General features: G+C 43.9%; 3 protein-coding genes across 7 annotated transcripts; all 3 read right to left on the bottom strand.

Annotated features, from left to right (window-relative positions):
- Positions 1-1,566: 1,566 nt before the first annotated feature.
- LOC146343765 (sodium/hydrogen exchanger 9B2-like) lies at positions 1,567-36,720 on the bottom strand. Of its 3 annotated transcripts, none has more exons than XM_084855740.1 (12): positions 35,513-36,720; positions 30,850-30,949; positions 27,432-27,603; positions 22,794-22,964; positions 19,703-19,845; positions 18,424-18,551; positions 17,240-17,415; positions 12,668-12,774; positions 11,758-11,907; positions 8,959-9,067; positions 4,507-4,643; positions 1,567-3,623 (listed from the first exon to the last, which is right to left on the bottom strand). In XM_084855740.1, the coding sequence occupies exons 2-12, from the start codon at positions 30,886-30,888 to the stop codon at positions 3,396-3,398; spliced, it is 1,560 nt and encodes a 519-aa protein (XP_084711866.1). In that variant the 5' UTR covers positions 30,889-30,949; positions 35,513-36,720; the 3' UTR covers positions 1,567-3,395. The 3 variants fall into 3 exon arrangements, with proteins under 3 accessions (XP_084711866.1, XP_084711865.1, XP_084711864.1); XM_084855739.1 differs by having other exon boundaries at positions 35,699-35,873; XM_084855738.1 differs by having other exon boundaries at positions 35,259-35,745.
- A 2,246-nt stretch (positions 36,721-38,966) lies between these two features.
- On the bottom strand, positions 38,967-72,928 carry SLC9B2 (solute carrier family 9 member B2). 2 transcript variants are annotated; one of them, XM_084855741.1, is made up of 12 exons: positions 72,683-72,928; positions 66,290-66,383; positions 60,250-60,427; positions 56,426-56,596; positions 54,902-55,044; positions 53,796-53,923; positions 49,211-49,386; positions 47,204-47,310; positions 46,790-46,939; positions 45,735-45,843; positions 42,480-42,616; positions 38,967-40,984 (listed from the first exon to the last, which is right to left on the bottom strand). In XM_084855741.1, exons 2-12 carry the CDS (start codon positions 66,371-66,373, stop codon positions 40,745-40,747), a joined length of 1,623 nt encoding a protein of 540 aa, XP_084711867.1. In that variant the 5' UTR covers positions 66,374-66,383; positions 72,683-72,928; the 3' UTR covers positions 38,967-40,744. The 2 variants fall into 2 exon arrangements, with proteins under 2 accessions (XP_084711867.1, XP_084711869.1); XM_084855743.1 differs by having other exon boundaries at positions 38,981-40,984; positions 60,250-60,422.
- Positions 72,929-78,349: 5,421 nt separating this feature from the next.
- BDH2 (3-hydroxybutyrate dehydrogenase 2) lies at positions 78,350-98,923 on the bottom strand. Of its 2 annotated transcripts, XM_084855746.1 has the most exons (11): positions 98,897-98,923; positions 98,169-98,232; positions 97,338-97,417; positions 95,416-95,494; positions 90,324-90,420; positions 88,810-88,918; positions 86,249-86,309; positions 83,716-83,829; positions 82,425-82,483; positions 81,865-81,957; positions 78,350-79,795 (listed from the first exon to the last, which is right to left on the bottom strand). In XM_084855746.1, the coding sequence occupies exons 3-11, from the start codon at positions 97,407-97,409 to the stop codon at positions 79,742-79,744; spliced, it is 738 nt and encodes a 245-aa protein (XP_084711872.1). In that variant the 5' UTR covers positions 97,410-97,417; positions 98,169-98,232; positions 98,897-98,923; the 3' UTR covers positions 78,350-79,741. The 2 variants fall into 2 exon arrangements, with proteins under 2 accessions (XP_084711872.1, XP_084711871.1); XM_084855745.1 differs by lacking the exon at positions 98,169-98,232.
- Between the last annotated feature and the right edge of the window lie 2,228 nt (positions 98,924-101,151).

Raw genomic sequence — 101,151 nt, forward strand, 5'->3', positions numbered from 1 at the left:
TGGATATGCAACCTCTGATCAGAGGTTATTCCATGACGTGCAAACCCAGAAACTACAGGTTAATAATGGGTGAAACAATCTACAGTTAACCTAAGAACTAATTGTAGGTTAACTGAGAGTTGTTTGACCCATAGTGTCCAGGTTCACATGTCATCAAATAACCTTAGATTGGAGGTTCCATATTCAAAATGGCAGCAGCACACAACCCTGGCAAGTAGTAGGTTAATTAATTACCCCACAATTTGCTGCTATTATGTGCAAACTGGGTCAAAGCCTTGATCTATTAATGTGAACTCTGTTCTGTTCACAGAAGAAAATGAAGGATCCAAGCCAATGGTTCTGAGGGGAACAGCCTTATCTCTTCATTAACCAGCAGATTTCATAGCCACTAGGGCAAAGGAGCTGCGACAGCAAGGAAAAAACTACTTTGTTTCTACTCCATGCCTAACATGGCTCTTCTCTTAACCATGTAGTAGTGCACAGATTTGGAATCTGAAAAACTATCAGTTGTCATATGATTTCAATATTCATTAAAACTTTGTTCCAAGGCTTTTGGATCTAGTTAACTCTTCAGTCTCAGGACTGTGTGAGGTAGTTGGAGTGGGGACTTTGCATAATACACCTGATCCACAACATCTTCCCTCCAAACAGCCATCCTAAAAAGGGGACTTTTGAAAACTTGCATCTAACATTTTAAACACACATTTGCCCTACTGCTGCTTGTTTGTTTTTTACCCTGTGAAAAAATGTGACCAAAGATTAGATGTGCAGATTTATACCAAGGTAGCTGGTTCCAAAATAACTTTTAAGATGCACTGCAAGTGAATTATTTCCAGTTTTTCTCCTTGGCTGCTTGTGTTACCTTACCACACAACATCTGGCAATTTGTTTTTGTCAGCATAGCTGAACCTAAACTACAGGGGCGGGGGGTGTCTGTGTCTCTGTCGGTGTATAAATACAGTAGTACATGCATGAACCCATTACATGTAGGCTTCTAGATCTTCAAATTTATGTAATTAGGAAACTATTTTAACTCAATGACAAGCACTCTGGTACTTGAGATCAAAAGAAATAAGAACTGCATGTGTCATGACATTGGACACTGTACCACTCTGCATCTTTTCTTTTAAAAAAATCACTGGAACTGATACTTGTGTAAAGCAAAAGGATGCAACCTTTTCAGGCATTCCCACCAGGAAGGCACTTGAAGAAAAAGGATTTAGTGTAGCCTGCTACACTGTCATGGTGCCTTCTGTTTGACTGACAGCTGGACCTCAGCATGATCCAGTAGACTGGTTCCATAGCACATTCATACTTCATAAGGATTGAAGTTGCAGGAAGATTGATTTTTGGCAAATGGTTCCTGAAGATCTACCTCCATTTAAAATCAATAACCCTTTTTAAGCACAGTCAAAGAGATATTGTTAAAAAAATCCGATCTGAATGTGCAGGGAAGGCTAAGATATCTGTCACAACCAAAATGGAGGAATATAAACCATGTCTGATCCTTTTGCTCCCCCTGCTGAAACCTTTCTGAAAAGGAATTTTTTGTTTTTCAGTCATTCATACAAAGTGTATATTTTTAGCATTGATGGGTACCTCTAAGTAGATCTATTCCACGCCTATGACAGCAACAATAGGAGATACTGCTTTGGGGGAAGAGAGGGGGAATCAAGGCTAAGGATTAATTAAACCTTTCAATAACTGTTTAAAACTTTTCCTTAAGCCTTTTAGTTAGCAGTGTGATGCAGGGGCCTCTCTTATGCCATTTGCCCACCCAATGCTCCTCCGTACCACAGTTTTAGAAACACTCATATTTGGAAAAATATGAGAAAACACTCATTTTTGCCACAGGAGATGAAAACATAGATTATACAACTTTCCATATTCAAATGTCCATTAAATAGCTTGTTTTTCACAAAGCAGGCAGCAATGATATTGTAAGCATTACAATCCAGTGCCCATTTTAACAGGCTGGAAACAGAGCACTGGATAAGGTATTAGTAGATCCTATTTGGTAGCATGAATCTATCATTAGTTTTGAAAATAAAAGCCTCATCTCATCCTAAAGCTGCCAGCTTCATAGCCACTAGGACACATGAAAGCGGGGGGGGGGGGGGGGAGATGACACACCAATTTATTTCTACCCCATGCCAAGCATTGCTTTTCCCATAACCATGTAGTGTTCCACACTGGGGTACAGAAAATGTTTTTCCTAAAGGCAGCTCCACAATATAGACCCACAAAATTGTAAAACAACACATTGTACAATAGTAGGTATGGGAGGGAGAATTATACTGTTCATATGCAGCTCTTGCCTCATGCTTTGCAAAGGTTTAATGCTTGAGACCCAGAACTTGTTTATGCTCCAAAATGAAACTTCAGTTACTCTTTTGTTTTGTACAACAGTAATATGCATGGTTGCCAGTAAGATCACAATTATCTATCCACCATCAGAGACATTTCCTGCTGCCCTCATTGATCTCTGCTCTGCTCCTACAATCATAAAAAACCAAAAAGGCACCAACAGCTCCTTGCTGATCCAGTTCAATCCCAGTTAAGTTTTTGGGGTAAGAGAGACCAGTGTGAGAGGGGGAGGTACTGCTGCAGACAGCTTTGAAACTACTTTCTCTGCTTGTGTTCTTTATAACATGTTTAGGGAAACTGCCACAGGTGGCTGAGCACATGAATTTTTGCAATGTCAAAACAGATTAATATCCAATACATGGAACTATGAGATAAAACTTTGAGGAGCTTCATCAGGTCCATGTAAAAATCCACACTTGGCCACTCCACCATTGCAACACTTGCTTTTGAGGGGCTAGTTTCTCTTACATTTTAAAGATGCAAAAAGGGAAAGAAACATCAGTCTCCCAGGACAGTGATGGATTATTTCAAAGACCGTGTACATCCATCATTAGCACATATTGTCTTTGGGTACTGAAAAGCAGTGGTGGCTTTTGCCATGTATTCCACAATCCATGATCTCACTCTTGGTTGTTTACTTGTGGTATCAGTCTTGCATTTATCTGCTCCACAACCACCTTATGAACTCCCAGTTATATTTCAAGGAACTATCTTGAATGCTCCCTCCTCTCCTGCTTGCACTTTAATTTTTGAATCATGCCACTGATATAATCTGGCAGACATTAGTATGGCTAAATTATCCATTTTACTTGTGGCTGCTTTTTTCTAAAACTCTGTGTTAAGAATGAAGAGATATCTGGATTCTGATGTGATATCGTGTGTTTTTTTCTACCTGGGTTGCTGTTTTAGCAGGACTTGAAATGCATTCCACAGGTTTTCAGACTTCTGCATGCCACTGTAAGACACTGTAATTCCTAGAAAGCCTGGAACAGAAACAGGTTGATATTTGGGCATTTGCTGATACATCCCTATATTGGTGAACCTGTTTGCTCTTCTTTTCCTGTCCCATCTTCTTCGCTGCCTATAACAGTCTTGTGGAGAAGTCGGGGCCCTACCAGACCAATTATTAGAGCTCCAGCTGGAGCTGTGATCAGGATTGCCAGGAAAGCTACTGTCAAGATATTCAGGCCATATTGTTCTAGCTTGTCATCTTGATGAACTCGTGCTGTATCTAAGGCAACAGAACCAATTGCAGCCTGCATGGAAGAGGAGAAAAAACACACCAGCTTGGATCCTAGGATAACTCAAGGAAGTTCATGGAAGCAAAGTTCCTTATTCCCTAAACCAACCCTATAGCCTCTCTGTAGGGTCAGGGGTTCTCCTGCACAATGTGGGATGTGGCACAGGGGCTACCTGGGGAGGAAGAAAATTGGCCAAAATTGTGCTTGGATTCTAAGGTAAGTTAAGGAAGATCACAGAAGGAAAGTTTCTCATCCCCTTCCCCCTGCCCCATTCCACATTTTTCAGGCTTTATGGGGGGCATAATTTTGGATGGATAGTACCAAAAATAGTAGTTTGATACTTGGGGCCAACACCATAGGTATTTAGCCATGGTGTGTGTGTGCATGTGTGTTTGTACAAACACTGTATTTCAGACCCAATGTGATTATTGTTAAAAAGTTGTATTTCTGGCCATCTCAGTAGTTCAACACACTGAGTAACTGTTGTTATGAACAAATTAAATGGCTTTATGTTCTAGCTATGCATACCATGTGCACAAATCGCTTTGCTTAAAAAATAAGGGTGACCATTTGACATGTTTGTAATATTGGTATAGTTTTGGGGGTGGAGGAGAAAATACAAGTGCTCTCAAATTTCACTGATTTTCTGCAACTTACAGCACAATTTAAAGTGGGTTTGCAAACACATGAGGGAATCTGGTTCATGCCAATGTAGACAGAACCCGACATCAAGGTTAAAGGAAATGGAAAGGGGTGAGAATTTGCACAGGAGTGAGGAAAAGGGAAGTGTGGGCTTCCTATCCATGGTGAGGAGATTACAAACAGTATTTCTTTATCACAGTGTACAGTTAACCCCTTATTTGCTTAAAATGCAAGTCACTATAGAGGCATATTCTACCTGTACAGTTGCTTTGGGGATCCATGCCAATGCAATAAATATTTTCTCCTTGAAATCAAAGCCACAGGCAGTCACCAACAGAAATGTAGCAGTAACTCGTACTATTAAAGCCAAAGCCAGTGTAGCCAGACAAAGTCCTGAAGCAGAGAGATATACTTAATTATTCTTTTCAGAAAAATCACCCTGATCTTCATCATATTAGTAAGAACAACCAAAGGTAGTGATGGTCCTGGTCAATAGAAACTGACAAATATTTTTCAGATGGCGGAAGTGCGGCATGTGAAACCAAATAGCCTTTGCATCTGTTTTTGCAAACTACGCCCTCACCAGAAAGTCACTGAGTTATGTATTTATATGTATCTTAAAATTCATTCCCCATTTTTCTTCTTTAGAACAAGATGTCAAGGTAGGTATGTTTGTTCAAAGCTAATATGAGCCTAGAGTGCCTAGGTCTAAATTCAAACACCTTTCTCAGAAGTATTGAATAGTATATTCCTAAGGATAACTTCATGGATCACTGCCTTGTTGTGGTGAAGGGGCTTGTGTAACTCAGTGGAGCCATAAGCTATGCCGTGCAGGGCCACCCAAGACGGACAGGTCATGGTGGAGAGTTCTGACAAAATGTGGTCCACTGGAGAAGGAAATGGCAACCCACTCCCGTATTCTGGCCAAGAAAACCCCATGGAACGTATCACAAGGCTAAAAGAGATGACGCCGGAAGATGAGCCCCTCAGGTCGGAAGGTGTCCAATATACTACTGGAGAAGAGCAGAGGGAATTTACAAGTAGCGCCAGAAAGAGTGAAGTGGCTGGGCCAAAGCCAAAAGGACACTCAGCTGTGGATGTGTCTGGTGGTGAAAAGAAAATCCAATGCTGTAAAGAACAATATTGTTTAGGAACCTGGAATGTAAGATCAATGAATCAAGGTAAGCTGGAGGTGGTCAAACATGAGATGGCAAGACTGAACATCGACATCTTGGGAATCAGCAAACTCAAATGGACAAGCATGAGCAAATTTAATTCAGGTGACCATTATATCTGCTACTGTGGGCAAGAATCCCTTAGAAGAAATGGAGTAGCACTCATAGTCAACAAAAGGGTGGGAAAAGCAGTACTGGGGTACAATCTCAAAAACGAAAGAATGATCTCAGTACGAATCCAAGGCAAACCATTCAACATCACAGTAATTCAAGTCTATGCCCCAACCACTGAGGCCGAAGAACCTGAGGTTGATCGGTTCTATGAAGACCTACAACACCTTCTAGAACTAACACCAAAAAAAGATGTCCTCTTCATCATAGGGGATTAGAATGCTAAAGTAGGAAGTCAAGAAATCACCGGGATAACAGGCAAGCATGGCCTTGGTGTACAAAATGAAGCAGGACAAAGGCTAATAGAGTTTTGCCAAGAGAACACACTGATCATAGCAAACACTCTTTTCCAACAGCACAACAGGCAACTCTACATGTGGACATCACCAGTTGGTCAATATTGAAATCAGATTGATTATGTCCTTTGCAGCCAAAGATGGAAAAGCTCTATACGGTCAGTAAAAACAAGACCTGGAGCTGACTGTGGCTCAGATCATGAGCTTCTTGTTGCAAAATTTCGGCTTAAATTGAAGAACGTAGGGAAAACCACTAAACCATTCAGGTATGAGCTAAATCATATCCCTTATGAATATACAGTGGAGGTGAGGAATAGATTTAAGGGATTAGACCTGATAGACAGAGTGCCTGAGGAACTATGGACGGAGGTCCGTAAGATTGTTCAGGAGGCAGCAACACAATCCATCCCAAAGAAAAAGAAATGCAAGAAAGCAAAGTGGCTGTCTGATGAGGCTTTACAAGTAGCTGAGGAAAGAAGGGAAGCGAAAAGCAAGGGAGAAAGGGGAAGATATACCCAACTGAATGCAGAGTTCCAGAGAATAGCAAGGAGAGACAAGAAGGCCTTCTTAAATGAACAATGCAAAGAAATCGAAGAAAACAACAGAATGGGAAAGACTAGAGATCTCTTCAAGAAAACCGGAGATCTCAAGGGAACGTTTTGTGCAAAGACGGGCGTGATAAAGGGCAAAGAAGGCAGGGACCTAACAGAAGCAGATGAGATTAAGAAGAGGTGGAAAGAATACACAGAAGAACTATACAGGAAAGATCTGAATGTCCCTGATAGCCATGATAGTGCGGTCACTGAACTTGAGCTGGACATCCTAGAGAGTGAAGTCAAGTGGGCCTTAGGAAGCATTACTAACAACAAAGCTAGCGGAGAAGACAGTATTCCAGCTGAGCTATTTAAGATCCTAAAAGATGATGCTGTTAAAGTGCTGCACTCAATATGCCAACAAATTTGGAACACTCAACAATGGCCACAAGTCTGGAAAAGTTCAGGTTACATTCCAATTCCAAAGAAGGGCAATGCCAAAGAGTGTTCAAACTACCGTACAATTGCGCTCATTTCACATGCCAGCAAGGATTTTGAGCATAACCTACAAGCTAGGCTTCAGCAGCATGTGAACCTCGGTTCAGCAGCAACCGAGAACTACCGGAAGTACAAGCGGGGTTTCAAAGAGGCAGAGGAACTAGAGATCAAATTGCCAACTTTCACTGGATCATGGAGAAAGCAAGAGAATTCCAGAAAAACGTCTATTTCTGCTTCATTGACTATGCTAAAGCCTTTGATTGTGTAGATCACAACAAACTGTGGCAAATTCTGAAAGAGATGGGAGCACCAGACCACCTTACCTGTCTCCTGAGAAACCTGTATGAGGGTCAAGAAGCAACAGTAAGAACCGGACATGGAACAACCAATTGGTTCAAAATTGAGAAAGGAGTACAACAAGGCTGCATATTGTCGCTCTGCTTATTTAATTTATATGCAGAGTACATCATGAGAAACGCCGGGTTGGATGAATCACAGGTCGGAATTAAGATTGCCGGGAGAATTAACAACCTCAGATACGCAGATGATACCACCCTAATGGCAGAAAGCGAAGAGGATCTCAAGAGCCTCTTGTTGAGGGTGAAAGTGGAGACTGCAAAAGCTGGTTTGAAATTCAACATTAAAAAAACGCAGATCATGGCATCTGGCCCCATCACTTCCTGACATATAGAAGGGGAAGAAATGGAAGCAGTGACAGATTTTATTTTCTTGGGCTCCAAGATCACCGCAGACGGTGACTGTAGCCATGAAATTAAAAGACGCTTGGTCCTTGGGAGGAAAGCTATAGAAAACCTAGACAGCATAGTAAGAAGCAGAGACATCACCTTGCTGACAAAGATTCCTATAATCAAAGCTATGGTTTTCCCAGTAGCAATGTATGGCTGTGAGAGCTGGACTATAAGGAAGGCTGAGCGCCGAAGAATTGATGCTTTCGAGCTGTGGTGCTGGAGAAGACTCTTACAAGTCCCCTGGACTGCAAGGAGGTCAAATCAGTCCATCCTAAAGGAAATCAACCCTGAGTGCTCATTGGAAGGACAGATACTGAAGCTGAAGCTGAAATATTTTGGCCACCAGAGGATGAGATGGCTAGATAGCATCACCGATGCAATGAATATGAACTTGAGCACGCTCCGGGAGAGAGCGGAGGACAGGAAGGCCTGGCGTGCTATGGTCCATAGGGTCACGAAGAGTCGGACACGACTGAACGACTGAACAACAACAACAACAACAAAGGTTAATAGAGGAAGGACCATCCTGAGGGATGGAGATCATCTCCCAGCCCCTTCAAGAGAAATCCAAAAGCCTGCAAGCAGAGCCTTTGTTGCTTTATAAATAATACCAAAAACACAGAAATAAGACTAGGTTGTAGGGATGTACGAATCCCCTTACCTTGCGTCCGTGGGGGGGTCTGCCGGGAGGAGGTGATCTGTTCCTCCCCCCCGGAATCTGAGCTGGCCGGCTCCACTCCGCAGGGAGTCCGCGGAGCCACCCGCCGGCTCAGTTCCGCAAGCGATATGGCCGCCATTGTGGTCCGTATCGCTGTCTGAGTCTAAAAAGGAAGTGATCCCAACGCAAATGGCATCCGCTATGCCATTTGCGTCCCCGTTTCTTCTCCCTATAGGCTACGCATCTTTATTTATAATGTCAAGTAGCATCTTGCACCCCCTATAGCATTTGCTTGTCTCTCTTGTGGAAGATCACCTCGTATATTGAGAACTACCTGTACTTTAACTGATATCCTTAATACATGCACCTTGGGATACTGCAGTATTCAGTCGAATCCCTTAAGACATTCATCATTGTTGATGATTAACTAATTAATCAAGAGCTGTCATCTGATTTGAAGTTTAATCTCCATAAACCCCAAAACTTTTAATCAGATGACAGCCTATGTTCCTTTAAAACTAATTTTGCTTAGGGAAACGCAAACTCGGTTTTGGAGGAGACACTCAGTTCTCCCAATTAAGCTAGCCACAACAGCTCTCAATGCTACAGCTCTCATAAGCAGACTTACCAACCATTCTCGCTCCGAGAGAGACAACACATATTTCAGCTCCAATTAAACCAAACAGAAAGGGTTGAAAAACATGCCAGGCAACTGCAACAATTTCTTCCACTGCTTTCTGCATAACAAAGCGTAAACCGGTGCAGTGTTACAAGAACAAGTATTGGTGCTAATGATGTGGGAAATGGCACATCTTAAAAATGACATCTTAAAAATGAATTGCCCCAATCAGGATACTATCTTGCTTATTCTAACTCTAGAAATTTATTTTATGTATTTATTTCATTTCTATATCGCCCAATAGCTGAAGCTCTCTGGGCAGTTCACAAAAATTAAAACGAAGTACACCATGAGACAACATAAAATATGAAAGTTTAAAACTACAATATAAAAGAAAAACCAGAAGAAAACCTAGCAGCAATTCAGAGATTTAAAATACAGATTTAAAACAGCAGAACTAAAAGACTAGGATGCTAAAACGCTGGGAAAATCAAAAGGTCTTCACTTGGTGCCAGAAGGAGTACAACATAGGTGCCAGGCAAACCAATCTAGGGAGTTAATTTCACAGCCAGGGTGCCACAGCAGAAAAGGCCCTCTTCGTAGTAGCCACCCACTTCACTTTTTTTGGCAGGGACTCCTGGAGAAGGTTCCCAGAACATGATCTTAGGGTCCAGGCAGGTACATACAGGAGGAGGCGATCCTTCAGATAACCTGGCCCCAAGCTCTTTAGAACTCTGAATGTTAATACCAGCACTTTGAATCCGGCCCGGAGATGGACTGGCAGCCAGTGCATCTGGAAAAGTACTTGCATAATGTGATGTCATTGGCCAGTCACCATTAACAGTCTTGCTGCTCTGTTTTGGACCAGCTGAAGTTTCGGGACTGTTTTCAAAGGCGGCCCCACTTATAATACATTGCAATAATCCAAACAAGGGGTTATCAGAGGATGGATAACTGTAGCTAGGCTATGTCTGTCCAGATAAACTATCCAGAGAGCTTGTAAACTGCCCAGAGAGCTTTGGCTATTGGGCAGTATAGAAATGTAATAAATAATAATAATAATAATAAATTAAGGGTATAGTTGGTATATTAGCCAAGCTGATAAAAGGTGTTCCATGCAACCTGTGCTTCAAGTGATAGTTCTGGGTCCAAGAGCACCCCCAAACTATGAACTTGATCCTTTAGGGGGAGTGCAACCCTCTCCAGAACAGGTTGAACATCACCTAGACAGGCCAATGAACCACCCACTAACAGTACCTCCGTCTTGTCTGGACTGAGTCTTAGTTTATTGGCCCTCATCCAGCCCATTACTGTGCCCCGGCACTGATTCAGAACAGCCACTGCCTCACCTGGTTTTGATGAAAATGAGAGGTAGAGGCTTCAATAACTGCATCCTCAGGCCTCAATAACTGAAACTCATCCAATAAAACTGGACGAGATGGTGCCCTGGTCACCTCTAATGGAACTGCATTAACCATGGTGTCCAATTCATGAGAAATCTGAGCAATTTTATTTTCAAAATTCCATGCTCAAGCACCTTGCCCAGGAGGGGATGTTAGCCACGAGCCTGTAGTTGTCAACATCCTCTAGGTCCAGGTTAGGCTTTTTCATGAGTGGCCTGATTACTGCTTCTTTTAAAGAGACTGGCACCACTCCTGTTTCAAGGAGGAATTTACAACCTCTTGGACCCAGCCAAATATCCATTCCTTGTTAAGTGTAATAATCCATGAAGTACAAGCACACAGGTGGTCAACCAGACTTAGCCAAGCACCTTGTCCACATCCTCAGGCCTCAATACCTGAAACTCATCCAATAAAACTGGACGAGATGGTGTGCTGGTCACCTCTAATGGAACTGCATTAACCGTGGTGTCCAATTCATGACAAATCTGAGCAACTTTATCTTCAAAATTCCATGAAAATTCATCACAGCGTGACAAGTTTGATTCCACCTTTATTTATAAAGAGGTATCATGGCCTTTTCAAGTCCTAAAGGAACATCATGATTGTCCAAGGCACACCACTTAGGAAGTTTACATCAATACCACAAAGGCTGGCTGAACTAAAACTATGTTTTATAAGTTCATCTTTCAATAGATTGTCCCTCTATTTGTCCAACTTTTATTTTATTTGGGACATTTTAGCCTACTATTTAACTTGTATAAATGAGGCACAGGAGACAAGGTAGCAGATACTAGAACTACCAGAAGCCTTGTTTCCATCAGCTCTCAAGTTACTGGTGAAAGCTGATATTGCTAAAGCTACTAGAGCCCCACCCAGGGCTCAGCTGCTTCCCATTAGAGGCTTGTCAGATGTGCTCCTCATGAGGAGAGCTCAACTCATGAGTAGTCCTCTTCAGTAGCCAAGCACTCCTTTGCCTAGAAACCATCCTATCATGGACCTTAAGGGGCTGATATTCTCAGGGGCTGGGTGGTGGTTCAGCATCTTCCTCTGCCTCAGAAACTGAACTTTCTGCCTCTCTAGGAGAAAGATTCAAAGGCATCACCTGAGGGTCCCAGACCGTCTTGGCTAGTGCCCAGGTGTCCTGAGTGGTTCTGACAGTTCTGGCTCCTCCTTTGAAAATGACTCTGATGGCGGCGTGACACCTGGGCCCATGACACAACCCCAACCCACCATCTGGCATCACATGCAGCCCTCAGGGCCAAAAAAGTTGCCCACCGTTGGCCTAAACTAAGAATGACCAGTTGCACTGTAAACCTGTCGTGCTGGTATCCAGTCTATTCCACAGAATCTGATCCATTGGAATCAGAGTGAATTCTGAGCTGTATGTTGATAACTGAGCACTCACCTTCTCATTAGACCATGCCATCCCACCCAGAAAGGCCAATACAATTGTGCAGAGCCCTCCAGATCCAGGGAAGCCGAAATACTTGCTGCCCAAAAGAGTAAACATAGATAGGCCGAGCACAAAGAATGCTCTTTTCCATATAACATATGCCTAAGATCAGGAAAGAAAACAGAAAGAGACTACTCAAAGATGTTTAAAAATTTCCTGTAATTACTAGGAAAACCCCAATCTGATGTATTCATAATCTCAAGGTAAAATTTACAGCCAAGTCCTTCATGTACTCCAAAAAGAGCAGCCATTTTAATCATTTGCTGACTGGAAGCCCAATGCTGACCATGTTTTATCTTTGTTCATTCTTGAACAAGAATTGAAACATAGGCAACCCAGTCCTATCCCTTCTGCAGCTATTGTAACCCAGTCATAAAACAGACATTTAAAAGCCTCACCCTCTAACATGGCTACAAAGGCCAAAACCTTTCTCCCTCTGCATTTAAAACAACCTCAGACTCGAATGGGAGCAAAGGGCCCTAATCATAACATAGGAAAATGACAGATCTTCATAAATGACACACCATGGATGACTGAGAAAGATCCATAAAGTACACCGGATTCACATCCTTGAATAGAGTGATGCTATAAATTTGCCACTCTCAAGACTATCCTTCCACAATATGGTGCCCTCCAGATGCTTTGAAGGAGAACTCCCATAATCTCTGACAATTGGCCATGCTGGCTAGGGCTGATGGGAGTTGTAGTCCAAAACATTTGGAAGGCACCATGTTGGGGAAGGCTGCTCTAGATCATATTCTTGACTGTTATAAACTAGGACATGAATTTCTGTTTTGTCAGTTCTCTAAAACTCCTACATCAAGGATGCAAGACTGAAACTTTTCAGCAGCTTTTTTTTTACCTGATCCTTGCTTGGAAAGTACCAAATAAATATTCCTAGAAGACCACCAGCTCCTGCACCAATTGCGACTTCTATTATACCACGGAGGAGATTATTAAGTGTGGAGCCTGTTTGGATGCAGTAGAGGGAAAGGATTCAAACAGATTTTCATATAATCTCTCTATTAGCACTTTATAAGCAGGGTCAGCCTATTTCTAGGGAAAGTATTCAAACTATTGGCTAACGAGGCAAAAGGTAAGATGGCAGAACATGGAGAGGACCAAAAACCGAAAAGTCTTCGGGTACAACCCCTTATGACAAGGCAGAATCAACCTCCCATTACCATCCTTGGAGATCAATCAACAACCAATACCACAGGATTAAAAAAAAGTGAGCCTCTCCCTTTCAAACTCCCAGGCTGTTGTGGCTTGAGGGAAAATTCCCACCCAGTCCTAATTCTAGCAGTCTGTCCATTTTTGAGCATCAAAATGCCTGCAAGTATACATATTTTTCTGTACTGCTACTGTCTCTGGTCAAAGAATTCTTGACTAAACACTACAGCAGCATAGAAAAATGAACATTTGTACTTTTGTCAGTGGTGGCTCTGTTGTATTTATTTATTACATTTTAATTTCACCTTTTCATGGTCCCGTCTATCCTCACAACAATCCTGTGAAATGTTAGGTGGCAAGTAACAGTAACCGGATCAAGAAGTCACCCAGTAAATCTTATGGCTGAATTTGAACCCAAGTCTCCCATCTGAAGTCTAGTATTATATTCACTACACTGCAGTGGCTCATACAGCCTTCAGATCTCTGAAAAACAATTTACTAAAAGAAGCCTAGTTAATCCCTTGAGGCTCAGAGTAAGGGGGAAAATACCAAATATCATATGTGAAGGAATCAATTCTTCTTCTGGGGATCCAGTGGACCCCAACTGTGTGATAAGCCAGCTGTTTAATCCAATTAAAGATTTAGGACAACCTTCCCCAATCTGGTGCCCTCACATAATCCAACATATCTGGAGGGTGCCAGGCTCAGGAAGGCTGATTTTGCACAATCCTCAGGTGGCTTTAGGCCATGGGCAAGTAACTGAGGGCCAACAAACACTTAACTGTTAAATGCATCCTTGCATCTCAGGATCAGGGTTTTTTTTTTAAAAATTGTAATTTTATTAGCTGGTAAAGATGACGGTGGTCCATGGGGTCACAAAGAGTGGGACACGACTGAATGACTGAACAACAACAAAGATGGTAGCTGACAATGGGATCAAAGCAGGCATGGGAACATAATTTAACCCTCTCATCCTCTGCTGTGGTACAGAGGAAAATACCTCCTCTGCAGCTGATATTTTGATATGGGAAGAAATCCCCCACTGGCACCAAGGATGCATTTAACCTCATGTCTAGTTTGGCTCTGAAGGAGCCTTGTTGGCAGGGCACTGTGCTTTGTGCTGTAATCACTTCTATATGAAAAGATGCAAACACCAGCACTGCAGTATGTGTTAAATATATGCAGAGTACATACGGGGACTGTATTAAGTGTAGCACAGAGAAGGAGATCTTTATAACAAAGTTGGCATCACCAGTCCCCGCCTCCACCCTCTCAAGGAAATTTCAACTAGGGATGTACGAAAGTCACTTACCTTTTTGAAGGGGGTGATTCGCGGTGGGGGGGAGGCGCTCCGTCCCTCCCCCCGAAATTCTGGCCGGGGGGGAGGCGCTCCGTCCCTCCCCCCCGAAATTCTGGCCGGGGGGGGAGGCGCTCCGTCCCTCCCCCCAAAATTCTGGCCTCGGAGGAGGCGCTCTGTCCCTCCCCCCCGAATCCTGGCTGGCCGGGTCTGCAAATGGCGGCGGCCGTAGCTGCCGCTGTTTCCGTCCCTGCAGTCAGCCGTGATAGGCTACGTAAATGTTTACATAGCCTATCATGGCTGATTTAAAAGAAAAAAAATGCGCGTACGCAAATGACGGCGCCCATGGGCGCCGCCATTTGCGTACGCGTGTTTTTTTTCCCTTTTAAATCAGCCGTGATAGGTTACGTAAACATTTACGTAGCCTATCATGGTATTTTTTAAAAATCTAGCCATGATAGGCTACGTAAATCTTTACGTAGCCCATCACGTTTTTTTGTTTTGTTTTTTACTGGAAATGGCGGTGGCAGCAGCCGGTCGGAAGACCGGCCGCCGCCGCCGCAACGCCGCCAGAGCCGCCGCCAGGAAGATTCGCCCAAGGTAAGTCCCGACATGGGGGGGGCGGGGGGGCAGACCCTTTCGCCACCGATTTCGGGGGACCGAATGCGCTGGCATTCGGCCTCCCCGAGATTCGAGGCGAAATTCTGTGACATCCCTAGTTTCAACACAGGGAGAAATTGGGCAGAGTTAACAGTGGCCCCAACTACACTCGGAATTTACTCAGGTTCTACTATGCCTCACAGGTGTTTGTGGCACATGACATTCCATCCATTCCGCATTAACTGCAGGTTTCCTTGCCATAAAATCCGCATTTTTGCACAGTCCTTTTGTGACGGATTTTCCGCTTACTGCAACTTGTGTGTCGTAAACTTGCAGTGCTACTCTGGGGTGAGTAGAAGTGGTTTCAGCACCGTGAGGAGCTCAGGTAAGGGTGGACCCAACAGGAATGGAAGGAATTAACCCTTCCTGTCTGCTTCACCCTCTGCTGACTGTGGGGCGGGGCGGGGCAGGGTTTGGTGTGCTTGTTAATGATCCATGATCACCCCTTTGGGATAAGCTTAATGAATGAGACAGGTTCTCTCCTTTGTCTTTTTTCTTTGCCTCAAGGAACAACTAGCTCGCATGGATGACTACTGAGAAGTAAATCACATTCTCTTCAATGAGGCTTACTCCTGAAAAAGTCAGCATGTTGCTTTTGGGATGCTCTTTTTAAAAAAAATCTCCACACACCATTGCATAATCTACAAAGGCTTAATGAATATAAAGGGATGTCCCCAGATGGAGAGAAGTTATTCCTACAATGCTGCTTCTCCTCCTCCCTTCCAGGTTCTCTCTGTTGTTCTCTGTATTTCTCTGCCTCAAGGAAAAGCTAGCTGAAAATGTGCCTATAAAGACTGCAGCTCTCTGTGCTGATCTGGGCTATTTTGTGATTGGTGGGTGGCGGTTGAGGAGGGGGAAAGAGAAGATCTCTTTTGCCCTTTCCTGCATACCTCATTCTCCCCGCTACACACACAGAGACACAGCACCCAGGAGTTTGGGCTGGATGACACTGCAGCTGGTGGCCACTTCCCGGTGTGGGGCTGATCTCTCAGTGAGCCATAGGCTGGGCAGTGGTCAGTAGTGACAGTGTTTTTTAAATCTCTCCAATGTTTGGTATGGCATGTTTTTTAAATCTCCACTCATTCACTGCTTCACACTTCCAGAGCTGTGAGTAACACACATCTCATATGGCTCTGCTCAGAGGAATGAGCTGAAAATGCCAGATAAAATTGTCTATTCAGAAGTAAATCTCATTGACTTCAACTGTACTTGCTCAACATGGGAAGGGACAGAGGTGTGGGGAATTGGGGATTGCTTTGCCTTTTGTTTTCAATCTCTGCTTATCCACTGCAGCGGACTTTTAAGTTTAATGACTTGTTGATGCCATGAGACTCTACCTGTTTCCTAATGCGTTTCTGCCACGCAAAAGCGGTTCTTTTTCTTTTGTATGCACCACTTTAACTGGCTGTATGTGCCACTGAAAGAGCAAATCTGATTTGCTGGAAACATGTTTTTTAACAGAATCACGTTGGAAAGCATCTCCATGTAGATGGGATCTGTGTCCTTCAAGGTTTGTTTTTTTTCCAGATCTATTGGATTGAGTGGGAATATACAGGAGTTGTGATTGGTTCCTTGTCCAGCAGGTGGCAGAGAAAGGACCTGGTTTAGCCCTGCTATGCCACTAAACTGCAGCAAAAGCAAAAGAAGAAAATGGTGCTTTCCTGCTGTGATTGTTTTACTGATTTTAAAGTGCAAAATAAACTGTTCAATGTATATTATGACTGCTGTGCCTGTGAGAAATGGTATGGCTTTATGTGGTTCCAGTCTTAGGGTCATTCTACACATGACAGAGCACTAGGTGACATAATTCAGTTCACTTCAGCAGTAGAATTCTGGGGTGTGTGTGTGTGTGTGTGTGTGATTTTTTAGTGCTCCGCCACATGTAGCAAAGAAAAAAGTTCAGCATAGCTGTCTGTGATGTACTTGTTTACTACATGTGGGGGAGCATTCAAAAACCTCTCTCTCTCTCTCTCTCACACACACACACACACACACACATACACACAGTCTGAAATGGTACAGTGCAGCAGTCTACCTCATCATTCTGTGTAAGGTGCAGAATGGCTCAGGCAAAGAGAGCATCTCATAACCATTAGCTGTTTGACAGCACACATTTCTTTAGGGAGGAAATGGGTCACATCAGCATGAGCTCTTCATATGGGAACACAATCCTCCCGCATCCTTAATGGGAATATTTTTAGCCCCTCCCTTCCAACTCTGCCCCCATCCTTACTTTTAACCTCTACCCAACCTCAGGATGGGTACATGCTGTAGTTCATCAGTTCTATGGAGTAACTATAGTACCTGTGGAAAAGGCTATGCCTAAGAAGGTGTTGAAGCCTGTGATAGCCACAATATCATCTAGGCTGCCAGCAGCTATTAGCAAGGTTGGGATGCCTTTGTCAACACCATATCCTCTGGCTTGTAGCATCAGCATTGAAAGAACAACAATGGCAGGAGACACGGCACCTAGAACAAATCTGAAACCAAATAAATAGGTAGTGTACAGCAGCCTTTGGTGTAAGTTTTAGAGAAGGTGGTGTACAACTTATACCAATAAATACATTTGCAGGGTGAAATACTTTCCCCCTCCTCTCCATATACTATAGTCACTGTCATCCACTCCAAGTTGTAAAAAGAAAAAGAAATGGAGAGAGCCTCCCTGCATTTCCATTCTTAGTGTTGCCATTCACCAAATAAGCTAAGTTTCTATGCAACACTTCTATGCACCTTTGTTGACCAGACTGGCTATGTGATGCAGAAAACTAAGAGCTTCCAGTTGCACCAGTGCAAGTTAGCTGGCTTCCTGAGCTTGATTATTATTAACACTAAAGAACCCAAAAGATGTAGTGATGGCCACCAACCTGGATGCTTTAAAAGGGGATTAGAGAAATTCATGGAGAATAAAGGCTATCAATTTCTACTAGGCCTGATGGCTATATGCTACTCCAGTGTTAGAGGCAGCGTGCCTCTAGCTGGGTTTGCCTGATCAGCAGGGGAAACCACCCACTGCAGCAGGAGAAACCATGCACCCATGGCTCGTAGTAGGGATTCTGGGGTGGGTTCGGAGCCATCCCCATTGTGCACCATGCCAGGTTCAAACAACACAGCAACCCGCAACACAGGGCAGGTAATTAAGCAAATGGCAGGCACGGGGGAAACAAGCTACAGTGCATGGTTTTCCCCGTTGATCATGCAAACCAGGTCTCTGTATACCAGTTAATGGGGAACATGCGTGAGATGGTGCTATTGCACTCATGTCCTCCTTGTGGGTTTCCCACAGACAGCTGGTTGGCTGTGAACAGAATGCTGGACTAGATGGACCCTTGGTCTGATTCAGCATGGCTCTTCTTAAGTTCTTATGTTAAGAGAAATGCCCTGAGTGTGCAGGGCTCTGGGTTTTGCCTATTTGCTTTAAGATTGGGGTGTAAGCATTGCTAGAAGAAATACATAGCCAGTAAGCAAGAGGAAGCAGAGTCACCTCTTACCCTAACATAAACCCCCATTCCCATGGCAGGTGCATGATAAAGTGAGACAGGACAGCTGCTGAGCATGCTTCGATGATGCAGGGCCCCAAGCTTAGTCTGAAACAGATACCTTTTAACTTATTCAGAGCCTGAAAGACCAAAAAAGAAAAGAAAAAAGAAGATAATAAGTGGTTTCAGTGCCAGGCAGAAGAAAACCCTTTGAGACTGGCTATGCTCTACTCAAATTTCCTAATACGTAGAGTATGAGGCAGGACAACAGGAGATCAGAAATGGGTTCCAACTGCGAGGACAGACATACGATTTAAAGTTATTTGCCTGCGGTTTTTCAATTTGCCCAGCTTCTCTATTTGCATTACAGACATACTTTCTACAAAATTGCATAGTGCAACCTTTTATTTAAGCGCTAGCCTGGTAACCATAGTAAGCAAGAATTGCATGCACATGAGTAAGCAGGCTGGCAGAGGAGGGATGGAATGCTATCCCCTCCTCTGCCCCTAGTATAGAATACCTGGTCTGTTTTAGGAGGGAACCCCCCTCCTCGGCACCCAGCATAGAACTCTACATCCCTCCTCTGCCAGCCCCCACTGGGCTTTAAACTTTTTTTTTTTTTTACAGTCTACTAACATTTGTGGGCTTATTTACAAGGCTAGCATATGTGGATCAGCGATACATCTTGCCTCTGCCCTCTTGCATCATGCAGGTTGTCGTCTTTACCCTTCTCATTTTTTTAAAGCAGCACATGTGTGTATGTTACACACTCCCTACTTCCTTTAGTGCTGAGAGATTCCACAGACAGTGCTATAAAGGTTTAGATTCCTTTGGGTGGGAGACCACGAGAGACTTATGGTGTCTTTATTTACAAATATACAAGCAGTGCATAAGCGGAGGTGAACTGGTAGTCCTACAAGGCAGCAGATCCCCAGAGAGCAACATGGGCAACCTCCCAGGCTGTAGCCTCAGTTTTGACCAATTCCAGCTAGAGACTCTCATTCTAGTGCAGCCTTTCCCAACTTCATGATCTCCAGATGTGTTGGACTACAACTTCCATCTTCCCAGCCAGTCTCTGCTTTTACCACCTGCCTTCCCCAACCTGATGCCCTCAAAATGCGCTGGACTGCAACTCCTATAATTCTGGCAAGTAGCAGGTTGGGGAAAGTTGAATTATAGGCATGGAGAGGGGGGAGGCTTCTTTCTTCCCTCTCCAGTACAATCAGAACTAACATCACCTGCCCTGTGCCACTAGATTGGTTCAGAAAAAAAGTTCCTTTTGATACTCCACCTTTGGGTCAAGGCCAAGACCAGCAAGGGCCAAAATAATCGAAAGGGCAATATTTCTCATGGTAGCTCCCCATTTCACATTGATATGGACTATCTCACTGGTGAATGGAATATTTCGGATGAGGAATCCAGCAAGCAACATCCCTACAGGGAACAGAGAAAGCCATCTCAATGACTTGTTTACATCGCAGGTGGCAACAACATTTGTAAAGTTATGGATAAAGTCAGCAAATCAGTGGAAAAAGCAACGCAGTGAATCAATTGAAGAATAATTGTTCAAACTCCTGGGCCTCAGAATCAAACAGAAGCCCTGTTTTCTGATCTCACAGGGACCCCAAGCCAATCTGCCTGCCCCGCCCCACTCCTCACAAGCACTACAATGGAACAGTGAAGAGTCCAGTTTACCCACTCTAAGTTGGTGGTCTATGCTTTCACAGCTGCATGGAAGGGAGAAATTTAATAGATTAAACTTTTCCCATCATGGAGATGAAGTGTCAGGTAACCTGCACCTATGGAATTTCTGCATGTTGTGCAGCTGGTAAAGGTACTGGGGCCTCTGTCAAGAAACAAAGGTGGCAACTCTTCTTCTAACTTGGCCTTGGCCTGGCACAGGCCATCTTTTTGGAAATAAATCTATGTTCATCACTCTCAGGACCAAACAGCATGTAACAGAGAAGATCCATGACTGGCTCTCTCAACTTCTCTCTCTCTCTCTCTCTTTCAGGGGTGAGATGTGGATCATTACTGTGGCACTGGAGTAAGGGTTTGAACCCTTTTCCCTATATCCTTTCCCCAACTTAAATCCTGTTGAAGCTACTATTGCAGGGGTGCAAAAATTGCATCCTGTGGGCTGCATGCAGCCTGCCAAGCCATTTCTGATGGCTCACCAGATCCCCCTGCATCTGCTGCTGCTGAAAAAATTGTGGCAACTCTGCCTGGGGTTTCCGTTTTAGTGCTAGAAAGGGAATCCCTTCCTTTTCTCTGATCTCTGCTAAGAGATAAGAGAGGGGTTTCTCTTCTAGTACTAGCAAGAGAAACCCTTTGCTTATACCCAGTCTCTGCTAGCATCAGCAAAGGAATCCCTTCCCTTATTTCTGATTTCTCAGCAGATATTGGAGATAAGTAAGGAGCTTCCTTGCTAGTGTTAGCAACAGAAACCCTTCCCTTATCTCTGATGTCTGCTGAGAGATCAGAAATAAGGAAGGGGGATCCTTGCTGGCACCAGCTCTAGCAAGAAAAACCTGTGTGTGTGACTGTGTGTGTTGACTTGTCTGTGTGTGCAAGCACACTGCCTGATGTGCCTCTCAGGGCCAAGAAGGTTACGCACTTGTGTGCTATTAGCTCCAAATGCTAATATGATACTGTAAGTGCCTTCCTTTTCCCACTGTGCACCTAATAACAGTTTCAAGGGGGGATTTAAATCAGGGAAATAACTTGATGGAAAGGGTTAACAATTCAGGCCCACTCCTGCAGCTGCTTTTAAGCCTTAAAAATATATCTATTTTGCCCTCAGGATGAGCTGGTTTCTATGAGAAAAGGATTACAGTGGTCCCTGACTCATGCATTTTCTCCCACCTCCCTCTCTCTCTCGGAGGTAGGGAGGAAAGACAGAGTGAACAGCTTTCATCTTTCTGATAGAAAAACTGACTGTCTGGTAGATGCTACACTTCATTTCTCCACTTTTCTATTTGACATACACAGGAATTACTGAGGTATTGTTGTTGCCAATACTGTGCATCAGGTTGAATTTGCCTGATTACTTATGGAAACAGATATCTAACCAACAACGTGAAAAAGAAAAGAAAACACTTACTGGAATTGCTCCTCACCACGGCAGTCAATGCAAGGAGATATATGCCCAAATATATCCCCCCTATACCCAATTACAGGGGACCCAGTCCAGCTAATGTTAGGCACCTCCAAGTTCTATCAATTTCAATGAAAGATACTTAAATATATGTATTCAATGGGATTTACATGTCCATACATTTGACTACATCATTGGCTTAGTCTGCATATGGCCACAATTATCTTCTTGTAGTATATACTATCCTGCGTAATTTTGAGAGTTTTGCATTACTCACCAGCCCAGGAAGTGAATCAGTACCAGGAACTTTAGTGATATACTCTGATGTTGCCCAGAGCAAGTCTATCACATGGTCCTTGGCAGATTGAGACCTAACCTGTCCCATATCAGCTTTGTGAACCATTCCTACCTACAGGAGAAGACACTCAAGGTGCACTAAAAGGTACCTTGTCCATTAGCCAAAAAAAGGAAAAGAAAAAAAAAGCCAAATTACAATCCCAATTATGGGTTGCAGAAGAAAGCAACTGCAGAGTATCAGTTCCTAGTTAAATATAGGTAACAAATGGTTAAAACTCAAATGTTTGAATTATGACACACACATTCATTAAAAAAAAACAACCGAGGGGAGGTGGACAAATAAATTATTAATAACTAAAGATATTTCTTTGGTATATTCCAGTAGCCTGCAGGACATGAGAATTATGTCCAATGGAACCTCCTTTAAGGGTGCAATCCTATTCAGATAGGTGTCTGCCTGCAAACTCAGAGGCGACCACCTATCCAAAGCAGGGCAGGAGAAGCACGGAGGGGATCGTTCCCTCCACGCTTCTCCTGCCCTGCATTTTCGGCTAGACAGCTGATTGAGGCTGTCTAGCTGCAGGACAGCTGAGCTGGGGAGGAGTCTGCTGTACGACAGATTAGATTTCCACCCTCCCTGCCCCAGAACGCCCCCCGGAACGCCCCCTTTTGGCCTCTCCGTGCTCCTCTTGCGAGCGTGGAGGACAGGGCTGTTCCAAGCTGCGTCCGAGGCAGCGTGGAAGTGCAGAGAGGTCTGTTCTCTGGGAACCGACCTCGCAGCACGGGCTCCAAGGTCAGTTCCTGGAAAACCAGATATCCTATGGTTGTCTACCCACTGTCTAGTGGCCATAGGACTGCTCCCTCCATAACACAGAACCATGTTAGTGGGAAGGAAGTATAATCTGATTTTGAACAAGTCTGCTGTCATCTCAACAAATCAAATTTATGTAACAATATGATGCACACTATCTGATAATGTGATACTTACCAAGAAGGCGAGGGAGTGGAGGCAGATGGGGTATTTTAATTAGTGCCATAAGCTGACCACCACTTACAGAACAACAGTAGAGGACTAAAATTCCAAAGGTGTTTCCACCAGGAAGACTCTCATGGCCCGTAATAGACCAGATCAGGGCCCAGACCAGTGCTACCGCAGCCACTGTAAGAAAATGGCAGAAATGCTTGAGCAGCACCCCTCAGCATTCATAGGGGAGTGTGATCTGTCAATAGAGCACTAGTTGAAACAGACCTTGTTCTTATAATGCCAGTCTTCGGCAGCATCGTTTGTAAGATTCTTATACTTTGTCCCTTTACTTTATTTGAAGCTTTCAGTAAATGCTAGGACTTGTTTTCATGAAATCTGCAATATCTGATGGGCTGATGTACAACTAAGGCATGCTGCGGTATCCAGGCCACACAGACTAGTATTACCTCAGCTTTAGAAATTTCCCAAATCGAGGCTCTGCGCAGGCACAGAGCCCATGTGTGTGATGCACAGAGACTACGAAGAAGAACCTGGGGTGCTTCCAGACAGAGAGTTCCTAGCAGTACCAATGAGAAGGCAGTATGCAGCTATTCTGTCTTTTTCTCCTTAATGGATTTTCCACAGTAAAAGAAAAGATGGAAGAAGGGGTGGGAAAACAAGGGAGGGTTATGAATTGAAGATGTCATCATCTGGACTCCCCATACATTCCGTGAATGAGGGAGGGCAATGGCACCATAAAAGCCTTATCTGGTAGCACCCCAGGTCTCCTCCCACATAATTTTGTTCCTTGTTTTAGAGCTGAATGGCTTCTGCAGCTCCATCATGTTGTTTCCTACTGCACCAGGGTGGTGGCACTTTAGACAGTGTAGCTCCCTACCTCTGATGGGAGAATATTGTAGCTATAGAGCTTTATGGGCACAAGGGTACTTTCACACTCACTCTTCTTTACTCTGTAATAAGTATCCTTTATTCCTATGTAATAAATACCATATTTCACAACAATTTAAAGCAATACATATTATTGTCAACAATAAACAAGAATAATAAACAGAGGAGTGCTTGAGCAAACATGAAGGCTGGGAATCTCTACAGGGAAATTTCTCCATCTCTTGGGAGGAGAGCTACCAACTTTACCCATGCAATATTTTTTCTTTAACAGCTAACCTCTCCCCTGCAAGGGCTTCTCAGCCAGGATCTTTAGACATTCCACCCAGTGCCAAGGTATGAATCCTACTGATGTCTGCAGATCAAGCTCTTGGGTTTATAGTTTGCAGGTGTTAGAGAGGAAGGCATCTCTGATATATTATTGGTCATGATCCAGTTTCAAAACAATTCTGCAGAAATGCAGTGAGATTACAGCTTTTTTTGGAGCTCACTTATGGGTGGGAACACTAAGTCCTGGTTTAAGAGCATACAATGATAATTAAAACAATAACGGGTTGGATAAAAAGCTCAGTGAACCAGAGCTAATGGATCCAAGTGGAAGGGATATTGGTAATCTTGACTTTTTGCCTTCGAAAGAATTTCAATTTTTTGAAAGCTTTGATTTCAGACTCCTGAAGATTAACTTGATTTATCACTGTTTTTCTCCCACGATCTCAGAGTAGTTTATATATGGCTCCCATGTGGTCTCTCATCCATGTAGGTTACTGTGCCAAACCAGCTTTCCATATGAGCCTTTAGATAATTCTCTGAGCCATGAAAAGTAGCAGATGCTGTATCTTTCCTGGTGATCCACCTTAAGACTGTTCGCACTTAGTTACTATTGTCACTCTGGGAGAATGATATTCCTTGTTTGTTTAGGCAATGGTTGCTTTTTTATGTTAACTAATGTTAATTATATAAACAAGCCCACATTGGCCATTCCAAGGTAAGTCCACCTCAACTATTCCAACTTTGTCATGCCCTTCCTCCACGAGAGCCAAGTCTTAGGCCCTGACTGCACATGACGTTAAATGCAATGCTACCAGTCACATCAGGGGGGGCAAATTTTATTGGGACTGCGGGTCCCTCTTTTTTACTATCACTAACTGCAGGGTGGGGAGGGGGCGGTTTTCACAGACACCATGGCTGGCAGAGAAAAGGGTAAACCCCCTCCTCCTTGTGCATCGCAGTCCCAATAAAAGTTGTATCCCTTGCACAAAAAATGGACTGATGTGATTGGCAGCAACACATTTAGTGTTACATGTAGTTAGGCCTTGAGGGGCAAACTAGAAGTAATGCTAAATACTTCACTTGCAGTTGTTTTTAAACTGTTAATAGCAGCTGTGATGGGGGGAGGGGTTCATCAGAACCATGGCCTGCAGGGAGGGGGATTTAACCTTTTCCTCTCCTGCCACAGTCCTGACAAAAATTGCTCCCTGCATCTGCTATTTGCCCCAGAAGGGTATGTGGTACTTCTGCAAGCAAAAATATATGATCTGCTATGGAGTGCCCACCTCTCTACATGTAACCTTTTCACATGGGACACAATTTGACATGAGGGTTTTTTCAAACAACACCCCACCCTCCACTTCACAAACACACACAAAATCTCAGGTGTTACAGCTGCTACAAGAGCATATGCAATGTCAAAGACAAAAAAATTGAACTATTTCCCCCCACGTATCTTCAAAAATTGATTCACCCCCCCTTTTTTTTTAATGAAAATGGGCAAGTATTTCACATCTGAAGTTAAGCTGGTCATTCTTTAAATATCAGATTTGCTTGATAGGATAATTTTTATATTTAAATATTTAAATCCTGAAACATTAGAACAGGTTAAAAAAATCATAAAAAGCATATTCATAGTCTGTAGGAAACTAAAATGTGGCTATCTTCACTTTTGCCTTAGCTTTCCTGCCTTTGACCTTTGTTTTACATACCATTTGTTACTATTTTGGCAACAATGCCTTGTGGAGGACAAGCGCATATTTGCCTGAATTTTTCTTTAACAGCTAACCTCTCCCCTGCAAGGGCTTCTCAGCCAGGATCTTTAGACATTCCACCCAGTGCCAAGGTATGAATCCTACTGATGTCTGCAGATCAAGCTCTTGGGTTTATAGTTTGCAGGTGTTAGAGAGGAAGGCATCTCTGATATATTATTGGTCATGATCCAGTTTCAAAACAATTCTGCAGAAATGCAGTGAGATTACAGCTTTTTTTGGAGCTCACTTATGGGTGGGAACACTAAGTCCTGGTTTAAGAGCATACAATGATAATTAAAACAATAACGGGTTGGATAAAAAGCTCAGTGAACCAGAGCTAATGGATCCAAGTGGAAGGGATATTGGTAATCTTGACTTTTTGCCTTCGAAAGAATTTCAATTTTTTGAAAGCTTTGATTTCAGACTCCTGAAGATTAACTTGATTTATCACTGTTTTTCTCCCACGATCTCAGAGTAGTTTATATATGGCTCCCATGTGGTCTCTCATCCATGTAGGTTACTGTGCCAAACCAGCTTTCCATATGAGCCTTTAGATAATTCTCTGAGCCATGAAAAGTAGCAGATGCTGTATCTTTCCTGGTGATCCACCTTAAGACTGTTCGCACTTAGTTACTATTGTCACTCTGGGAGAATGATATTCCTTGTTTGTTTAGGCAATGGTTGCTTTTTTATGTTAACTAATGTTAATTATATAAACAAGCCCACATTGGCCATTCCAAGGTAAGTCCACCTCAACTATTCCAACTTTGTCATGCCCTTCCTCCACGAGAGCCAAGTCTTAGGCCCTGACTGCACATGACGTTAAATGCAATGCTACCAGTCACATCAGGGGGGGCAAATTTTATTGGGACTGCGGGTCCCTCTTTTTTACTATCACTAACTGCAGGGTGGGGAGGGGGCGGTTTTCACAGACACCATGGCTGGCAGAGAAAAGGGTAAACCCCCTCCTCCTTGTGCATCGCAGTCCCAATAAAAGTTGTATCCCTTGCACAAAAAATGGACTGATGTGATTGGCAGCAACACATTTAGTGTTACATGTAGTTAGGCCTTGAGGGGCAAACTAGAAGTAATGCTAAATACTTCACTTGCAGTTGTTTTTAAACTGTTAATAGCAGCTGTGATGGGGGGAGGGGTTCATCAGAACCATGGCCTGCAGGGAGGGGGATTTAACCTTTTCCTCTCCTGCCACAGTCCTGACAAAAATTGCTCCCTGCATCTGCTATTTGCCCCAGAAGGGTATGTGGTACTTCTGCAAGCAAAAATATATGATCTGCTATGGAGTGCCCACCTCTCTACATGTAACCTTTTCACATGGGACACAATTTGACATGAGGGTTTTTTCAAACAACACCCCACCCTCCACTTCACAAACACACACAAAATCTCAGGTGTTACAGCTGCTACAAGAGCATATGCAATGTCAAAGACAAAAAAATTGAACTATTTCCCCCCACGTATCTTCAAAAATTGATTCACCCCCCCTTTTTTTTTAATGAAAATGGGCAAGTATTTCACATCTGAAGTTAAGCTGGTCATTCTTTAAATATCAGATTTGCTTGATAGGATAATTTTTATATTTAAATATTTAAATCCTGAAACATTAGAACAGGTTAAAAAAATCATAAAAAGCATATTCATAGTCTGTAGGAAACTAAAATGTGGCTATCTTCACTTTTGCCTTAGCTTTCCTGCCTTTGACCTTTGTTTTACATACCATTTGTTACTATTTTGGCAACAATGCCTTGTGGAGGACAAGCGCATATTTGCCTGAATTTTCCTGGTGCCTTTGTCTCAGCTTCCTGCACTTGCTGTCCACCATCGTTCAGCAGAGTTACTTCTTTTTGTATATTATCATGAACATCTTCAGAATCCACAATATTGGCCTCCTGAATTAAAACAAAGAAACAGTCTAACAACAGTAACTTGTTGAGAAGGACTGTTAAAACTTCCTTAATAGTTGGTGGCAAAGTTGCCAGGTAATCTTTTGTTAGGGAGATTGCTGGCTGATTGCTCTTGAAAGATGGATCTTCCTTAAATCTTCTAAATGGGGCAAAGGCAAATCGTTCCACACACAGTTGAGGATGATGCAATCTAGGTCTGTCTGTGTGTTGTAAAAGAAGAAAGGAGACAGACTGCAGTTTTTAGAGAGATGAGTTTTGGGTGCTCTGAAGCTAACAGCACCACAGGATACAGGGGTGCCTCTGTTTGGAGATCTGATGTGGGGCAGTGGATTTCATTGTTTAAGCGGGGGTGCACAACCGCAGGCTGCAGAGCCATGGGGATCCTGCCCAGAGTTTCCATTGTTAGTACTAGTACTAGCAACAGAAAGCCTGCGATTTCCCCTGCCAGCACTAGGGCTAGCAAGGGAAACGCTCCCCTTACTGCAGAGCAGTGGGGTCCTGCCCAGAGTTTATCTTGTTAGTGCTCGTGTTAACTAAGGAAAGCCTGGGTTTTTCCTTGCTGATGCTGGTGCTAACAAAGGAATCCCTTCCCTTATTGCCAATCTCTCCTAAGAGACTGGACATTAGGGAACTGTTTGCCTTGCTAGTGCTAGCAAAGCAAATCCATCTGGTGTGTGTGTTTGTATATGTGGGAATGTGAATGAGTGTGTGTTCTTATGTATGTGTGAGTGCCTGAGTACGAGTGTATGCATGTCTGAGTGTGTGAATGAGTGTTTGTGTGTGTGTGTGTGCACTTCTGTGCATATGTGCAGCCTCTGGCACCCCGGGAGATCCCCAATGTGGTCTTTGGGCCAAAATGGTTGGGCACCTCTGGTTTAAGCTGTGCCTCCACCTATGCTCAATGTGCAAATTTGTAAATAAACTCAAATATTACAAAATTTCAAAAGCCTTTAGTGACTCCTTCCAAAGGAAACCAAAACTGGGTAAGTGCTGTGTCCCTGAAACTTTTCAATGCTCAGGGAAGGCGCGACTAGAGTAACTATTTGTTCTGGAATGGCTATTCCTTACATTAAAAGCTTGTAAATATTCATACATAAATGGCAATAGGTTTGATCCAGCTTTAATCATATCTAGAGTTCACTTACTGAAGTCAATAGGACTTAGGTTAGTCATAACTTACTTGTCCCATTGATTTCAATGAGTTTACTCCAAGCACGACTAAGTCTGGATCTAAGCCAATGATCTCTAAAAGCAATGAAGTTTTATGGTGAGCGCTCTCTTGCATTTGAATCCCTGGGATCCTTAGGCTGTAGTTATGAACCACAACTAACTGAAGAAATTTCTAGTCCTCATAGCAGTATCTATTGATTTAATTAACTTCTATATTGCCCAATAGCCAAAGCTCTCTGGGAGGTTCACAAAAATTAAAACCACAAAGCACAGCATAAAAGACAATATAAATATGAAAGCCTAAAAACCACAATAACAATACAACCAGAATAAAACATAGCAGCAATGCAGAGATTTAAAATACAGGTTTAAGACACCAAAGCTAAAAGACGAAGAAGCTAAAATGCTAGAATACTGGGAGAATAAAAAGGTCTTCACCTGGTGCCAGAAAGAATACAAGGTAGGCACCAGGTGAACCACTCTAGGGAGCTCATTTCACAGGGTGCCACAGCAGAAAAGGCCCTCTTCCTGGTAGCCACCCGCCTCACTTCCTTTGGCAGGGGCTCATGGAGAAGGACTGCTGAGGATGATCTTAGGGTCTAGGCAGGTACATATGGGAGGAGACACTCCTTCAGATAACCTGGCCCCAAGCCGTTAAAGGCTTTAAATGTTAATACCAGCACTCTGAATTAGGCCCAGAAATGGACTGGCAGCCAGTGCAGCTGGAAAAGTACTAGCATAATGTGATGTTATTGGCCAGTCCGTTAACAATCTTGCTGCCCTGTTTTGGACTTGCTGAAGTTTCTGGATCGTTTTCAAAGGCAGCCCCACGTATAACTCATTGCAGTAATTCAGACGAGAGGTTATCACAGCATGGATAACTGTAGCTTGGCTATCTCTGTCCAGATAAAGGTGTAGTTGGTACACCAGCCTAAGCTGATAAAAAGTGCTCTGTGCCACTGAGTTCACCTGTGCCTCAAGTGACAGTTCTGGGTCCAAGAGCACCCCCAAACTACGAACCTGATCCTTTAGGGGGAGTACAACCCCCTCCAGAACTGGTTGAACATCACCTAGCTGGGCAGACGAACCACCCGCTAACAGTACCTCCACCTTGTCTGGATTGAGCTTCAGTTTATTGGCCCTCATCCAGTCCATTACCATGCCCAGGCCCTGATTCAGAACAGTCACTGCCTGACTTGGGCTTGATGAAAAAGAGAGGCAGAGCTGGGTGTCATCCACATATTGATGGCACCTCAACCCACACCTCTGGATAACCTCCCCTAGCGACTTCATGTAGATGTTGAACAGCATGGGGGATAAAATAGAGCCCTGTGGAACCCCATGATATAGTTGCCAAGGCACAGAGCAATAATCCCCCAGCACCACCTTCTGGAATCGGCCATCCAAGTAGGAGCGGAACCACTGCAGTGCAATGCCTCCAATTCCCAACCCAGACAATCTATCCAGAAGGATGCCATGGTCGATAGTATCGAAAGCTGCTGAGAGGTCCAGGAGAATCAACAGGGTCATACTCCCCCTGTCCCTCTCCCAGCAGAGGTTATCCCACAGGGTGACCGAGGCAGTATCCATTCCAAAACCAGGCCTTAAGCCTGACTGAAAAGGATCAGGATAATCCATTTCATTCAAGATTGCCTGGAGTTGTCCTGCAACCACCCGCTCCAGCACCTTGCCCAGGAAGGAGATGTTGGCCACTGGCTTATAGTTGTTAACGTCCCCCGGGTCCAGGTTAGACTTTTTCAGGAGTGGCCTGAAAAAGCCTAACCAGTGAAGAAAGCAGGAAATAGTTCAACTTATTTCTGAACCAATACAATTTTAAAAAAAATCTAAATAAAAGCTCATTACAGTTTTATCATTTTTTCTGTTGTGGTTGTAACGTGGAAAGCGAGAAGGGATAATGATGTTTATTATACTTTTACAGCACAGTCCTATGCAGTTCAATGGGACTTAATCCCAAGTAGATGTGTCAAGACAACCTATGCCTGTATCCCATTAAATACGTGAACTGTCAGTATAGTTATAAAAGATCTTAATAACAAATACCTGAGTTGTTTGATGCATGGGATTAACCTTATTTCCCATATTTGCAGATAAAGTTGTATCCTTGTTGTCTGCCACTACACCCTCTGACACGCTGACCAATCTAAGATTTACAAAAAATGTATTTTCTAATTAACAAATTTTCAGGTGTATATATTCTGCCTGCTTTAAAAGTTTTCCACCAGCATTAGGACAGGATTTCTTGGAATTAATAATTTTTAAACAGCCACCTCTCCTAAACAGACTTGTGCTTCCTAAATTACAGCGGGCTGGACCCAAGGTACCATGAGTGGAAGAAATTGCCAGTGTGTTCTGCAAAGGCTTTCACCAGACTTTGTGCAAGAATTCATACAGTGTTATAACAGGTCAGTTGCATTGCAATGCTTATGCTCCTGGTTGTACGTGAAGTTGCATAAACTCAGCTTCCATCAGCCCTAGCCAGCATAGCAAATGGTGACGGATAATAGGAGTTGTAGTCCAACGTCTAGAGGGCCACAAGTTGCTCACTCCTGCTGTAGCACAGCCTTCCCCAACCTAATGCCATCCAGATGTTTTGGACAACTTCCATCAGGTCCAGCCAGCATTGCCAATGGTCAGCAATGTTGGAAGTTGCAGTCCAAATCTGGAAGGCATCAGGTTGGGGAAGGCTGCTCTACTGTGAAGTAGAAACAAAAACAAAAACATCCCTTCAAATAGCAATAGAAACCTACCACATGTGGTAGTACACTTTTAGATCCAACAGCATGATCCTTGCTTCTGGCTTAGCAAGAGCTGTCTGCTTTGGATACTTTTTCAGGGAACGCAAAACCACATATTACTAGTCCATCAGCATATTGCAACCATTATTTAGGGAACACATTCTGAATCAGGGGGCCTATATTCCTGTAAGTGGCTGGATGCAAAAATGTGAAATAACCAATCACAGGCATTAGTGTGCAGTGAATATCATTGTGTGACATCTCACTGCAGACTGCTTTGAAGTGGGTTGATAGAAATCCCACCCCCCACCCCTGCCTGCCAATTTAAAATAAACTAAAAAAAAGTTCAATAGACTACAAGTGCATTTCATAGAAAAAGTGGTATCTCGCAACACTATAAACCAGGAGGATACACTGTGAACCTTACAGGGCATACAGATATACATAACTGAAGTGGTCAGGCCTCTGTGTAAAATCACACTCATGCCATTTTGTTCCACATGCAATCCTCCCCGCAGGATCAAGCTAAGGAGAAACAAGTTCTGGTGGTTTCCAGCGGAAGCCACTTGTGACCAGTGCTGATTGGGTAGTCTGTCTGATGCCACTTCCCCTCTCCCCAGAGTAGTTCTTCCAGTTTTAAAATTGGGTTTTCATTTTAAAAAGCAACATTGCACAAAATATTTAATTGGATAAACCGACAAGGTGCTTAAAAAAATTAAAAGGAAGACAGACCACCTTAAGCATGATGGGAGGGGCAAAGAGGCAATCAGCACTGGATTCAGTGTATCCTTCGAGATGCAAAGTGGCGTGAAGTGGGTGGAAAAGGGGGTGTTCCGGTTGCCCGGGAGGGGACAGGAGAGGTCAGGATAGGGGCTATCTTGAGCCTCTGCCAGCCACCTTCCCTCCCCCTCTGAAGTGTCCTAGCTAGATGGGCAAAAAGCCCATCTTGCAAAATATGCAGGGGGAGGTTGGGGAGGCGAAGATCGTATCTGCCACTCCTCTCACTCTGCATTGGACTATCGGAAGTCTCCGAGTTCAGGAGCTTCCAGTCATCTAGGGCACAAATTACCTGGGGAAGATCCCAGTAGACAGAGGGAGGCTGGTGAAAACCAACTTGGAGCCAGCTCCAGTTGGACCGCCCCTCCTTCCTCTCACAAGGCCTTCATCAACTGTTTCCTGGAAGGTTCCTTATGAATTAGATTCCTGCAATGAGCAGGGGGTTGGACTCAATGATCTTACAGGCCCCTTCCAACCCCACTTTTCTATGCTTCTATGAATTATTATATTTCAATATTGTTTGTTGTGATTTTATCAAAGTATTTATATACCTTAATAAAATTCTTACTTGAAGAATTTGTATCCTGAAAGGTGGAATATTAATAATTGTAATGAATGAATGACTGTAAACCACCTCTGAATATAGAGGTTCCAGGGACTTCCATTGGTTTAGCTGGGATGGAGCAGGTAGAAAGAGCTCTGGGGGTGTGAGTCAAGCGAAAGTGGCTTGGCAAAGTGATAGGACTTGTAACATCCCCATTTGTCTCATAACATTGCACTGGCATTTAAATGTTATGCTTCATTCAGAAATGAGATCATCCTGGCAGCTCTATTTGCACTACGTAATAATGTCCCATGTATACAATAAACTTGTAGAAAGTGGTGAAAGGATCATCAATATGTACACTTTGGTTGCCACTAGAGATGTAACATATCCTGATATTTGGAGGCCATGGGAAAAAAAAATTTTTTTTCCCGGGGCGGATGCGGGGTGGTGGTGGTAAAAAATTGACATTTTGGGAAAAATTGAAAAATAAACAATACTTATTTTTAGTACTCCTTCCAGATCTAAAGTCACTTTGTCGTTTTAAGACAGCCTTCCCCAACCTGGTGCGCTCCAGATATTTTGGACTTGAGCTCCCATCAGCCTCAGGCAGCATGGCCAATGGTCAGGAATGCTGGGCACTATAGTCCAAAACATCAGGACAGCACCAGATTGGGGAGGGCTGCTTTAGGAACATAAAGCAGCCTTTCTGTTCCTAAAGTTATTGTATGTATAACTTAGTTTGTGTCACGTTCCCTTGGTCCCCACCTTCCTCATGCACACACACAAGAAGGGAGGCTTCAGTCTCACATGCCTTTAATTCACTATCAACAGGTTCATTACAGATGCAAATCCCTGAGGACCCTCAGGCTACAAAGGAATAACAGCAGGGAATCCAAATGGGAGCTGCAATGTTGCTAGCAGCTTGAACAGGGACTCGCTGGCTAGAATAACTTAGGGAGGGAAACCCCTCCTATCCAGTGATGCTCCCCTATGTCGACCCTCACGCATCGCCAACCGGGTCAACCGTCTGGGCTCTGCCTCTAACTTTTACCGCCTTGCTCTGTGCCGCAGTCTAGCAACCCTCAGGTCACGCCCTAGTCTCTCCTCCTCCTCCTGGATTCTCACGGAGTAGGGAAGGGGGGGCTTCAGGCCCAGTCATCTGGGTGCTAGCATCCTGAAAAGCATGCCTATCCATATCTGAACTCGCTGGGGAAGGTGCCTCCCCTGGTTCTCGCTGTTCGCCTTCTCAATCTGAACTGTTAACTATCTGTGTACGCTCAGAATCAATCCTGACAGTTTGCTCATAAAATTATCATTATATTTTAAAACTTAAAAAAATAAACTCAGTAAATTTGTAATTATTGTCTGAATAGATTAGAACTACATTAAATGACTGCTATAGAAACACAGGACTCTATAGAACAAAGCCTATACTGTCAAGACTGCATATTTACTGTCAAGAATGAACAATGGTGACTCTCCTCACATGTTGGGCATCTGAGCATGAATGTCTATCAGTAAAATATACTTGAGATCAATAATTAATAAGGAATGAAATAACTATGCTGGGAATCTTACAGAGAGGATGAAAAAACATTTCCCCCATGGCTTCATTAATTCCAGACATTGTACATCTCTAGTCTTTCTGTAAAAGTATTATTAGTTTTTAGAAATCATTTTGGGGGAGTAAAGGCTGAGTAAAAATATATACTTTGTCTTAAATTCTAAAAGAAAATATTTCATAACCCAAAGCTGTTCAATTTTCCCAATTTTTCAAAAAACATACACACCTCACGAACAGTCCTCTGGAAAAGTCCCCCCCCACCATATTTTTCCAGGCCCTCACATCTCTAGTTGCCACTAGGATCTATGAATGAACAGCCCCAGGGAATATACCAGAAAATTTAATGGATGCTAAAAAAAACTCCAGCCCTTGCCACCAATATTACTTCCAACATTTCTGCGGCTGTTATGTTCTTGCTGAGTTATGTTATTATATTATTAGTTTTACATTGTGTATTTGTTATTGTAAACAGCTTTGAACTTCCTGGATCAGTGAACATTTCAAAGCATCCCTGGGCGGGAGACACTGAAGTGTTCCAAGCTGGAACATTTCAGAAATCCCCACCTTCCTTCACATGGCCCATGCTGGCTGGAAACGATGCAAGCTGCTGTCCAACCCATCTGGAGGGCAATATGCATCTGCCACTTCCCCTGTACAGAGAGAACATGGGCAGATCTGTTTGTAAACGAACACCTCAAGAGCTTCGCATTTCTTTTCAAAAGGGTCATGCCAAGATTACCCTTTACAGGGCTCTCCCAAGTAGGAAAAGGTGCATTCCCAAACGGACTGACTAGGAAGTAAATCCATTGCACTTAAGGAGACTTACCTCTGGGTAAACATGTTTAGGATTACACACTGTTTGACTGTAGCCCTATGCACCTGGGAATTACTCAGTGGGGTATCTACCTGGGAATTACTCACTGGGGTATCTACCTGGGAATTACTCACTGGGGTATCTACCTGGGAATTACTCAGTGGGGCTTACTCCCGAGTAGACATGCTTAGGATTGGGCTGCAGAGCTCAATCCTAGCCACCCTTATTTGGGAGTAAGGCCCACTGAACTCAACGGGAGTGTTTACCTTAAGAAAACGTTAGCGGGGCCGCGCTGTAAAACGATTTCAAGCCCAGACGGCTTGCGCTAAAGCTGTCCGTGCCGCCCTCACGCCACGACGGGCCAGGAAAGAAGCCCTACCTAACGTGGGGAAGCCTGCAGGTGCGGCGAATAGCCGACCCCGGGCAGGAGGAGAAGAAAGGGCTGGACTGACCGAGCGCCGTTGGCTCTACATCCCCGGCTGGCGGCCTTCCCGCCTCCTGCCGGTGAGCGGCGGAAAGGCCTTCCCGCCGGCCGGTTTCACTCCAACTGGCCGTTGCAGCAGGCCACAGAGCCGCCTCGGAGGCGCCTGCCTTGCTCCGGTCCCTTCCCCAGTCCCCCCCTCTTCTGCCCCGAGGCCGCGCCCGGGAATCACGGCCCCTCCCTGCAGCGGCCCTGGCGTGAGGCTGTGGCGAGCGCTGGCGCTGGGTGGATGGCGGTTGACGAAGTTAGTGAAATTCACCGAGCTGCGCCTTCCACGCCCCCAGGCGACAAAAATGCCGCCTGTGTAACGCCGCCATGTGCTGACAAGGGCAGAAGCCAAAACATTTAGTTCAAAATATATTTTGAAAAATGCTCGGCTAGTCCGCCTGTCAGATAGATTCTACTATTCTCCTTCCAGCCCCACTATTCCACTCTTCTAAGACCACCAGGATCTTCAGGCGCGACGAACCGCCAGAGCTACACCGCAGTCGGGGCGTAGATGACGGGCCCCTTTGGGGTTCAGTTTTGACTCGGTTTTCTGTGAAGGGAATCTGTCGGGAAACGACGAGCAGGTAGCGCGGCCTGGCTGTCCCTTTCCGCGTTTCAGGACGGACGATTTCGGTTCTACGCATTTAAAACGTGGGCAGGCCGCCGCGAAGGGCAAAAGCCCTTCCAGCCCGTGTCTGGGCGGAGGGGCGCCAAAACGAGGGACTGCTCGTCCGTTACGGTACACACGACCCCCGGCTTTCCTTCCTGCTCTCTAAAATCCAGCCATACGCAGGGGCGGCCCAATGCCTTCTGCTGCCTGAGGTAGAGCAGCAAATGGCGTCTCTGCTGCCCCCACTCAAGGGACATCTGCTGCTCCAGGGCAGTCAAATTAGCTTGGTACTCGAGGCAGAAAATTCTGCTAGCGGCTCTCCCCCTTCCAGGCAGTAAAAAACAAGACAATATTCAAAACACTTCTTGCCATTCGTGACACCCCAAGTTAAACTCGGCGCCGCATAGAGCTGCTCCTGAACCTCGGCTCAAGAACTGAGAATTCCTTCTCGTATCAGGATGACGAGGTATAGTGGGGTAGTTGTTGATTTGTGGGCTGTGGGTTTCGCTAGGCATTTTCTGATTTTTTTCTTATTTTATTTACAATATATACCGCTCCGCATCAGAACATTTCGGAGCGGTGAACAACACAGTAAAAGAAAGGGCAGCAGGTTAAAAGAGTTAAAAACATTTTTTTTAAAAAGAGAAACCCCAGTAAAGTGGAATTTAACAAACCACGGCTGGTTGTGCAAGGAAGGCCTCTTGAAATAAAGTCTTCAGGAGGCGCTGGAAGGAACACAAATGTTGGCGCCTGCCTGACCTCTAAAGGCAGGGAATTCCACAGGAAGGGGGCCACCACACTGAAGGCTTTTTTCCTGGTGGACTCCAACCGGGCCATGGGTCCATGTGGAACCATGATGTTCCACATTTAGGGTCCAATCCTGTGCATGTTTAGACAGAAAAAAGTCCGACAACTCCCAGGGTTCCCCAGCCAACCCCATTCCCCCCATTTATTCAGGAATGTCCTGTTTATCATTTCTACCAAGCAATCTGCAACAAGTGTCCAAGAGGGAACATACTGGCACGATGTGTTAGACTACTTAGCCTCCTTCTGGAAATAAATGTGAAGGAGAGGATTGAGTGTAGCAGCCGTCTTCCCACCATCTTTATTTTCAGATGTGCTATTAGAGGCCTATCTGTCTCCAGCTTGGCAAAGATTATGTGCCAGTTCAAGTTCAAAAGAACGAAGGCAGAGTTTAGTGAGGTGCCTGAATGCTTCCAGGACTTTCCTCCCCTAGTCATCAGATTCTGCACATTGTGTGTGAAGCTATAATTCCATATAACCCAAGAGTAAGCCCCATTTAACTTGGTATACATGCACAGAATTGCATTGTGGGGGTGGGACAATGATTTTTCCTTAAATATTGACCAATGCCAGGGTATTTATCACTGCTTTGTGCCTGATCACTATAATTATTTCACTTACATTTAAGTGTAATTATCATTGTGTTTCTTGCATTTTATTCCAACTTCACTGCTAACATTCTTTTTCCTTATACCCATGGATGTATATATCTACAAGCTCAGGATGACATTCCATGCATCTAATAAAGTAGACTCTGGTCCATGAAAACTTATACATTTGTTAGTTTTTAAAGTGCCACAAGACTGTTTTTTCTGCAGCAGGCTAGCATGGCTGCCCCTCTGGAAATCATTACGTATCATCAGAGTTTGCATGTGAAGGCATATGCCCATTCCTTAACCAGAATATGTTGAGGATCATGGCAGGTGTGGAACATGCAAAAAGAGGCACATGGAAATATGACCTGGGAACATCTGGGTAACGTTTGACCCACTGATACTACTTAACCCGCTGCTTACCTACTGATCAGAGTCAAGATTAGAGAATCAGCTGCACGATTTATAAATGATTTTTGATATATGGTATACATCTACATATGTAGGTCATACAGGGTGAACTGATGTGGTAGAGAATGGATTCCCTTATGCAGTTAACAACTTAAACCAATTCACAACTCTGTGTCAACATGCAGAGGGAAATTAATTCTAACAAGATGGTTTGGTATCTCTAATATTAGAGAATTCAGCAGAGATAAAAAAAACCACAGTAGTAGAAAAACCCTAATGAGAGTTTTTCTTAATTTGCAGGTATTGATGAACCATGGTCCTTCTAGGAAACATGTGGGTTCCCACAGATCTAATTTCTGTATTGCCATCCAAGGCCATCTTAGATGGGATCCTCGCTCTAGTGCAGGATCTTGAAAAGCAGGGGGACAAGATACATAAGCTAGCCAGCGTGATGATGGTTGTATACTGTGCATAGCCTAGTAATGGCCTCAAATGAAGAAAAAAAATCTTTGCAGTGTTAACTGTTTGTTAGAGATTGAACAACCTGGATAAAGTGGTGCATTAACCTTGAGAGGGTGAGAAGGGACATTAATTTTGGATTTTTAAACTCTTACACTTCTGAATTAAGGGTTTTTGTTGTTCTTACAAACGTGCATTGCTCATTTGCAAATTTTGAAACTTTGTTTCTGATTTAAAAAAAACTTCTAATGAAGCAATGCTCATTGTTAATCAGTGTAGGCTACCGTTGCTACGAGTTAGTGGGAACTGAGTTGCCACACTGAGCCACACAGGCCTCTCATGGCCCTTTTTCTTGGAAGTGACGGGATTGATATGGTTTAACCTCTGTCAGAGTAGCAAAATTAGTTTTTATTTACATTTTGTCGTATCAAATAATACATATACAAATAATACGTAAGACATATCATAGAAAAATGTACATGGTTCCAAAGTATATTTCCATTTTAACAATTTAGGGTCTGGAAAATACAAAGTACTTTTTCTAAAAATAAACACAACAGTTTATTTTGGAATCTAATCATCTGACTGTCATTATACTGATTGCCATTAAATTGTTTGAGGAGCTGTAGCTCAGTGGTAGAACACATGGTTTGCATGCAGAAGGTCCCAAACTCAGTCCCCGGCATCTCCAGGTAGGGCTGGAAAAACTCCTGCTTGAAACGCTGGAGAGCCACTGCCACTCAGTGTTGACAATACTGAGCTACATAAATGGACCAGTGGTCTGGCTCAGTATAAGGCAGTTCCCTACGTTCCCATGCTCTTATATAAGCTTTAATTTTCGTCATTATTGCTATGTTCCATAATCTAGTAAATAAATTTGTGAAGGTTGTAACATTAGCCTCTTTCCATACTTTGGCAAGATGTGTTCTTACTGCTACCGACGTAAGTTCGATCATCTCAGAATACTCACATTTCACAATGACAAACAAAAACAATACCCATGATTCATCAGGCAGTAGGTGGTTGGTTGGTTGGTTTTTTTAAAAAGAACATTTATTCTTGATACAAGTACCTATAAAAGCTTCAGATAGCAAGAACAGCATTCTGGCTCGTGTGTGGGATAATGGAGAATGCCTCTTCTAAGATGATACCTGCTGCCCTGCATCATCTAAAAACAAATAATTGTTTTTTAAATAAAATATATGCAATTTATCAAGGATTTTTGACTGAAACTTGGGATCTTGTACATACCTATCTGGTAGTAAGTCCCATTGACCTCAGTGAGGCTTACTTCTGAGGAGAGATGGATAGGATTTCACTGAAATATTACTTTTAATTGGGTTTAAGTCCTAATTGCAACATTTGCTTTTGGGGCCATATTCTGTTTTAAATATGGAAGAAGAAAAATCTGTACCCTAGGATGGTGCAGAATTGTTACAAAGACTGTATACCAGAATATATGGAGTTTGTCTACCAAAAACTGGTGATAGAGTTGCGCTCTTACCAGCTGTTCCAAAATCCATGATCTCACTCCTGGTTACATGCTTCCAGTATTGGTCCTGTATATCTTTCTGCTCCAAGACTTTATTGCCTTTTGGGAGCCATCTCAAATACTTCCTGCTGGCTGGTACTCATATATCCAAATCAGGCCATTCATATTCTAATAGCCAAGAGTTATGTCCAAATTATGCATTTTGCTTGTGACAGCTGTTCTTCAGAATTCTCATGTCAAGGAAGAAGAAAAATGTGGATGCTGATTTAATTCAATCATTTATTTATTTTATGTATTTATTACATTTATATTCTGCCTTTTTCTTCCTTAAGGAACATACGTAATCCTCCTCCTCTCCATTTTAGCCTCACAACAACAACCCTGTGAAGCTGAGAGTCTGTGACTGGCCCAAAGTCACCCAGTGAGCTTCCATGGCTGAGTGGGGACTAGAACCTGGATCTCCCGACTCCCAGTCCAACACTCTACCCACTACATCACACTGGCTCATATTTGTCTACCATTATTTGAACAGCTGTTTTACAGGATCTGCAATGTATTCCATACATCTTCAGACTTCTGCAGGCCACTACTGAGCACTATGGTTCCTAAACGGCCTAGAATACCAATTTCTGAGATTCTGAGGTACTTCCTGCTACTTTTCTATACTGGTCCATGTATTTCCATTTCTTCGCTTGTTCTAGGTCCATGATCTTCTTCAGTGTTTGTCTCAGTAGCTTTGTGAAGAAGTTGGGGCCCTGCCAGACCAATGATCAGAGCTCCAATTGGAGCTGTAATGAGGATTGCCAGGAAAGCAACTGTCAAGACATCCATGCCATATTTTTCCAAGATCTTATCTTCTTGACCTCGTGCTGTATCTAAAGCAACAGAGCCGATTGCAGCCTGACAGGAGACAAAAACAATTATAATTATTAAGAAAACAAGTATCTTAACTTCCCAGTTCAGAGTAGGGTTGGAAGAAAGGGGACAGGAAGTGCAAGGAAGGTCTCATGGGAGGAAGACTTAACAGGTCTGTCTTCTTAGAGCAGCAGTGCAGAACGTAAGGCCCAGGGGCCAAATCTGGCCCTCTGGAGTTCCAGTCCAGCCCTTCCTCCATCCATCAATCATTTTGTGGTTTCCATGCTGTTGTACAGTTTTCCTCCATTCTAGAAGGATGAAATGTCTCTCCTGAGGCTTAGTTACTGGCAGTATGAGCTAGAAGCTAAAATACGTTGGTATTTTGACTCTATCCCTTTTGCCCTGCCCACCATTGGAATGCAGCCCCCGAAAGCTTCTCTGAAACAAAATTTGGCCCTTGGGCTGAGATTCTGCACCCCGTCTTAGAGCATGGAAGAGCATTAAAGTATCTTGAAACCTTGATTATTGTAACAGACTTCAGTTTTCAAGGGCAGCCCCTATGTTCAAAGGCTGCAGTTTGTAGTATGTACCAGCTGATCTCTCAACAAATCACAGGATACATTAACTATAGCAATAGTTCAGGATCTTAACTGGCTTTCAAGAGCCTTATGAGCACAATTCAAAGAGACCACCTATAAAGCTCCAGATGGATTGGACTTGCCTACCTTAGTAGAAGAAGAGATAGTTACCGGGTGGCTCAGGGAAACAACCAATCCCCCAGAATGCTGGACTAGATAGGTGTTTGATCTGATCCAACATTGCTCTTCTTCTATCCTCCTAGGGTTACATGTGGTACATGAGCTGCAGGTTGTCCACTTGTGACTTATACTGATAAACTGAGCTGGTGTGATCTAGAGAACAGAGAGTAAGCCTTGGACCTGGCCACAGATTTTTAGATTTGTATTCCTTGCTGCTTCTGGGTAGCCTTGTATCTGATGAGGAAAGCTGAGCCGTCTGATCCATCTTTGTGGCTGCTTTGGCTTCACTCACTAGCCTAGTGCAGATGAATATCCTAACCACTGTTAGGAGAGTGGTAGTGTTATATAGTGGTATATCTACTGCTACCCATGGTTAATACTAACCAGAACTGCCCTTGTAACAGGAAATTTGAAACCAGGTTTGCAAATCCAGGCTAGAAGGCAATTTGACCATGGTAAGAGGGAGCAAGAGGAAGCATGAGAGCTCACAGCACCCTCCTGATCTCCCAACCACAGCAAGGGGACTGGGCATGTTACATCTTTTCTAGGCAACTGTATTTCTGTTTCTTGTTACAAAGTGATGACAACAGATAGGGGGGAAAAGAGGGAAGAAAAAAAGAGGAAATACAGAGGGCGATGAGCACTTGGTTAAATAAGGTAATTATTTTCAAGTTGCTTGCAAGGATCAAGTACTGTCCTCCTCACCTACAGCAGTACATCATGTTGTATAGTTAACCCCTTCTTTGCAGAATATACATGTCTGCTGTAAAGGCATGCTCTACCTGTACAGTTGCTTTGGGGATCCATGCCAGTGAAATAAATATTTTCTCCTTGATCTCAAAGCCAGCAAAACACACCAACAGGAATGTGGCCGTAATTCGGGCTGTCAGTCCAACAGCCAATGTAGCCACACAAAGTCCTACAGTGGAGAAATATACTTCCATTACTGCTCTCAGAAAAATCCACAAATATTTTCCTCATATTATTAATAAACAAAAGGCATGTCAATTTCCTGGTTAATGGAGACAGTAAAATATTGTTCAGATGGAGAAATTGCAAGTAGAAACTTTGCATTTCTTTTTTGCAGACAAAGCCCTCCATAGTATATCTATTCATGGAAGCACTACTTTGTTTGTTTGTTTATATCCAGCCTTTCCTTCTTTAACACAAGAACTGAAGGCAGGCGTGTGTTTTTGTTCATTACAGTTGACAAACGGAGCAATCCTATGGCCCCCTCGAAAGCATTTGAGGGGACGTAGGATTTTTCAGATTCCCAGCTCCATGGTTGGAAACTGTGCTCCAACCTTGGGGCCACGAATCCAGGTTCCCTGCCCCCTTCCCCTTGCAGATGGCGCAGAGAGAACCATGCTGGCTGCCTTTCCAAGGTTGCAAAAGTAACCTCAGAGAGGGGGTAAAGGTGGCATTTCTGTGGGAGGGGAGGGGACTGGAGAGGCTGGGTTACGTAGTAGCCCCAGGCCTCTTCAGCCACCTTCCTTCCTCCTCCACGGTGCCCCAGCTTGATGGATGAAAAAGCCCATCTAGCTAAAAGGCAGAGCAGGAGCCACAGTGGAGGTGATGATTCCTCTGCTGTGCCTCCCGCTCTGCACTGGATGCTTGTAAGCCTCTGAGTTCAGAGTATTGTTCAAGTATTGAGGGTGAAATCGATAGGATACCTAGTGTCAAACTGATACACCTTCCTGACAAGTAACCTCTGCTGAATTTTATCTTCGTACAAAATTTTTAACAAAATTTGTATGGGCCCTTCCAGCCCATATGAGACAAACACAAAAATGAGAGTGATCATGAGGCCAAGCAGTTGAGTTTTGCAAGCAATTGCTTGCATATACTAAGAATCCCAGGACCAGGCAAAGCCATATCTTGACTGATATCCTTACATCAATAATCAGTCTTGAAATACTGGAGTATTTAATTGAATCGGTAAAGAAATTCTTAGTTGTTAGCATTTGATAGAGTCAATTGGGAACAAAAGAGTTCAATTCTGAAGCTTTTAGTTGGATGACAGTTTATAAGAGCCAATGTCGTTAAGTGACGTAATTCTAAGGTATAAATGATTAAGTGCCCAGTTTGAATCTTGCACCTGCTATGAACTCAGTAAGATGACAAGCTGGAGAGGGTTCAAAGGAGGGCAACAAAGATGATCAGGGGACTGGAAACAAAGCCCTATGAAGAGAGACTGAAAGAACTGGGCATGTTTAGCCTTGAGAAGAGAAGACTGAGGGGAGATATGATAGCACTCTTCAAGTACTTGAAAGGTTGTCACAGAGAAGAAGGCCAGGATCTCTTCTTGATCATCCCAGAGTGCAGGACACGGAATAATGGGCTCAAGTTACAGGAAGCCAGATTCCGGCTGAACATCAGGAAAAACTTCCTGAGTGTCAGAGCAATACGGCAATGGAACCAATTACCTGGGGAGGTGGTGGGCTCTCCCACACTGGAGGCCTTTAAGACGAGGCTGGACAGCCATTTGTCGGGGATGCTCTGACTTGGATTCCTGCATTGAGCAGGGGGTTGGACTCGATGGCCTTGTAGGCCCCTTCCAACCCTACTATTCTATGATTCTATGATTCTATGACCTGTAGGAAGTTAGTCTCTTCCATCCTCAGTTCCCCAACTGCAATATGGAAAAAACTGTCATTGAGAGACTGCACCTGCTGCGTCTGAAAAAGTACATCATGGCAAAGAGAAGACAAGTCTGGCCCTACTCATCAGCCAGAGAAGGAACAGCTAAAGGGAATTTGCTTTCCATTTCCCTGAAACTGGGGACTGCAGGGATGAAAAGAAGCACAATCTGGTCCCATCCATTGAGGGAGTAAGGCAGGGGTGGGGAACCTTAGGCCTGGGGGCCAAATCTGGCCCTCTGGGGTTCCCCAGCTGTTCATGCCCCCTTCCCCTGTCCCCACCCCCTGTCCTGCAAGCACCAATTGTTTGGTGGTTTCCCAGGTTTTGTGGAGTTTTTCCCCCATTTTCAAAGGTTGGAATGACTCTTCTAATTAGTTACTGGTAGTAGGAGCTTTAAGCTACAATAACCCAGGTTTCTGGCCCCACCCATTTTGCTTTGGGTCCTGCCCACCATTGGACTGTGCCTCCCCCTCCCCAAGTGCTTCTTCAAAATTGAATTTGACCCTTGGGCTGACATTCCCACTCCTGGAATAAGGGCTGGGGGTTGTATGGGACTGGGGATGGTGTGTCTGTGGGTACGTGCATACATATGCATATTTATTTATTTACAACATTTATACATTGTTCCCCATCTAAACAGATTCCAGAGCAATGAATAGTAAGATAAACGGAACAAAACACAATATTTTTTTTTTTTTTTAAACACCCAGTACAAATAAAAACTGTGGCTAGTCAATCGGGGAAGGCTTGTTAAAATAAAAATGTCTTTAGCAGGCACCAGAAACAAAACAATGTTGGTGCCTGCCTGACACTTAGAGGCAGGGAATTCCACAGAGCTACCACACTGAAGGCTCTGCTCTGCAGAACCACAGGAGCACCTCATCTGACGACCTCAGTAACTGTAATGTATAGTATTACAACCTATTGTAAGCTGTCTTGAGGATCATTAAATCAAAAGATAGGATCTAAATGTAATAAATAAATAAAAACCCCTACCTTATAGGGTATTTATTTATTTATTTATTACATTTATATCCCACCTTTTTCCCTCTTTCAGGAGCCCAAGGCAGCATACATAATCCATTTTAGCCTCACAACAACAACCCTGTGAAGTAGGTTGGGCTGAGAGTCTGTGACTGCCCCAATGTCACCCAGTGAGCTTCCATGGCCGAGTGCGGACTAGAACCCAGATCTTCCAGCTCCCAGTCCAACACTCTGGCCACTACACCACACTGGCTCTCTTGTTATAAGGGTTACAACAATATAAGCAACTTCCTTTAACTTTGCTTAGGGAAATGCAACTTTTCCCACCTTGGGAAAAGGCACTCTATTAGTATGCCTCAAAAGATGTTAGCCACAAATTCACTAAATGCCATACCTCTTCCTAGAAGACTTACCAACTGTTCCAGGTTGGAGAGTCCCAACAGATATTTCAGCTCCAATTAAACCAAAGAGAAAGGGTTGAAAAATATCCCAGGCAATGGCAATAATTTTTTCTACCTCCTTCTGCAGGAAAAAGGAGCAAAAACACGAAGCATTACAAGAATTCTTGCCCACTAGTGCTAGAGGAATGTGGCACATGTAAAACTAATCTCTTTCATAATAGCAATTAAAAAAAAAAATGAGTTGGTCCAGTCAAGGCATTGACTCTCTTGTTCTTAACCCTAGAAAGCTTGACTCTACCTTTATTTATAAAGATGGCAACATCAATTTTCAGAAATGACATGGAGAGACGGGACTTTGATAACCTTGGACTCTTAGAAATTACATCAACACCACAAATGCTGCTGAAGCTAAAATTATTTTTAAGCTAATCGTTTAATAGGTTATTTGAATGTATAATTGTCTGCTTTCAGCCTCTATTCACCAGAATGCACGGGGCCTGGTCTAGCTTTAGTCATTTGCACCAAATGTTAGTACCTGATAAGGATTTGCATCTGTGTCTGAATGAAAAGATGTGTCCAGACAAGTCAGTGGTCTCTGAATGAACATCACAGTGCAGGTACAGAAGTGTATCTGCCTTGCTAAGCCTAACTAAGAATAACCAGCTACTGCAAAGCAATACTATTGGCATCATTCCCTCTATTTCCACAGACCTAAGATTGTGTCAGTGTTTGGGTACATTGCTTATGTACCCAAACACACACACATACACACACGAGAGCGAGACAGCGCGCGCTCTATCAGCAAGTTTGGGGGAACAGGAAGTATAAAAAATATTTAAGAAAAAAATGTAAGGGGGGAACCCCCCAAATCCAAGTGAGTCATGCTGTGTGTTGGGGAAAACTATGTGGGAGGGGAGGGGAATGGAATGGAGTAGGTGGAAGCCTGAACAGAAGTACTCCATACTGCACCATTTTGTTGCACATCCAACTTGTCAAAGTCTGTTTCACAAAATCTGGCCTTTTGGAATCCAAGTGATTTCTTGGCTGTGTATTAACTGGACACTTACTTTCTCATCAGACCATGCCATTCCAGCCAGAAATGCCAAGACAATTGTGCAGAGCCCTCCAGTTCCAGGGAAACCAAAATATATGCTGCCAAAAACAGCAAATATAGACAAGCCCATCAAAAAAAATGCTCTCTTCCAAACAAGTAATTCCTAGGATCAAGGAAGAAAAACAAGAAATCAGGGATCTTCATAAATGCCATTCCTTAGATGAGAAGAAATCTTGAAAACAATAAAATGTGATGAATTTGCATTCTTTAAATCAAATGTGCTAGGAATCTACCTTATAATTACCCTAAAAAAGAAAATAACACTTTTTAATTATTTTCAGCAAGATTATAGAGATAATTTTAAGCATTCTCTGCTTCTCATGCTTCCAAGAGTTGATAATAATTTTCAAAAGGTTTTCTTCTTTACCTGATCCTTGCTTGGAAAGTAACGAACAAAAATTCCCAAAAGGCCACCAGTTGCTATACCAACCGCAACTTCCAGCACACCACGGAGGATATTTTCAAGGGTGGAACCTGTTTAGGAAAAGTAGAAGAAAAGGATTTGAAAGGATTTTTGTGCATTCTCCCTGCTAGCACTTTATAAGCATGGTTTCAGCTGCCAGAGAAAATATCTAATACCCTTGTTAACATTTTGCAAAAGGTAAGGCAATGAAATGGGGATGAATCAAAAAGCTTTCTAGTTTAACTTCCTATGGCAGCCTTCTCCAACCTAGTGCCTAGATAACTAGAATGGAGAAGGCAACACAAGATCAGCCTCCCACCAATTTCCCTCTCTAAACCTCACTGGACTGGTTCATACATAACGCTAACCCATGGTTTATTTAACCCATAGTTTGTTGCCCTATCCAGGGTTTGTCTGGCAGATGACAAAACAAACCATGATTTCTTTTCTCAATCTCTAGGCTGTTTGTTTTCTTCCTCCTTTGTCTGCTCCCCCCCATATCCCAAATTCCTTTGTGGTGCTGTGGTACTGGCATGAAGGGCAGCTGGGTTTTCTTATTGCTGCTGCCTCTGTAGCCTGGAAAACAACCTATGAATCTGGATTCACATGTAATGATGATCCATGGCTTAAACAATCCAGATCTTACAACCCAACAACAAACCATGGGTTCTCTTTTAGGGTTGTTAATGGTTAGCAAACTATGGTTTGTTACCACAGCCGCATTCAAACATCACGATAACCCAGAATTCAACAACCCATACCATGGGTTAGCATTGACCTGGTTCACACATAACGACAACCCATGGTTTAATTAACCCATGGGTTGTTGCCTTACCCAGAATTAACCCACAATTTGGCTGCCAGATGATAGAGCAAAACTCTGGTTGTTTGGTCAGTTCCTGGGTTGTTTGGTTTTCTCTCCCTTCGCCAGCTCCCTCCGTATCCCAAATGCCTTTGTGGCAATGTAGTACCAGCATGTAGAGCAGCTGGTTTTCTTGCCTGCCATCTCTCTAGCCTAGCAAAACAACTCATGAACAACCCACAGTTCTGGGTTCACACATAACGACAACCCATGGTTTAATTAACCCATGGGTTGTTGCCTTACCCAGAATTAACCCACAATTTGGCTGCCAGATGATAGAGCAAACCTCTGGTTGTTTGGTCAGTTCCTGGGTTGTTTGGTTTTCTCTCCCTTCGCCAGCTCCCTCCGTATCCCAAATGCCTTTGTGGCAATGTAGTACCAGCATGTAGAGCAGCTGGTTTTCTTGCCTGCCATCTCTCTAGCCTAGCAAAACAACTCATGAACAACCCACAGTTCTGGGTTCACACATAACAACAACCCATGGTTTAGCAACTCAGAGTTCATAATCAAACTATGGGTTCAACTATTCAACTAACCAACCATTTGTTGGTTGTTCGTGGTTAAACAATCTGTAGTTAATTATAGTTCTGGGTTCACACATGTTATGGGCAAACCAGGTCATTATGTGCAAACCAGGCCAACATGTTGCAAACAAAGGCCTGGTTCACTCATAACAACAACCCAGAGTACTGGCTGAGTATGGGCTGTTGTGAATTGTGGCTGGTTGCTGTATTGTGGGTTGCCATTATGTGTGAACCCTGCACTATGGTTTAACTATGGGTTGTTAACCACAAACGGCCCATGAAGAGAACCCATGGTTTGTTGTTGTGTTGTGAATTCTGGGTTGTTTGTGGTTAACACCTATGGTTAAACCATAGTGCAGGGATCATCTGTAACAACAACCCATACTCCACCTTTACTTTGAGCTGTCATTATCTGCAAACCAGGTCAACGACTCTGGTAGTACATCAGACTGCAAGTGGAGAAGGATATTTTTTAAATGTAAAACACCCAGGTCATACACCACTTGAATGTAATAAACTACCACATAAGCAAGAAAGGCATGTGGCTTTGATGTGGCTCATCAGTTCTATGGAGAGTCAGGGTACCTGAAGAAAAAGCCATTCCTAAGCAGGTATTGAAACCTGTGATGGCCAAGATGTCATCGAAACTTCCAGCAGCCATTAACAAGGTTGGAATGCCCTTGTCAACACCATATCCTCCCGCTTGTAAAATCAGCATTGAAGGGACTACAACAGCAGGAGACACAGCACCTAGAACAAATCTGAACACACAATACCAAGCTGTTATTTATGTCCATTTGTGGACATTTCTTCCACTTACTCCCTATCCCATTAGCCACAGTATGCTCTCCAACTCATAAAACAGAAGAAAATTCTGTTTTACATTTTTTTAAAAAACACATTCTTGTGTTTTTTTCTTTCACAAGAAGAAAGTGAGGAAGCATAGACTTCTGAATTCTTGAAAAAGGCTACAGAGAAGGAGGGGAAGGGGTGGTTTGGGGGCTCTGGAAAGCATCTTTTTGCAAGGAGAGCTGCCCCTTCGAAGATCTGATGGGTGGGGGGGCAGTAGGATTTGCTGATGGAGTGTTTAAGCTATGTGCCTTCACCCATGTTCAACCTATATGTTTGTAAATAAACTCATATATTACAGGATGGCAGTAAGTTTCCGGTGACAAACTTCCAAAGCAAATCAAACCCAGGAAAGCTTCTCCCTGCTTGGGGAAGTAAGGCTAGTATATCACCTGAATATCAATCCTCAGCAGTGCCATTCACCAAACAAGCTATTATGCAACATTCCAACCAGCTCCATATTGGCTGAAGGATGAAAAACCAGTGATTCTGGTTGCATCAGTAGAAGCTGGTTGCCTTCCTGTGCTTGATGATTATTAATGCTTAATGCAAAAGATGTGAATAGGGCCCTATGTGTACAGTGGTCAAAGTACTATGTTTACAATTTGCATGTAAGCAAGAGTTATATCTGAAATAGGACTTGTGTCTGCTTTTTGACAGTGTAACAAAAAATGCAAACAAAGCAGCTCTGTTCAGCCGTGGCAGACACAGTTTCAATTAACATTTCTGAAAGGTATCAAGACAGCATTAGCGAGAGGTAAAAGATGCATGTGGTTTGTAGAACTGTTTTATTTTCCTGAGGAAAAAATTGTTAATTTTAATTAGGGCTATCTCCTAAGTAAAAAAAAAGTTAATTATATGAGTTTTAGTTGATTAACCAATTGTTTTTATAAATTTGCAAATAAAACAATTATTCAAAGATGCCTCCTTTCTTTGCTTTGGATCTAGGAACATAGGAAGCTGCTTTATACCAGTCTGACCATTGGTCCATCTAGTTCAGTACTGTCGACACTGACTACCAGAGGCTCTCCAGAGTTTTGAGGCAGGAATTTTTCCAGCCCTACCTGGAAATGCTGGGGATTGAACCAGGGAAATTCTGCATAGAAAGGATGCGTTCTACTGAGCTACAGCCTCCTCTAGAGTTACATGAGTAGAGTCTTCTGAGCAAGGTGCCTACACCCAGTTTTTCCAGTTCCTGCTTTCCATTGCAGCCCCCTGTGCTACACCCTCCATCCTTCCAGAAGATCCCTCATTCTCAGGAGGCTTTCTGGGAAATAGAGAGGAAATGATGTGGTAGGGGCAGTGGTGTGGTGGGCTTGCAGGGTGACAGTGCTGGGACTTTTTGATAACCCCAGCTTTCCTGTGCCTTTTGAAGTTAGCTGCAATGCCCACAGTAGCTGGGAGTGGGAATGGATATTCCCAGCAACAACATATTGTTGTGAGCGATCCCTGTTGTACTGTAAAGTATTTTGGGGTGGCTTGGTCTTGAACAGGCAATTAAGACATAGGAACATCGGAAGATGCCTTATACTGAGTCAGACCATGGGTCCATCTAGCCTAGTGTTGTCGACACTGACTGGCAGCAGCTCTTGAGGGTTTTCAGGCAGGAGTCTTTGCTTGCTCTACCTTAAGAAGTCAGGGATCGAACCTGGGACCTCCTGCATACAAAGCATGTGTTCTATCACACTGAGCTATGGCCCCTATTGTCTCCCTAAGACCTATTAGCTTTTCCAAAAGACCTGCTCCTGAGGGAGATGAAAATGGCTAGAACTGGTTTGTTGATATGGATAAGTGCAGCTGCCCAAATTTTTGGACTTTTCTTGGGGGCATGGCTATGGGGACTGTCATGATGATCATCTGCACTTCAAATTTTAACACTACAGGGGCCTACAGTGATGAGAAGTGGGCAGGAATGCCCCATTGCATGAATGGAGGTCTGCTTACACAACTCTGCTGCATCCAGGGCTCTTTTTTGTTTTGTTTTAGATGACACATGTATCAGCATGGGGCAAAACTGATGTGTGGTACCATTCATGCAAGTAGAAACACCATATATGTATGTATGTATGTAAATAGTAACAAGGGGCCCAATCCAAACCCTGGCAGGAGATAGGAGGCTTTAACCTTTTATTCACCACCCCCCACACACCCCTGCCCTGCAGTCTTAATTTAACTTTATCTCAGGGGGCCCTTTTTCAGGAAAGGCCCCTTTTTCAAAGCTTCTTTTAACCTCCTTAACAACTGGGTTAGTGTGCTTGCCAAGCAGTCCAGCACATGGGTAGGTCAACTCCCAGGCTAGGCAAGAGAATCAGATCAACTCCAGTTTCCAAGTCAATTGGTTGTATTCAGTGTTAATCCTATTTAGAGTAGACCCAGGAAAATGAATGGGACTTAAGTCAGACTAACATTGGATACAACCCAATATATCTATTAAAGAACTAAGCAGACAGAAGTTCAGAAATAGTCAGTCACTTTAAAAATAAAATGAAACATCAGACTAGCTCACTGGCACTCACTTATCAGGATTCTAAGAGCGTTTCTACACCAGGAAGCATTTATTGTGTGCTGCTCGTGATTCCTTACAGTTGTTTATGGGCTCTTTAGACAATGTCGTGATCCTCCAGTTTTGCTTTTCTTTTTTCAGAGCACTTTCCCAGGTTCTGTTTTTTGTTTTTACACAACAGGGAAAATGGGCTATTATTTTAGCACGAGGGAAAATGGCTCCGTTTCTCCTTCTACCTATAGGTTATGCAGCGGAAAAGCTTTTTTGTGTAGAGTTCGGATCTCAATCCTGTGACAAAATGGAAAGTAGATCCAGCACAATCAAGTGTCATGTAGAGTGCATATTTGTGTGTCTACGTGTGCGTACACATATAAATATATTTTTAGATATATTACTTAAAATATACAAATGATTTGTTCCTGTTTTTATCCTTTTCTTAAACTTCTCTTCCCCCCTTTTTATTAGTATTATTATTATCATTATGGGATTATTATTAATTACTATTCCTTGTTGGCTAAACCTTTAATGTTTATTAATATGTGTTAACTGAATGGTAATTTATAGCCAATGGAAATGGAGTGTTTGCTTCTATTTCTGTGCTATAAGACTGGATATTTGGTTTGTTCTTATTGAAGTTTAATATAATTCTGTTTTTTCTCTTTTTTTCCTCTTCTTTCTTTTGCTATCCTCCCTTTTTTCTTTTCCTTAGAATACTGTAATGTTGGAAACTGAAGATTTTGATTATATTGTTGGTAGTGTTTATTTCATTTATAAAAATAAAATAAAAATAGATTAAACAAAAAACCCAGTGTCATGTAGGAAAGCCCTAAGAGTAATTCACCAAAGCAGTTTATTTGTGGGATGGAGTGTTCCCCTGGGACTCCAGAGCATAGAAAAGTGTTGCCTTGATTCTTTGCCAACCATATGAAAGACAAAGAAAAGGCTCCACAGTGCAGGTATTTCTAGGAGATCTGGGCAGAACTCTGAGAGGGAAAATTCAAACTGACCAAACAATAGCCTGGGAGGACTTGATTATGCCTCCACCAGGTGGTTTCTCCAGTCCCTACTTAGCATAATGATAAGTCAGCCTGGAATGTGTACCCAAATATGGATTTTGGGATCTATCACAACCTGACCAGCTGACATGTTCTTTGTTAAAATATATTTCCAGAAAAAGAGGTGAGGTGGGGTCCGTTTATCACAGCCTCCTACACCTGTTCTACCGGAGCCCCAGTCCAGACTGTTCCTTCTGCAACACCAGTTATTTACTTTTTTAAAATGCAAGCAATTGCTAATTGAACCTGAGAAGAAGCATTTCCAATCCTCTCTTACACAGGGGAAAATGCCTTCTCTAAGATGCACTTCCTATTTCCTGTCTGTCTATCCGTCCCCAGCTGCCCCCACTAAAAGTACTTGTATTAAAAATGTATTTTAAAAAAAATCCACTGACTGGTTAATTGGGGTCACCATTTTAGTCAATCAAATTGGGTTTTGTTTTTTAGGTGATTAATTGATTAAACATGCAACCCTAATTTTAACAAAACATAGCAAGTGGCTTTCAGAACTAATCACCATCCCAAACAGTGTTATTCTGTGTGCATGCCTAAAAGTTTTCAGCATGTGCAGGGCTCAGGGTTTTGCCTCCTGTGTTTTAAGACTGGGATGCAAGTATCACTAGAGGGCAGAACTCACATCCACTATATTAGGGTACAGAAACAAAAGAAAACAAAATATGCGGCATGCACTCAGTCAATGCCTTCATGAAAGAGGGAAGGCAGCTTCAGCTCAAGAAAAAGAAACACTGAAAAAGTATCTTACCCTAACATAAATCCCCATTCCCAAGGCAGATTCATGAGAAAGTGGGCCAAGACAGCTGCTGTACATGCTTCAGTGATGCAGGGCCCCAAGCTTAATCTTAAGCAGACAGCCTTTAATTTTTTCAGAGCCTGGGAGATAAACACATTGACAAATCAGTAGAATCATTTTTCACTGCCCTGCAGAAGAAAACCTTTTGAGATTTTCTCTGCTCTGCACAACTTTCATAATATAATATAGAAGGAGGCTACTTGCATCTAAAGGATGCAGGATTTATCTCTTTGCCTGAGATCAGCAAAAGCTCTCACTACTTGGGAAAGCTGGGACAGGAAATTGTGGTAAGAATATTAGCAAGTGAGCATGTAGGGTTAGAAATGGGGGTAGAACTGAGGATTTTCTCCTGTAAGCTCATTTTACATTGGCCTCATCTGGATGTAATGCTAAACATGATGTAATGATGGGGAATCTCCAACCCTTCTGGCCAGCTCAATCCCACCTCACCCACCCCACACTGCACCACACAAGGTAAGAGGATATTTAAAGGAAATTAACCTTTAAATACCTTGCAAAGGATCAAGCTGCTGCAGAGATTTTGCAGTGCGCATTCTACAAGGCAGAAGAACTGTTGCACAGAACAGGTGTGCATTTTGCAAGTAGGATACCTGCTTAGTCGTGAATAGACATGCAGAGCTTTACATTTATGATGCTATTTGGAAGTGCTGCTGAGAGATGCTGCTCAGTAGTAAGCTACTCAGCTTACTACTGAGTAGACCTGCAGAAGTCTTGTCTTTGAGTAGGTTTAAAATAGTAAGAATCACTTTGGCCCTGCCCACAGATGAAATCCTCCTGATTTTGCAATTTGGCCCTCAGGCTGAGAAAGGTTCCCCATCCCCACAGGAAACCATGGCACTAAATACAATTTGCTATTTTTCTACATGGTGGAAAATTTTTGTTTGGAGAAACATTCAATCATGTCAGCGCCACACTTGCATGCTGAAGTGGTACAGCCCGGACACAGCTTTGCCACTTCAGTGGGAACTAGGCCCCAACATAGTCTTCCTGAGCACACAATTTTGCATTTGCTAAGCAAGGAACCTCTGTTACTCCACCTTTGCATCAAGGCCAAGGCCAGCCCGAACCAAGATAATAGCTAGTGCAATACTTCTCAGGGCAGCTCCCCATTTCACATTGATCTGGACTATGTCACTGATTAATGGGACATTTCTGAGGAGAAATCCAACAAGCAACATTCCTAAAAAAAAAACCAAAGAGAGGCATCTTATTGACCTTACATCAGAGGTGGCTAAAACACCTGGGAAGTTCTAAATAAAGTTAGATGCCATCAATGGTAAGTCTTCCACCCTTACAAAATACAACCTGTACAAAAAACATAAGAGGGACCAAATATCTCCCATCATGCAGTGGAACAATGGGTCCTAACATCTAACAGAAAGTCCGATTTCCTGACCTCTGGTGCACAATCCAATGTGTTTTCCCTCATCTAATTTTTCAAATTTGTATTCCACCTTTTCTCCTAGGACAACCTTCCCCAATCTGCCACCGTCCAACTGTGCTGATGATGGAATTTGTAGTTCAACACACCTGGAGGGTGTCAAGTTGAGTAAAGCTGTCCTAGGAACTCAGGATGGCATATGGTGTGTTATCCCATATTAGCATCACAAAAATTTGATGAGCTAGCTTAGGCAAGAAGATAGTGACCTTGATCCAACTAACTTAAATCCCTTAAGTTCCATTAAGTTTTTAATGAAACTTAAATATGATCAACTTTCTTTAGATTGCATCTCAGGTTTACCCAAGGCCACTATAAGCAGGACAACGGAGTCCCTCATTTACAAGACCATAACCTGATTTAATCTACCAATACAGTTATCAAGATCTTACTGGGATTTAAAAATTAAGCAACCTACCTCATTCTAACTAAAAGTGCTTCCTTTTTCCCCCATGTAAGGTGCCCCTGTGCCAAAAGAGGTCAGGAGGTGAGAACAAAGAAATTGTCAAGAGCCAAGAATATCTCTGAACCATTTTAAATAGCTTAGACAGGATAGCTTGACTGTGCCTGATCCCCAATGGAAACGTTTGTTAAGGGAATGGATTCACACTGAGCAGGGGTACAGAACCACTTTCAGTCCTATGGCCAAATTCCATTTTGGAGAAGCTCTCAGGGTTGAATTCCAGTTGTGGGCCAAAGGCAAAAGGGGGCTGGGCCAAGAGCTGTGGAGCCAAAATACCAGCATATTTGAGCTTGGAGTTGTTACTGCCAGTAACTAAGCTTTATATGAGGAATGTCAACATTTTAGAACGGGGAGAAAAAACTACATAGAAGCCAGGAGATCACCAAGCAAAGTGTAGTTGGGGTAAAGGGAGTGGGGCCAGGGGAAAGGGTATGGCCATGTGGGGAAACCTGGAGGGCCAGATTGGGATCCCAGGCGAGCCAGATTTGTTCCTCCCTGATTAATCAATTACTAGAGTTGATTAATCTAATGAATGAATTTACAACCCTAATTCCCATCAGTGCATTATAATCTCTGATGATGGATGAGCCTCCCTACTGTGTCTACAAATCAAGTCTATGTAACAGTAAGGTGATGCATAATAGCTGATAATATACTTACCAAGAAGGGGAGGAAGTGACGGCAGGCCAGGTAATTTAATTAGGCTCATAATTTTACCACCAATGACAGCTAAAAAGAAGAGGAACAAAATTCCAAAGAGGTTTCCTCCAGGCAGACTTTCAGGGCCTGTAATAGACCAGACCACGGCCCAGACCAACACTACTGCTACCCCTGGAAGAAGACAAGGGGGGGGGGTACTGTGAAATATTTAACAGAATATTTCTTAACATTTAGCAATAAATTTATAAAAGCTTCACGGGGGGGAGGATCTGTAATTAGAATATTGGAAGAAACAAAAATTGTGCTTGCAACGTCAGTATTTTTGGTGCCATTTTAATTTTTCCCATGAGTTCTTTAATTTTATTTATGGCTTTTATCAAATGCTCCTGTCTGTTGGCATGATTTGGCACAATCCAGGAAGCTGTTTATAAATCAACCTTTGCACTGGTGCACAACCACATTGTGGGATTCATATTGCAGACTAGTCTGATTGCTCTACTGGAATTTCAGTGGGACTTAGAGACGTGTTCGTACCAGGTCCTCAGGCATCATATACTGTTCAAGTTTCAGAGGTACCAATTACTTCCTGTTAAGCCAACAGAAAAGTAGAGACAGAACTTTAGAAAATCTAAATCTAGGGAAGGGCCATACCTCATTGGTAGAGCACATGTTTTGAATTACAGAAGGTCCCAGATTAAATCCCCAGCATCTCCAGATAGGGTCAGGCAAGAATCGTGCCTGAAAACCTGGAGAGCTGCTGCCAGTCAGTGTTGACAATACTGAGCTAGGTGGACCAATGGCCCGACTCAGAATAAGGCAGCTTCCTATTTTCCTCAATCTGAACGAGGAAGATTTCAGCTACAAAGTTTCATTCGTATTAGTGAGCTTTCACACTTCTCTTTGTACCTTGTAATAATGTTCCCTTTGGACAATGATCTTTATACAGTAAGTCAGCCTATGACAATTGCAATGTAACACTTTACCATGTGGCAACCAGATAACACCCACCCACCCTTGAAATATACAATCTCAGGATGCCCTGAGACAGGAAGTATCTCATGGCAACAGCTGAGTGATGGAGTTCCTATGAGATTGCCTTTGGTGGCCATAGTGTAAGAACAGTTTCATAACCTATGAATGATGCTATCCAAGTGCTGTTTTAACTCTTTGTTAAGAATTTTAACTCTTAACGGTTTTAACTCTTTGTTAAAAATTATCTTGGGCTTGCAGTGGTTTTCCATCCGTCAAGTCCATACCTACAGTTTCAAGTAATGTGCAGTATCTGGTGTTCTCGGACCACTCACTGGGCTTACTGCAGAGTTAATAACTCATACAGCAGGAGTGCACAATCTCTTTCAGTCCAAGGGTTGAATTCCATTTTGGAGAAGCTCTTGGAGGGTGCATTCTAGTGGTGGGTAAGGCCAAAGGCAAAAGAGGGTAGGGCAATACACACCCTGCCCCCAAATGCCAGCCTATTTTGGCATTAAGCTCCTACTGTTGGTAACTAAGCCTTAGGAGAGTCATTTCAACCTTTTAGAATGGGGAAAAACATGCAGAAGCTGAAAAACCACCAAACAGTCAGTGGTTGGAGAAAGGGGTGGGGCCAGGGGAAGGGGACATGGTCTTCTAGGGCAGGGGTCCCCAACCCCCAGGCCACGGACCAGTAGTGGTCCGTGGCCTGTTAGAAACCGGGCCATAGGGGTGTGCAAAGCCCCCTGACTTGGGTCTGAGGGGATCTGCAGGGAGAGGAGCTGATCCGTCCCTCCCCACTGGAATCCTTGATGGCCCCAGCCAGCTCCGCTCTGTGGCGAGTTTGCGGAGCTGCTGGCTGGCTCTGGCCGCTGGCGGACTTCCGGCCACTGGGACGCAAATGGCGTCCGCATAGCGGATGCCATTTGCATCCCTATTCTTCAAGTAATCGGCTACATAAATCTTTATGTGGCCTATTACTGCAAAGAACAGGGATGCAAATGGTGTCTGCCATGTGGATGCCATTTGCTTCCCAGCGGCTGGAAGTCCACCAGCGAAACCATCCCCCGCCCGGTCCGTGGAAAAACTGTCTTCCACGAAACCGGTCCCTGGTGCCAAAAAGGTTGGGGACTGCTGTTCTAGGGAACCCAGAAGGACATATTGCCAGATTTGGCCCTTGAGCCTGAGGTTTTGCAACCCTGTCACACAGGATTGGGAGAGGTTAACAAATGTTAAAATGTGGAAAGAGCCTATTCTGGATGTCAAAAAATAAAGGTAGAAGCTTCTAGGATGATGCCTGTCCAACTCTCAGGGAAAGATCAACCAACACTGGCTGTGGAATGATTTTGCTTGGGCATCTGGCCATGAGCTAGGCACCTTAGACATTTCACCCAAAAAGCAATCCTAATTTCAGTGACTCAAGTTCTGGAGAATATACTTTGGCTCAATAAGAGGACAAGGTACTTCTGCGTATGTTCCTGGATATGACCCAGTTTCAACACATCCCCAACGGTGTTATCTTGCTACAATCTTGTTTTCCATTTACTTCTGGGCGAGAACATTCACATGCAGCATAACTGAAGAAGATTTGCCTGGCGCCTACACTGTTATCTTCTTGGCACCGGGCAAAAAGCATTCTTGTCTCCCAGGCATTTTAGATTTGATGGCTGTTTTTCTATATTTTACATGCTTTTCCTGCGCTGTTTGTTGTTTTTGTATCAGATTTTATTCTTTTAGCTTTATATAATCTGCCCAGAGAAGGTCTGTTTTAGGGCAGATTTAAAAATACAATGTAATGTTATATCATATAATACAATATATACTTGCAAGTATGCTTAGAACAATACTGGGTATGTGAAAAAGGCAATGAACTGCAAACCATATGCAACAAAACGGAAGGCTCTTTTACTGGAGGAAATAATTGTAGTAGCTTTTTGTGGGTTTTTGGTTCAGGCTCCTAAATATGTATTTTATTTATCACAATTATACTTTCATTCTCTCAAAAAAACTCAGAATGGTTTGCATTGGTGGTTCTCAGCCAGTCTCCCGTTCAGGCAAGCTTCAGAGACAAAACTAGCTTTGCTTTAGCAGGCTGGGCTTGTTTCAAGCTGCAGAGCTGTACCTTCATATTATTCTTGGGCCATGAAAGATAGCATATGCCACATCTTTTCTGGTGATTCCACAGGCCTATTTACATCATTATTATCCCACTACCCTGGGATAATTACCCACTTAACTCTTGCACTGAGTGGAATGTACAATTCCACTGAGTGACACAGTAACCTGTGAGTAATTCAACATAGCTAGTAGGGTGGATAAGATAGTCAATAAGAGGGTGTGGAAGAAATACACTGGAGTGGCACAATCTGATACTCCATACACCAGCCTTCCCCAACATGGTGCCCTCCAGGTGTGTTGGACTAGAATGCCCATCATCCCCAGCCACCCATGGCTGCTTGCAGGTGATGGAAGATGGCATCCAACAAACGTGGAAGGCACCAAGTTGGGAAAGATTGCCATGCACCTTTGTGTGTGTGCTGCCTGGTCTGGACTGCAAAAACAGGAAAGTTATTCATTAATTAATTTATATTTATTTATTTAAAATTATTTTCTAGCCCTCATTTAAGGGTAGAACCGTCTCAAGCACTGGAAAGGCCAAAAAACATGTCTGGTGGATCACGGCTTGTGTAGGCCCATTTCCCCACTCTTACCTAACCTGAACCTTTGGAAATTCAGAACAGAATAAAATTGTGATTCCATAGAATACATATTCAACACAGAAAATTTAAGAGGGTGGCTTCCTTTCTTCATTTTTTAATTAGCATTCCTACAATTTCTTTTTTTCTTTTACATACCGTATGTTACCATTTTGGCAAGTATGCCTTGTGGAGGACAAGCACATATTTGCCTCAGTTTCTCCAGCATCTTTGACTCAGCCATAGGTTCCTGAGGTCGTTGCCCACCACTGTTCAGCAGAGCAGTTTCTTCTGTTTGCACAATACCATCGACAGCTTTGGCATCCAAAATTCTGGCCTCATGAATTAAAATAAAGAAACAATCTCAACAATGATAATCTATAGGCTTCCACTGAGGTACCAGATAATTAGAGCTGGAGCCCTAAGTATACTTACTAGGAAGTATATTCTCCTGAACTCATTGGGGCTTACTAACAAGTAAATATGTTTAGGATGGGCTGTAAGCACCCCTTTGACTTAGCCAGAGGTTCTTGAATGTAAATTATCATACTGGTAAATTATCATACTGGCACATTTTTATTAAGACTCTCAAAGCAACGGGAAATGCTATGAAACAGTCTTGCATCCACATCTGAAATCCTGGAAAATGCAAGCTTCATGCAGGTTCTTCCTACATGAAACTGCCTGTCAGTTGCAGTCATCTTCCAAGGCCCTGTTTCTAAGCTCCATCAAGGACAGAGCAATTGGTGGGGTTGAGGGACAGGGCCTTTTTGGTAGAAGTGCTCCAGGTTTTAGTTTAAGCTTTCGTCCACTACTACACAAGCAGTCAGCAACCCTACCCCCCACATTTTGTAACCAAAGGAAAGAGAACATAAGAGAGGGAAAAGACAATGTGAATGAACAGAGCAAAATGCAGAGGTGCAAGTGGGAAGGGAAAATGACAGAAGGAAGGAAGGAAGGTTGGAAAAATGAGAAAGGCAGATAAAGACAGAGAGAACAAAAAAGGTGCCTTGAAAAGAATGAAGGAGTAAGGTGACACTTTCCCCACAAATTGATAATTGGGTACTGACACTCACTTCCCCACAAAACCATAACTGAGGGTCTGAGCCCCTCCCCACAATTATAATCGTGGTGGCAAAATGGTTATTGTCCCTGTTAAAATTTGCTGAAAGTCCTGTATATTTACTGTTATGGTATAATAGGGGTTAATGAAAACTGGCTGCTCAATTCACAAAATGGCTGCTCAAAAGCTTGAGAATTCTTCCTGTAGTAAGGAACATCAAGGTCCTTTCTAATACTAGTATTCTAAGTGGATGGTATTGGTTGCCAGCTGGGTATTTGTAACATGGAATGGGTAGCTTCAGTTGCATAGACTCCATGTGTCTATTCCAGCAAATAGCCAAATGTGCGACTTAAGTCTACCACTAACAGCCATCCAGCTCCAGGACAGTAGTAAACTTGAAATAACCACAACATAGGATGCCATACCATAACCATATTGGCTAATTAACACATATATTAAGGGTTAAGCACTGCAATTTCCCAGGATTTTGAAGCTTGAGTAAACATGGAAAGCCCTTAAACCATAAGATTTTTTTCTTTTGTTTTGTTAATGGAATTTGATTACATTTTGAGAAGGCTATCATACAACTCTGTGATCGGGCAAACGTGAAACTGAAAATGAGATCCTCAATGGAAAAAGAAAGGGAAGAATGTCAGGATTAATAAGAAATCACCACCATTTAAAAGGGAAAGAATTCACATACATCTCATCTTAAGGGTGCAATCCTATGCATGTTTAGACAGAAAAAAGTCTTACAACTCTCAGCATCCCTCCAACCAGTCATGCTGACTGGAGTATGCTGGGAATTGTAGGGCTTTTTTCTGTTTACCCATGCATAGGATTGCGCCCTAAGCCTATTAACTGGCTAACTTATTAAATGAAACATATAGTGTCAACAACTAAAATGAAGGTGTCAAAGTGAATTCACAACTTATATGAAGAAGTCCCAAATGTTTTTGCTGTTTTTGAATTCCTCTACTGTTGAATGTTTTTCTTGTATTTTTACATATTAGTTATCATCCAAGGCTACAGAAAACAATAAAGTAAAGCGACCTTGGGAGGGGAGAGCCACAGGCAACAGAGAGAATTGATAAGGCAGAGCTGAGTTGGGAATGGGGTTTTTTTGTGCGGGGGGGGGGGAATCCAAGAGAAGTTTCAGTAGTAATGGATAGACAGTCTATACTTGCTCTGATGAACTCCCCTCTTTTAAAAGATCACTGGGTTAATTGTGCATTTGTTCCAAGTACTCTCGGCAAACCTTTTTATCCTCTGCCCATTTTCTAACCCTATGCATTTATTTTTGACTTAAAAAAAAAATGAGGTAAATGATGAGTAGGGCAAAAAATAAAGCTAAAAACTCTTGGTCTGTACGAGGATCGAACCCGTGACCTTGGCATTATTAGTACCACACTCGAAACCAGGGTTTTTCAACTTTTCTATCCTCAGGGCCTCCTTGAGATAACTGAAACTGACTGAGGCCCACCAGTTGCAAAAGTTTAGTGCAGGAGCAAAGCCAGTTACAAAATGCTGGCAGATGGAGACAGAGTCTGGCATTATCAGCTGGCAATTACTTACATAATTTTATATTGGTATCTAATCCCATTTTAGAAATCTCCAAATTCTTTGCTACAGTGATTTCTTTGTAGCATGGAGTTCCATAATTCAGTTTTCCTCAAGTGAAATAGAGGCATTGGCCCTGACTCAGCCTCCCCATTTCAGGCAAAATTTGCTGAGCCAAATGAAGTAAGTTGAGGACTTAAAAAAAGAAGAAGCTTTCCTCCTCTCCCTTCTCCCCTCACCCCCCACATGCATCTCAAAATATTTCCTGACATTTCTTCTTCCCTTCTCCTCTCACACTTAACTTGCAACCTATCTGCCCACACTGCCAGTTTCATCCCTCCCTCCCGCAGGAGGTACTGACTGGGCTGCAGCACTGAAAATAGGCTGAGGCCGACTGGTGGCCTCTGGTCTAGAGTTTGAGAAATGCTGTTCTGTACCAACTGAGCTACTAAATAAAGCCAGGGCTGTTCATCTCCCTCCCAGGGACTGTCATTCCGAAGCCGTTGCTAAGTAACACTGGTTCAAGGCCAAAAATTAGCAATTCTTATAAAAGCTACGACCATGTTACCCTACTACCAGGGCAATCACGTGGTGGATGGTACCCTTTACCTAAGACAAAAAAATAGTTTCCCAAAGGACACAGTGCAAACAAATCAGCTGGCCAAGTACAACCCCAGGGAAAAAACTTGACAATACCTGTCAAACTGCAGGAGTCACCTGTCGAACTTTAACTCGTATCAAAATAAATAATTTCTTATCCTTTCTGCCTCAAAATTGGCCCGGACCATTGTCAAACCTACCTCTCCTACGCTGTCAAGCTTCTAAATAATCTGTTGGAGTATTTTCTATGTATAAATCGTAACACCTGCTGTTCCCCCGTTTCTCTTTATAATGATGAAAAGCAATTCATCTGTCTTGCCCATAGCAAACGGCTGCAACTGTGGCTGTATAATAAATATATCTGACTGTCCTTCCATTTGTCTGATTCCTACCTTATTCCTACCTAGTTCAGTCTGTAAAGCCTTGCAGTCCGTTGAGCCTACCTGAGGCCTTGTCCCACTCAGAGTCTCTTTGAGATGGTGCCTGCTGAATAGCCTGTGCGGAACTGAACTTTATACAAGTCTAGTCATGTGATATGAGTCGTCTAAGGATTAATTCTCCAGGATAGGTGACAGACAAATCTAATACTGATAAAAAGGAACAAAGTCCTAAGCATCCTGGGAATTGTACTATGACCCAGCAGAGATCTGTCCTATGCTGCAGCTGCAGTTATAATTGAGCAAAGATGGGTTGGAGAGGGAAGGACAAGAAGCCCCCATAAAGAGATGGAAGGAGAGTTAGGAGTCTGTCCTGTGATTTGCCAAGCTCCCCACTGAAAGAGAGTGAGAATTAACTGTGCTACCTGGGCTAAGTTCTGTTGAAGGTCTATGCAGGAAGAAGTCACCTCAAGGGCCAAGGAGAACTGTAGCTGCTGGAGACAGTTTTTGGACCAAAGGCTGCTGGACATGACATCTACATTAAACCACACCACTTTGCATTTTTTTTTTTTTAAAGCATGAATAATGTCAAGTGTGCTTTAGCCATCAGTGAGAAAAGGGTGGGGTTGAGGATTAGTCCAACAGTCCCTGCAGGGCTGATGCATGGTAAGGATTAATATCTACTTCTGAAACACAGATGTTTTGCTTCACTCTCCTAAGGTTGTAGTACCTACATCAAAGGTGGGGAATCATTTTCACTGCAAGGGCCAAATTCGCTCAAGGCAAGCATGTCAGGCAGGCAGGCCGGCCAGACACAAACTCACACAGCCCTCCCTCCTGAAAATGCTCCCCGCTCTACTGCAGTTAGTTTTTTAGAACCTCCACTGGCACAAATGAAGGCTTTTAAAAAGCCTGATTGCAGCAAGGGAGAGCTGATTTTGGGAGGAGAGGAGGGGAATGGTCATAGCATTAGGGAGAGAAGGGTTAGCCCAGGGGTGTTGAACTTCTTTTAGCTCAAGGTTCAAATTCCATTTCAGAGAAGCTCCTGGGGCCCACATTCCAGTGGTGGCTGGATCCAAAGGAAAAAGGGGTGGGGCCAAAAACACCAGCAAACTGGAGCTTAAGAGCACAATCCTATGCACGTTTAGACAGAAAAAAGTCCTACAACTCCCAGGCTTTGTTCACACGGAGCTTTTATCCTGCGATTGAGATTGCTCCTTCCTGGAAGTTTGTGGGCTCTTTACATGACACCGTGAACCTCTACAGCGTCTCCTGCACGAAATGCCCTTTGTTCCGTTTTTAAACAGATCACAGATAATGAGTTATCAAATTACCCCATTGTGTTCCATTTGAGTTCCCCCTGTGAAAAGAGGAAATGCAAGATAATAAGAAGACTCAGATACAGGGAGAAGGAGGGGGAAAGGGGAGGGGTGAAAATGGGAGTCGTGATCCTGCATTTAAAACAGAAGCAGAAAGCCCCATTTCAAATGCAGGATTTTAGGCTGATGTGGAGATGCCCCCAGTTTGTCCCAGCCAGCCATGCTGGCTAGTTGTAGGACTTTGTCCTATCTAAACATGCATAGGATTGCACCTTAAAGCTCTTTCTGCCAGTAACTAAGCCTTAGATGAGGCATTTTATATATTTATTTTATTTATTCCATCTCTATCCTGCCCAACCGCCTAAGCTATTTTAACCTTTTAGGATGGGGAGAAAACTGCACAAACCATTGGTGGTTGGGAGAAAGGGGGTGGGGCCAGAGAGAGTGGGCATGACCATCTGCTGAACCCAGCAGGGATTTGGATTTGGTCCCAGGCTTAAGGTTCTACACCTCTGGGTTAGTCCATCACGCCCCTGCAATGCCCCCTGCCTCCCAATGCCTCTCCCCCTGCTGCAATTAGGCTGATTTCTATAGTTATTTAAAGCCTGACTAAAGCATGGGGGATTTTTTGAGGATTTTCCACTGGGGAGTGGAGGGTTAGTTGTTCCCTCACCTGCTGTGACCCCTCCCCAATAGAGAGCTTTTAAAAGCCTAAATGCACCAAGGTGGATGGGTGGAAGCTGCTTTGTAGAGAGCAGGGGAAAACTCTTATCTCTGATCAGCTGTTGTTTGAAGATATGAGATTTCCCAGTCTTGGGGAGAGGGAATGGGGCCTAAGGAGAAGTTGGCAGGCCCCATGATGACCCCTCTAACAGGCTGTATCTGGCAGGTCCCCATCCCTAACTTATATCATCAATATAGTTAAAAGTTATTAATAAGATGAGGTGGGCAGAAGATCGATCAGGATCTACTGGTAGATCTCTGACTCCCAGTTCTTTATCAATAGCAGCAAGCTTTTCCCTTCTCAAGTTAGGTTATTGAAAAGAACATTTGAGGGAAAACTTGGGAGTAGACTTTTGTGTGACAGGACATATGATCTTGGCTTTGGTCCTGAACATAAATTCCTGGGCTGTGCATATGCTCAGAGGCACCCTGTTCCTTAATTTTGCCCGCCTGAGTTACTATTTTGCACCTAGCTCCAGTTGGTGGACCTCAGGGTTCTAACAAAAAGTGTGGATCCTGCAAGCCAGACGTCTGCCCAACCCTGTAATAACAAATACCTGAGTTGCTTGAGGCATTGGAATACCATCATTGTTCGCAGATGGTGCTGTGTCCTCAGTCTCTACCACTAGATCTTCTCCCATCTTGACCAACCTAAGAGTAAAAAAAATGAAAGGAAGTGTTTTCTAATTAACAAATGAACCTTTCAGGTGCCCTTTCCCCTTTCTTAATCAGTTTCAGATATTTTTCAGCAATGTTAGGAACTTTTTGGCATGCATAATTTTTAAAGGAAGTAGAACTTCCTGGCTTGAGCAGTAGCTGTCTGCACTAATTTTTTCAAGGTTTTGATCACAAGGGAAGACAAATCGACCAGCTATTCAATCCGAACCATGGAAGCGCATGGTATTTATTCATCAAGGTTCACTTTGCCTTGGTCATGTCTGTATCTTGAAAACTTGTATGCACTTTTGCACTGAAGTTGCTGTGTAACAGAACAAAAAGATTACTCAACTGCAATCTGACAACCTTTCCATAAAAATAGTAAGTATGCCACACAAATGTAAAAGCAAGCAGCCATAAACCTAAATGGGGAAATATCTGTGCTGTAAATTTCCCACAGGAAAGCTGCACAGCTGATGCACATCTTGCCTGGGTACATGTGTGTCTCTAATACAGTGGTAGGCAACCTGGTGCCCTTCACATTTTTGGGACTACGACTCCCAGCAGACCCAGCCAGTATGGCCAATGGTAAGAGATTATGAGAGTTGTAGTTCAAAACTCCTGGTAGGCACTAGGTTGCCTATCTCTGCTCTAATGTGTCACATACTCACCATGCATCTCAGTGCACTGTAGTCATGGTTAGGCAGATACTGGTGCTGCAAAGTGACCAGTAGGAATGTCCCATCATGCTGCTGTTCCTGCTACCATTGCCAAGGCAGGAGTGCAACAGCTCTGACAGAATACTGGAGGCATTCAAGATGAGGCTGGACAGCCATCTGTCGGGGATGCTCTGACTTAGTTTCCTGCGTTGAGCAAGGGGTCAAACTCGATGGTCTTATAGACCCCTTCCAACCCTACTATTCTATGATTCCATACATGCCTGGTCATCATAATACAGTCTGGTGATGCCTTGTGTGTGTGAAGCAGCCAGCACAAATAAAAAACCACTGGAAAGACTTTCACGGCAGCTGACATCATCCCAAAGACAACAGTTTTCAATAGATGCTGTTCAGCTGTTCATACCTGACTTGTAAGGGTCAGATGCACTGAATGAGAGTATCTGATCCCACCCTGTGTAGATGAACCTCAAAACTCTTCTCAAGGTGAATTCAACACAGCTGCTGGTGGTGGATGAGGATTATGTGAAATTGGGTGCTCTTTCAGGCAGAGGGCTCCTAGCGCTAACTATCAGAAGGCCTTGTGCAGCAATCCTGTCTTTTTTTCCTTAACAGGTCTGCATTAAGAAAAGGGATAGAAGAAGTGGTAGAAAAACATGGGAAGGTTACAAGTGGAAGATTGTGTTGTCTGGGCCACACTCACACACTGTAAATTTCTGTGAATGAGGTAGGGCAACAGCACAATAAAAGCCTCATCAGGGAACACCCTGGGCTGACTTTTTTTCCTGGACTACCCCCGTCTGAATCACTGTATAGTCACGTGAACACATATTGGGTCTAGGTGCCTGAACATCTCTGAGAGTGGCGTGGTGCAGAACTATGAAACAGTCACAGGCATTGTGGAGCATTAGTGTTCAGTAGTGAGTATATTCACCTGACCAGTCACTTCAGGCTGACTCAAACTGAATTGGCAAAAAAAAAAAGAGAGAGTCTCCAGCCTCCTGCAATTTAAAATAACCTTTTCTAAACAAAGTTTGAAAAGTTTCACAATGTATTTTTCTATCTGGCCAAAATATTGCCAACTGTTTCAGTTTATCAAAGCCAGAACAACATGCATTTAAATGTGTGTCTGAGGGTATGGCATGAAACATGCTGTTAAGTAGCCATATTACCTTAAAATGGAATTCTCTGAACTGATAATTTTCTCTGTCTCTGCCGATTTTATTTTAGTACAAGAGGCCTTTCGCCAAATGGATGCAATGACTTGTAAAGTTAGTTTGCTAAAATTGTTGCCATATATTTTAGATAGGGTTGAAGCAGTGTCCTTTCTGAGCCTGGAATTTGTTCCTCCCATTTGTACAAGGAAAAGATTGTTCTATTCTTTAATAAAGAACAAGGTGGCTTTGTTCAGTTGTGCTGATAATGACGTTTGCTTTATGGAAAGCAAGTGACTGAAACAGGTGTTAAAGCACACGGAGAAGAGGGCTTTAGTGACTCCATCCTGCTTCACGTATCCTGCAGTGTTAAAGGCGTATTTGTTACTTTGTGAACATGGCAGGGAACTATGGCCAATCCCAGTTTCAAAAGCATGTTGCCTGTTTGACATATGCAGCTACATGCGCATACTACAGATTTAAGGCTATATGTAAAACACAGTGCATACACTCCTTAAAATGATGTAATATGAAGGTGTGAGGACCAGCAAAACAGCCACTTGTAAGTCTTATAGACAGTCACTTGACTACCCACCTGTGATGAGTAAGCTTCAAGCAGCTATGCAAGAACATTTTTACCCTGCAAGAGAGCAGCTTCCCTCTTTCTTTCTAGCTCATGATGTGTGCCACAGATAACTTACAGTGCAATCCTAGCCCTGGCTGAAGGGGGTTAGGATGGTGCTGAGGTACCTCTCAGCCATCAGAGAAAAACTCTGGTGGAGGAGCTGCCACCTACGACTACTGCCAATCAGCCCAGTGCCCCCAAACCAGGCTGTTCCAGGAGTCAAGTGGGGAGGCCTTGGATTTCCTGGATCCAAGAACCCTCCTTTCCCCCATGAGGCCCTAGGATAGGGTTCTTTGACTATGCCAGACTCAGGCCACAGTAGATATTTTGGAACGGTTTGGAACCAATGTGAGGAAAAACTGAAAAAAAAACCTGCTGGAGATGGGAAGGGTCATGGCTCAGTGGTAGACTGAGGCTTACAAACTGAAAGACATAACACAAAAGTTAAAGGGAGGAAAGCAAAACCTAGGCACCAGTTCTTAGTTTTAAAGTTCTTCAAGATGTCCACCTTGAAAATCTGTTCCTAAAGATGGAGGGATCCTTGGGAATGGCATGGGCAGGCTGCAAATATAGGAGAGAGCTGGTGGAAATTGCCCGCTCCTCTTTTACCTGTATGAACTTAGAATCAAAGCCAATGAAATTAAGTGCAGATAAAAGCAAAACATTCAAGTGGCAGAGAAGAGGAACTGGATAAAATATAAATAAAATAGGGGAAATAAAACACCTTAAAATAAAATGTTTTCATATTTTTGAATAAAATGTCTTTACTTGAAAAGGCGGTAAGCGTACATGCAAGGGGTATAGAGGAAGGAAGGCCATTCGGTAATGGGGGTGATATTACAGAAGAGGCCGTTCTCCAGTCCCCACTCAATTGGTCATAGTAGGTGGGGGGACTCTACAATCTTAAAGAGTGGGCGGATTCAAATAGCAGCAAACAGTTCCTGAGATAGCCTAGTCTCAAGCTGTATAGGGTTCTAAAAGCAGGTAATTTAATTTCTTCGTGGTCTCTGTGCATCACACACATGAGTTCTCCGCTACGCAGAGCCTCCCTTGGAACTTCCTAGAGCTGAGATTCTTTGGTGGGAAGCCCCCACCCCCACCCCCACCCCATATGCCTAGAGAACTGTGCTCCTGCCTTGCCCCTCTGTTTCTGTTCTACCACCCGTTGAGAACTTTCTGTACTAAATTGCCCTTTTGGTGATTGAGCTGTGTTTTCCTTCAGTTTTATTCTTTTGGAGGGAGCAACCCCATGGCTGCTAGACAGTGGCTAGATGGCCATAGGATATGCTGTTTTCCGGGAACTAACCTTGGAGCCTGTGCTCCGAGGTCGGTTCCAGAAAAACTGACCACCCTCCATGTCCGTGCTGCCTCGGAGGCAGCGCAGAGAAGCCCCGTCCTCTGCGCTCACAAGAGCAGCGCAGAGCGGCTGAAAAGGGCCGGGGCTGAGGGCATTCTGGGGCGGAGAGAGCAGATCTGCCTGTACGACAGATGTGCACATGTGTCGTACAGCAGCCTCTTCTCCTTCTCGCCCCCGCCACGGCTAGATAGCTGAAAACGGCCGTCTAGCAGAAAAAGCAGGGCAGGAGAGGCATGGAGGGAATGATCCCCCCCCCCCCCGGTGCTTCTCCTGCCTTGCTTTGGATAGGTGGTCACCTCCAAGTTCGGAGGCAGATGCCTATCTAGAAAGGATTGCACCCTAATTCTCTTTTCCCTTTCTTTTGTTCTAAATCACTCTTTTAAACATTTGTTTTTATTTCGTGAGCCTGTTTGCTGCTTATGCATTTTTTCCCCTAACAGCAGTCCATGGCTTGGGTCCCCTTCCATAAGAGTACAGATTGCGGAAGCAAATTACCACCGACTGATGGGCACAATCTTTGCCTTTCTGTGTGGGCAAAGGCCATGATGTAGAATCATGCTCACATTGTCAAGGTTTCACCAAGCAAGCACAAATAAATTGTTCCTCGTGCCTTTGTGCAGTACTCTAGGAATGAGGCCTAAAGGGGACAAATTAAGTTTTGGAATCTTAATGTGTAGACCTGGCTTAAGGTGGATTCCATCTACCAGAAAGTCAAGAACAGGAGCATCTTGGCTGCCATATGAGTTAATCTAGTACAATTGCATTGGCTCTGTTATACTGGAATCAGATACTATCACTAAAGGTACTGGCATCACTTACTGTCATTTATATTGGAATCAGATACCTCTTCACACGCGCATAGTCAAACTATGGAATTCACTACCACAAGATGTAGTGACAGCCACCAATTTGGATGGCTTTAAAAGGGCGTTAGACAAATTCCTGGAGGAGAAGGCTATCAGTGGCTACTAGGCTTGATGGCTCTGTGCAACCTCCAGTATCAGAGCCACTATGCCTGTGTACACCAGTTGCTGGGGAACATGGGCGGGAGGGTGCTGTTGCACTCGTGTCCTGCTTGTGGGTTTCCCGTTGACAGATGGTTGACCACTGTGTGAATGCAATGCTGGACTACATGGACCTTTGGTCTGATCCAGCATGGCTCTTATTGTTCTTAAGGTGCTGAAAATCTTGATTCACAGAGCTCTTATACAGCACAGAAATGAAACAGACCTGGGATAATTTGGCCATGAATACACTATTCTAAAGGTATTCTGGTCATGAATCTATACATTTGGTAATAAGGAATATGCTACTCAACAAGCAGTCAGAATGTTCATGCTTTATAATCCTAACTGGCAGCAATCCTGCATCCACTTACCTGGAAATAAGTCCCACTGATTTCAATCAGGCTTCCTTCTAAGTAGACAAGTACAGGATTGCACTGTATCATCAGATCTAATATATGAACTTTTGCTTTCAAGCAATGGCAAGAATGAGACCATCATAGAGGCTCTGTTTTCACTGGCATCAGCATGAATCTCTCCTGGACATGATCCACACCTACAGGGCATTACAAAGATCAATCTGCCTGCACTAAGCTCAGCCTTCCACAACCTGGTGCCCTCCAGAGGTGTTGGACTACAACTCCCATCCTCCAGCCAGCATTACCAATAGCTGTGTTGGCTGGGGATGATGGGAGTTGTTCTCCAGCACCTCTGGTTGGGGAAGGCTGGCTTAGTTTGTCACTAAGTGCTCTGATTTAAGAGCTATGGGAATATATCAGAAATTTTAACTACTATTACTATTTAATACATTTATATACAAAGTACCATTTTTTAAACAACCACACACCTCTAAGTAGTATTATTCCTATTATTATTGCCACCCAGTATTGACCTACTTGCATCTGAATCAGTGACCATCCCAAACACCCCTGTTTCTGAGACATAACATTGCTCCGAGGCTCCTTTGCCAACTGGAGAGGGCTTCTTAGAAATGACTGGGAGAGGATCAAGTGCCAGACCATGGAACCAAGTACTTATTATTAGTACTACTGCCCTGGCCGCTGCCAACTCCCTTTCCGCAAATAAAATACGCAGGGTTTTTTTTTGGTTAAGGCTAAAACTACAAGAGGCAACAAGCCAGGCCAATCCTGGCGTTGCCAAGCCAATCTCTTGCTTGCGTAAAGAGTATCCAATGTGCCTCACCCCCACGCACAGCGATAATGGGCAGAGCTGCCGTCCCATTCATCCGAGACGGTGGGGTGGGGTGGGAGGGAGAGGGCATCAGATCTAAATCACACCACCATGCGTCCCAGTTCGGTTTTATTTAATGGCACTAAATCGATTTACATTCCAAGTACTGCGCGGGGAGCGCCGTGGGCTGGTTCAAGTGGTGCGCGCGTGTAAACGCACGTGTCCGCTTTCAGATCGTGGGACAAGAAAACGGGAAGGGAGGACGGAGCACGGAGTAAAGCCTACCTTGCAAACGGAGCACCTGGGGCACGGCGGCGGCTGATCTCCACGCCAACGCGGCCTTGTGTTGTTATTGCTGCTGCTGCTGCTGCTGCTGCTGCCGCCGCCGCCGCCGCCGCCGCCGCCGCTGGAGATAGGAGACGAAAAGCCCCTCCGGCCGACCCAGTCAAGCCGCTGCAGCAACGCACGCATGCAGAGCCGGCTCGGGGGCGCCCATTTCGCTCCGGACCCTTTCCCGCTCCTCCTCCCTCTGTTCCAATCTGAGGCCGCGCGTCGGTTTAAATAAGGGCCCCCTCCCTTCTGCTGCCACGCGAGGGAGCGGCGGCTGGAAAGGGCCGGTGGCAGGGGGAGGATGAGCTGTTCACAGCAAAACGGCAGCACGCGTCGACCGAGGAAATTTCTCTCACATAGGAAAATGCTGTTAAGAGGAGGGGGAGGCGAGAGCATCTGTTTTCAGGATAGATGCAAGCCGCCCACGGCCTGGTCTACATATGCAACACCAGGGGTGGTAGAAGCCTAGTGGGCTGTACCACTTCAGACTGAGGGGTGGGGGATGCATTATTTCTAGGATCCCTCATAGGTCCTGTTTCACTCATCTTGTAGAGTTCTTTGAACGTGTGACTAGGGCTGCTCTGGTAGACGTTGTTTACTTGGGGCGCCTTGCCCTGGCTCATTCATTGAATTTTACTGTGGATTCAGTTGATGTCTTCCACTCGTAACCCTCCCGTTTTTTCCCCCAACGCTTCTTCTATCTTTTTTCTTACCACAGGGAATCAGGTAAGGAGGGAAAGATGGAACAGCTGCACAATGCTGTGGTGGCACTAGGAGCCCTCCAACTGGAAGCACCCTGGGACGCTCGTGCTTTTGACAAAAGGGTGCTTCCAAACGGATGGCTCCTCGTGCTGTCAATCAAAAGACATTAGTTGCTTCCAGACAAGACTTTTATTGCACCATCATCTTGCCTCATTCATGGAATTTTACAGGAGTCCAGATTACATTGTCTTCCCATTTTCCACTTCCACAAAAGAATTGTTGAGAAAATGGAATAATTATGGCATGCCTTTTGATTGGTAACACTGGAAGCCTTCCATTCTGAAGCACCCTTTGTGCAGTATACCTTTCCCTCTCTCCTTCATGGAGTTTTTTGTGGAAAGAAAAAAAAGCCTGAAGAGGCAACAGGAAAACACGGGAGGGTTACCACTGGAAGACCATGACATCTGGACCACCTGAATGAGGCAGGGTGATTGCAGGTCAAAAGTCCCATGTGGAAGCATCTGAAGTCACTTACCAAAGACTCCAGAGCAAACTTAGTAACCATGGGAGAAAAGGAGAGATCTTGTGGATTGGTAACAGGTTAGAGAACAAAAAGTAGGAATAAATGAACAGACTGCATAATGGAGGAATATAAACAGTTAAGTCTCCCCAAAATCAGTATGGGGACTGGTGCATTTTACATTGTTTATACATTATCTGGAGTTAGGGATTATAGTGAGGTGGCCAAGTGTACTGATGACACCAAATTATCTAGCGTACTAAAAGCAAAAAGGGACAGCAAGGAGCTCCAAAACTATCTCTTCAAATGGTGGAAATGGCCATTAAAACAGCAAAAGTGGTTCAGTGTACACTGGGGCAAAAATAAATCTTTCACATATATTTTATTTATTTATTTACAACATTTATATACCGCTCCACATCCTGACAGATTCCAGAGTGGTGAACAATAAAACACACAAATATAGGATAAAAAATATTCTGCTGGGATGTGAGCTGACAGTGTCAAATCAGAAAAGGAATCTTGGAGTTGTGGTGGACAGTTCAATGAAAACACCCAATATAATAAAAAATAATATTTTGATTACAATAAAATTAAAAATACACTGAAATTAATTTTCTACACCAAGGATTCAAAACTTTTTGGTCAGCGGACACATCTGGAATGTTGAGAGAGTGTTGTGGGCACTCTCACAAAATGGCTGCCATGGGAGAGGTTTGCCCATTCACAAAATGGCTGCAGTGGTGGGCGTGGCTGAAGACAAACTGGTGAGATTAAAAGTAAAGTAACTTGCTCATAAACCTAAGTAGAAGGCAGAGATGGGGTCTTAGCTCCGAAACACAAAACCGCTCTTTTGAACACACATTTTTCTACTCCATCCCTCTTGAATCCACATTTTTTGGTTTCTCTGATTCATGTCACAGAGATCGAACTGTTAAGACTCAGAGATGTGGGGCCCAGAGATATTCTTGGACATAAAGATGGCACTGGAGGCTGACACTTCACTTTGCAGCATGCCAGCCTCCCAGTTAAAAATGTCTTTTTTTTTCATTTACAAAAACTATTTAAAAAATCTGGAGGGGCAGGGAGCCTGGTGGGTGCCCAGAGAGGTGCCATGGGCCCCAGTTCTGCACATATATTAAATTTGAAATGTAATTATTTCATTTATTTATAGCATTTTTATCCCACCCTTCAGCCAGAAAGGCTCCTAGGTCAGCTTACAAAGATAAGAGATAATAACACACACACACTCACCATTAAATAGACTGCAGCAGTCCATGATGGCGTTTGTGCAAGTACAGTCTGGATTTTGGATTTGTCTTGGCATCACTCTTAGCACCTTGTCCAGCGTGCCTTTTTTCTGGGAAAGGCTGCATGGGCAAGCCTCATGGAAGCAAAGAACAAAAGGAGTCTGATGGTAGTATGCTAGGCTACCCGCCCATATTGTAACTGAAGGTTATAATGTTTGCCCTTTACCTTTATTGAATTAAGAGGTGTTGACCTCCTGCAGTATGCAGAGTTTGGGAACTCCAGAGAAATGCAAATACCAGGTTACCACCCTGGTCAAGCAACCCACAAAGATGCCTATGAATTGGCCAGTCTAAATCTTTGGCAGGAAACATGGTCTAATCCTTAAGGACCAGTCTTGTAATGCTTAGTCAGCCAACCTTAACTGAGCCAAGAAGGCAAGAGTCAAGGGAAGGCTCCTGTTCATCCCCAGCAAGACTATTGTACCCTTTGTTCAATCTCACCCTGAGTCTGTCCAAAGCTGTTGCCCCTTTGTGCTCTCAACCTGAAGTCTGTAACCACCCTTGGATCCAGCCACCCCGCATGCCTTTTGATCATGGGACACAGTCTGGACAGAGCATCTGTAGCTCCAAGATCTGCCTGGGATTTGCTTGCCTTGCTCCCTGTTCTGCATGATCTGTTCTTAGCACTCCTTCTCTTCTCGTCTGGTACCAAACCCAAGTTTCTAGGGCTAGAGCTTTTTTGTTTGCACTACCACGTAAGTAAACCCAGGCAGAGTGCCACTGCTGTGAAGCACCATTGCTACGTTGAAGCCACTTCCATGTCAGCGTGGCCGCCCAATCTCACTGTGAGCTCAGAACAATCTGCCTGGAACACCTGAAGGCAGCTGCACCTTGTGCAGCTGCAGTGCTGGGGCAGCTGACCTTCCACTGTACCCTTGGAATCTCAGGGTGCCATGCCACGCAGTGAAAGAAAGCAGCGTGACTGCTATGAGTTGGCTTTAAGCACAGTGATTTATTCCTCCCATAACTAAGCTGAGAGTCAAGGGTGCTGGGCCAGGTTTTCGCAGAACCTCGGACCAGGCACTTCCACCACTTAGCTAACTTCCCTTTTTTTTGCCTGAGCTCCTTAAGTTCCCTTGCCTCTCTCCACAATTTTTCTTCTTGGAGTGAATTCAGATTCGACGGCTGCCTATTCCAGTGTTTTCCTCTCCAGATTCTCATTTTTGAACTGCATTATGCATTTGTGCAGGGCTCCATGATTCCTAATAATGGCATAGCTAGCCTGTCGGTATCACCATCATCCACTATATGAGCTGGGTTTGATTGGGACTGAGAACCCCATTGTGGCACCCAAAGGCTCATCAGCCCCAGAGTAGGTTATGCCCATTCCACAGCGCTTCCAAGTAACCGTGACCAAGCAGGAAGTGAAGACGTTTGTGTTCCCCTTAAAATAAAACAAGGGAAATATACCTGGGGATGGTCTTCACTATAGCCTGTTTTGTGTGTGACACACGCCACCAAGCTGATATTGGTTCAAAACACAGTCATTGCTGTGGGGGCATGTGCGGGTGAATACAGCATAGCATCCACCATGTTTATAATGCAATTGAATGCCATGTACAAGTGCAATTGTGGGAGAAGCAGGAGGACTTTGAAACATTTTATTGATTGATTGATTGATTGCATTTATACCCCGCCTTTTTTCCTCTTGCAAGGAACCCAAGGCGGCTTACATTATCCTCCTCCTCCTCTCCATTTTATCCTCACAACAACAACCCTGTAAGGTGGGTTGGGCCGAGAGTCTGTGACTGGCCCAAAGTCACCCAGTGAGCTTCCATGGCCGAGTGGGGACTAGAACTCGGATCTCCCGGCCCAACACTCTTGACACTACACCACACTGGCTCTCTTAACATCACCCTTATTCTACCATTTGTGTGTATTTGTGCGGAGTAAATTGCCTTCTCCATTCTTCTCTCTCTCTCTCTTTCTGCTGACTGCTCGGGCATCTTCAATGGTGTGCAGCAGTGGAAGTTTGAAAATATTTTGTGTGGTAAGTCACAGCTCTGCTCCTCCATACATGCTACAAAAGAACCCACCAAACCAAAGAAGTAGCTGCAAAAAAGTGCAAAACGCAATCATGGTAAAGAAGGAGAAAGACGTAGAGAAGGTGGGGAGGTCATGGTGCCACTGCCACTGCTGTTTCCATTCTCTCTCTGCCTGGGAAGACAGCAGTGGGGTGGATGAGTGCTGCTTGCTTGCTGTCTTCCTTTGCCTTGCTTGCTGTCTTCCTTTGCCTCCTTGGGCTGTTTGAGCTACTTCAGCCTCCTCCTCGGCTCGTGCCTTCAGTATGGCATCTGGCGAGAGACCCATCTTCAATACCCTCTTCCTTTCTCACTTGTTCTGGCATGGGGCCCTCCATTCAGCAAAAGGGCCCCTTGCCTTGCTCTTTCTTGAGGGCTCCCTAATGTCTACTGCCATTGCCATCCTCTTCCTGCAATTGCTTGTGTGTGTCTTTTCCTGTACCCAAATCCCATTACAATCAGGCAAGGAAGGCACAGGGAATGAGAGGAGGAGAAGGAGAAAGACATGGGGCAGGGCGGGTTGGGCAGTGGGTGGGGGGAGAAAAGGTAGGAAAAACTTTAAAGCCACTCCCTACCAGTAAGAGTTTGGGAAACAACAGAATATTGAAATTAAAATAGCAAGAGGACACTGAGTTGGGGTGTGCTCCGTGTGTAAGCCAGATGTTACAATACCAGGACACGAATGTAGATTGGCCCTTGATCCAACTCCATTTCTTCCCCCTTCTCCTAACTGGAAAATCATAACTCCCTGTCTCCTCTTGCTCTATCTTGGTTATTAGGAATAGTCTGCCGATCCCGTGCTAGGATGCTGGTATACTATTTAATCATTCTTTTGTGAAAAACTGCGGTAAAATAACACTTTATATTGTCCACTCTTAATCTTCATCAGTAAGCTAAATTTCCTCTCTGGTCTAGCAGAGTGCATCATCTACTGTGTGGGTACCACTCCTCTGCAAAAGATTCCAACATTTCTGGGTTCATAAGGTACATGTGTATGCATGCAAGCTCACATACACATGTGAACGAGGACATTTGGCAACAGTACTTTGGTAATGACACGTACACAAAACTGAGAAGAATGCTGTTTTATTGGTAGCATTCCATATGTAGAACTGAGTACTCTAGAAAAGTAGTTAGATCTAAACGCCTAGCATTATATTTCCAAAAGTCCATTTTCACTGAATAGAAATAGCTGTGCCATTGTTCACCCACTTTAGCAAACATTGCTTAAAATCTGGTTACATGTATCCTCCAGGACAGGAAAGAGGAAGTATATATCTTCCAAAGAACAAAGAAGAAGAAAAAAAGAAACTAGAAAGTACTTCACAAAATGATGGGCCAGCACTGTAGGTTCAAATGCACAGTAAGGGTTTTTCTACTGTTGCTACTCACTTTTAAAAGAGAAGCTAAGTGACTGTTACTGCACTGGAGTTTTAAAGTAGGGAAGTGCCCAGCCTTGAAACAAATATTGTTTAAGGTTCTTATGTTTGCAGTGAACATAGAATCATAGGGTTGGAAGGGGCCTACAAGGCCAACCCCCTGCTCAATGCAGGAAGCCTGATTCCCAGGCAGTCTCCCATCCAAGTACTAACCAAGGCTGACCCTGCTTAGCTTCTGAGATCAGACAAGATCAGGTGCATTCAGCCCTCATAGTCTCTCCTGCATGCTTCCCCTGAGTAGCGCCCTCTCCCTGTGCCTTGGGGAAATCAGTGGGTATCTTTGCTAACATCCCCTGCACCACAAACAGAAGTGGGGATCCCACGCAGGGATGATGAAAGGGCTTCCCCTTTGGTACTAAGGTAACAAGGATGGTCATACAACTATATTGCACACAGAAAAATAAATGCACTAACTAGGTGAAGTATTTCATCCGTCTCCCCCATCAAGGCCAGAATATTTTGCTTTGACTACTTAGAAAATATAATATTCCTGCAACAGAAGAGCAGGCTTGAGTGAAGATGTGCAGACTGGGCACAACAAGTAAGAAACATTGTATAATATATCTATGGGGTTCGATCCAGAGTTAGTCATGCTTAGAGTATACCCACTGAAATCAATGGGGATTAAGTTAGTTATGACTGACTTGTCCCACTGATTTCAATAGGTCTATTCTAAATGTGATTAAGTCAGGATCCAACCAATTGTGTAGAAAGGCTTTCAGGAAAAAAAGAGGATTAGCGCCGATCAGATAGTTCAGCATTCCTCAGCCTGGTGCCCTCCAGATGGGTTGGATGCAACTCCCATAATTCCCAGCCAGCATGGCCTTTGTGGCCATGTGGAGGGCACCAGGCTGGGGAAGGCTGAGATCACGGATAATCCCCGCCCCCATATGTCACATTTTAGTCATTCAGAGTGAAGCAGGCTCCGATTGTTAAGAGTGCAAGCAGCTTCTCCTTTCTGTCTTCCAGAATCCAGAGAGGAATTTTGCATTTGCGAATGGAGTCTCTGGGCAGGCACCAAGTCACATGCTCCAGCCGCCATCTATGACGCATTCATTGCCTGTCATGTATGCCGACTGAAACAAGTATGAAGAAAATAAGGACAACGTGAGAGAATGTGGCATTCAAGCCATAAGTGCCAGGAATAAAAAGAATTTGATAAAGTATTACTAGCAGCAACCAATATTTCAGAAGTTAGTTTGATTCAATGGGTGCTTTCAAATGGAGAGTTCCTATCGCTAACAAAAGGTATTGTGCTGCTAGTCTGTCTAATGGACGTTTTCCTGCTATGAAAAGATGCCGTGGGCTACAAATCGAAGATGTTGTCTGGGCCCCTATAGAATTCCATGAACGAGGCAGTGTGATTGCACAAAAAAATCTCATCTGGAAGCACCCTGAATGCCTTAGTGGGAAATATTTTCAGTGGATTAGTTACTTTGATTAATTGGGTTGGGACCAGAGTACCTAAGAGAACACCTTGTCCAATACGTGGTGCCCCAAGCATTCCACTTAACTATCAGAGGCCTTGCTCTGAGAGCCTCCACCAAAAAAGGATCAGTGGATGTCCACTAAGAGCAGGGCCTTTTCAGTGGCGATGCTAACTTCGTGGAATCCTCTCCTAGACACTACGTGGCTTGAGGTGGCAGTCTAAAAGCCTGCTATTTCCTAAAGCCTTTGGAATAACTTGAAATTGGGGTTATTACTTATCGACAGGCCTTTGTTTCTATCTTGGCTGATTGCTATTGGATTTTTAGTGCTTGCTGTTAATTCTTGCTGGGGTTTGGTTTTAATGCTCATGTTGTGCTGGATATTTTCCTGTTCATTTTTGTGGGGACAGGCGGGCGGGACTGGACTTCTTGTATTTTGATTGAATTCTGTTTTCTTTTAATGACACGTTGTTAGCCACCTTCGGTTCTTCTATAAGATAAGGCAGGATGTAATTTTTAAAAAACGAACGCACAAGCGAGCAAGCAAGCAAGCAAGCAAACAGATGAAGGCTGTGATCCAGGAACTAAATAGATGAATAAGAGGGTCTCTGAACATGTGCAGAGTTTTTACATGGGTCAGAATGGCAGTGCGAGAGTATGCAAAATTTTGAATTACTCATGATTCTTCATCAAGTGGAACAGAAAAGATAAAATATGCAAATGGTAGATACAGGAAACCTGGTTATAGATGAATGTTTTTGTACTCCAGATAACTAGTGGCCTATTTCTCAAAATATTCCTCCCCATTTCAAACACATAATGCAGTTTCCATTGGAGATTATAGACTCCTGCAGCCTTCCCAACCTGGTCCCCTCCAGATTGTTTGGATGACAACACCCAGTATTCCCGATCATTGGCCGTGCTGCCTGGGAGCTGAAGTCCAAAACATCTGGAGGGCACCAGGCTGGGAGAGGCCTACTGTGTGACTTAAAACCACAAGTTAAACCATTTTCCACTGTATTCCTTAGGGTAGTGAATGTATAAATTCCACATGACATGTTTCCTCATGTGCTACTATGACACATTTACATATGCTGTTTGATTTAGGCTGCAGGTTTGCGAGGGGAAATAAGGGCCGAATCACATTATGTCCACAACATCCTTATTGGCTTATATGGTTTTTCTATTAATACAGAGCCAGGAGTCATCGTCAGGCACACCACATACACTTCACCTTCTGATGGGAGAGCAATATGTGGCCATTTTCAGCTTTATTGCTTCATGTGTGGCCATGCCCATTCTATATAAAGGCTTTTCCTCCTAATACAAATAGCAGATGTGGGATCACCTCTCCAACACCATCCTGCTACTAGCCAGATTTGAACCGGGGTCTCCATACCTTCTATTTAACTCTTAAAAACCATTCACACAATTGCCAATTGCACAAACAGTGTCACATTTAGATTGGCCCCAAGTCAATGGGGCGGACAGCTGAGGGAAGGAAGAATGAAAGAAAGTTGTGTTAGCCCAAATATGAGATGGGACTTAAGTATAGTGAATGTGTAATTACAATTTGGGATGAAAGACCCCCTCAGCTCACACACAATGCTTAATTCAAACTAAAAGCGTTCTATATAATAATCAGCAGCAACCTACTGCAACCAGTTGTTAAGGAGGTACTAGTTCAAACAACATGGTGGCTGATCCAAGGAACTTACTTCTTCAGAAGCCAGATACACAAAGAGGTGGGCGATTTCTTCAGCTCTACCCATCCTGCCCATCTTTTGCCTGGCCAGAAAGTCTTTCAGTGCCTGGAAATGAAAAGCATACCAATTATTATAATCATATAAGAAATTAAAAAGTAACCATTTGCTGACCTTTCAAGACACCCCTAAATCAGCTACCTGAACCGGCCGCCTCACTGGGCCTAACAGTAGGGCCGGCTCTATGCCCCTCAATGAGACTACTCTGCATTAGAAAAGTAGCAGCCACCAAGAAGAAAAAACTTTCCCTCCACTAAATCATGTGAATGTGATGTCGATGAATACATTATTCACACAGACACACACAAAAGAACATTTCTGTATGGACATCCAGTAAAGGAGGGGCAGCAAATTAATGATGTTCTGCATTTGGGGGGTTTAAACATTTTTTTCCCTCTATACAAAAGTACTTTTCATGGAGAGAAGGCAATGTTTTGAAGCAGCCTTTGAGAAGTAGGTGCTATAGATGTTCCCTTAGTGTGTGCTTAGGAGTAATAATGAAATAGGCCACCCACCTGTTCTGGATTAGGGCTGGCCTGGATCCTCTCCTGCAGAGAAGGTGTGTCAACAGTGCCTAAAAATATGCTGAACATTAATCAAATGCCACCGTGCTGCACATGAACACACACGGATCCTCTGACTAAAGTCTTATCTGAAAAAAAATTTGTTTCTTTAATACTATGCCCGAGTGGTGATGTTATCAAGGAGTCCCCCATACAATATGATCGATCCCCAGGGGTTTGAGAATATAAGAAGGGCTATGCTGGATCAGGCCACAGGCCTATCTTGTCCAGCATCCTGTTCCCACAGTAGCCAACCAGATGTCCATGGGAAGCTCACAAGCAGGACATGAATGCAATAGTGCCTCCTGCTCAGGGCTGGTGACAGACTTCAGGGGGGCCCTGGGCATGGTCCTACCAACAGCCCCCTTGCCCCCTCTTCCTCCCCCATCCTCTGGCCACCTCCTCCTCCATTTTGCCCACCCACCACTTCCTCTTCTGCCACTTCACTCGCCTCCCCTGCCGCCAACTCCTCCTCTCCAGTCCTCAAAGATTTTCCCCAGGAGGGTATGCCGCTTTTGAATGGGAGTGAGCTGGCATTTGGCTTTGCTCTGTAGCTGCCGCCCACCATTTTACACTACCCCAAAGACAATGCTCAACATTTACAAGCTGCATGTTGCATTTGGGGGCCATCTTAAGATGACGGAGGCAGAGCAGAGCATTGGCGCCGCTCCCATTCAAAAGCTGCCCATGGAAACATCTTGGGGACTGAGGGGGAAGAGGAGTTCACTCTTGCTGCCTGCCATCTTAGGGGCTGGCATAGTCAGGGATGGGCCCTTCAGAGCCCAAGGGCCCTCAGCCCTGCTATACTGACCAATGACACCAGGTCTGCTCCTACTTATGTTCCCAGCAACTGATGCTGAAAGGCATTCTGCCTCTGATTACTTTAGCCTGATGGAAGAGGACCACACTATTTCCTCAGGGGATCTTCTCCCAACCCAGTCCCTGGGGTTTCTTTTGCTACTGCTCGCAAGGGAAGCTCTTCCCTTATCTCTGATGAGTGATGGGAGATAATGAAAGGACAGACAGTGCCTCCACTGCTGGCAGATGCAAGGAGGTCTAGCAAGCCACCAGAAATGGCTTGGCGGGCTACATGTAGCCCATGGGCCACACTTTTTGCACTCCTGGCTTCAGATATTAAAATAAAATAGGCTGGGGGGAACCTTCACCCTTCAATTGCAAAGTTTTTACTCCCTTGCACTATCCCGAAGGACAGACAAAACAGAGATTGTGGAACGTTACTTACCAGGACAAACACAGTTGCATCGGATTCCTTTTTCAATGAAGTCAGCAGCTATGGACTTGGTGAGTCCAATAACTGCTGCCTTTGAGGTACTGTAGACACACCTGTTAACAGTCGCTGAGAGAGAACAGGATTAACTACCGGGGACTGAAGCATGCTAAAGAAAAACCCTATCCAGGCATTCTAGAACCAAAGATAATCAACACATGAGGAGGGGGGGGCACAGTTACTTCTCCTCACTGCATTTATTGCCTCTATACCTGGAGAGACACTTTGTGAAGAGGAGACCCTCCTGTGTCTGTGGGGGTTCTCCACACAATCTGAAACACTGGAAAATCAGCATTCCAGATCAGGTGGAGCGCCCCCAGAGATAAAGGAGGTTCTTCTCTTCACAAAGTCACCCTCCAGGTATAGAGGGCCATGAACGCAACAGCAGAGGAGAGCCTCATCACTTGTTGATTATCCTGGTTGTAGAGCCTTTGACTGGGGTTCACTTTGCATCTGAATTTAGGCCCCAGCCTACTTTCTCATTGGCTCTCCCTCAATAGCCTTGAGATGTTCTGAGGTAACTATTCAGTTATCTCTCCTAAAGAATGTATTTGCACACATACTAAAATAGAATCATATAGTAGTAGGGTTGGAAGAGGCCTATAAGACCATTGAGTCCAACCCCCTGCTCAATGCAGGAATCCAAGTCAGCTCATCCCTGACAGATGGCTGTCCAGCCTTGTCTTGAATGCCTCCAGCGTGGGAGAGCCCACCACCTCCCTAGGTAATTGGTTCCATTGTCATATTGCTCTAACAGTCAGGAAGTTTTTCCTGATGTTCAGCTAGAATCTGGCTTCCTGTAACTTGAGCCCATGATTCCGTGTCCTGCATTCTGGGATGATCAAGAAGAGATCCTGGCCTTCCTCTCTGTGACAACCTTTCAAGTACTTGAAGAGCACTATCATATCTCCCCTCAGTCTTCTGTTGTCAAGGCTAAACATGCCCAGTTCTTCCAGTCTCTCCTCATAGGGCTTTGTTTCTAGTCTTTGTTTCCATTTTTGTTGCCCTCCTCTGAACCCTCTGCAGTTTGTCTGCATCCTTCTTAAAGTGTGGTGCCCAGAACTGGACACAGTACTCAAAATGAGGCCTCACCAGAGCTGAGGAGAGGGGAACTAGTACTTCATGTGATTTGGAAGCTATGCTTCTATTAATGCAGCCCAAAATAGCATTTGCCTTTTTTGCAGCCTCATCACATTGTTGGTTCATATTCAGCTTGTGATCTACAACAATTCCAAGATCCTTCTCGCTTGTAGTGTTGTTGACCCAAGTATCCCCCAACTAGCAGTCCCTTTTATAATTTTTTTAAAATTTTGATTTCATCAACACAGCTTTGTTTTCCACCCCATTCTGTGCACATAAGTATGTTGCCTGCACTATATTGTTCCCATTGCTTCAGCGGGTTTATTCCTGTCTAACTTTTCTATTTCTCACAGATGTCAGGAGTTAGTCTCATTTTGCCTCTCCCATGGCCTCCCTTCTAAAGCTTCATTCTGCTGCAAAACATGTGTGTGGGTTTGTGGCGGGGTGTTCTCATCCCATAGAAAATGGCAGTTCAAGCAGACTGAAAAGCTTAACTTTCCCCTGCAAACTGGGGTGGCGAGGTACGAAAGAGGACAGGACTCGTGTACCTTTAATAGTTGTGTAAAAGAGAGAATTTCAGCAGGTGTAGCCTGTCATGCAAGCTGCACTTGTTGAAATTCCCCCTTCTGCACAGCTATTAAAGGTGCAGGAGCCCTATCCTCTTTATTATCTGGCTACTCTTCTGTAAACATATTTAAATAAGTTTTATTAGAACTCCATACCTACAGGTTTACAGAAGCTGGCTTGGGTACAACCTTTGATGCGCCTAATGATACTGCAGGATACTTGCCATAGTACAAACATACGTGCTGTAGCAGATGATTTCACAGGGTAGCTTTAGCTCTAAGAAACATCCTGTCCACCAAAACTTAATTGACCTGGAGGACAAAGTTTATCTGGAGCTGTCCTGAAGCTGACAGCAGCTTACTTTTTATACTCATATCAGAAACAACATGTATTTTGTTTATTTATTTATTATTAACATTTATATACTGCCAAATCTGCTAAAAAGCCATCAAGGAGGTATTGTATTGTCATGTGGTGTAAAAATATGTGCCTTTTTTTTTTGCTATAGGTACACATGTCAAGAAGCTGATGCAAACAACAGTTGTATCCAGAATGAAATTCACTACACTGATCACAAAATACAAAATACATGCTTTTTACTTGGGATGAATATTGATATTCACCATGAATACATGTATTCATGGATACATGAAATGGCCCTTGAACTGGTACTTGACTATAATTGCAGGAGCATAGTCCCAGAATAATCAGAGGACACAGCCTACATGAAGAGCACTGATCCATTTGAACACACACACAAACACACACACCCCAATATGTAAATACGGTGAAAACTACATGACTGCTGTCATGCTGGAACGAGTCATGAGAAATTACTGACCTTTGATGCTGGATGCCACAGAAGACATGTTGATAATGTTACCAGATTTTTGCTCAAGCATCTTTAAAAAAAATCCAAACGCAGTAAGTTATGATGCCAGAAGAGTCAATGTTGTTGAATATGGAGAATCTGGTGTTTTCAGACACTTGGAACTCTTTCCACATGGGGATCATGGAAGCATTAACAAATATTCGATGTAACAAGAAAAACCATGTAGGCATTTAATCTCATTCCATAAGCCTCTGTGCTGGCTGTCAAGCACTTAGTATAGTTATTTGCTTTGCTATGCTTTGTCAGTAGTATTACATTAAAACTGACAGCATAGGAACATAAGAACCTGCCTATACTGAGTCAGACCACTCGTCTATCTAGCCCAGTATAACAATGACTGGCAGAAGTTCTCCAGGGTTTCAGGCAGGAATTTTTCCAGCCCTACCTGGAGATGCTGGGGATCAAACCTAAGTCCTACTGCATGCAGAGCAGGTGCTCTGCCACTGAGCCATGGACTCTCCCAATGTGAGGCATGATAAGTTGTTCCAGGACAAGTTGGTTCTTTAAAACACTTGCTTCAGAAAATACATTAGTGGACCAGATGGAGTAAATAACTAAGGGAGCAATCCTATGGCTGCTAGTTAGCAGCTAGACGGCCATAGGATATGTCGGTTTCCAGGAACCAACCTCAGAGCCCACGCTCCAACTGACCTTCCCCCCATCCTGCGCTGCCTTGCAGGCAGCTTGGAACAACCCCGCGTTTGGAAGAAGAGTGCAGAGCAGCGACAATGGGGCATTCCTGGGGGCGTTCCAGGTGGAAATGCTGGTACAACACATCCTACTTGTCGTCTGGCAGCTGCTTCCGCCGCTCCGCCTGAAATCGGCTGTCTAGCTGCAAATGCAGGGAGGCTGAAGCGCAGAGGGGATGATCCCCTCCGCACTTCTCCTGCCCTGCATTGGATAGATGGTTGCCTCCGGTTCGGAGGCGGACGCTTATCCTGATAGGATTCTGCTGTCAGGAGCGTCCTGGCGGCCTCTTTCAGTCTACTCCAATAGCTAACTCAAGACACAGACAAAAGGATTCTTTTCAAGGCTTTAATCCTTTTACAACTTAATGACTCTTTCAGATGCTAATCACCAGCGACTAAGCAAGGAACAGCAGAGTAGCCTATGCTCCGGGTTAGGCAGTTGGTCCCTGTTTGAAGGAGAATCATGGGAAGACCCTGAACTTATGGGCTAGGGAGAGATCCTCCCTCTTTCCCTTGGGTCCTCGGGACGCGACCGTTGCTTGTGCGCCAAACGAGCGCTACGCCTCCTTTCGGCACCCTCCAGCTGTCGTCGCTCCCTGCGTCTGCGCCGAGCGTCCAGCAAGCCCCCCTCCAGCGCTCTCTCACAGCCAGGATCACTATCTATCCCAGGAATGCTGGCAGGAGGAATCTCTGCCAGCTGCTGTGCCTGTGAGAGATGAGCGCGCTCCTCTCCCATGGATTGCTATTCCTCCTCAGAATCAGAACTGCTCTGGGGTTCTATCGGCTCATTTTCCACCCTGACATCTGCCCTCCAAGAATTTAAATTGCTGTTAGTCAGGAGGTCAGACTAAATTACAATACTAGACCTTTAAACATATGTGGAGAAGAATACAGACTAACAAACTAATGAACCAATTATACTTCAGAGGTGTACAATTTGCAACAGTCTTTATACAGCATCCATGGGATCAAAGACCCCAGTTATTTTCAAGTAAGCAGTAGCAAACAGATACTATTTAATTTGGTGCCTCTGTTTTGATTCAGACAGATGAGTAAAGTGTTTTAGAGAGCAATCCTATGGCCCCTAGACAGTGTCTGGGGGGGCCATAGGGTTTTTCAGATTCCTGAACCCAAGGCTGGAGTTCGAGCTCCCTGCCCCCTCCCACTCCCAGTTGGTGTGGAGAAAACCATGCCAACTGCCTCTAGGAGCTTGCAAATGTGCACTCAGGCAGGAGGGAAAGGCGTGGATCTGTAGGCAGGGAGGGGAGGAGAGTAGGGTGGCTGGCTTACGAAGAATCCTCTAGCCACCCCAGCCTCCTTCCCTCCCCCTCTGCAAAATCACCCGTCTAGCAAAAATGCAGGGCGAGAAGAGCGCAGAAGCGAAGATGCGTGGAGCATGGAGGCGAGTATGGAGGGTGACAGGCATCCAGATAGGACTGTGCCCTTACTTCCCCTTCCTTGCACAGGATGGTGTCCTGTACCAGTTACTAAGAGACTGAGCTATGAATCAGTAAGTCCCCAGTTGGAATCTTGCCTCTGCCATGAACTCACTAGGCAGCCTCAGGCAAGCTGCTCTCTTTCAGTCTCAGTCCTCCCATCTGTGTTATGGGGACAATAATATTGACGTTTCTTACAGGGTTGCTGCAAGGATTGCGATGCATTGCTGTAAATAACGAACGTGAAGTGCTTTGAATATTGGAAAGCTCATGCAAATGCTAAGGATTATTTCTGCCTGCCTCCCCTTCATCACTTAAACCACCCTTTTACTAAGCACACACTGAGCTACCCATCTAAAAGATGGGAGAGGAACATTGGCCTTACCTTAGGCAGGAAAGTTTTGATCATCAGATACATGCTGCGAACATTGAGATTCATTGTGAAGTCCCAGTCCTTTTCCTCACAATCCAGAACAGTTCCATGATGGACAAATCTGGTACAAAAGACACATGGAAAAATAGATGATTGTCCTGTGCTTCGGAATATAGGACGACAAGGCATACCAGCCACACTAGCTGAAGTTCTTTGGGCTTTGCAGCCATTAAAGCTGGGATGGGAAACCGGTGGCCCTCCAGATGTTGTTGGACTACAATTCTCATCATCTCTGGCCACTGGCTGGGGCTGATGGGAATTAGAGTCCAACATCAACTGGAAGGCCACAGGTTCCCCACTCCTGTACTAAAGCTCCAGGCACCCCCTACAAGACCAGGAATTAGCATCCTTCTATAAGTCACTGCTGCTTTTATATCTGCAAAGGTTATCTCTATGTGCTACAAACCTACTCGGCTTTCACAGCCATGCAGTCATCTGGGCTTGCCTCAAAGAATCTTGGGAATTGTAGTTTGGTAAGGATGCTGAAAATCCTGCATGAGAGAGCGATCCCTAGCTCCCTCAGTCTCCTTGAGCAGGAGGGAATGACTAAACAGCAGCTTCACAGTGCCATCATATGTATATCTACTTAGAAGAAAGCTCAGTGTAGTTCAATGGGGCTTACTCCCAGTAAGTGTGCATAGGACCACAGCCTAGTGCTTCACTGTACATGTGCCTTAACATTTCTTCCCTTCTATACCAATGATTCCTATTGTTTTAAAAGCATAAATTTAGAATGAAGGTATTTCCCTTTGTTTGTATAAGTTATGCAAAGCAGACTCTCCTTTAGTGGCAACAGAAAATAATAAAATAGAACAGAAAGATTATACTGCAGGTACTGGGGGACAAACTACACATAGTTTGCGCCTACACATAGGCAATTGCATTCAACATGTCTAGTTTCTTCTTCTATGTTAACAGCTGTGTGTGTGTGTGTGTGTGTGAGAGAGAGAGAGAGAATATGAAACACAGAGCAAGCAGGACTGGGATTGTAATGAAGGGGTTTGACCTTTTTCTCCTGACATGGTCCTCCCTACCCAAGTTGCTATAAACCCCAGGATGGGAGCTCAGCTTTGAGGGAGGGATTATGTCTGTCACAGTAAGAAAAAGTTTAAAATGCTCTCTTGCATCCACCACAGTCCCAAATGATCACTATTATTTAGAAGAAAAATCTAGACACGTTAAATGCGACCATATATTTAACATCATATTGAAGTGTGGCTCTCAGATTGGTAAAGACCATAAGGAAATGGGGCTCAGTACACAGTCTGGAAACGCTCCATGCTGCAGCATTACCAAAGCTAAATGTTAATATTATTAATAATGTCTGTGGAAAGAAAAGCCAGTTTGATTTTTAGAAAGTGTTTTATTTATTTATTTGTTTGTTTGTTTGATTTATACCCCAGCTTCCTACTAAGAAAAACAGCACTCAAGGAAATGCAGTTAAAAGCATGACAATGATATCTTACCCTGCAATATTACACAGAACGTCAATTCTCTTCACTTCCTTGGCCAGCTTTTCGATTTGTTCTTTGTTGGTGACATCCAGGACCCGAACCTGAATGCCTGTTAAGGATATTTATATAAAATATGCTGTGGTATGAATTGCTATATTCTCACGATAAAGGAAGATGTCCTTTATCCATGTCAGAAGTGATGAACACATACAGCCACGTGAAACATATAAAATGTAAGCCCCTTTAACAACTTTCCTCTATGTGCAAGTATGTGAGAGTGAGAGAGAAAGAGGCAGAGGGTAGTATCCAATGTTAGTCCTATGTAAAGTAGACCCATTGAAATGAATGGGACTTCAGTCATCCCTAACTTAGGTTTTATTCATTTCAATGGTTCTAGTCTGTGTAGGACTAACACCGTATACTACCCAGAGAGAGAATGGGACCATGCTTTCGATACCATCGACCATGGTATCCTTCTGGATAGGTTGTCTGGGTTGGGAGTTGGAGGCACTGCACTACAGTGGTTCCGCTCCTACTTGGATGGCCGATTCCAGAAGGTGGTGCTGGGGGATTATTGCTCTGTGCCATGGCAATTGTGCCATGGGGTTCCACAGGGCTCTATTTTATCCCCCATGCTGTTTAACATCTACATGAAACCGCTGGGGGAGGTTATCCGGAGGTGTGGGCTGAGGTGCCATCAATATGCGGATGACACCCAGCTCTACCTCTCTTTCTCATCAAAACCAGGTGAAGCAGTGGCTGTTCTGAACCAGTGCCTGGGCACGGTAATGGACTGGATGAGGGCTAATAAACTGAAACTCAATCCAGACAAGACGGAGGTACTGTTAGTGGGTGGTTCGTCTGCCCGGCTAGGTGATATTCAACCTGTTCTGGAGGGGGTTGCACTCCCCCTAAAGGATCAGGTTCGTAGTTTGGGGGTGCTCTTGGATCCAGAACTGTCACTTGAGGCACAGGTGAACTCAGTGGCACGGAGCACTTTTTATCAGCTTAGGCTGGTATACCAACTACGCCCTTATCTGGACAGAGATAGCCTTGCTACAGTTATCCATGCTCTGATAACTTCTCGTCTGGATTACTGCAATGCGTTATACGTGGGGCTGCCTTTGAAAACGGTCCGGAAACTTCAGCTGGTCCAAAATAGGGCAGCAAGATTGTTAACAGGGACTGGCCTGCGAGCTCATATTACGCCAGTACTTTTCCAGCTGCACTGGCTGCCAGTCCATTTCCGGGCCCAATTCAAAGTGCTGGTGTTAACATTTAAAGCCCTTAACGGCTTGGGGCCAGGTTACCTGAAGGATCGCCTCCTCCCATATGTGCCTGCCTGGACCTTAAGATCATCATCAGCGGCCCTTCTCCGTGAGCCCCTGCCAAAGGAAGTGAGGCGGGTGGCTACTAGGAGGAGGGCTTTTTCTGCTGTGGCACCCCGGGTCTGGAATGAGCTCCCTAGTGAGGTTCGCCTGGCGCCTACATTGTACTCCTTTCGGCGCCAGGTGAAGACCTTTTTATTTTCCCAGGCATTTTAGCTTTCTAAATTTTTATCTTTGCTTTTTTAAATCTGTATTTTAAACTCCTGCACTGCTGCTAGGTTTTATTGTGGTTGTATTGTTATATTGTGGTTTTAATGTTCTATATATTTTAAATTGTTTTATTGTGTGTTGTTTGATTTTAATTTTTGTGAACCGCCCAGAGAGCTTCGGCTATTGGGCTGTATAGAAATAAATAAATAAATAAATAAATAAATAAATAAATAATAAAAATAAGTGCTTACTGGCTGCAATCCCCACATAGAGCCGAGCGTCTGAGAAGATTGCCTCTGTACCTGCAAATCCGTGTAGGTGTTCCACACAATTGGGAAGGTCATATTCCCAAACACATGGAATACATACACATGTAGAACTGTATGAACAAAGGCACCCCTAGACTTTATCCACCAAGGGGGGGGGGATGGGCATGCCCCCCCCACACCTTTGAAGCATATTTATATCTGCAGGAAACTTGTGAAAGGGGCTCAAATGCTGTTATATTCCCAATGAAGTCAAAAGGGACTTATAGTGGCAAAACGGACAACAAGCAGCTGGGGACATTTTGCCGAAGTAGCAAGTGGAAAAGCAGAAACAACTCACACATCTTTTTTGTGCTTCCCATGTAAAATACAAAGAGTGAATGTGCTCTTTCCCCTCTCCTGTCTCATCTGGAGTTAGGGTGGCCAGATGCAAAACAGTTGTGTTGAAGAGGGAATTTCGGCAGGCATAGCTTAAGTTTAAGCTACACCTGCCAAAATGCCCACTTCTACACAGCTGTTAAAGGCACTGGATACCCATCCCTTATTGCATCTGGCCAACCTATCTGGAGTACGTGTGTAACTGATGTCACTGTCCCTTTAACTTGGCTGGCTATCAGGGGTCTCCCGCCCCCCACCCTGCCCACATTAAAAAAACAAATATGAAAGAAGGTTCTCGTTAGCTTGCACCAGGGTAAGGAGTTCAGACCATGTGTGGTACTCCCATTAGTGGGAGGTTTTCTTTTTACTAGCCATGTGAAGGGAGAGGGGTTTTTTTGTGGGCAAGAGCACAACTGAGGAGGGAAGGCATGTCCTGTGACCAGTGGTGTAGTGGAAAATGTTGAAGCACAGGCGTTCCTCCTAATAGTCCCCATAGCCACATTCCCAAGGAGAGTCCAAAAATTCAGGCAGCTGTGTTGATCTATATCAATAAACCCAATATATCAGTTTTATCTTCACCAAGAGCAAGTCCTTTATAAAGCTAATGGATCTTAATTGCCCATTAAAGACCAAGCCACCACCAAATACTTTGCATTGCAACAGGGAACAGTATATTGTTGTTGAGAAAATTTATTCGCGACCCATCCGCCCCCAGTTACTGTGAAAATTGTAGCAGACAAAACAGGGAACGGGTGGCACGTGGCAGATGATGTCAGTATCCCTGCTAATAAAAAAGTGCCAGCGTTGCAACCCTGGAAGGTGAAGCTGCAGGGCTCACGTTAAGTGCCCATGTAGCTTGGTCCTCACACAGCCCAGCCGGCAGCAAGAATGCCACAGAAGGGAGAAGGCCTGCAGCTTACTGATTGGGATTGTTCCTAATTTGATTGCAGGTATGTGTTGGGCTCCAAAAGGAGGGCAGGAGAAGTTATTGGCTATCACCATTAATTTAATTTCTATTCTGCTGAATAGCTGAAGCTCTCTGGGCGGTTCACAACAATTCACAAAGATGACAAACCACAGATACTCTAGCGGCAAAAATTAAAATGGATCAGAGGGTTGAGAGGCGTACATTTAACATTTATATAAGACATTGTTAAAACAGTGTGATGCGTGTTGTGTTGATATGTAACTTAGGGTGGCCATGTGTGCTCTTTTACAGAGGACAGTCCTCTATTTGAAGGGCTGCCAGGGGACTGTCCTCTTTTTTGAAGGCATCCTCTATTTGAAAGCCTGTTCAATCCAAGTCTGGTTGAACAATAAAGAACTATCAGAAGGAAGAGCTGGGCCTTGAAGTTGCCCATCAACAGCACCTGGACAGCACACTGAGCAAGGCACAGAGGTCACCTGGTCACAGCCTTGCATGCTAAGGTGAGACCTATTTAAATTATAATAATTATCTCCAAATTTGCATCTATACATATAAATTAGCATGACACATTTTATGCAAATTTGTGCCCTCTATTTTGGTGATGCGTGTCCCCTTTTTAACAATTTGCAAGTGGCCACCCTGTTCTTCAATCAGCCCAGCCCAGCAAGGAAAATTCTACAGAAGGGAGAAGGCCTGCAGTTTATTGACTGCGGTTCTTCCTAACTTAATTGCAGGCCCAAACTGCAAGTGCATGGATCATAGTTCCCTGGCACCAACTAGAGGAGCAACACAGTGTCCAGATAGTGGCTTAGGGCTTATTCTGGCCTTCTACAGCCCTATTCAGGCATTCAAAATTGGAGTACAGTAAACACATGAGGAGGGGGAGTGCACCAGTCCCCCCTCCCCTCTGTCACTCTCATCACCATCTATGTGTGGAGGGTGACATTGTGAAGAGGAGAGCTTCTTCTGTCTGTGGAGACTCTCCACACAATCCAGAACATTGATTTTTATTGCTATACATTCTGTTCTGCTGAGTAATACTGAGATGGTATAGAACATTATATCCCATCAATTATGACATGAAGACAGAGGCCTCAACACATGCACCTTCCACCAAATCACTGTGAATAATTACCCCATGCAGTTCAAAGACAAAAAAAAATAAAAAGCTCCACATCCAGTTGCCTACAGCTGAATAAGTACAATTATGCTATTACTGTTGATTAATACTGATGACAGAATATGTTATTTAAAACAAAAATATATATTTTTTGCTTTAAAGCTTTGGTTCATCTGAAGCTAAATTGTGACCTGAAAGGGTTCAGGTTAACTGCTCTGGCATTTATGTGAGGCTAGGGAAGGGAGGAAATTGCTAGGAAATGTTCTGACAAAGAACGTTGAAGACTCACAGTTAGAGCCAATACATGTTCACCTGGAAGCAAGTCCCACTGTGTTCAAGGATTCTTCCTCCCAGGTCAGAAAGCAGAGGATTGCAACCCTGAATCAGGACAGCACAGTGGACAGAGTTCCACAAAGGGTTGGCATCCTTGGGCAGCTGCTGAGGTCCAGCATCCTGGGGGGAAGCGGGAGGGACAGGGGGACTGCTGACCCCTTGGCCTGTTGCTCCTGCTGCTTTCTCTCTACTGCTACCTGCTTGCTCGCCTGCTCCCTCTACTGTCTCCTTGGGCCCACTCCCCACTGCCTACCAGAGAGAGGGTAGTGAGTGAGAAGGCAATGGCAGTTACTTGGTTTCCACCCACTCATTGTCTTGTCCAGTCTGCTTCCCAGAGGGAAAAAGCAGATGCATGAGAAATTGCAGCCACCACCATTGTTCATTTACTCACCTGAACTAGTGGGTGGGCAGCAAGGAGCAGGAGAAGCAGCTGCCTGCCCTCTTTCTATGGGCAAGCAAGCATGGAAGGGGCCCACAGAAGGCATCTTGCCGAGTCCCCTCCTCCCGCAAAAGGCTCTAGTTCCAAATGCCCAAGGAATACCTGGATGGCCTTCCAGTTCTTGGAGTTTGGACTCATTGATGTCTGTAGCAATGACCTCGGCTCCTTCCTTTGCAAAAGCCTTTGAAAACAAAACTATCAGTGGTTAATACCCAAACAGATTAAATCATAGGCTGCCTCCTACTTGCCATTAAGACTGAGCTGGTTTGCTATTTTGGCAAAAGGAGAGAGCTATTATCAAAACTACAGAGTTGGTGGAGAGCAAAATTCTCAAGGAATGCCCTTGGAATTAATCACCATCCTGTTGCATAGTTCTCAGAGATGTCAGCCCAAACAAACTACTATTTCTGAGAAATGCTGTTATGCTGGCAACTTTACAGCCATTGACTTGGTTCACACATCATGATAAGCTAGGGTTCCTCTTAGTATGCCACACGCTGCCCGATCACTCCTGCTGCAAGTGGGAACGGCTAAACAAATCATGGACCTTGGTTTGTTGCTGGGTTTTTTCTCTGGCATGTTGCAGGCGAGACATGCCAGAGGGTCAGGTTTGCACATCACGCTAAACAAACCATGGATCAAAGGGGGAACCCTGGCTTATCATGACATGTGAACTCTCCCAGTGAAAAACTCTGATGTGAATGGTTTGTGTTCCAAGACAGAATTATGGCATCCTCACATAAGCAGCTATGTTAGTTTCCCGGAGAAACTGTATTTAATATTATGAGTGCATGCTTTTCCAAATGAAAATTAAAAGCCCCATTACACTCCACTTTTAATATCCATGTAGACAACAAAATATATTGGCCAAAGAAGAAATCATATATGCTATGTAACCAAAATGGGGATACTGAGAAACAAAAGGGAGGTATTGGAGAACCCCAGGAAGTAAGATTTTTTTAAAGGAAAAAATAACTAAGGGGGTTATAAACAAATACCCTAAAACAGCCAATGAGGACTGAGCATGCTAAGTGGCCACAGAATTCTGTATATATCTGTTGCAGTGAGAAAAAGTAGAAAATGGTGGGAGGGGGCAATGGAATGGAGCATCAGCTGGCACATTGAACAGAAGCACTCCACACTGCAACGTTTTGTTGCAGGTCCCTCTTGCCCCAGTAGAATACTTTTCCTTTAAGAACAGCTAGTGAAAACATGCATGGATATGAAATGAATGTTAGCCCCTCTGTGTTCCAAAAAAGATGCTCTTGGGACCGTTCTTGCTAATTTCAAGTAGGATTCACTTCAGTGCTAGGAACACAGGAAGCTGCCTTATACAGAGTCAGACCCTGGGTCCATCTAGCCCAGTACTGTCGACACTGACAGGCAGCAATGTCTTTCCAGGGTTTCAGGCAGGATTCTTTCCTAGCCCTACCTGGAGATGCTGGAGATTGAACCTGGGACTTTCTGCATGCAAAACATGTGCTCTACCACTGAGCCACTGTCCCGCCCAATGCTACCTGTATAGGTCTCTTCCTAGAAAGGGGAATGGAATGCCTATTGGCACAACAATCCAAGATTATAATGTTTTCCTTATGTGACCTTCCTGATGTTAAAATTTAAGACAGACTTTCAGCTTCATTGATTCTATACATTTCAAAGCTGACTCTTTAAAGCTTGTTTTGAGATGGCTGTGAACCAACAACACTTGTACGAGCCACTTCTTATATGGAACAAAACAAGTTTTCACGAAGTTTGCATTCAGTATCATGGCAGCAGATTTAGAAAGATGTTGCTTCACACAATTTCGTGTAGAACGAAGCATTGGGTTAAAATCTAGAGAACTGCTGTTGTTCTGATCGGTCTACCTTCTTTTCTCAGTGATTTCCGCCCTTCCCTCAGTATTCAGTCTTTTGCTCCAACATGTTAAAGCAGAAGTACTTTTGTAGCTGCTGCTTTAGGAAGCAAATTGCACAACCTCCCCCTGCCCCTCAAGAGGGAATTCAGTGAATTATTTCCAGACTTACTAGAGCCACAGCTCGGCCAATCCCTTCGGCTGCAGCAGACAGCAGTATTACTTTCCCATCAAGCCGCCCCATCGTGCACCCTGTAGGTGGGTTCAAACAGATTGTGGCATCTTATTAATGGGTGTTGACTACAGAAGGAACCAGGGGTGAAGCTACAGCTGGAGTATGGGGCCCAACAAGGCCACCGCCCCGCAGCCCAGAGGGCCCCCAAGTGACCACTCAGAGTGGCAGATGCAGAATCAAACCCCATTTTATTCCAGTAGTCACGATGGTGCTAGGATTTCAGCAAGTTGATGAGTGCAAAACTGGAACTTGCTCAGAGTATTATTATTTTTAAAAAATCACGGTTGGTGAACAGTTGTTGTTTTTGTGCTGTTGGAGCTCTAACGTAACAGGAATGCAAAAGCAGCTTTAAAGCACGGATGGTAGCTGACGCCCCCTTCAAGAGAAATGTCAGCTATGTGCTTCACAACTGAGGTAATACAGACGGCCCATCTAAACGGGGGGGGGGGGGGGGATAACACAAGTCCAGCTGCACCACTGGAAGGAACAGTGGTAGGAAACCCACATTATTTTTTGTTGGTTATATCACCATTTATACAAAGATTTCAGTACATTTGCTTAGCATTTTGTATGCCTAATATTTATAGAGATTATCAGCTGATGTTCATAGATAAATTATAGTACCAATTATTCAAAGGGTTAATTTGGGAAGTTTGCATCTCCTTTAACTACTGTTTATTCTTCAGGTCTTCATTGCTATACATAACTTCATTTGAATTCTGTTATTAAGAAGAATGGGTGGTCTATAAATATAATTGTACAACTTACTGTTTTCAATGCATCAAACAATCGTCCATTTCTTCACTTGTTAGCGAAGTGCCCTGAAGAATCACTTTTTGGCAAGTTGAAAGTGTGTTACAACTCATGCTTCGGTTCAGCATATCAAATTCCATTTTGTACTCATTTGGTTTTATCTCCATATCTATTTTTACCGGTGAAAAATGCCTAAAGCCTGGAACACAGTTTCTATATGCAGAGCCGCTGTGTACAAGGTCCAACCAACATGTAGTGGTCTGGTCGGAGCAGGGCCAGTGGTCATGATCCTCACCTCACCCCCCCCCCCCACACACTTACTTTCAGAATATCTACAAGGGCTAGGGGTTTTTTTTCTCTTCTTCTTGAGAGTAATTTTTCCACAACAAACCTGGAAGCAGATGCTCATTCAAGTACATTGCATGAGATAAAATGCAAAATGCACTAACTCTTTGGAGTTAAGGCTAATACTTTGGAGGTACCTTCTGGAAAATATCTAATGAAAAACAGCGGATGCAAAGACAAACGATTAGGCATTTGGTGAGGTGTTGTTTTGGTTCCTTATATCTCACATGACAAAAACGTAAAAGGCAGAGAGATACTTTCAAGCTGCTTCCATATGCTAAAAACACTGAAACCTGCAGATGAATTCTCAGGCTTATAAACCACAATTCATGCCCAGTTGCATTTGAGAAATGACTATTACTTAAAACCAAGAACAAAGGAAACAACAACAAACTCACCACAGGAACTCAGGGATGACTTGCTTCGGAGACCTTTGCCCAGGAGGCGGACTCATGTTCTTCCTGACAGCATGCTGGGATTTGTAGTAAAGTGAACTGGCAAATTACTTTTGAGTTAAGAGAATTCATTACAGCTGCAGCAGTTTATATACTGCCATCTAGTGAGGGTCTGTATTAAAATTAGTTTATTAAAACAAAGAAAAGCACAGCCATCAGGCTGCTTCTTCTGAATCAAGATAGCACCACCCATAGAGGCAATTTTCAGTTAACTGAAATGGAGTTTAAACCACTCCAATACAGAGAGAATGCATATGGCTAGAAACAATGTTACTGTTGATAGCAGAAGTGGAATTACCAAACTGCTAGGTTCAGGACTGCTAGCAAGTCAGATCATCATCATAGTCAATTGACAGAATCGGAAGATGTAATTCATAATAATTGTCGAGTTGAACTTGTTATGCATATGCAGGAGCTGTCATAGCACACATGTGCTCTGACACATACCATATCACTGTGGCCATGGCTACATTTCTAAAATAATGTGCACGGATGCACTGTGAATAGAAATCTGCTGAATAACCAAAAGGGTAGGTGCAATTTAGTAGGGTGCTTTGAAAAGGAGGATGGCTCACGCGGCCTCAGGAGGGGGCTGGCCCTAGCTTGGGCTCTACCCTGATTTGTCTGTTCAATTAAGGCTAACAGCAATGCAAAGCGCCTTGGTTATCCTTCCAACAGATGTACGGCTTTGTCTAAGGCAGAGGAGCCGTGGACTGGGAACCGGGGTCCTGGCTGTGTGGCTCACATCATCGCCGGGCTGACTGCCACTCTCCCGCCTGGTTGGCATTGCTACTGCAGTCACATCTCACTGGTCAGCCAAATGGTTGGGCGGCTGTCACTGCCACTCTTTCCTGCCTACTGTGAAGCAGCACTGCCCCTTTTGCTGCTATGGCATCTGCTGCTGCAAGAAGGAGACCGGTGATGGCAGATGCACCCTGCCTGGCCCCGGTCTCAGCCCCTCTAGCAAAGTGGAGTGACTGCCTGACGTCTTGCCTGGGTCACCTCACATTTGCACTTTCCATACCTAAAATGCAAGCCAGAGCAGTTTGCTGCCAAAATTCATGCTTCAGGAGGTTGTGATGCAGTTTGCCCCCAGAAGACTGTACAGTACATTAAAAATGCTTCTCTTTCCAAAATGTGCACACACCTGCATTTATTTGCAACATTACACCCATAAATGTGTATTGAGATCCAATGCAGAATCGGTACGGAACAAACTTAGGACTGGAAAAATGAGAACTGAGAGAAAACTGAGCTTGACAGGTTCAGCCATCCCTACTTGAGAAGCAGGTATGGTTCACTGGTCAGCAACGTACACCCCAACTATTTTAATGTTTCTTACAAGATATAGTGATTTCGTTGTTATTGTTCAGTCATTAAGTCATGTCTGACTCTTCGTGACCCCACAAGGGTCAAGAAGCAACAGTAAGAACTGGACATGGAACAACCGATTGGTTCAAAATGGGGAAAGGAGTACGACAAGGCTGTATATTGTTGCCCTGCTTATTTAACTTATATGCAGAGTACATCATGAGAAAGGCCGGGTTGGATGAAACACAGATCGGAATTAAGATATAGTGATAGTGATCAGCTAATCTTGCTTGCTGAACAAGATGGTGCTAAGGGATTGCAGACCATGATGCAGGCTAAGTCTTAGGAAAAGAAAAAGTTCGGTCCTGTACGAAGGTTAACCCATTCATTTCAGGGGAGAGAGAGAAAAATGATTCTGCAAATGTAAGTAAGTATAGCAAACATTTACATATATTTGCCAAACCACTTCTCCACATCAACTGAAAATCCTATTTAGGCTTTTCTTTAGCTCTGACTTCTGATATTGTATCAGCAGTTTCCACATTCTTATATACCAGTCGTTGTAGCCTTGGGTTCCTGAAACATTTAAACAAATTGCAATAATTTGTGTACAGCATGGTATAAATGGCACCAAGTATTGTCATGTGCCCTTTGTCAACAGTGAGTCAGATGGTTTTGCCTCAAACTGTATAATATTGCCTGTCTTATCTAGGATTAAGACTTCACATGCACTTTTCTTCTTTAGAAGCAGGACAAACTAAATAAATCGAGCTGTAATTCCACACACACACACACAGAATCATCCAAGCTGTAAACTCAGAACAATAGCTTTCTGCCAGAGATTAATTTAAACAAAGCAGTACTCATTCCCTGTGCAAGAGGCTCTG

The sequence above is a fragment of the Heloderma suspectum genome, chromosome 5 (genome assembly GCF_057233095.1).
Source record: "Heloderma suspectum isolate Gila_16-S chromosome 5, 16-S_ref, whole genome shotgun sequence".
Taxonomy (NCBI): domain Eukaryota; kingdom Metazoa; phylum Chordata; class Lepidosauria; order Squamata; family Helodermatidae; genus Heloderma; species Heloderma suspectum.

Excerpts from the sequence above, each read along its gene's own strand:
- BDH2 (XM_084855745.1), bottom strand. The coding sequence starts at position 97,409 with ATGGGGCGGCTTGATGGGAAAGTAATACTGCTGTCTGCTGCAGCCGAA. Across the intron at positions 95,495-97,337 it reads TTGGCCGAGCTGTGGCTCTA|GCTTTTGCAAAGGAAGGAGC; the intron begins GTAAGTCTGGAA and ends TTGTTTTCAAAG. Across the intron at positions 82,484-83,715 it reads ATGCAACTGTGTTTGTCCTG|GCACTGTTGACACACCTTCT; the intron begins GTAAGTAACGTT and ends GCATATTTTTAG.
- SLC9B2 (XM_084855741.1), bottom strand. The coding sequence starts at position 66,373 with ATGGGAGAAGATCTAGTGGTAGAGACTGAGGACACAGCACCATCTGCG. Across the intron at positions 45,844-46,789 it reads TGGCATGGTCTGATGAGAAA|AAGGAGGTAGAAAAAATTAT; the intron begins GTAAGTGTCCAG and ends TTTTTCCTGCAG. Across the intron at positions 40,985-42,479 it reads TCCCCAAAGCAACTGTACAG|GCTGCAATCGGCTCTGTTGC; the intron begins GTAGAGCATGCC and ends GTCTCCTGTCAG.
- LOC146343765 (XM_084855738.1), bottom strand. Across the intron at positions 22,965-27,431 it reads TGCCAAAATAGTAACAAATG|TGGCTGCGGTAGCACTGGTC; the intron begins GTATGTAAAACA and ends ATTTTCTTACAG. Across the intron at positions 11,908-12,667 it reads ACTTTCCAAGCAAGGATCAG|GCATATGTTATATGGAAAAG; the intron begins GTAAAAAAAAAG and ends TCCTGATCTTAG.